Source organism: Oncorhynchus keta, chromosome 25, assembly GCF_023373465.1.
Source record: "Oncorhynchus keta strain PuntledgeMale-10-30-2019 chromosome 25, Oket_V2, whole genome shotgun sequence".
In the NCBI taxonomy this organism is placed as follows: domain Eukaryota; kingdom Metazoa; phylum Chordata; class Actinopteri; order Salmoniformes; family Salmonidae; genus Oncorhynchus; species Oncorhynchus keta.
In genome coordinates, this window is record NC_068445.1 from 1,130,233 (window position 1) to 1,274,411 (window position 144,179).

At 42.2% G+C, this 144,179-nt stretch overlaps 1 protein-coding gene across 6 annotated transcripts; it reads left to right on the forward strand.

Annotated features, from left to right (window-relative positions):
• Positions 1 to 6,591: 6,591 nt before the first annotated feature.
• LOC118357993 (semaphorin-6A) lies at positions 6,592 to 94,703 on the forward strand. 6 transcript variants are annotated; one of them, XM_035735322.2, is made up of 20 exons: positions 6,592 to 6,735; positions 40,319 to 40,462; positions 40,899 to 41,016; positions 55,019 to 55,079; positions 55,698 to 55,760; positions 56,226 to 56,327; positions 59,055 to 59,145; positions 66,711 to 66,830; positions 67,261 to 67,349; positions 68,838 to 69,055; positions 69,766 to 69,897; positions 70,625 to 70,780; positions 71,891 to 72,064; positions 72,939 to 73,079; positions 73,246 to 73,323; positions 75,311 to 75,369; positions 75,976 to 75,996; positions 76,170 to 76,211; positions 78,259 to 78,414; positions 91,204 to 94,703. In XM_035735322.2, the coding sequence occupies exons 2-20, from the start codon at positions 40,363 to 40,365 to the stop codon at positions 92,319 to 92,321; spliced, it is 3,039 nt and encodes a 1,012-aa protein (XP_035591215.1). In that variant the 5' UTR covers positions 6,592 to 6,735; positions 40,319 to 40,362; the 3' UTR covers positions 92,322 to 94,703. The 6 variants fall into 6 exon arrangements, with proteins under 6 accessions (XP_035591215.1, XP_035591214.1, XP_052334437.1 ...); XM_035735321.2 differs by having other exon boundaries at positions 6,599 to 7,004; XM_052478477.1 differs by having other exon boundaries at positions 6,599 to 6,820.
• The last annotated feature ends 49,476 nt before the right edge of the window (positions 94,704 to 144,179 follow it).

Sequence of the window (144,179 nt, forward strand, 5' to 3'; positions counted from 1 at the left end):
TTTTAGCAAATACATTTACTGTTGATACTTAAGTATATTTATAACAAAATACTTTTAGACTTCTACTCAAGTAGTATTTTACTGGCTTTCACTTTTACTTGGGTCATTTTAACTATTACTCAAGTATGACAATTGGGTACTTTTTCCCCACTGCATATTGGTAACATACTATTTATCACTTTCAACACATCAATTGCACACACACCGGGTAGATGTTATGGCTTAGAGGAGAAAATGATCCTATTGGGATTTAGTAGAATATATAAAGATGGTAAGTTCTTATTACCTGTGCAGAATATAAATTGATTGATATCTTGATATCCTGTTACTGAGAGTATGGTGGCCTATGTGTTGATGAGAAAACGTTTTCACTGCAATTTTCTCCGAGACCAATTAAATGTTGTGAAGCTGAGAGGGTGTTAAATAATGCCATCGAATTAATATTTTTCCTGTCACAATGAGATGACTGCTCTGATCATCGTCAAGTGCCATTTATACGTGTCTGTCTGTCTGTCTGTCTGTCTGTCTGTCTGTCTGTCTGTCTGTCTGTCTGTCTGTCTGTCTGTCTTTCTGTCTGTCTTTCTGTCTGTCTGTCTTTTCAGAACTCCATTTCAACTTTTCAGTCATGCATGCTGTGCTCCAATGTTTGTTATACACGTAAACTGGAAGCTGACACATCCCCTTGTGAAGTAACACAAGACTATTATTCTAACTATTCCACAGTAGGCAAAAATAAAATATCTAAAAGTCGTAATTGATGATCACACATCATTGTCTAGTTTGTTGAACCAATATGTGCTTACTCAGACAACAGTAAGATAATAATAACTGGCTCTTGGAGCATGGGTGAATGTTTTTCTTTTGTCTCTAATACTGCATCTGACAGGGCCCCATACAGTTCCTACATAAACTCAGCAAAAAAAGAAACGTCCCTGTCTTTCAAACATTATTCGTAAAAATCCAAATACTTCACAGATCTTCATTGTGAAGGGTATAAACACTGTTTCCCATGCTTGTTCAATGAACCATAAACAATGAATGAACATGCACCTGTGAAACGGTCGTTAAGACACTAACAGCTTACAGACGGTATGCAATTAAGGTCACAGTTATGAAAACTTAGGACACCAAAGAGGCCTTTCTACTGACTCTGAAAAACACCAAAAGAAAGATACCCAGGATCCCTGCTCATCTGCGTTAATGTGCCTTAGGCATGCTGCAAGGAGGCATGAAGACTGCAGATGAAGCCAGGGCAATAAATTGCAATGTCCGTACTGTGAGATGCCTAAGACAGTGGTACAGGGAGACAGAATGGACTGCTGAACGTCCTCGCAGTGGCAGACCACGTGTAACAACACCTGCACAGGATCAGTACATACGAACATCACACCTGCGGGATAGGTATAGGATGGCAACAACATCTACCCGAGTTACACCAGGAACGTACAATCCCTCCATCAGTGTTCAGACTGTCCGCAATAGGCTGAGAGAGGCTGGACTGAGGGCTTGTAGGCCTGTTGTAAAGGCAGGTCCTCACCAAACATCACCAGCAACAACGTCACCTATGGGCACAAATCCACCGTCGCTGGACCAGACAGGACTGGCAAAAAGTGCTCTTCACTGACGAGTTACGGTTTTGTTTCACCAAGGGTGATGGTCAAATTCGCGTTTATCGTCGAAGGATGAGCGTTACAACCAAGGCCTGTACTCTGGAGCGGGATCGATTTGGAGGTGGAGGGTCCGTCATGTTCTGGGGCGGTGTGTCACAGCATTGCAGGCAATCTCAACACTGTGCATTACAGGAAATATATCCTCCTCCCTCATGTTGTACCCTTCCTGTAGGCTCATCCTACCATGACCCCCTAGCATGACAATGCCACCAGCTATACTGCTCGTTCTGTGAGTGATTTCCTGCAAGACAGGAATGTCAGTGTTCTGCCATGGCCAGCAAAGAGCCCGGATCTCAATCCCATTGAGCACATCTGGGACCTGTTGGATCGGAGGGTGAGGGCTAGGGCCATTCCCCCCAGAAATGTCTGGTAATTTGCAGGTGCCTGAGTGGGGTAACATCTCACAGCAAAAACTGGCAAATCTGGTGCAGTCCATGAGGAGGAGATGCACTGCAGTACTTAATGCAGCTGGTGGCCACACCAGATACTGACTGTTACATTTGAGTTTGACACCTCTTTGTTCAGGGACACATTATTCAATTTCTGTTAATCACATGTCTGTGGAACTTGTTCAGTTTATGTCTCAGTTGTTGAATCTTGTTATGTTCACACAAATATTTACACATGTTAAGTTTGCTGAACATAAACACAGTTGACAGTGAGAGGACATTTCTTTTTTTGCTGAGTTTAGCTGTCTCATTGCCACAGCAGCTAACAAAAAGGAAGTCCAGACTTAAATCTAACCAAAGCCTGAGCAACCTATTACCAGCCTCATGATTTAGATTAACAATGGCCAACTCCTGGGATCTAGCCTCTGTCAAGAAGCTGATGCATCAGTGGCTGTGTCTTCCCAGAGCGGCACTATATCTTCCATGCGTAAAACTCAGGATTACTGTAACTAGGATGGCTGTATCTTCACAGCAAGATAAGCTTTGATACTGTACTGTACATGGACATATTTTAAGAGTTCAAGCTAGCCCAAGTGTATAACCTACTGTCAGTGTATTCATACCCACGCAAAACATGTGGACTGGGAAATGTTCCATGCAGCCTCAGAGAATTACATTGATTTATAAGCTGATTTGGTGAGTGAGTTTAGAAGAAGTGCATTGGAGATGTTGCACCAACTGTGACTATTAAAACCTACCCTAACCAGAAACCATGGATAGATAAAACTGAAACCACCAACCACCGCATTTAACCATGTAAAGATGACTGGGAACATGGCTGAATATAAACAGTGTAGTTGTTCCCTCCCCAAGGCAATCAAACAAGAAAAGTGTCGGTGTAGATACAAAGTGTAGTCACAATTCAACGGCTCTGACACGAGATGTATGTGGCACGGTCTACAGGCAATTACGGACTACAAAAAGAAAACCAGCCCTGTCACAGACACTGACGTCTTGCTTCGAGACAAACTAAACACCTTCTTTGCCCGCTTTGAGGATAATACAGTGCCACCTCTTCTTCTCCGGGGCCAACATAAGTAAGATATTTAAACGCGTTTACCCTCGCAAGGCTGCTGCCCCAGACGGCATCCTTAGCCGCATCCTCAGAGCATGCGCAGACCAGCTGGCTGGTGTGTTTATGGACATATTCAATCGCTCCCTAGCTTCAAGATGACCACCATTGTTCCTGTACCCAAGAAGGGAAAGATAACTGAACAAAATTACTATCGCCCGGTAGCACTCAGTTCTGTCATCATGAAGTGCTTTGAGAGACTAGTCAAGGATCATATCACCTCAACCTTACCTGCCACCCTAGACCCACTTCAGTTTGCATACCGCCCCAATAGGTCCACAGACGATGCAATTGCCACCCCACTGCACACCGGTGCCCTATCCCATATGGACAAGAAGAATACCTATGTAAGAATACTGTTCATTGACTTAAGCTCAGCATTCAACCCCATAGTACCCTCCAAGCTCATCATTAAGCTTGAGACCCTGGGTCTCAACCCCAGGGGTGTCAGGAAAACAACCTCTCACTCAACGTCAACAAAACAAATCAGATGATTGTGGACTTCAGGAAACAGCAGAGGGTGCACCCCCATATCAACATCGATGGGACAGCAGTGGAGTAAGGTGGAAAGTTTTGGGTTCCTCGGCGTACACATCACGGACAAACTCAGGAGGCTGAAGATATTTGGCTTGTCCCCTAAAACCCGGACAAACATTTACAGATGCACAATTGAGAGCATCCTGCCTGGTAGGGCAACTGCACCGCCATCAACCACAAGGCTCTCCACAGGGTGGTGAGGTCTGCACAACACATCACCGGGGGCAAACTACCTGCTCTCTAGGACACCTACAGCTCCCAATGTCACAAGAAGGCCAAAAATATAATCAAGGACAACAACCACCCGAGCCACTGCCTGTTCATGCCGTAGCATTGGATAGAAAACACTCTGAAGTTTCTAAAACGGATAAAATAATGTCTGTGAGTATAACAGAACTGATATGGCAGGCGAAAACCTGAGGTCACAGGCTATTTCAATGCTAGCCTATGGGAAAAAACAAATAGACAGGAACCATATTGCAGTTCCTATGGCTTCCACTAGATGTCAACAGTCTCTAGAAAGGGTTTCAGGCTTGTTTTTAAAAAAAAATGTAGTTGTAGTTTTTCCAAGGTGTCCCTCATTAGAAAATGAGTCTTGTTGCGCGTGTGAATGAGGTGTGGGCTCTTCGTTATTTATCTTCCCTATTGAACATACTATATTCCGTCTTAAATTGTATTGTTTATTTAGATATTAGAGTACCTGAGGATTAATTTGAAACATCGTTTGACTTGTTTGGACAAACTTTACCTGTAACTTTTTTGATTAATTTGTATGCATGTTGAACGAATTGATTACTGAAATCAATAGCGCCAACTAAACAGACTTTTTGGGATATAAAGAGGGACTTTATCGAACACAATGACCTTTCATTGTGTAGCTGGGACCCCTAGGATTGCAAACAGAGGAAGATCCTCAAAGGTAAGTGATTTATTTTATCGCTATTTGGGATTTTGTGATGCCTGTGCTGGTTTGAAAAGTATTTTGATGTGGGGCGCTGTCCTCAGATAGTCACATGGTATTCTTTTGCCGTAAAGCCTTTTTGCAATCTGACAATGCGGTTGGATTAACAAGAAGTGAAGCTTTTAAACGACGTAAGACACTTATATTTTCATGAATGTTTAATATCACGATGTTTGTATTTTGAATTTCACGCTCTGCAATTTCACCGGATGTTGTTGTAGTGGCACGCTAGCGAAACTCCGATCCCAAAGAGGTTATAACAGCTGCACCAACGTATAGGAACTCACACGACCAACGGACATGGGAACAATAACTGACAAAGGGAACAGAGGGCACATATGTAACATACTAATTAGGGGAAATGGGAACCAGGTGTGTGTAATCAGACAAGACAGTCCGGGGTTGGTAATAATGAATCCCGTTCAGTGAAGCCTAGAAAGCCAGTGACGTAGACCTCCGGATCTGGTGAACAGAATGAGCAGCAGTACCGGGGGGTTCCGTGACAGGTAGTTGTTGGGGAATTGTTAGATTACTTGTTAGATATTACTGCACTGTCGGAACTAGAGACACAAGCATTTCACTACACTCACATTAACATCTGCTAACCATGTGTATGTGACCAATACAATTTCATTTTATTTGATTTAGATTTGATTGGATATCTAAGGGTTTCAAGCTAGTATAAGCATATGTTTTGTTTTGTTTTATTTGTCCTGTTATTTCCATTTAGTGATGTCATCCGTATGGTTATGTCATGTTTGTATACATTGATTCTGTAATGGTGGCAGCCATGGTATAAATAATATTACCACACATAATTACAGGTGTGACATCATTCAGAATCTCATTAATTTATGTAAAATGCACTTGACCTTTGCAGCATTATACCATTTCATCATTAAAATATTTTTTTTATGTTGTCCACACTATCAAATAAATGTAGGCAGGGAACATATGGCACAACAACTTGAAAGAGACAACAGTCTGTATAGGCCTACTCATTTATCTGGGATAATAGTTTATCATCTTTTGGCCATTGACTCACACACAAGGATCCACCTGCACTGTAATTATGTAATAGTGAGTTACTCAAATTGCAGACTTGAATTTGCCATAATTCAAGAAGATAAAGGCAAAATGCTGTCATAAATCCGTTTACATTACTGGACTGGAACCATGAGGAAGTGTACATTGTAAATTATATCAGCATGTCTAAATACAATTTGTTGCAGCAAGCATCTGGGCCAAGTGGCTATAGTTTAAGGGACATAACTAATGCAGCCACCCCCATTGGGCTGTTATTTCATAAAGCAAACACTCCCGATCTGAGCATGAGCCATTATGAATCCTTGGCCTTCTGGCGTGTAAGCACCTTGTAACAGATGACAAGCCTGCTTTCAGTGTGTCTTGCCTCAATCTAGAGTATGACATGTTTTTGTTTTTCGTGTAGTAGACATAAAAACAAAAGTAGCTGCAGCTTCAGAGGGATTTTCTTTTATTCTGATAATTGTTTTTAGGTATTTGTATTCCACCTTTATTACGGGACTCTCAAAGAAATGGGGGTACAATGCGTAACTGTGGGCATCATCATTGTCACAACAATATTGTTTCTGACAGTTTCCGTGCAAGCCAGATAGGCTTGTGCTTCACGTTTCCATTGCCTATATAAATGTAATAGATCGTTTGTTGTTATTTCTCTTAAACGAACATCATTATCTGTACATAATTATTCTATTTGGTCATTTAGGCTATAATGATTCGATTTTTGCATTTATGTCAATGTCTTTTCATGGAATACCAGTGTACATCTAAAAAATATAGTCGTCATAAGAGGCACCCATGAAACAAAAGATCCTATTCCACCAGCACGCTCCAGTCTAGGGTTTATAGCTCCTCCCTGTGTGTAGCGGGTGACAGCTGGGATCGCTGTGCACTAGTAAGAAGGCTTCATCTCCAAATAGGATGACCAGCAGCTTTTGTTAGGGGACTGAGTTCGGTTGCCACGAATGGTTCGGGAACGCTCCATTGTTAATTCTTGAACGCCAGGTTGGTCTTGCTCAGCTTTCTCAAATGAGTTTTTAAAACCGCTGGGTTTCAAGTGAATTTCCGATGGATCTTCCGATTTGAAGAGGTGCGTAGCCTACAAGAGCGGCATGTAACAATAAAGCCCAAGAGGTTTAGAAAAGTAGCGTTCGCATAGTTTTTTTTATCTCTCGAAATGAGCACTGTCTGAACTGCTTTTTGAGCATTCGTTTTAATGGATTAAAGGACGAGCAATACATTTACCCCAAGGCATATCCATTCATGAGCTGAAGGTAATTGTATTATGATTTTTAACCTTGGATGTGCATAATAGTAGCCTATTTCCATAGAGCCTATAAACTATAGCCTGTTTTCCAAATCACTGTAGGCTATTACAAGTGCACAACGCGTGTATAACAAGGTAGTCTAGGTAACTTCAGTAACTTTATGAAATATCTGTTTGTTGCAGTTAATCAATAACCATTCATTGGGAAAGTGTAGGATTATCTAGTAAAGATAATAGGTATTTTGGCAATTTAAATATAGAATGTTTGTGCGTAAATAAGCATTTACACGTAGCCTATTATCCAAGCTGTCACGGGTCCATTCAATATCATTTGGAAGAATTTCGACGTGCCTGTAAAGCTTCAGAAATTATAGATTATTATTGACCACTCTCCGACAATTTTCCCCAGGTGGTGAAATCGTATATAATTACAACGCCTGTCAATTATGGAGACAAACTCTCCCTTGCTTTTACTGTGCTGTGAACTTAGGCTAGCAGGACTCAACATTATAGTCTACTTAAATCATCTGAGCTCTCCTTCGTTGTTGGGCTCTCCATGGCTGCGCAATGATATACAATTGTCATGTGTGAGAAGACAGACGGGCATTTAGATTGTCAGTGTTGGCTAAACGAATATCACCTGTGTCTTTTCAAGTGGGGAAATAAGGTATTTTATCGCAGCAGGTTATTTCAATGTATTGGCCTTCATCATTCTGCAACACATCATACATTATTTATTGATGTGGATTTAAATATACAGTAGCTATTTCATAAATGTATTTTCACTTTTATTTTACCAATTGATTTCTGACTGACATTTCTTTAACTGATGTACTGTAGATGGTTGTAGTTACACCACTTGTCTCTCTGTCTCTCTCTGTCTCTCTCTGCCTTTCTCTGCCTTTCTCCTCTCTCTCTCTCTCTCTCTCTCTCTCTCTCTCTCACACACACACACACACACACACACACACACACACACACACACACACACACACACACACACACACACACACACACACACACACACACACACACACACACACACACACACACACACACACACACACACACACACACACACACACACACACACAGTTAGAGATTAGGAGTGAAACGTTGTCCACACAGGGTGTGTTTAGTGACTACAGGATTTAAGGGCCATTTCAGGGATGGTCATTGTTGTAATTCCTCCATTCGGCATCAAATATGTGTTACATGTATGTAATGTATTTCCTTTAGAAAGAGATAAAACTGGTGTGAGCAGCCATATATACTGGATGCTGAGTTTACCCATTATTTTTTACTAGGTGGGCAGGGAGGCCCCATGCAACATGCTAACACCTCAGCTCTCTCAGCCAGTGTTAATATGTCTGGGGTTGCTGTATTTACAATTGGAATCTAGTCAAGGATAAGGGATGTATCTCAATATGTTGAAACCTCCCATTTCCTGTGTGTTTATAACAACACAATTAGGAATAGTGCTAAATGGCTGTGATATTTTGGGGAAATTATTTGTAAAATGGGATGGTCTTGTAAAAACATTGATAGGAAAAAGAATAGTCTATGATCCATTATTTCATGGAATCACTGGAAAAAATAATTGATGCGTTCCCATTCTCGGCACTACCGCATGGATATATGGTGTAACAGTAAAGTTGAGATGAGATACTCTAGAGGATATGTACTATGGGTATCTCTGTGAGATATACACTACAGCATTCTTACAGTGATGGGCAATAGTCCTGGAGCCATTTTGAAACACCTGCCATGATACATTGTTTACAAGACATACTCTGAAAGCAGATCATCCTGCCATTGATGTATGTGTACGTGTGTCTGCCACTGTGTGACTGACTACATTTGGAGAAAGCATTGTTTTTTCTTCAAAGCAGACAAGAGAAGAAACCAAAACACCAGCATGCATTGTGGCGCCTATATTTGGAGCCATGCTCTGTGGGACATTTGATCTGCACTTCCCAACAATAGCAATGAGGTTGGCATTGTGTGTGACTGATGTGGATTTGTCACACTTGTGTGCTTGGATCCGCTGTGCAGGGGTGTAGGTTGGTATTTACATTTGTCAGTCAAGGATAGATAGACGTGCTTTGGTCTTGAATAATTGATCAATGGCATGCCTATGTGTAATGCATTTAACTCAATTACTCAAAGTGAGGCCTTGTTGATCATGGTGTTCTAATTTAGTGACAATACTATAGGTCCAACAGAGTTGTCTATTTCTGCATCTTTTATGATTGTATGTTTTATTAATGTGCAGCCAGTGTATTTTTTTGTTGTTTAAACAATTTGTATATGAGAGCATCATTAAAATCCTCACACTCGTCAACATGTGATTTATTTATGATTAACCCTTTATTTATTTATTATTTTTATTGCAGTTCTCTTTATACTTTAATCATTTTAAATGAGTCTTTCATTGCATTTTAGACGGGCTACCATAGTAGTCCACAGATAGCAAAATAATATACATTATAATACCATAATCCTTTGGGGAAATTATATCCCATGTAGCCCATATTTAACTAGGCAAGTCAGTTAAGAACAAAATCTTATTTACAATGACGGCCTATCCCAGAAGACACTGGGCAATAGGACAGCGCACAATGACAGCCGGAAGTGATTCAGTCTGGATTCAAACCAGGGACTGTAGTGACACCTCTTGCACTGAGATGCAGTGCCTTAGATCACTGTGCCACTCAGGGGTCCAGTGGCAGGATATAAGTTTCAATGTGACATGAACTGTCTTTCACTGTAGCAACTTTCACCTTCTTGCCAAATGGAAAATGATTATTTTTTGTGTGTCTGTGGGGATATTTTCCGATAACTCTATTTCCATGAGCAGCTCTTTGTGTGCCTCCTACTGATAGAAAATGTTAAACACCTTGCATCCTCCATCCACCCCCACAATAGAATGGTGTCAAGCTCAGATGAAATAAATAGCATGCTGGTGTTCAGAAGCTGCATGACATTCAGAGAAAGTTTGTTTTCTCCCACACATTATTCCCCATATTGCAAATAACATTAACATGACATTGGCATCATATTTAGTGGTAAACCTCCACTCAAAGGTGAAATAGCAAAACCCATCCCATAGTATCAAACACTTTACCATTGCTCTGACAATAATATATTCAGTGCAATCCACCCCCCCCATATCATTACCCCCTAGAATCTCAATGCACTATTTATTTTTCTTGAATTAATAGGCCTTGTAAAATTCCCTTCCCGTAGGCTTGTTAAATTAACATAATGGAGGTCCTTATTAGTGTCAGAATAGCCAAGGATATACAGTATGGAGCTGATTTTTGACAGAACCTCTTAAGCCAATGGCTGAATTGGCAGTGCCTTTTGACATGCTCACTGTTGCTCTTAAGCTATACTTAGAAATGAACACAATTCAATTGTGATTGGCAATCCTAGGAGGAGAGTTGATGTAGCCGACCTGCCTGTGTTTCATAGAAGTTATCAGAGATGATCCACCTCTCTGGGATATGTGTTTGCAAACACAGTATAAACTGGCTGAGATAGACAAGTGTTGATAAGGCACCTAATCTGATGCCAGACAACACAGTTTATAGTATGTACAGTTGAAGTCGGAAGTTTACATACACCTTAACATTTAAACTCATTTTTTCATAATTCAAAAAAAGTACAATACCTTGACTTCAATATATCCACACATACTTTTCCTATATTTAAACTCAATTTTTCATAATTCCTGACATTTAATCCTTTTAAATATTCCCTGTCTTTGGTCAGTTATGATCAACACTTTATTTTAGGAATGTGAAATGTCAGAATAATAGTAGGGAGAAAGATTTATTTCAGCTTGTTTTTCTTTCATCACATTCCCAGTGGGTCTGAAGTTTACATACACTTAATTAGTATTTGGTAGCATTGCCTTTAAATTGTTTAACTTGGGTCAAACGTTTTGGGTAGCCTTCTACAATCTTCCCACAATAAGTTGGGTGAATTTTGGCCCATTCCTCTTCACAGAGCTGGTGTAACTGAGGCAGGTTTGTAGGCCTCCTTGCTCACACACACTTTTTCAGTTCTGCCCACAAATGTTCAATGGGATTGAGGTCAGGGCTTTGTGATGGCCTCTCCAATACCTTGACTTTGTTGTTCTTAAGCCATTTTGCCACAACTTTGGAAGTATGCTTGGGGTCATTGTCCATTTGGAAGACCCATTTGTGACCAAGCTTTAACTTCCTGACTGATGTCTTGAGATGTTGCTTCAATATATCCACACATACTTTTCCTATATCATGATGCCATCTATTTTGTGAAATGCACCAGTCCCTCCTGCAGCAAAGCACCCCCACAACATGATGCTACCACCCATGTGCTTCATGGTTGGGATGGTGTTCTTCAGCTTGTAAGCATCCCCCTTCTTCCTCCAAACATAATGATGGTCATTGTGGCCAAACAGTTCTATTTTTGTTTCATCAGACCAGAGGACATTTCTCCAAAAAGTACGATCTTTGTCCCCATGTGCAGTTGCAAACTGTCGTCTGGCTTTTTTGTGGCGGTTTTGGAGCAGTGGCTTCTTCCTTGCTGAGCAGCCTTCCAGGTTATGTCGATATAGGACTCATTTTACTGTGGATATAGATACTTTTGTACCTGTTTCCTCCAGCATCTTCATAACATCCTTTGCTGTTGTTCTGGGATTGATTTGCACTTTTCCCACCAAAGTACGTTAATCTCTAGGAGACAGAAAGCGTCTCCTTCCTGAGCGGTATGATGGCTGCGTGGTCCCATGGTGTTTATACTTGCGTACTATTGTTTGTACAGAATAACGTGGTACCTTCAGACGTTTGGAAACTGCTCCCAAGGATGAACCAGACTTGTGGCTGTCTACAATTTGTTTTCTGAGGTCTTGGCTGAGTTATTTAGATTTTCCCATGATGTCAAGCAAAGAGGCACTGAGTTTGAAGGTAGGCCTTGAAATACATTCACAGGTACACCTCCAATTGACTCAGATGATGTCAATTAGCCTATCAGAAGCTTCTAAAGCCATTACATAATGTTCTGGAATTTTACAAGCTGTTTAAAGGCACAGTCAACTTAGTGTATGTAAACTTCTGACCCACTGGAATTGTGATAGAGTGAATTATAAGTGAAATAATCTGTCTGTAAACAATTGTTGGAAAAATGACTCTTGTCATTGCACAAAGTAGATGTCCTAACTGACTTGCCAAAACTATAGATTGTTAACAAGTCATTTGTGGAGTGGTTGAACAACGACTTGTAAAACTTCCGACTTCAACTGTAAATAGTTAAATGTGTACTGTACTTATACAGGTGAGTGACCATGAGTCACAAACGGCACTCGCTGTGAACACTCATTATGAACAACGGTGGCTTCCGGTTGTGTTTAGCTCATTGGGTGCTCATGAGGTGTGCATCGATGCTTGCATAGGACTACATGGATGCTCTACAGCAGCTTGTCCTGGGAGAGTTCCATGACACTGTGTTGACGGGGTGCTTGTTGCGTGCTTTGCAGGCCCTACTTCCACCTTCTGTGCCTCGGTGTGTGGCAGTGTATCACAGAGAGGAGCGTGCATCTATCCCCCTCCCTAGGCCCATCTCGATTGGCACTGCATTTCTCATCTATTAATCATTGAGGCTGCTCTCTTATTCGGTTGCCATAGTTTCAGGGCCTGATACGGTGTTGGGGTGCCCAGAGAAGGCCAGGAGAGATTGCAGGGCAGCACTCGGATCAGCACTCTCCATGGGTGTCTGCTTGAAAAGGCTAAATGGTTTCCACTTTCATCTCACAGCGGTGCGCTCCCTCTATAGAAGGAGGAAGAAAATGTAAGGAGGCTTTCACAGTAGGCCTTATCCCTGGAATCATGTGTCTTTCACTGAAGAGGCTGATGCTACTGTATGTTTACTGGCGACAATATGGGTCTTATTGTCCTCCTGGGTTTGCAATGGGTGATCTCAGAGATAGAATTGGCCTCCATTATTATACAGAATGTGTTTGGAGAGATTCATTTTGTTGTCTAGTTTAAGAAAACAAACCGTAGAGAGTTTGTAGAAGATGGCATCACTCTCCACCAAGAAAGATATCAGTATGTTGAGGCTACCAGTGTGTTGAGCATTTGTTTTTCATTCCTCTAAGATGGTCTTTCTTGGCCGTGTTGTACCTCCCAAATGAGTTGGTAATCTCTGTTTACTCTTGTAATGGTTTAATGTGGCCATATTGTTGCTGTATCATATTAAACTTTGCCTATGGTATTTTCAGGGGAGCTAGTGGGCAAAGCCCTCTAATCATGGGACTTTCTTCTTGGCCTTTCATGTGGGCCACATTAAGAAGAAAGAACCTTGTCATTGTTAGTGCCATTGGGATGTAATCCAAGCCTGGGTGATTTAGACACTGCAATTCTCTCATCTGGGTGACCTTTCTGGAGGGAATCCTACCATGGGTTTATAATGGAGAATTGGCCTGTTTGCTCAATTTACCCATGCATACGTTTTATGGCTTTAAAGTGATATGATTGTAGACTCAGTGACATAATTATTTTAGGTGCAGGTGACTGGCGAGGGGGCAGGGCTTGTGGACTATTGTCAGTCTGTTATTTATGTGGAGAAATGCACTGTGTAAAGTGCTATGTGAGGGATGCTGCTCTGAGGCAAGGTCTATCTCGAAAGCTTTTATCAAAGTACACCCATGGTTAGTAAGTGTTATTTAATAGAGAAAATGTAATTTGTAATGCCCTCCCAAGTCATGTAACCTTTCAGACGATGACAGATTATTTGCAATTTATTTGATTATTTGCAATTTCCACATTCCTTATTTTACCGATATGAAAGCAATCTCATCAATTGATGGCTTTTACACGTTAGCTTATTTAAAGATAAATCAAATTGACATATATTTTTCATTAGCTCTAAGTAAGGGATGTTACTACAGCCATACAAGAAAGAAGGATCAGTCACAGTTGCTGGCTACAAATTTTCAAAAGCGAGAGTCTTTTTCCATTTCTGAATCCAATCAGGACAAGAAAGTGAACAATAATACCTCTGTGTGTACATTTATGACATACCTAATGAACAAATTGCAGTCAATGTTGCGTGGTCGTGTGGCTGGTAGACGCACACGACCACCGGGCCCCCAGTGTTTCAGCACTCCTGCCTATCCATCAGCTCAGGTGGACCGGTGGGCTGGGAACACTTATCATCACTCTCATAGAGGCCACACAATGTCCCCCTTTTGCTCACATTTCCCTCAACCCTGATTAAATGTATGGCAGCGGATGCTGCATTGTTCCATGCATAGTGATGTGTTCATTATCTAAATTCTCATCTTTATTAGGCAAGCAGCACAAGGTTAGTGTGTGCAGGCGGAGGAATACGCTGTTATTATGAGGCACGTTGCTGTGGTTGAGCTGTACATTTTATTGAGAAATGCACAAACAGTATTCACAACACTGTTGACGACTACCATACTTTTACTATGCATTTCAGATGAATGTGAATGCTCTGGCTGCACAAGCCATTTGATGTGTTTAAACGGTAGTATTTCGATCAACGTCACTTGTTTACATCCTGTGTACAACCATCAACTTGGCTCGTTATTGATTATTTAATTGCGTTTGGAGACCGTATTAAGATGCATGGCCCTGTTCTCAGGCGCAGCAGTCGCTGAGAATATGGTTTGACTTCGCAAATGCAGGTTTTTCATGAATCTTGTTCTGGAGGCAGCTCTGCAGAACGGTCACTAGCTGGCAAAGTCACAAAGTCATAAAATCTGATTTAAACCTAACCTTAACCACACTGCTAACCCTGATGCCTAACCCTAACTTTAAATTAAGACCTAAAAGCACATTTTTATTGCCATGAATTTTTACAATTTAGCCAATTTTGACATTGCAGTTGGCCTAAGGATAAATCACTCAGTTCTGCCTCCAGGACAAGACTGGTGACAATAAGCATCAGCACGCTTCACAAACAGTCTGAGAATCTGTTAGAGCATCCTCCCATTTGTTTTCTTCCGCATGCCATTTTTTTAAAGAGTTCAAACAGGTTCCTCAACGACTGTCCATTTTAAGTAGGTAGTTAATTATGAAAAATTACCATCAGCAATTCATTAGTCACCCCCTCTTAGGTTTCGGTTGGCTCCCCTGTCAGTCGGTTAGTGCACGTGAGCTAATGCAAGGTAACCAGAGAGGAAGGGAGGAGACAATCTACAGGCAGCGCAGCACAGCTCCTGTTCATCATCTGACCTACATAAGAGAAGGATCCTCTGGTACTGTTGTTTCTGGAACAGCATTTCTTTCTACCTGACTTTGATCTCCACTCCTCTCAGGGTGATGCTGTGTGGATTTATTTCCCTCTGTAGGCCCATTGAGGTGCAGCCTTACTGCCTGCGTCCATACTGGGCCTTTATGTCCCAGTGCCAGCTAGCCAGCTATCTAAATTCCCCTGCATGGTGTATGTAGACACTATCTAAAGCAAACACTATTTAATGTGGCCTCGGTAGATAAGATGGGTCATTGCTGTTAAATGGTGGCGCCGTTGTGTAATCACTCAATTCTCACACTAACAGGTGAATGGCTTAATGTGGCCTTGTGTTATACAGGCTGGCTGCTCCTGACTGTGGTTGAGTCAGGAGCTGTAGAAAAGGTTATGTTGTTGAATCAGGGTTTCAGTTTCAATATATTGTTTGTGCAAGAATGACTATAGAAGTAATTAGCCAATGATTGGTGTAAGAGTCACTTCATGACATTGCCAACTGCAATGTCAAAATTGGCTAAATTGTAAAAATTCATGGCAATAAAAATGTGCTTTTAGGTCTTACTTTAAAGTTAGGGTTAGGCATCAGGGTTAGCAGTGTGAGATCAATTGAGTTAGTGATTTCAACAATTTTTTTCAAAAAATCATCTGCTTAACAACTACCTCAAGAACTACCTCAGGAAAATCAGAACTCATGGTAGTGCCAACTACAGTATATCTTAGGGATGGCAGTGATTGTTCCAGAGTAACAGACAACCAGATTAAATACCCAAGGACCCCATATTTCTCAGCTCCACCATGAGTATAGTAATAAGGCGTGATTTTTCTATCCAAAGTGCTCATTGCTTTCCCTTAAGGCAATGTCGACAGTTATTACTGCGTCACGGTCATTTCCATGGCTATAATGTTGGACTAATTGATAGAGTAAATACTACAGCTGCATCGCTCTAAAATATTTCCTGAATGGAAGTATGAATGGAGCGTGGCTCTATTCTTTCCCCACTGTACAATTCCCCACACAGTTTTAGTTCCTAATTCTTCACGCCACCATATTGAAATTGAAGAGAGGTTGCGGTTGGAGGAATATTGATTTTAGCCAATCGAATGTTAGCAGAATCTTGGGTGCTTTTTATAGCCATTAGTAATGATTATTTATTCACGTGGACGCATTGTATTACATCTTGGAGGTTATTGAGCGGACAAAGAGATACTAATCAATGAAAGCATTAATACTCTTGTTTGTCCTGTACTCTCAAACAACTGCCTCCTCCCTCCCCCAGAGTCAAAAGCTTTGACAAAGAACTCATGTTGTTCAAATGGGCCAATGTGTTTTGTCATCGTCATGTGGGTTGGTCATAAGAACGGCCTTGCCCTAGTTGCCAATAAGATTGGCAAGAAGAAATCGGCCCAAGAGGAGGTTATTATTCAGAAGGCATGAGTCGAGAAAAAAGGGCCTAACATAGAATAATTAAGGTGGAGTCACATTTTACTTGAAAATAATCGCAAACTACCCGGGGAATAGATATACTGTACGTGTGTCTTCGTATTGGATAACATGGATATAGAACTGAATCCTCAGTCTCTAGAGTTGGGCCCTGATGTTTGACTAGATACCAGAGAATGCTAGTGATAACATAAGCCTTTTATGGCATTGTGACGGTTGAAACTCAAGATGGCAAACCCAGTTATAAAACAGTTGTTGTTGCTGTTTTGCTTAAGTGCCCTTTGGGTGGGTTATGGCATGGTCTGGGTATGTGAGCCACTCTGGTGTCTAATGGGCAGGGCATGGCGTATAAAGTATCTGTTGGACATGTACTGTGGGTCAGATATCCTAGTGGTCAGATGAGTGGCTGATCCTGTGGAAGACAGAGTGATTAGGTTTCCTTCGTGTTGTTGAGGTCCGATGTCTGCTAGAACTCCTCAATCGGTGCCATGTTTGACTATCACATGTATGCAGTATATGAAATGGTGTATCCTACATGTGATATGATGAACAATGGAACTACAACTTGATTAAAGTTCTCCATTTCAGGCTATGTTTCCACCCACCCCATAGGTGAGAATGTAAACTAGAAGTTGATCATAATAACCTATTCACCAAACCCCCCAAAACAGATCAAATGAATAGATAAGACAAATAGGCCCATGTTGTGTATAGGGTCAACAACATGATATTTCCTGCGTTCAGGATATGGATGCTGTTGGATGTGGTGGATTATTGTGTCAGAGGATTGATATGATAGAGAATCAGAACAAGGTGGTGGTATTGCATTCACCTTTACATTCTCAAGTGTGGATAAGGAATGGCATCGTTACGTAAAGAGATCTCCATGATTATGCCTGGCCTCTCAGTGCACAGTATGGTAGGTAGTTATTTGTGTGTGTGTGTGTGTGTGTGTGTGTGTGTGTGTGTGTGTGTGTGTGTGTGTGTGTGTGTGTGTGTGTGTGTGTGTGTGTGTGTGTGTGTGTGTGTGTGTGTGTGTGTGTGTGTGTGTGTGTGTGTGTGTGTGTGTGTGTGTGTTGTCTGTGTGTGTGCGTGTCTGTGTGCCCCCTGTGAACCAACAGTGCTTGCATCCTGTGCATACAGCAGCAGAGCACACAAGCGCTCATTGTACACTTCAAATAGCAGTGCTTGAGTACAGACAGTTTTGTCCCAGTGGAGATCTGTCAAGGTTATACGTTATTCCACAGTTTTCATATGGTAATCATTTCTGGACTTTTCAAATGGAGTTGTTTTCGTGAAAGTAGTCGTTCATTGTATGCTCCTTAATGGAATGTGACAACCTGTACTGTTTAGGTGGCTTAATTGGCCCTCCATAGAGATTGAAGGGTAGAAAGGTGAAAGGAAGAGGAGCCTTCCTTATAACACAGCCAACACGCTTCACTGGCATTTCTAGTTAGTATAAAACCCATTGTTTTATTGGCAAACACAGAACAATAGACGGATGCACTGAACTTCCCTCTTTTAATGAGGACATTGTCGAGAATTATCATCATTATAATGATATTTCTGTTGATTTCCTATTTACTGTATACAGTAGCCATTACAATGACGGGGTTGAGGAATATTTCTGTTGATTTCCTATTTACTGTATACAGTAGCCATTACAATGACGGGGTTGAGGAATATTTCTGAATTCATTTTTTTTTTTTGCCAGTTACAAATGTTTGTCTGTGTGCTTCATCCAGTGAGACATCAGCTGTTTATGTGAGGTTTTCGAATCATTTTTATTAAGTCCTATTTTCCTGGAACCGAGAACACTGATTGACCCCGGTAGGTTTTTGTTTATGACACCAAGTCCTAAGTGGATGTGGTTATTGTCGTTGCGTGTCTATGCCAGATTAAAGCTATCTTGGCTGCAGAGACCAAGTCAAAAGGCGGGGGTGCAAGGCCACAGGAAGTGAGACCTTCCCAGACCTTGCTGAATAGAAAGGTTTTCCTTTATTTGACTTAGTGGCACCAAATCTCTGTAGCTATTTTAAAGTGATGCTCTGGAACTTTTGTTTAATTTCGGAATTGGTCCCCGTTTTTAGTGTACTACATCATTCAATTGTGAACTATGTCATCCATTTCGTATGTTACCTCCTGCAAATGTACATTTTCTGGGCAATTTGATGAATATGTTATGAATCCAATTCGTACAATACTGTATGTTACAAATTTGTTGTGCTTAAGATCTCGGACTTCGTTTTTAAGGCACCCTGAACTTTCTTTGGGAACATTGAGTCATTGATCTATTGCAGCCCGCTCTGACTGTGGCGATCGACAAAGTGGTGGTTTCACCTTCATATTACAGGTCAATATGAAAGTACATCATGGGGAAAACTTTTAAATTACACCCTTAACCAGGAGTGAAAGTAGATTTAATTTCTTACCGGTACGGGATACCCAAGTTTGAGCACACATTTGTTTTTAATACTACCTAACGTACACGGTAGCCTACTCTGCTGACACTGACAAACAGATCAATAAAAACGATGTTGTGCATATAATTGGTCTTCGAAAAGGGCACACCAAAAATAAAATACGACGTCTATCTAACCCGGAGGAGGAAATTATTATCCAAAAACAAACAAAAGTGACACTGACCCAATAATAAAGTCTGCATATGCGCACTCATCGGAATATGGCCAAAGTTCTCAGCTGGAAATCAAATCATGCTTTCTGATGTAGTGGCCTATTTTGAATAATTGTATTTATTTATGTATATACGGGAGTAAGCTAATTAGGATATCTCATTTAGGCAATTTAGTTCAAATTACTTTAGGGAAAGCTTAGCTTCCCCTAGCCTTATGGACACGCCACCTCCCCCTTTTAATGTGGCTTAAACACAACCAGTCATGATGTTTTCATCTGATTGTCAAACAATCACTTAACAAAGGCGCTCCTGTAGGCTACCCGTCCACTCACAAAATCATTTCAGCATCCAAACCACAACAGTGCACTGTGCACCCGCATTTTGATTAAAGGAAAGAGACATCTGTTAACAAACACCAACGTGTATTGTAATTACATTATGTGATTGTCATTAGGCTTAGACTTGTAGCCTGAGTTGATGCATGCACTGTTGTCCATTCGTCTTGTCATCTCCTCCTTGTCCGTGAGCATCTCGGCCACTCATCTCTGCCTTGACAAAATGTAAGTGTTTTTCTCAAACCACAATGCAATTTTGAGAGTATACATTTACCACTCGGTTTCCAGTCAATTCGCATATGTTTTATATGGCTGACATAGAAAAATATTAAATAATGGTCTAATAGCCTATAGTTTATTGGGAGTGTTGTATTAATTATGATAGGCTCACGTTTACTGGCACACCCCCACTATTTATTTTGCCGGGACGCCGTACCGGACCGTACCACCTTACTTTCACCCCTGCCCTTAACTTCACACAGCCCTGTCAACTTTTCACTCAAGAACTCGCTAATCTCCACATGAGAAGATCATGTTGAATTAGGCACTCTGAATCTGCATAACTCCTCTGGCTTATATTGTTGCAAAATTCAGGTCGGTATTTCTCTGGCGTGTTGACTAAAAGAAGGATAAAATTCTCACTGACTGACCAGTGGTGCATTAAATAGCCTGTCTGAGCACGGTTGATTATGAATAACAAAACTGTATGTGTGTCACTCACCATGAAGATAATTATTTTTCACCAAGTGTTTTTGCATCTCTGAGATTTAAAAGGGAGAGGAGAACGTTTTTGTAATGACTTTTGCCAATGTTTATTTTCCTCAGAGTGGTGCTACACACAGGTCTAGAGTGTGGTATAGTTTGGGATGATGTTACTGGTGTGAGTTAGTACCAGCGACAGTTCCACAGTGGGAAGCCAGCTCTGGTGGGGAGACCTCATGTCCAGATTTGGCCTACATTCCAGACACTCAGTGGTCCGTCTGAATTCTATGGCCTGAGGTGAAAGAACCGGGGGAAGGAATCGAGGTTAGTCCTGGGGTCAGTTTGTATGTGGCTGTGGGTGTGTATGCATATGCCTGTGTAGAAGTAATTTATTCAAGATAGATGTACCAAAAATGAAAGGATAAGCCTGTGGTGCTGTCGGTATTGCTGTAGTGGATATCCAGGGTGTATTGAAGCAATTCTCTGAAGTATGATGGAGAGCAGATTTTGGATGTTGTAGGAGGACTGTTTGGAAAATCTACAAATTAAGTTGCTGGATTGTAATTAAAGGATGTCTAAAATGTACAATACTATTAGGATGGATGTGGCACCACAGCAAATATGGTTGTAGGTTGAATTCAGAGTAATGACTACTAAGACCTTCTCTTTCTCTGAAAAGGTTTGAAGTCAAATGGCCATAAAAGCTGTCAACACATTTGATTCTATGGCTTGTCCATCTTGTCCATCTGCAGGTTACGTCACCAGCATGCTGCCTTGTTTATTTAGATCATGGATGTTAAGCACTGTTGTTGTTAGCGTCACTTGGTGATTGATGGGGGGAAAATCCACCTCAACTGACCTGGAAAGCCAGCATGCACTGCTGTTTACCTTGTGAGACATACCGAGACAAACAAGGTATTGAATTTCATAACAACGTGAAACTGTGGTATCCAGACGTACAGTATACTGATTTCAAAAACTAGAAGAATTACACTGCACTGTTAACAGTTAAGGCTTCATAGGCATAACTGAGGTTATATGCATGGACTGTTTGGAGGTCCCTATATTCATTGGTCATGTCCCCCTCCATAGTGGTTGGCTAATTGGTCGTCCCGGCTAGCTACTTTTTGTCCTGGGCTCTCAAAAAGGCGTGTGGATGGAGTTATAGAAGACACACATGGGGGAAGAGGGAAGCAGAGTTCCTATACAAGGCTGTGCTGGGAAGAGCTGAGCCGAAGGGGGTCTCACCGGTTTGGGGGAACAGATCCTGCCAGTTGTTGGCCTCCACAAGTTAGCCTTGACCCACATAGCCACCCATGTGTGAGACGTTTCTTTATAGAGCTCCTCTCACTTGAAACATTGAAATATGGGTGTTCCTGAATCTCCCTGCTTGTTTTCTCCACTGGGACCGAGAGGAGGCCCCATGTGGGCTGACATTGTTCCCCCCGACCCAAGGACAATAAGCCAGTTGGCTCTGCCAAGCAGAAGAGTGCTTCATTCTGGGAGAGAGTATTGATTGTTCTATAGGCTGAATGTCTTCAGGGAGAGGTCGTTATTGCTCCTGAATCATGGAATCATAGACGTTAGTGGGTCTTTAACATACTCCGTTGTTTACACTGGTAGAAGAATTCTATGTTTTTTTGAGGATAATGTATTCTGTGTAATTAGCACCTGGCCTCTAAAAGCACATTCAGAGACATTACACTGGCTGTGTAAGGGCTGCAAAGCTATGTCATTCAAGAAGGGATATGCTGAATGAGAAAATGGCTAATTTCTCTACTGTTGATTTTATTGTCTCTTAGGCTTTTTACCCATTTAGGAGTCAGTACTTTATTTGTGTGAAGAAGCCAATGACCTAATCTTGATACTTTATCTTAAAGGCATAAAGACTATGAGTCAGTGAATTGTGAGCGATGACTAGGTCATGGATCATTATAACTTAGCCCCTTTCCATTTGGCCATGATTATAATTGAAGTAAGTCAAGTGATTGTGATGATAACTTAGGCAACATATAACCCCTCACCCGTTTTTACCACCAACAAACCACACACACACACACACACACACACACACACACACACACACACACACACACACACACACACACACACACACACACACACACACACACACACACACACACACACACACACACACACACACACACACACACACATGCAGAGGGTTGGGTAGGTTACTTTCGGAATGTAATCAGTTACAGTTAGTAGTGAAATGACTTTCCCCTTAAGATGCATTAGGAGAAGACAAAAACTGTATATTACCAATTGAACAACATCTATTGAAGGATAAATCAATGTTAGAGTTTACATAGCTGGCCATAAATGGATGTTGTATTTGACTTTATGGGTTATGTGGGATTCTTCTGACCCATTGCTTTCTACCTCAATACAGAATATAATAATAATAGTCTATATCTTTACATTAAAAACCAGTCTGTCAGATTTCCAGTGATATAGAAATATAAATTAGCCAAATTGTTTTACCTGAGCATAACCCAAAAACGAAGGATTTATTAGCCTACTCTGTTTATGATTTTGTTTTCATGGAGGACTGATTGCTTCGTGTTGAAAAATAAATTCTGCTCTCATGGAATGGCATACTTTGAGCACTATGGGGAAAGTGCTATTTAGATGTGAAAAATGAATGCCGTATGATCCATTTGCTATAGGCCTATTGTTTATGTATTTATTGGTGACACTTTGAAATCTCGACAATTTGCAGCCGTTTAAGTCTGTCAAAAGTGTGTGAGTTTGCGCATGTGTCCATTAGGCCTATGGATAAAAAATAAAAAATCATCACAAATTAGAATGAGCAATAAAAACCCCACTCAGGGGTCTTCTTAAATTAAACTTGTTTTTGACAGTATGGAGCACAATACCACAGAGTTTAGAAGGGAGGAACTGTTGCAAGAGCGAATTTTTCGCTTACTGCCGCCGGTCGCAAAAACAGTGATTGAAAGGCAGCTTTAACTTCCCCAATTCAACCATTATTGGGTTAAAATACACTTATACATTAATGAACAGCCATCCACAACAACCACAAATAGCTAAATGAGAGAGCAGTAGTGTGATTCACATCATTGGGCTCAATAATAAGTGATATCCGTATGGCCAGTAGGCCACACCACTGGTGTCATCCTAACCTCCAAGCGTTTATTCAAATTGGATGTATAATCTTTGTATGTCGACAGCAGTCGCACCATTGGGAGACATAGCTTGCTTGGACTGTAGCCTACAAAAGCCTATTCTTGCTCTTTTCCCGTGATCCATCAAAACACATTTGGTGTGTCATCATAGTAATCTCTGATTGTGGTCAGACTGCAGATTCTTGTCAGCTGCCATGTTTTTGAGGTGACTGTGAAGATCCAACCATTTTCAACAGAGAGTAGACAGTGGTAGGGTACTACTCTTACAGCATAGAAGCTTAGAAGGTCCTTCAAAAGCTTTTTGCTTTGAAGAATTATGTTCCTCACATTGGTTTTCCGTTTTTTTTAAATAGGGGGGTATAAAAACAGGCTTGCAGCTAACACTTTTTTTTATTTATCTAGGATGATGGGGCTCTAGTTTTCTTTTCCCAAAACACACTCATATATAGCACACATATTCAAACACACGCAAGTTTGTACACACGTGAGCTTGCACACACACACACACACACGCACACACGCACACGAACACGCACACACACACACACACACACACACACACACACACACACACACACACACACACACACACACACACACACACACACACACACACACACACACACACACACACACACACACACACACACACACACACACACACACACACACACACACACACACACACACACACACACACACACTAGCATGGAATCAAAAGCTTAGAATTAAGCTGTGTGTATGCTGCTTCCCCTTCACTGAAGCCCATTTTGGGGGAGGAAACCACATGAAACAGCCGGAGCCCTCCCACTCCCACTCAGCAGCCATTAAAAGATTAGACAACTTTACTGGATCTTATAATCAGTGATGAAATGCCCAACAAAATGCATTTTGATATCTCAACAAGAAGCCAGAGCCATATGCAGGTCATTACAGACTCTCAAAGCCAGCTGTTGTTTCTAGACCTGACTGAAACTCAAGCATAAATTTAAAGTAATTACCATGTCAGAGATCAAAACTGGTCTGACAGCACTTTTTCAATTACTCAGAAAGGTTGTTAAAATGCAAATTCAACTAAATGGCTAAACCCCCTGAGAGGGATATAGTTTCTAACATTTCCTTATCTCGTCTTTAAGGGTGAGGGCTGCAGACTAGAGAAATTGACTGTACTCTTCCTCTTTACCCTGTATGAAAGCTGGCTGAGCTTCAGAATCTTGTAATTACAAGGCTGGTACTGGAAATATCCTTCCCCACACAATTTAGTGAAGATTCCAGAGTCTGCCCTTTTTGTGGAGAAAGAGTCATCTGAGATGTATTATAAAATTATATAATGTTATTCTTAAAGATGAATGCTGTATTCTTATAATTTACCTCTTTATGGATAACCAGCACAGCTCTCTCTGTTTATTTAAAAGTTTGTTTTGAATGTTCTAGTATTTGATTTATATTGATTATGTCTTGTAATGTCTATGAATTATGCACCTTTCTCTATGTCTCTTGGCAAATTGATATTACGTAATGATGTTATTTTGCCTTGAGCACTTACTCAGACATGCTATACAAGTTAGTCAGTGCTATTTCTCCAGCCTTAACACCCAGGTGTTTGACTCCACAACAAGATGCCCTCAGATATTGCCACCACAGTGGCACCGCAGTGACAGTGACATCATCACTAGTGGACAGATCCTGGAAAGGTTCACTGGCAGGGCTAATCAGGGCTACTGTATATCCTGGCAGGAGAAAGCCAACTTGGAATCAAGCAGGGAGACGGGGGAGGTGGGAGAGGGAGGAACGCAACGCTGACTGGAGCAGGGAATGCTCTGAGGTCTTGCCATAGGGGCCAATCCCGTGGGGCCCACCCTGAATCCAATGGCAGCTATCCTCACCACTCTGGGGGGGAATGCCAGATAGTTGGGTCCTGGAGACTCCACAAGCCTTGCACAATGAATGGCTGTATATTAGCTCTTCCTTCTCTCCCTCTGTCTCACCAGTCACCACAGCCTCGAAGGGCATGACGGGGGTAGTATAACTCTCAGGGAGTTCTTGTGTCGTGTGGAAGAGTGTAGCAGGATGTAAGGAATCTGTCCCCTCAATAGGGAGTTTAGAAGGGTTTTATTTACAGTTTAGAAAGTAAAGGTTTGGTTAACACTTTCTATGAGCCTCCTGTGTATAATGCATTATGAATACGTTTATATTGTCTTCTATCACAGACACCATCCTCCTTTAATCTGAGTGAATGACAGCATATGCACAACGCTGCATGTCCTTGTGTTAATTGAACTCAGACTTTGCTGGCATTTATTTGCACTTCCAAGCTTCCATGTTTCAGTGTCTCTCCTTTGTGTTACGTTAAGTAAACATGAGTGTATATCCCATGTGTCCTGTCCCCCTTCTTCTCTCGTTCATTCATGCCATTGGAGCAGTATAATGAGTTGTAATCAGCAGCAGCCCTGCTGGCCGTATTTCATTACACTTTTGGCATGGTTGTGCGGGCGTTTTTATTGCAGCGCCGAGCTGCTCTCAATGAGCTTATGGCAGACCTTGATTAGATGGAGAGCTTGCCGAGCAGCGATGGACGTCACCTTTTTTTAAATAGTTAATCTGTTCCTAAAAGGACAATGACTCCTTTAACCCCCCTCCTCACCGCCCCCATCTTCCCCTGGCCTGGAGTAGCTCATGGCTAAGGCACGCCGTGGATTAAACTCTGTTATCCACTCCCCTTCTGCCTCATATCACACATAGGGAATACTGTTGCCATTTCTTTTGACAGAGCCATCTTATAGGGCCAAAAGCAATAACCATATGTTCCAAAGCAGTCCAAGACAGGAGTACTTCTCCCCCATAGTTACTTTCTCTGAGCCACCACACGATGCAATTAGAATGCACAATGTTCCCCGGGACGATTTTACAGCGGCATCATTTCAGAAGCCTGTAGGAATTAAATGTTTAAGATCACTGCCCTGAATGAATTCGTATATAAAACAGACAAATATCAACTAGAGAGTAGCAGAGTGTTAGTTCTAAATGGAAAATGTTAATTCATTCAGGCATTATGGAGGTGGCTTAATCTAGTACAGTTGAATAGAGAGGAGCTACTTTGATTTGTAGTGCTGGGGGGAGGGGGGTCTGTTCCCACCAGATAGAGCCGTATCTTGCAGCCTCTAGAGTAAAGCTTTCACTAATCCCCTCAATGAGCCACTCCAAGGAGGATTCACCTGAAATTCTCGATACTGAAATGTGGCCCTGCATTGTTTAACAATTTCATGCAGTAATATTGATTTTTTTCCCCCCCAATTTCTCAATTTCTCCCTTATTTTTATTTGTCAGGCCCACTTTCTTTCAACAGTACTTTCTTGAATAGATTCTTTGTACTTACTCACAGAAAGAGAATGGCTCATTGTTGTATACTGTCCTACAGTGAATAAAATGGCCTTAACGCAGTCATAATATTTGCATAGTACAGGAATAATGTGTTTCTACAACTGACACCTTTTAATAAAATAAGTCATGTTGACGTATGTACCACTATGCAAATACCACACTATTATTGCTGTGTATTCAAAGCCCCAGGAAAGAATATGTAGCCTGGTAACTTCAGAAGAGTACTCTAAGCCAGCGTGAGTAAAGGACTTGGACAAGGTATTAGGCCTAAGAAATGTCTGGCAGGGTGGCTGCTTGTCCATTGTTTCCCCCCAAATTCGCATGTCTCCAGTATTAAATGCACAAACAGTTAAATGTGTTAAGGCAGAGGATGAGGAGGCTTATCTTCTTAAGTCTTAGGGCCTGACACTGCCAGTAAAGCAGACACAGATTTCATTGTTACTGCTAGCAGACAGTAATTGCTATCTGCCCTCCTGGATGCAAGGCTTGTCTTTGGATTAAGCATGTTGGTGGTATGGTGGGGGCGGTTGTTGCACAGGCTGGTTATTACCTCATTGGGGGGAAAGAAAGAATGGCGTCTCTCCAAGGACCGTATATGGCAGGAGATAGCAACGGATAGCAGAGGATAGCAGGGTAGAGCCGCAGAGGCACAGTTGCTGTTGCCAATAGTTGAGTGGATATTTTGAAACTAATCTGTCTCAAAGAGATAGTCGCTGTGTGTCTTCAATTCCATTAAGTTGATTTACATTATTTACCTTAGGCTTAGGCGGTACACTCTTGGAAAATTAGGTGATATCTAGAACCTTAAATAGTACTTCGGCTGACACTATAGAGGAACCCGTTGCAGAACCCTTTTTGTTTGCAGGTAGATCTGTTTTAGGGTCCATGTGGAACCCTTTTCACAGAGGGTTCTACATGGAACTGAAAAGGGTTCTTTAGGGACAGCCAAAGAACCCTTTCGGAACCCTTTTTTCTAAGAGTTGATATTGTATATTGGGGTATTTTGAAGTACAGATGGTTTGATTTCCAATACCGTCCCAACAAATAAAATAAATACATGATACTTTTTTTTTATTATAAAAAAATGTATTGAACCAGTCACAGGGCATGTTTGTTTACGAAGAGCAAATGGCGAAATGATGATCCACTGTTGAGAACCACAAGATTGGTGATGAAGTTACACTTCAAATTCACTACTAATGTTTGCCAGCTAAATATTGTATAACTATAAATGAGCTATCTAAGATGTGCCAAATACATTTTCTCCAGCTCAGGGCTCCAGCTACAGTATGCATTTGGTTTGCTAACTTGCTAGCTATAACGTTAGGTAGCTAGTTTGCAATATCAAGCTTCTTGATTACAGCAGAGACAAGTGTGAGTAGCCTTTTGAGATATAACTTAATGCGCTGGGTTGTCTGTTCTTGCATTTAGTTTATGTTCACTTGCGCTTGTTAGCATTTAGCTAGCGAGACAGACAGACAGACAGACAGACAGACAGACAGACAGACAGACAGACAGACAGACAGACAGACAGACAGACAGACAGACAGACAGACAGATGGAAACTATTCTGTCAGAGTGCCTTAGACAAAATAGCCTTAGTTGGTGCAGTTCACTGAGATTGTGCTCATCCTTGTGGATATTGTGTCTGCATGAACAAACCCAGGCCAGTGTGTTTATCTCAAGGCCCAGACAGGGAAGCCAGCATCCAGCCAGCGATGATGAATCACATTGACAGAGGGAATCAGGATTAAATGTTAATGGAAGTCTACTTGTGAATGTAGCTCCCTATGGAATAAGATGAGGATGTATTCCACGGGGAAAACAATTTATGCAGAAATTGGAATTAATATTGTATTTGTTGGCTGTCGGTTCATGGCAGGGATTTATATTGGTTCATTATATGCGAGCTGTGAAGTTTATTTTGTATATATGTTGTCAAGAAACAGCTATATGTTAACCCTTACACAAAAATATGTGATATTTACAGCATTATTGACATGATACTGTACACAGCATTTCCACATCTTTCTTACAAATGAGCTGAATGTTGGTGTGATGACCAACACATGCCTCATCTCATTCATGCACCGTTGTGAACTGATACTGTGTTCCTGACATCTATTGAGGTAGTTTAAACCACTGAGCTTTCCCCTATGTAGTGTACCTAAATGATTGATCAAACTCTTGAGAAAAGCGCTCGGCCACAGTGTCTATCTTCTAAATAAATACTTTTTACATATTCGTCTGGTATACATAAGGGGATACTTTTTAAAGTTTCTCTCCCTCTTTTTCTCTCTGCGATATCAAAGTGCAGTTTACAGAAGTTGGTTTAAGCTGCTCCTTGCCTGGTGTTTATTTGCTGGCAGGCTGGGTTTCTGGCTGAAAGGAGCGGTAAATCCTGGCATTAGGCAAACATCACAGAGTGAGGCTGACAGGTTCAGTCTCCTCCGCGTCTCCAGACTTAGGGCTGGGAGCTGCAGGTAGAACGCTGACACTGATACTCCCCACATGCAGGAACGGTCTCTTTATCCAAGAAGGATCTCCGTCCTTCATCTTCACTCACTTAGACTGGTGTGAACCCACAGCACAGAACTTCTCTCTCTCTCGCTCTTTCTCTCTCTCTCGCTTCACTTTTATCTTCCATACAGTCTGGTCAGACAGGAACTCGTAAACGGGATGTCTTTAGATCTAACGCGAGAAGGAGGTAATGGAGAAGGTTAAAAGGTCAGTATGAAAGCAACAGGAAGTTGTTGAATTTGGAGGTGGAGCTTGTAGGTTTACAGGTTTACAAGGAGGATACCAACAGCTAAAATACGTTTTTTTGGGGGGGGGTAATAATAGTTTTTTTCAATGAAAGTATCTGTGAATAGTGACGTTGTTCCTGTTAAATGATACCACGATCATTTTTGTTATGGTGTCATGAGGATGTCATTGCCAATTATGCATAGTGATTGTAAACTACAATCAATTGTTTTTCTGTCAGTTTACCGATTTTCCCCTGCATATTATGCCTTTACTGTTCCAGTTATGTACATGTTACTGCCTGCCTTGGGTGTTCCTTGAAAGCAAGGCTAAGGCAACACACCCTCCTCAGGCCCTTTAGGGAAATGTATGGCCATGATCTATTGCCCCGGTGACTGAATTAATGAAAGATTTCCATAAGAAAAATTTAATGACACGGCCGATATAAGAAGTTATCAATCAAAAATGTCCTGTGACACAGCAAGGAAAATTACTTATTGAAGAACCGTCAATCGTGCTTAGGTAACACCTGTGATGGGAGGGAGATAAAGTGTATCAGTTCATCCCACCGGGCCATCCGTGTGATTGAGATGCTGCAAGGGAAGCTTGTATACCCTGCAGTATTCACTGGTTCCAACTAGTAGGGGGCTCTTACTCTGGTGGGTTGCTGCTGTTTATTTTATGTGATAAAACTGTTCACATCACAAAATTCAAATTCTGGCCAGGGTCCATGGTCCGAGATGGGTTGCTGTAGTGTAACTTCAGGCAACAGCATGCATTATTAGTGTCACACACTGTTACATTTAGAATTAGCTGGTGCCGTTAGTAGTGGGATAAGCAGCCAAGCATGCAATTAGGCCATGTGCCCGTGGACTTGCACTTGCATTACATCAGTTTGTCTACAATCCTGTAGAATATCTGAAGGATGTTCTTGTTTTTCTCCTCTGACTTTTGTAGTGTAACACACAGTACATGTACGTTGGTGAAACTTCACAATCGGTTGCTATTTGTGGACTTTTCACTCACTTAGAGGAAGCATACACCAGCATCAGTAATCTGCTTATTTCCCAAGAAAATACATGCCAAGCTGCTCCCAGTTCCTGTATTTGCCCCAACAACATGATGCAGGGTATATTATCGTATTGGGAATGACTGAAATCATACAGCTTAAACAAGTGTTTGACTGTAACAATGAAATGGTCTTAACCAATATGAACCAATAATTTTAGCCCCATATACGTAAGCTTAAATGGTTTCACAGTATTGCTAATGGCTAATGGTACAGTACAATTGCATCTGCAAATGTTGACATTCAGTGAGCTCTGTGCCCTGATTGGCTTGGCTTGGGCCTAATCAGTAAAGGTTTAGTTCAGTAGTAGAGACACTGGTCTCTAAAGCACAATATCCAATTAGGTGGAGCAAGGCTAAGTCACAGAGCAGGTGAGGGGGTTTGTCTCGTCAGTGCTCTCTCCCCTCCCACCTTAGCAGTCTCTTCACGTCCAGACGTACTACTACAATAGGCTAGGCTGCACCATTCCCACGGTACACTCTTAGAAAATAAGGTGCTATGTAGAACCTAAAAAGGTTATTTGGCTGTCCCCATAGGAAAACCCTTTGAAGAATCCTTATTGGTTCCAGGTAGAACCCTTTTGGGTTCCATGTAGACCCCGTTCTACATGGAGCCCAAAAGGGTTCTACCTGAAACAGAAAATAGTTAAATTAAATTAAATAGTTATTTGGTTCAATAATCTTGAACCAAAAAGGCTTCTCCTATGGGGACAGCCAAAGAAACCTTTTGTAAACCTTTTTTTCTCTTCTCAAATTCCATTAGGTTCTGTTGTCTTCATTGCAAAGATTGGATGTCCAGTTGTCCAGAGTGACTTCTAGCTGCCACGCTATCTCATTTCCCCTGGCCTGCCTATTAGCTTGAGGAGATTAGCATCGTACTTGTTCAGATCAGATTGCTCTGCTAGAGCAGCCAGCCATTTGCCAAGTCTGTGGGAGTGCTCATGTAGAAAGGGAATAATCCAGGGTTGAGAATCCTACACAAAAGTCAATATCACACCCATTATAACCACGAGGGAGTGGGCAAAATGTGTGGTCCCCGGTCTTCACACACACAGATGGATGCAACAACTGCTCGTTCGCACATCCCTCTTGAATACTGTGACAACCTGTTTGTTAGCAAGACAAGTGAATGGAACCATGTGAGAAACATGGCATTGAGCTTGTGGAAGTGTAGTTGTGCAGATGTGTTTGTAAACATGGACACATGGTTGCTTGAATCACTCTGATGAGGTTTCTCTCCCCTTGCAGGAGTGTTGTAAATGTTGATGGAGCTGTTTTCAGGCTGGAAACGTTGCATACCACACCAGTATATTTCCTCTCTAACTCTATTACTTCGTGGTCAAGGGCTGAGGATGGGTGGCATAACATCACACCTTTCCACTCCACAAATCCCTCATGCATTTATACCAGTCAAATTGATAAATGTGATCTCGCAACTGTATTGATGTGAAGACTTTTCTCATTTAGGCTTTTGCCTCTGAGGGGAAAAGGCCTGTGAATATATAATTCCCACTGAAAATGAATGTCATTGTTTTATTGTTTTCTCATTTATCTACTGTGAGAGCTCCCTCCAGAACTGACCCATCCCTCAGACTCTTCTCCGTACTCAAACTCATTTTGGGATTCATACCTCGTAGAGTCGACACTTTCAGTGAGACCCACAGCAGTGCTTATTTATTTTGCACTAAACCACACAGCATGTCTCAGTTACTCGATTGATTCCTTGTGCATGTTTACTCGCATAAAGCAGCCGTTCATGTGTTGTGGGGTTTCATTCGTTACACAAATTCTGTTGCAAAACGTTTTGGAACGGAAACCGTACTCCAAACGGAAAATGTTTTGCAACGAAAACAAGAGTTTCTATTGGACATATATTCAGGAAAGGTCCGTCCCCGTTATTTTTTCATCTGTTTTCTTCTGAATGATTCTTAAACGGTAAACGATTCATGTTGCATTACGTAATGAATACACCCCTGCTTGATATTGTGAGGTGATGTCGTAGCCCTAGTTTGTTTCCGGCCCCTTTGTATTTTTGGGGGACATAGATTTGAGTGTGATGTGAAAAAATCTACTATCAGTGCTCAGGTTTAGTCACAGGCACACACAACAGTTAGCATCAAATGGTTTGCCAGCAAATTGGAATTATTCAACGTGACAATTCAGATCCCTATCACATTTACACAGTGTGCTAGGCTGTCGTGGTGTCATCTTTTTAGGTCATTTGACATTTAGCTTTTGTGAATATTTTTGCCATTGTGCCGTGGCTCAGTAAGAGGCTATATTTTCACCCTGCCCTTCTGAGTGGTGCAAACAGAATATCAGAGAGGGCTGATGATCTTGGTTGTGCCGCCACATTTAGCTCACTCTCCAGATCCAGGTCCTTAAAAAGGAATGGAATGGAAATACAGGGGTTAACAGCATGATTACACGATTGGCATACATCAGAGAAGAAGACGGAGCTCTATCAGAGGAGGTAGATAATTGGATCAAAAGGGAAAAGTCGTCTGGTACCAAGCCACCTTATCTGTAATCATTTTCCCTTCTGCCCGCCGTCTCAGTATCAACCCGCTCCAGATTGATTAAGTTGTGTGGCTTGTATCATCTTGCGTGATTGGCAGCACTGGGAAAGGTTCTGATATTTAAATGTGTAACCTCATTCTTTTTGGGGCCAATCTTTAAAGCACCAGCCTTCATAATTGATTTTCCAGGCAGAGTGAAGACGCATCTTGCACCGCGGACCGCTTTTTTCCGCTCCGCATCGGGAGATGAAGAGAGCAGGAGACATGAGAGAGAGTGGGTTATATGACACATGGTATTTAATACTGTTTGCTGTGCAGTGCAGTGCTGAAGCTCCCTGGACTGTAGCTGACCCTGTGTTGTCAGTGACCGTCTTGGTTATGTTTACTTTGGCGACGCTCCTGTGGAAAACGCCACGCCTGCCCTGTTCGGTTCAGTTCAGTTCAAGACATCCACCTCAGGATGTGTTGAAAGGCCTCCGTGGTACAGTACTGTCAGATCAGGGAAAAAAAATCATTGTTTCAGTTTGCTAGAAATTCTCCTCATCTGTAATGTGCAGATCAGTGCTATTGGACTTGAAAGAGAGCCTACAAAGTGTTTACTCAGCCAAGGATCGCCTAATTGTTGTTTTCGATCATCTTTAGAATTCATTTACCCTTGTTGGACAACAGTGAGCAGCAGTGCCAGACATTATAATGTGTTTTGATCAAGAGGTATACTGTACACTACAAACCAGGCTAATGAGAGACGGAATGAATTGTGCAAGAGGAAATGGCTGCAGTTTTACGGGCTCCTAACCAATTGTGCTATTTTGTGTGGTTTTTTTGTTGCGTTGTTTGTAACTTATTTTGTAAATAATGTTTCTGCCACCGTCTCTTAGCTTCTGGATATCAGAACAGCGATTAATCACCTCAAACTGGATGAAAATTGTTTCCTTAACGAGGCGGACGTGAAGGATTTACTCCTGATACCGGATCAGACCCAAATCCCTGTCATTCACATGAAGAGAAGCTGCCGATTCTTCAGATTTTTCCGCTTCTGGTTTTTCCATGCATTGGCAAGGCAGAACAGCTGCCTCCGGTAAGACAAGGGTTGGCGATCTGTGTCTATTTGTCAATAATAGCTGGTGCGCAAAATAAAATATTAAGGAAGTCTCAAGGTTTTGCTCACCTTAGGTAGAGTAACTCATGATGAGCTGTAGACCACACTATTTTTTCATACTATTTTTTCATCTATATTTTTCATAGCTGTCTATTTACCACCACAAACCGATGCAGGCACTAAGACCGTACTCAACCAGCTGTATAAAGCCATAAACAAACAATGAAATGCTCATCCAGAGGTGGCGCTCCTAGTGGCCGGGAATTTTAATGCAGGGAAACTTAAATATGTTTTACCTCATTTCTACCAGCTTGTTTCATGTGCAACAAGAGGAAAAAAACTCTGGACCACCTTTACTCCACACACAGAGACGCGTACAAAGCTCTCCCTCGCCCTCCATTTGGCAAATCTGACCATAATTCTATCCTCCTGATTCCTGGTTACAAGCAAAAACTAAAGGAGGAAGTACCAGTGACTCGCTCAATACGGAAGTGGTCAGATGATGCAGATTCTAAGCTGCAGGACTGTTTTGCTAGCACAGACAGGAATATGTTCCTGGACTCATTCGATGGCATTGAGGAGTATAACACATCAGTCACCGGCTTCAAGAAAGACGAAATTTGGCTTGCCACCTAAAGCACACACAAACTTTAAGAGATGCACAATTGAGAGCATCCTGTCGGGCTGTATCACCGCTTGGTATGGCAACTGCACCACCCTACAACCGTAGGGCTCTCCAGAGGGTGGGTCTGCACAACGTATCACCGGGTGCAAACTATCTGCCCTCCAGGTCACCTACAGCACCCAATGACACAGGAAGGCTAAACAGATCATCTAGGACAACAACCACCCGAGCTACTGCCTGTTCACACCGCTACCATCCAGAAGGCGAGGTCAGTACAGGTGCATCAAAGCTGGGACTGAGAGACTAAAAAATGGCTTATATCTCAAGGCTATCGGACTGTTAAACAGCCATCACTAACACAGAGAGACTGCTGCCTTCATACAGACTTGAAATTATTGGCCATTAACAAATGGATCACTAGTCACTTTATTAATGCCACTGTAATAATGATGTTTACATATTTTGCATTACTCATCCCATATGTATATACTGTATTTTATACCATCTATTGCATTTTGCCTATGCCGCTCGGTCATTGCTCATCCATATACTGTATTTATATGTAAATATTCTTATTCCATCCCTTTACTTAGATTTGTGTGTATTAGGTAGTTGTTGTGGAATTGTTAGATTACTTATTGATATTGCTCCACTGTCTGAACTACAAGCACAAGCATTTTGCTACACTCGCAATAACATCTGCTAACCATGTGTATGTAACCAAGAAAATGTGATTTGTTTTAAGTGCATCGATGACATTGTCTCCCAGTGACCGTACGTACATACCCCAACCAGAAACCATGGATTACAGGCAACATCTGCACTGAGCTAAAGGGTAGAGCTGAAGCCTATAAGAAATCCTACTATGCCCTCAGACTAACCATCAAACAGGCAAAACGTAAATACAGGACTAAGATTGAATCCTACTACATCCGCTTCGACACTCGTCGGATGTGGCAGGGCTCAATGCTGTTCATTGACTACAGCTCAGCGTTCAACACCATAGTGCCCTCAAAGCTCATCACTAAGCTAAGGACCCTGGGACTAAACACCTCCCTCTACAACTGGAGCCTGTACTTCCTGACAAGCAGCCCCAAGGTGGTAAGGGCAGGCAACAATACATCTGCCACGCTTGCGTGGCCAAGCACGACTCCAACACCATCATTAAGTTTTCCGACGGTACAACGGTGGTAGACCTGATCACCAACAACGATGAGACAGCCTATAGGGAGGAGGTGAGAGACCTGGAAGTGTCGTGACAGGACAACCTTTCACTCAACGTGCTATTTAATTTTTTACTTTAGTTCATGTAGTAAATATTTGTCTTAACTCAATACCCCATAATGACAAAGCAAAACCTGGTTTGTATAAATACATTTTTGCAAATGTATTACAAATAAAAATGGAAATATCACATTTACATAGATATTCAGACCCGTTACTCAGTACTTTGAAGCACCTTTGGCAGCGATTACAGCATTGAGTTTTCTTGGGAATGATGCTACAAGCTTGGCATACCTGTACTTGGCAGGTTTCTCCCATTCTTCTCTGCAGATCCTCTCAAGCTCTTTCAAGTTGGATGCCGAGCGTTGCTGCATAGCTATTTTCAGGTGCTGCCACCACCATGTTTCATCGTAGGGATGGTGCCAGGTTTCCTCCAGACGTGATGCTTGTCATTCAGGCCACAGAGTTCAATCTTGGTTTCATTAAACCAGATAATCTTGTTTATTGAGAGTCTTTTGGTACCTTTTGGCAAACTCCAAGTGTACTGTCATGTGTATTTTACTGAGGATCGGCTTCCGTCTGGCCACTACAATAAATACCTGATTGGTGGGAGTGCTGCAGAGAGGAACTCTCTGTCAGAGTGACTATTGGGTTCTTGATCACCTCCCTGAAGGCCCTTCTCCCCCTGATTGCTCAGTTTGGCCAGGTGGCCAGCTCTAGGGAGAGTCTTGGTGGTTCCAAACTTCTTTCATTTAAGAAAATTGGAGGCCACTGTGTTCTTGGGGACCTTCAAAGCTGCAGACATTTTGGTACCCTTCCCCAGATCTGTGCCTCGACACAATCCTGTGTCGGAGCTCTGTGGACAATTCATTCAAACTCATGGCTCGGTTTTTCCTCTGACGTGCACTGTCAACGGTTGGACCTTATATAGACAGGTTTGTGCCTTTCCAAATCATGTCCAATCAATTGAATTTAGCACAGGTGGACTCCAATCAAGTTGTAGAAACATCTCAAAGATGATCAATGGAGAGAGGATGCACTTGAGCTCAATGCCAATTCTCATAGCATAGAGTCTGAATACTTATTTAAATGAGGTATTTCTGTTGTTGTTGTTTTATACATCTGAAAAAATTTCGAAGAACCTTTTTTCGCTTTGTCATTAATGGGGTATTGTGTTTAGATTGCTGTGGAATTGTTTTTATTAATCCATTTCAGAATAAGGCTGTAACGTAAAAAAAAAATGTGGACAAAGTCAAGGGGTCTGAATACTTTTCGAAGGCACTGTAGGGTTACCGTAGGGTGTATAGTAAGGTGTCAAATTATTATTCTGTTTATTATACTCTACTAATCAAGCATGGATTGACTGAATAAGCAGCAGTTTGTGGAAACTGGCTGATCATTAGCTTTTATTGCTTTGGCATCCACCCTGAGGTCTCCCTCCATAGGATATTGGAACACAACACTTTATTTGCCCCATTATCAGATAATAGATGCCATCAGTGGATCCTTCTCACCCTGGGTGGAGCTGTTCAGTCCAGAAGCCTCTCTCTCTCTTCACTACTTTACTCAGTGCTGGGTGTTGTTAGTGTGGTGTGTTCCTGTGTTCACACCACTGTGTACAGTCCATGTCTGGTCTTGCCAGGCTGATGTCAGGGCTATTCCCACCCTGCGAGAGCTGCAGAGGCTGGTGTAAATGACCTAACTGTCAGTCAGTCACCACTGAACTGTTTATCTGTTGGACTCTCATTGGGGCTTCAACCACTACCACTGCTGCACACCTGCAGGTATTTCGTTAAATCCCAGCCTCCTCCTTGCCCATTAGACAACTCGATGGGTAGTGTAGGGTATGCTGAATATGAATGAGTAGGTGTTTAATGGTAGACATGCCACATCTCAGGACTCTGAACAAGATAAACACGCGCAGGAGCTGTATTTTCATGGGGCCCTCTCGTGAACGTTGTAGATGAAATACATGTCTGTTATTGTTCATGGTCACCGCATGTCCCTTGCTAACATGTTGATGCAACAGCAAAGATAATATTGTTAGGCTGGTAATGTATTTATGGAGGAAGTTAAGGGTGTTTGGGACTATGGGCCTAAACCTGGATTGGGTGTGTTTTACTCACAGTGGAGCGGTAGTCATTCCTAGCTATGGCTAGAGCATGGCACAATTTCTTCACTCAGAGAGAACACTCTGCCAGTGTTGGTCTTGATTAGCCCGCCATTATGTTCCACAAAAACAAGAGACACGTTATAATTTAAAGTGTGTGTATAGGGTGTAAGCTTTCAGAATGTCCACATGTATTAGTACTTACAGTAAGAAAAATACCAGACACCTCTGTGCTTTGTTTGTGGTCGTTTTCAGCAGGGATTTTGAGGGATTCTATACTTCAACCCCCCCATTTGGTTCGGAGGCAAAATAATAATTCACTCTGGAAGTTTGCACATGTGTAATCATTCATCTCAGTCAGTAGTCAGAGGCGGAGAGATGTCATCAAAAGAGCATTTGACACCAAGACTGAACGGACTGAAACAATTTAGTTGCCACAGTGACTGCAATTCAGCAAAGACCACATTTCCCTGGGTTTAGTCGTGTGTGTCGGAAGGTAATGAAAGGGCTTTGAAGAGCACTCTGTAGTTAAATAATTTTGTGCTCAATTTAATTTTCGCTATTATATGATGCCCTGTTGGTTGGTTTTGATGTGACGAAGAGATTGGTTGTGAATTGAGCTCCTCTGTCCTGTGACATGATTTATGACGACTAAGATTAACTATCAAACATTCATTTGTCAGAAAGAACTGTCTGCAGTTAGGAGGCACAACAATGCCGCATTGTGCCCTGTAGTGTCTAAATTAGAAATGATAAAGCTGTTTTCTGGAACATCATAATCGATTCAGCTCCCATGTATCATTTCATAGTATATTATTCAGTTAGCAATTCTGTGTTACTTTTCTATGTTTGTTGGCTCTGTCGACTCCATTTGTCATTTACAATAGACAGTTCCAAAGGAACACTGGCACGTCTCCTGCCCCATCCTGCTTATCAATCAATTATTGCTCGACTTCCTGGTCAAGGTTCATGAAACAAAACAGCCCCCATAGTGGTATATGTACAGAATCTCATATTGGTTTGAAAAAGGAAAATGCACAGGGCTAACAGAGATTCCAAGGGCTTATACCCAGGCCTTCTGTCTATTGTTGTGCCAGCATGTCTATAAAGTAGGTGAGGTGAGGGAAAAAATAGCCTTAGCGAGAAGGAAATTCAACAACCAAGGTTGTTCCCTTGGTTTTATTTGTACTCTCCTCGCTGTTAAAGTGAATCTCCCAGTGAATAATGTTTTCACTCTCTTTCTGAATGAGATCCACAGGAGCATGGAGAGACCCCCCCTCCATTCCTCTATCTCTCTCTCTCTCTCTCTCTCTCTCTCTCTCTCTCTCTCTCTCTCTCTCTCTCTCTCTCTCTCTCTCTCTCTCTCTCTCTTTCCCTTTTTTTCTCCTCCAACGAACAATACAGAGCCAGTGAACAAATGTGCTGGGGATAAACAACTGTTATCATACAACCCCCCCCCCCAAAAAAAGCATCTACCATTTGGCTCAGGATAAAAGGTCTCTGAATTAAATGCTTATACTCGATTAGATTAACGCTGCAGTAATTGTCAGGGTTGATTTATTGAGGTAATTTGTTGCCACAACACACAAGAAACATCAGCATAGTCACGGGCTGATGTAAATACAGTTAGCAATCAGGGGCCAACTCTTAGATGCTGATAATTATGTACAAAAAAATGGTGCTGCCCTATTAAGTCTGCCCCGACACCAGGATCCAATCATAGAAGCTCTCCTATTAATTCAGCATATTGGCCAGGATGCAGTCCAGTAGAACTACCACTCCTGATGCTGCTCAGTTAATCACAACAGGTCTACTTCAATAAGACCCAGCCTGCCATCGTTCTATGGAGCATATTACCCTGCTAATCCAATTGTTGTTTGATTACTTGCAATGCAGCTCTCTTGATGTATATATATATATATATATATCTGACAGATTGCATCGGCTATGAAAATCAGATGCTTTAATTGTTTCATAATCTTTTTTCTTCTCTGTCTTCTCTTTGCAGGCTAAAGTAAAGAAGTTATCGAGGAAGGAACCAGCAGTGCTACAATGAGGTCTGAGGCCTTGTTGCTGTATTTCACGCTACTGAAGATTGCAAGGGCTGGCTTCCCAGAAGACTCTGAGCCAATCAGTATTTCACATGGCAACTGTGAGTACCCCGAGCTGTTTCCAACTCCCCCCAAACACCCTGCTATCCCAACCACCACCACCCTCTACCCCCCCCTCCCCTTTCACTCTGAGTGCTTTTGGAAGGTAGAATGTAGTTTGGTGCCCAGGGAATAAAAAAAAATAGGAGTTAAAGCAGAATCTGAAACGGAGCCCACCCTACATCAAAGGATAATCCTGTATTTTCCTGTTGGGGCTTTCATGCAGTGTGTGATAGTGTAAATACCATATGAGGCTAAGATAGGTTTATTGAGCTTTCTCTCTGTTTGGGTAGACTCTATATTCCTCCCAGCCATGCATCCTCCAGCAACCTCCAGCAACCTTTCTTTCTATCAGGAATTTAAAAAACATATTGCCTTGTGTGGGAGGGGCGGGGGGTTGCTTCTGATATTTATTGTTTTTCTTCCCCCTTCTCACAGATACAAAGCAGTATCCGGCTTTCTTTGGACACAAACCAGGAAGAAACAATACACAACGGCACAAACTGGATATCCAGCTCATCATAATAATGAACCGAACGTTGTATATCGCCGCCAGGTCAGTTCCTGCCCTTTTTCTCGCAGGCCACTAGCTCTCATATCGGTTCGAGTTTTTGATATTCCCCACAAAGTCATATCAGATGAGATTACAATGAATTGGGAATATGTGATGCTATTTTAATCCAATAATGTGAGGCCGTTCCTTGTGTAATGTCAGGTAATTTCATTGTACTCTATGTGAATGTTATTTTGATTTCATTATTGAAATGTATTTGGGGGAGGCAGGGTGGAGTAGCATATTAATAATAATTTTGTACATCCCATTTCTGTTTAAGTGGATACGCACACAAAGAAATTCAATTAAAATCAACTAGATTCAAATCCACTGAATACAATTCCATTGATTTCATGTAAATCAATAAATTATTTTTAGAAATGTATATGTCGAAGTGGCTTAAAAAAAGACACTGACTTAGCCAGACTGGTATCTTTCAGCAGACAGAGCTGCACAGTGGATAAACTATATTCTCTTTTAAGTATGATACTGTTTGTGGCTATTTCTCTTTTTATTATTATTGTATCTTATTATTATAGTCCATCAGTCTTGCTGTAAAAGTTATTCCAAGCACCTCAAAGAACTTTCTTGCAACCTTGTGGCCCCACTGAACACTGGCTATAAATAAAGGGTCTAGGGCTGAAACTGAGGTTGTCTGACGGAGATGGCAGAGTCTGCATCAATCGTTTTCTCCATGGGGAAAGGATATTGATTTAATTTCATTGTGTATCATTCTTTTTCTGAAACTCAAATGTACTAATCAAATCAAATCAAGGTTATTTATATAGCCCTTTGTATATCAGCTGATATCTCAAAGTGCTGTACAGAAACCCAGCCTAAAACCCATCAAATCAAATCATCAAATCAAATTTTATTTGTCACATACACATGGTTAGCAGATGTTAATGCGAGTGTAGCGAAATGCTTGTGCTTCTAGTTCCGACAATGCAGTGATAACCAACAAGTAATCTAACTAACAATTCCAAAACTACTGTCTTATACACAGTGTAAGGGGATAAGGAATATGTACATAAGGATATATGAATGAGTGATGGTACAGAGCAGCATACAGTAGATGGTATCGAGTACAGTATATACATATGAGATGAGTGTGTAGACAAAGTAAACAAAGTGGCATAGTTAAAGTGGCTAGTGATACATGTATTACATAAGGATGCAGTCGATGATGTAGAGTACAGTATATACGTATGCATATGAGATGAATAATGTAGGTTAAGTAACATTATATAAGGTAGCATTGTTTAAAGTGGCTAGTGATATATTTACATCATTTCCCATCAATTCCCATTATTAAAGTGGCTGGAGTTGGGTCAGTGTCAATGACAGTGTGTTGGCAGCAGCCACTCAATGTTAGTGGTGGCTGTTTAACAGTCTGGTGGCCTTGAGATAGAAGCTGTTTTTCAGTCTCTCGGTCCCAGCTTTGATGCACCTGTACTGACCTCGCCTTCTGGATGATAGCGGGGTGAACAGGCAGTGGCTCGGGTGGTTGATGTCCTTGATGATCTTTATGGCCTTCCTGTAACATCGGGTGGTGTAGGTGTCCTGGAGGGCAGGTAGTTTGCCCCCGGTGATGCGTTGTGCAGTCCTCACTACCCTCTGGAGAGCCTTACGGTTGAGGGCGGAGCAGTTGCCGTACCAGGCGGTGATACAGCCCGCCAGGATGCTCTCGATTGTGCATCTGTAGAAGTTTGTGAGTGCTTTAGGTGACAAGCCGAATTTCTTCAGCCTCCTGAGGTTGAAGAGGCGCTGCTGCGCCTTCTTCACGACGCTGTCAGTGTGAGTGGACCAATTCAGTTTGTCTGTGATGTGTATGCCGAGGAACTTAAAACTAGCTACCCTCTCCACTACTGTTCCATCGATGTGGATAGGGGGGTGTTCCCTCTGCTGTTTCCTGAAGTCCACAATCATCTCCTTAGTTTTGTTGACGTTGAGTGTGAGGTTATTTTCCTGACACCACACTCCGAGGGCCCTCACCTCCTCCCTGTAGGCCGTCTCGTCATTGTTGGTAATCAAGCCTACCACTGTTGTGTAGTCCGCAAACTTGATGATTGAGTTGGAGGCGTGCGTGGCCACGCAGTCGTGGGTGAACAGGGAGTACAGGAGAGGGCTCAGAACGCACCCTTGTGGGGCCCCGTGTTGAGGATCAGCGGGGAGGAGATGTTGTTGCCTACCCTCACCACCTGGGGGCGGCCCGTCAGGAAGTCCAGTACCCAGTTGCACAGGGCGGGGTCGAGACCCAGGGTCTCGAGCTTGATGATGAGCTTGGAGGGTACTATGGTGTTGAATGCCGAGCTGTAGTCGATGAACAGCATTCTCACATAGGTATTCCTCTTGTCCAGGTGGGTTAGGGCAGTGTGCAGTGTGGTTGAGATTGCATCGTCTGTAGACCTATTTGGGCGGTAAGCAAATTGGAGTGGGTCTAGGGTGTCAGGTAGGGTGGAGGTGATGTGGTCCTTGACTAGTCTCTCAAAGCACTTCATGATGACGGAAGTGAGTGCTACGGGGCGGTAGTCGTTTAGCTCAGTTACCTTAGCTTTCTTGGGAACAGGAACAATGGTGGCCCTCTTGAAGCATGTGGGAACAGCAGACTGGTATAGGGATTGATTGAATATGTCCGTAAACACACCGGCCAGCTGGTCTGCGCATGCTCTGAGGGCGCGGCTGGGGATGCCGTCTGGGCCTGCAGCCTTGCGAGGGTTAACACGTTTAAATGTCTTACTCACCTCGGCTGCAGTGAAGGAGAGACCGCATGTTTTCGTTGCAGGCCGTGTCAGTGGCACTGTATTGTCCTCAAACCCCAAACAGCAAGCAATGCAGGTGTAGAAGCACTAGCTTGCTTGGACATGGAAAAAATATAATAATGGACCTTACATGTTACAATGTGAACAAAGCCACAGCATTCTCCACTGTATTGGAGGATACAGATGATACGGATCTGTGTCTTTATTGGTATTGGCCCAATTACATAGTAGATTGATTGGACGCTTTTGAAAGCAACAATGGGTTGCGTTGTTGATCAGGCTCTGATCAGGCCCTACACCCAAACAAGGGCACTGCGTTCATCCACCTCTGGCCTGCTCGCCTCCCTACCACTGAGGAAGTACAGTTCCCGCTCAGCCCAGTCAAAACTGTTCGCTGCTCTGGCCCCCCAATGGTGGAACAAACTCCCTCACGACGCCAGGACAGCGGAGATACCTGAAACCCCACCTCTTTAAGGAATACCTAGGATAGGATAAAGTAATCCTTCTCACCCCCCCTCCCCTTAAAAGATTTAGATGCACTATTGTAAAGTGGCTGTTCCACTGGATGTCATAAGGTGAATGCACCAATTTGTAAGTCGCTCTGGATAAGAGCGTCTGCTAAATGACTTAAATGTAAAGGTAATGTAAATGTTTTCTGAAAGCGCGGCAAAATAAGTGGCCATTGAAGCCTGGTTTCTAAGTCGCAGACTGTTTAACACATCTGTGGTCATTAAGGAGGTGTTAGGCGCTTTGGAGTCCTAGCCTTTGGTCTGACTGCTGCCTCCCACCTGCTCCATACCAGGCCTGGGAGAAATGAGAAAGGGAGGGTTTTATTAGTGGGGGTGGCTTGAGGACAACAAGGTGTGTCTCTCAGTAGCGTATTTAAAGGAGACATGAATTCCGACGGACACATGGCGAGGGGGGAATGTGACATAGGGATTGTTGGAATTGCTGTCGTTGAGAAGAGTAGATTGATTATAACTGGGAGAAATGTTTGAATCGATAGAATTATGTCACCGATGCAAAGTGGACACCGAGATTTCTGAGCACAAACGGATATTAACAACTAGATGACCAACAGTATAAAGCAAATAGTTGGATGGTCATTGCAAGAACAGAATTCAGAGTAAGTCAACAGGCCAACCGTACAAATCAGTTGACCTAATCAGATCTCAGTTGAGGCCCATAAACTGCCTTTACACAGGCAGACCAATTCGGATTATTTTTCCACTAATTGTGACTCACCACCTTCGGTCTTATGTAGCAAAATTGTTAATGTTTTTTTTGTTTTTTTTACATTGGACAAAGGTAGAGACTCAGAGCTACAAAATGATATATCATACATAGCATTTTTGAAGGGCAAAGGGAAAGCATTTCTACTTTGAAAGTTGATACACTTGTAAACTCACTTTTGAGAAAAGGGCCTTTGAATGTTTTGGTACCTACTAGAGAGCTCTCCTTTGTCTATACCCATTCAGCATTGTCTACACCCATTCAGCATTGTTCACGCGCTCTTAAGCCAGCCCCACCCATCTCTTTAAGGATTCACATGAGGTCATGTGCTAAACAGTGAGTAGTGTAGTAAAGATCAAGATTAAAATTGGCATTAGGCTCCAAAAATGAAAAATGAAAGAAAAATTATTAGATGACGCTTACCCAGACACACTTGTCTAAATTGATGTGAAAGAAATGCTTTAACCACCAGCCGCATCCAGTGGTGAAAAAGTACTAAATTGTCATACTTGAGTAAAAGTATAAAATTTCATATTCCTTATATTAAATCAGATGGCACAATTGTATTTTTATTAAATTTTTTATTGACGGAAAGCCAGGGGTACAATGTCCTTCAGTATCAAAAGTAAAAATATAAACCATTTCAAATTGCTTACATTAAGCAAACCAGACGGCACAACTTTATTATTTTTAGTTGATGGAGAGCCAGGAGCACGCAATTGTGTTTAGTGAGTCTGCCAGATCAGAGGCAGTAGGGATGATCAGGGATGTTCTCTTGATACGTGTGAATTGGACAATTTTCCTGTCAAAATGTTACAAGTACTTTTGGGTGTCAAGTGTATGGAGTAAAACGTGCAGAATGTTCTTTACGAATGTAGTGAAGTAAAAGTTGCCAAAATTATTAATAGTAACGGAATGTACTAATTCAACAAAAAAATACTTAAGTAGTACTTTAAAGTATTTACTTAAGTGCCTTCATACCAGTACATTAGCATACTTTATATACTGTTACACATGCACTTATCACATATTATAAGGCCATGCAAACTGAATTGAAACCTGAGTGAGGTGCACATGTACAGTACATAAACAGGGGCATGCGCCACATATTTATGTGCTGGACACTTGATACGATCACATGATATTGTTGTGGTATGTCACAAAATCATGTTATGACCACACATATCAATATTCATTTTATATATCAATATTTTGCTGTCTGGCTATGTGGATTGTCTCTACAGAAGGTGTAAACGGTACAGTCAAATGGTTACTTGCAAAGTAGCAATATCAGAAATAGATAGTGTCAACACAAATACAATATATAGTTTGTACAAGAACAATATCAATAACGATATCAGTGATAGACGAGGTAGTTATATGCATACAATCAGGGATAAAGTGGCTGAGAAGCAGGATTAACCTAAACAAAATAGTAGCAGCAGTGTATGTGTGGTAGGAGAGTGTTATGTGAATAGAGGCACTGCAGATAGTACCGATGACTGGTCCGTCCAAACCACACATGAAGGGAATCTATATTCGGAGAGCCTGTTTCTGTCCTGTCCTTGACTTTGGTGCAGGGCATGTGATGTCCATAGCCTCTTCGTTGCAAAACTCCCTGATCTTCTCAAAATGATAGTTTGTCTAGCTGTGTCCAGTCCAGGTGGTGATTTTACAGGCAGACCATCTATGAGAGGAAGGATGTCAGCATTGCACAGCAGCTGAAACCTGGTCCCGACAGTCCAAACGCTCCTTGGGGATAACACCAGGCTCCAGAGTCTGTAAAACAGGGAATAACAAAAAAAATCTGAAGATATGCACAACATCAATTCCCCTCCCAAGCTTAGATAAGAATAATCTCATACAATGAAAATGATTTTTTACCTGAAGTACTGGTACTGCTTGATCTGTGGCAGCGGCCTGATGTACGGAGTCAGGTGTTGTTGCCAGCCATAGCTTTCCACCAGCACCGTACCATCCTCCAGTTCAACCAGCTGTGGGATGTTGACCCCTGCCACAGTGCTGTCCTTCACAACACCAGCAATCTCAGACAAAGTGTTCACACTGGTCTTTCTGAAGCGCTGCTTGATGAGGCCGAAGCACCAGTTGGGGGCAAACCACTGCCGTTATCGCAATTCAGGTCCACACGTGTTTTCCCAACTGATGATGACTGCGCTGGTGCCTTTGGTTGTGTCAGCTCTCTTATTGTGGACTGGTGGATTCGAGTCAGGCGTCAACGCCTGGGCATGCTCCTGATGAGGTGGCAGGTGGTCTCCTGAGGGATATCCTCCCAGACCTGGACTAAAGCATCCGCCAACTCCTGGACAGTCTGTGGATGGAGTGAGACATGATGTCCCAGATGTACTCATTTGGATTCAGGTCTGGGGAATGGGCGGGCCAGTCCATAGCATCAATGCCTTCCTCTTGCAGGAACTGCTGACACACTCCAGCCACATGAGGTCTAGCATTGTCTTGCATTAGGAGGAACCCAGGGCCAACCGCACCAGCATATGGTCTCACAAGGGGTCTGAGGATCTCATCTCGGTACCTAATGGCAGTCAGGCTACCTCTGGCGAGCACATGGAGGGCTGTGCGGCCCCCCAAAGAAATGCCACCCCACACCATGACTGACCCACGTCCAAACCGGTCATGCTGGAGGATGTTGCAGGCAGCAGAATGTTCTCCATGGAGTCTCCAGACTCTGTCACGTCTGTCACATGTGCTCAGTGTGAACCTGCTTTCATCTGTGAAGAGCACAGGGTCTGGTAATGAAAAACGTCCTGCACGGTGTTGGGCTGTAAGCACAAGCCCCACCTGTGGATGTCGGGCCCTCATACCACCCTCATGGAGTCTGTTTCTGAACGTTTGAGCAGACACATGCAAATTTGTGGACTGCTGGAGGTCATTTTGCAGGGCTCTGGCAGTGCTCCTCCTGCTCCTCCTTGCACAAAGGCGGAGGTAGCAGTCCTGCTGCTGGGTTGTTGCCCTCCTACGGCCTCCACCACGTCTCCTGATGTACTGGCCTGTCTCCTGGTAGCGCCTCCATGCTCTGGACACTACGCTGACAGACACAGCAAACCTTCTTGCCACAGCTCGCATTGATGTGCCATCCTGGATGAGCTGCACTACCAGAGACACTTGTGTGGGTTGTAGACTCCGTCTCATGCTACCACTACATTTACATTTACATTTAAGTCATTTAGCAGACGCTCTTATCCAGAGCGACTTACAAATTGGTGCATTCACCTTATGACATCCAGTGGAACAGCCACTTTACAATAGTGCATCTAAATCTTTTAGGGGGGTGAGAAGGATTACTTATCCTATCCTAGGTATTCCTTAAAGAGGTGGGGTTTCAGGTGTCTCCGGAAGGTGGTGATTGACTCCGCTGTCCTGGCGTCGTGAGGGAGTTTGTTCCACCATTGGGGGGCCAGAGCAGCGAACAGTTTTGACTGGGCTGAGCGGGAACTGTACTTCCTCAGTGGTAGGGAGGCGAGCAGGCCAGAGGTGGATGAACGCAGTGCCCTTGTTTGGGTGTAGGGCCTGATCAGAGCCTGGAGGTACTAGAGTGAAAGAGTGAAAGCACCGCCAGCATTCAAAAGTGACCAAAACATCAGCCAGGAAGCATAGGAACTGAGAAGTGGTCTGTGGTCACCACCTGCAGAACCACTCCTTTATTGGGGGTGTCTTGCTAATTGCCTATAATTTCCACCTGTTGTCTATTCCATTTGCACAACAGCATGTGAAATGTATTGTCAATCAGTGTTGCTTCCTAAGTGGACAGTTTGATTTCACAAAAGTGTGATTGACTTGGAGTTACATTGTGTTGTTTAAGTGTTCCCTTTATTTTTTTGAGCAGTGTACAATAGATGCGAAATGGCGTTCTGAGATATCACTACACACAGTTCACACAGGTAATGTTAGCTACTGTAGCTAGCCAGACATCTAACGTCAGCTGGCTCACTAACAGCAAGCTTTAAACTTGTAATACAAACAGATTGTCATAGCTAGCTAAAGTTAACCAATAGGTTCAATGTTAGCTAGCAAACATTAGGCTAAATCTAGCGATGCAAAATGGCATTCTGAGAAAACATCACTAACGTTACATACCCCTCATACCCATAAGTTAATGTTAGCTAGCTAACAGCAAGTTTTAACTTGGTATCTGTCGTTTAGACATGTTACGTTAACGTTAGCTAGCTAAAAATATAACTATAATCTCAATCCATAGAATAACGTTACTAGCAATACAAACCGATTGTCATAGCAAGCCAAAGTTAAACAAATACCGTTAGGTTTAATGTTAGTTAGCAAGCCAGCCATTGAACTCCAGCTGGCGAGCTAACAGCAAGCTTTACCTTGCAATGAAAATAACTTTCTGACAAAATTAGAAAAGTATAATGTTAATATCTGAATCCTTAACTAGATTCTTACCGGTATACATGGATGAAAGCTTCACTGCAGACTGCAGCCCCTTTTATAAGACATCCTGTATTGTTTCCGTTTAGTTTGCACAGCTTGTTTGGCCCTTTGTGTTGCACTGGTTTCGAAAACGTGTTATTTTCAGTGTGAGAGAGTCAGCATTCGTTGTCCAGAAAGTAGTCCATCACAACTTTTTCCCACTGACCTTTGTCGATAGTGCCTGATAAATTCAGGGCAGCAATGCTATTGAGAGCAGAAGAAGCATATTTGCAGGTCTCCATGGCTAACATTTTATCTTTCAAAAATACTATTACGAGCAGCTCATTTTATAGACACAAGATGCAACACCACAGACCAATCCAAACTCAGCTTTCGGCATGTCCAGCCCACTCATTATTTCAGCCAATCATGGCTAGCGGGAAGGTTGCTGACTTTCTCTGTGGCGAAAAATTGTATTCGTATTTACAGATGACATACAAGTTTGATATTAAGGCACATGAAAATTCACATGTTCGAGAAGGCATTTATGCCCAAAAAACGAACACATTTTTTACATTTTTTAAAAATAGGTTCAAAAGGCTCTCATGTGAAGTCGTGACGTGAGACGTACGCCTAGTTTCCTGAATCGGGTCACAATTGGTCTTTTGACCAATCAGATCAACTCTTTTGCCAGAATTGGGCTGCCGGTGTATAGTCATAACCCAGTGAAATGTGTCTGTTGTGGGCCAGTGTTGAGGGCCCAGTGTTGAGGGCCCAGTTTTGTGGGGACAGTGTTGAGGGCCCAATGCTGTGGGTCCAGTGTTATGGCCATTATGCCATGCCTGAAGACCAGAAATCTCAGTGTGCAGCCTGCAGATGGTCAGTGGAAACCGTGTCCAAAACCAAACTCTGTTTCAGGCCATTTTGTGAATGGTATAAATCCTTTTGGTTCTTGTTTTACGCTAGCAATAACACCACAAGCTCTTTTAGCAGCAGGACATGCAAACATATCCACTGCCAGAATTGCAAATAGACGAACGTGTCTTAATTAATCTGGAGAAAAAACGTAATCTTTGGCAATGCTGGAGCTCCAACATATGCTGTAATTGACATTATTTGGTCTTTTTGGGAGTAGTTTTAAACAGTTATCTTGATTAGGTCATTCTCTTTAGTCATTTGTGGCTATATGTTAATATGTTAATTCTTCCATAGTTATGCATTCAGTTCATGTCTGTTGTGGATTGGTTTAATATTCTGTATAATTTTCTCAATTCCTTTTTATTAAAGACATAATCCACATGCCAGGATATTATACGTTTATCTCCTTTGAATCAGTCATGTTCTTTGACTAGCTGTTAGTCTAATATCTTAATGGGAAGAAAACCAAATCATTTACTTTTGAGTAATATCTTTTTGGTCTGTTTTATTTTGATTTATGTAACCTTTATTTAACTAGGCAAGTCAGTTAAGAACAATTTGTGTCATAGGCCTATCTAGTAATTCTCATGGTGATGAGCAATGACATTATGAGATAGCTGTAATATTTGTCTGCTTTAATTTACCATATTTCTAAGCTAAAGTATGCATACATCAATGTTGTCATGAATTCTAATAAAACTGGGAATTAAATGTCACCACCCAGTGAGCACAAGATGTTGAAAATACATATTTCCACGTCTTTTCAACCAAAAAGATGTATGTTCAACGTCTTGTGTTCATAGGGCAGTCTGGCTCCTTCTGTGCACTGCCCATACACAGCCTGGCATCGGTTGTCAGAGGCCTACTCCCTGCTGTATGTTGAGTGTGTTCTTGTGGTGCTGCTGTATGGGTGTGTGTTTGCTAGCCCTGTCCAGGGCCGACTCTGTGATCAGATGAAGAGCAGACACTGAGGCTCAGCCCAGACTTAAGCTCTGTCCTGGTGTCTGCCCGCAGAGACGATCAACTGGCCACTGCTAGCCTGCCAATAACAGCCAGCAGGTACCCCAAGACCCAGGTCATGCCGCATGCTGGGCATAGTCACCATTCCCTGCCCTCAACTCCCGCTAACCATGGCAACGGCACCCACCCTCTGTTTACGCCCCTCAATAAGGGTGGGAATGGTAAAGTCTGCCTGCGTGCATGTGAAAGCATGTCTCCGGTCCTCATGAAAACCCTGGGTATCTTTAGGCTGCCCCACTGGAGCCGCATGGGTCTCAATTATTCTAGTCGCCATCAAATCCTGTTAAAGCCTGTTAATGATGCGGATTACACTTCCTCTGCCTCTCAGAACCAGGCCGTAATTTTTTCCACTGCAGTGTTCTGCCTGTACAAAATGTAAATAAGACTTGGCCAAAAGGACAGCCAGAAAATACTCAATGAGGCTCCTCTTTAAGCCACTCCTGAGTGTAATCGTGCCCATTTTTCTCTCTACCCTCCCATACACTTGTGTTGGGATGTGAGCGAAACAATGTACAATGCCCCCCTACCACACATAATCTAGTTATGAAGAGGGTGGAATATGGGGAGGGGGGTGTTCCATTTGGAGGCGATAGGTGTGGGATGAATACTAATCAGGGCCCCCTTTCTACCGTCCGAGTGCGAGATTGTTTCACAAAGGGTCACCAGATGGACCGCACTGGCCTGCAGTTCCCCCCAGAAGAAATGGGGTGTTATGAAAACAACATTCCCTAGCACAAAGCCCCTCTGTTCTCATGGTTGGATGTCCAATTCCTCCTCTTTCCCCCTAGACACACCAAAGCGTTATACTTTCAACTTTCAATGTTTAGAGCCGTGCAGATATTTACATACCTTCCATCCAACTCACATTCTTACGCCCCTATTTTCGGGAAGTACAGAGCCCACTCCGCAGTGATTAATATCACATAAAAAAAACAGGTTGTGCAAACCCTGAATGCTGATTGGCTGAAAGCCGTGTTACTGTATATCACACCGTATACCATAGGTATGACAAACAATGGCTATTTAGCAATAAGGCACCTTGGGTGTTTGTGATATATGGCCAATATACCACAGCTAATAAACTGTACCATGGAAATTTAGAAGATGTATTTTAGAAGTTACACTACCACATTGAGCGCAGTGGAGATGAGAGGCGATCTGGCCTGCTGTATATTTAAGAGCTCAACTATATATTTAGTGGAGGAAATGAATGGGGACTTGATCTGACATGAGCCCAGGTGCAGACAGTGTTTGACTGCTGGTGTTGACACTGAGACAGCTCCAGCATTGTCCTGCCAGGATGTTTGCATGACACTAGGCTTGGCTCTGTCTTATCTCTGCTGGAGCTCTGCTCTGATTCTACTGCTCGAATCACTAGGCTCTGAAACACTGGCCACATCACCAGGAGGGAGCAAATTATTGTAAATATGGACTTTTTGGAACAATGTCTCCAATTTGGATCAATTAGGCAAAGCATGTGGTGGAGAGAGAATCCAGAGAATCTTAATGAAGAACATTTTGAGGAGGATATCTGTGGCCTGAGCTTGAATCAGATTTTTGTTGCAGCTGTGCACTGCAATTATTTGCCAGTGCAGATAAGAGTGAACTTTCTCCCAGAAAGAAGATACTTTTGTATATATAGTATATGTGGACACCCCTTCATATTAGTGGATTTGTCTATCTCTGCCACACCCGTTGCTGACAGGTGTATAAAATCGAGCACACAGCCATGCAATCTCCGTACACAAAAATGAAGAGCTCAGTGACTTTCTAGTGGCACTGTAGGATGCCACCTTTCCAGCAAGTCGGCTTGTCAAATTTCTGCCCTGCTAGAGCAGCCCCGGTCAACTGTAAGTTGTCTCGGAGCAACAATGGCTCAGCCGCGGTGGTAAGCTATACAAGCTCACAGAACGGGATTGCCGAGTGCAGAGAGAGAGAGAGAGAGAGGGTGGAGCTTCTCCAAATGCTACGCTCTCAAGATTAACGATTTAATTTACGACGTAGCGCTGATAACATAACTTAGTCAGGCTTTATCCTCTTGGACAGGTATTCCCAAACCAGGGATACGTGCAATGCCGTCGGGGGTACGTCAAATAAAAATGTGATTCCCATTTAAAAAAATATATATATTTAAAATATATATTTTTTTGTTAAAAACAATTGCTTCACATTTTCAAACAGTCCATTTATTTTTCCCAACGGGGCTATACATTTGGGTGAGTTTTTTTTCTTGACTGAGTAGCCTCGTTTCACTGCAAAATTAAAATGAAACCATATAGTGTTCAGCGAATTTACAACACAATGTCAAATATAGATAGCCTAGTCAAATAATTAACATCCAATCACATTCACCTAGTTTCTCACACGACTGACCTATCTGGGTGATGTTTTTCTCACCTGAATGATCTGAGTTTACGATTACAGGGACTCTCCGCAACTATATTCAATGTGCGGGACAAAATTGAGTCTATGATTAAGAAGTTGGAGCTCTTCTCTGTCTGCATTAACAAGGACAACACACAGGTCTTTACATCATTGTATGATTTTTTTGTGTGTGCAAATTAACTCAAGCTTACAGACAATGTCAAGTGTGATAAACCGAAGCACCTGAGTGAGTTGGGTGCGCAATTACACCTTTCATGCCCTGTATCCAGTCCACTTACCGATATCTGAACAAGAGAGCTTCATCGAAATTGCAACAAGCGGTTCTGTGAACATTTCATCAGAAGCCACTGCCAGATTTCTGGATTGGGCTGCGCTCAGAGTATCCTGCCTTGGCAAATCGCGTTGTTAAGACTCACACTCAAAAACTCACACTCAATCGTATGTTTAATAAATGTATCGTATAGTGTGTGTGTGTGGAAGGCTTACAATGATGGCAAAAAAAGACATTTGAGAGTGCGCTGACCCTGGTGCTAGAGGTGGTACGTGGCTGGAGGTTGAACATTTGAAGCAGTATAAAAAATTTGGGAACCACTGCTCTAGGAGATGCCGGAGTCTCAGGAAACTCATTGAAGTGGATTAATTTCAGAATTGCTGTTCCTCCAGACTCCAGCAAACTTCTGTGCAGGTTGAGAGTCATAATCAAAGCCCAAGTCAGACAGCATCTGTTACAGACTTTGATTAAAACTACATTCACACAGTCGTCTCAAAAAAATACATCTCAAAAGTGGTTGCAGCGTTGAGCACGGTCACCTTTCCCTCCGCAAACAAGCCTGTCAATCACTCTCAGAGCCTTTCTTCACGGTCAGTAAACACAGTCTGGCAGAAAGGTACTTAACTCCTGAGTTTATGTGTTCCATATGCGGGTAGGAAAGTCTGGATTACCAGTGAAATGCATAGGTCTTGTCTGCGCTTTAATGAGTGTTAGTATAGATTTCCTATGGCTGAACATAATGCTTAATTGACCTGAACAGCATCGAGTGACTTGGCAAACTCCCCCACCCCCCACAAACCTTTCCCATGAACAAAGAGGCTTTTGTCTGGGCGGCAGCAGCACTGTAAACTTTTGTTGACTGCTTCTGTCTGACAGAGTAAATAGCCCCTTTGTATATTGTTATTTTTTGCCAGTTTGAACAGAGTTTAGACAAATATGAACCGTTTAAGATTTACTGGTGTAGAAATGGTTGAATTGTTGTTGTTGAGTGACTCTCTTATTTCCTCTCTTTCAGGGATCACATATACACGCTGGATACAGACACCGCCAACTCCGAGGAGATCTTTTTCAACAAGGTAAGTTTTTGGGGGGGGGGTAGACGTGTTGTTCTCCGGGTGAACGTACCGAACACTCACCTAATTACCTGGCGGACCGTCCTGTCCAGCGGCTTGTCTGGCGTGAGACACGGCAACGCCGTGACCCCACTAAGCACGTTATCCTATCAGGCACCAACCCACATGCGTCATTGCTGGTCAGCAGGACGGGGCCAATGAGAGAAACCTGAGATGTATGGACATATGTAACAACCTCCAACCTCAGTGTCTCCTCAGTGTCTGTGTGATCCACCTAGTTGGGGCAAATAATAAGAGCAAGCCGGAATCTCTCTGTCTCAAAGAGACTGAGACATAGAGATTGATCACTGAGAGCCTGTTTAGCAGTAGTCTTTAATCAATGGCCAGGCTCCAAACACTAACACTGTACTGTAGCTGTAGTAGAGGCTACTCTGCTGTGGAATGGCAGCTCGCTGGCTTCAGAGCAGCCTTAAGAGGACCCACAGGGCACAAGCAGAGTGCAGCCAATCGTGTGAGGTGATGCCTGGTGCCCCGGACCGGGCTCTGGCTCTCTTGAGGAATGATGACCACGGTAACTAAACAGAGATCTCAATTGATTCCCCATCAATTTACTCTCCACAGAAACTGACATGGAAGTCCAGACAGGCAGATGTGGACACGTGCCGAATGAAGGGGAAACACAAGGTACAGACTACTGATCTACTTATTCTCCCTCTCCTCAATGTACTGAAGGTCACAGAATACATAATAATAACTAGGGCCAGGAGGTTTTCTTGACCATGGGACCTTACCAGGAAAATGCATGTGCATATTCATTTAAACCTACTTATGCCATCTCAGAATGCCTTGCTGTCTCAAATGCTTCTATATGAATACTCTATCGTGAAATGAATATTTACCTGTTGTTTTTTTATTATAGCATGGACAAATCCACCCATTTCCTTTCTTGTGTAATTCATGTTATGTTTTCCGTGCATTTGACATTCCCATCAAATAATATACTGTACAGTTAATAGCATTCCAGGAACGTAAACTAGTCAGTCGCCATCATTCATTCCTTTGAACGTAGCTGTGAACGTCGTTTGGCTCTCGTTTCTATTCAGCACAAGAATGAGACAATTAACATTTTTTCCCCCCTTTCTCCCCAAGGACGAATGTCACAATTTCATCAAGGTCCTCCTGCAGCAAAACGATGACACCTTGTTTGTGTGCGGAACAAATGCGTTCAACCCCTCCTGTCGAACTTACAAGGTGCAGCTCCCATTGCTCCCTACTACCCATGCTCTGACTTCACCTGTTAAGAATATGCCACCAACACAGTGCTGTATTTCACCTATATGGGTACGATGTAAAGGAGAAGATGTGTGGAGAGATGGACATTGATGGATTTTACTTTCAAAAGCCCATGGTCAGATCTGTCCCTTTTTCTCCGTGTAGTTTGTCATGTTTGATTTTTAAAAAATCAGGTAAACCTATGTTGATATGTAGGCATAGCAGTTATATTGAAATAAGATGCTCTAATCAAGACAGGCGGCCACCTCAGTTGTCAAGGCATTTTTGGAATAGTTTCAAGATTTGGCTTTGGCTTTGGCAGAATTATTAAGCCTGTCTTCTTTAGAGAGGAGCACCATCTGATTAAGGCAGCCCCCCGCCCCCCAGGTTAAATGCGGAAGACACATTCAGTTGAATGCATTCAGTTGACTAGGTATCCTCCTTTCCCCTTATATGTCATCCTTAGGAAAGATATCTCTAGAAGGCAGTTGTTGTTGGCATGTTGGGAAATAAATTGGTGCCACAGTAGACTTGATTTGAAGGTGTTGTTGAGAGACATCTGGGATTTGTTGTTTACCTCTGAACAAGACTCTTTGCTTCATTGGGTTTTTGGTTTCAACGAAGCACAGAAAAGGCTTGTGTTCTCACTTGAGCATTCTTTAGAGAATGCAGAATTAATGCCCAAATTTTATAGGCATGGTTAGTTTTACAGTTCCTCTGCTCCCATTTCAGACCCTTTTAATTGTTATTACTGGTATATTGTCTGCGGAAAGCTGACATCCTCACTGACATACCGTAACACTTAACGAGTGGCACTGTAAAAATGTGTAAACGTTATGAGGAAGAGGTGAAATGAACAGGCTGAGCCTGTCGGCAGTGGGCCGTTGGCAGGCTCTCCCAGCTGACCGATTCCAGGCTTTTGAGGTGCATCCACTCCTCAATGCTCAGCCTGGTTTTGATTTAGGGGGAGAGAGTATGTGTGCGCATGCATCCACCTTGGCTACAGTTTGCCTCACCATCTCGATGACCTGACAGGCCTGAAAAGAGCTTCTGTTTCGGGGCCAACCTCATCCCACATTAATCAGAGCCACGGGGAGGGGGGAGGGCTATACAAATGTTGCTGTCGACGGCAGCTACATCCCCACCCCCACCCCCCACACACACTCCTGAGGGCTGCTCAGACAGACACCTTGGCAGCCATGGGCCGCTCCCCTGAGCTAAGGCCCAGCTCGCTTTGGGCAATAAAGCCTCCCTCCCTAGCTGCCTGATATTCTATGGGTGTTCATTACGTCACATGTTGCCGGGCGGAGCAGGGGAACAGTCCTGAGAGGGCCCAGGTGATATGGATCAGCCATGGTGTAAAGCCTCAGCCCTAGCCCGACAGGCAGCAGAGAAATGGAGTGTGACTGTCTCAGTGGGAGAGTCATTGCACTGAAATTGTGCACACTATGATTTCCCATAGCAGTGATAAACCCTATAGGATAGCAACATAGACATTCAAGGCCCCTTTCCACTGCGGAAGCAACCACCTGAAGGCCATGCTAGAGATGTCCTTATTTTCTATTTGTATTAATCATTTTCATATCGGGCCTTAATTATTGAGTTAATTAATTCATTAACATCCTCAAGGTTAGGTATAGCTTTCCATGTTTCTAATTGTTTATGGAAAAATAAAAGAATGTCTTCAGGAGCAAGAACATCATTGTGTATCCCTTTTCTCCTTGCTGTTTGATAGTGGATTGACCTCATATGTCTCCCAATTGCCTTGGAGTCTCTTCCTCCTATTCAAATGGCAGGAATATATCACTGACAGAGAGCCAAGCCCACAGTAGACAGAGGTCATTGCCACTGTGAAATTAAACAGGCAGAAGGGGGGCCTCCCTCCCTCCACCAATGCTGCAGCAGAACCCAGTCCAAGTAACAGATAGTCCAAGAGACTCAGGCATAGTGCCTCAACACCCACAGTGACAGCATAGTGCATCAACACCCACAGTGATACAGTTGAAATGAGTGCCCTCAGACTAGCTACGCCATATCTTTAATAGAAAATAAATGTAATTGGAATTTCCTGTCTCAAAAAATGTGTATCCTTTAAAGGGTCTCTGTTTATACAATTCATTTATACTATTCATATCTTGATAGCCGAGAGAAAAATCCACTGCTGGTGTTAGTTGTCTTAATAAAAGGTCATGAGTAATTTTCACTGCCAAAACGGCTTCATCTATTTCTCTGGCAGGGTTTTCTGCACTTAGTGAGAGTGTGTGTGACCTTTTTAGTGGCCAGATGATAGCTGTTTCCACCGAGACAGGAATACAAAATAAAATGACCTGTTTAGAGACCAAAAAGGGCAGTGTAAGCACTTCGCCTTTCTTGGCAAGCTGCAGTCTTTGTCAAGAGTATGCTAACTTTGTTATCATACAGCGATCTTGACCTCAGCCTATGAAAGACTCATGCCTACTGGGGATGACACGGGTACCCATGGGGGAGGTAACTGACCTTTCACCCGGATATGATACTCAGCCACTGCCACTACTGCTGTAATGTTGTGTGAAATATGGTGCCATATTTAACACAATAACATCATTTTCCAATGAGGATAGGGTTGGGTTGGGGTTTGGATGGGTTGGGTTGGGTTGGGATGGGATGGGGTGACTGGTAGCTTTTGGGTGGATTTTCCTCTGACCTTCTTCCCTTCCCCCACTGTAGATGGACACCATGGAACATCTAGGGGAGGAGATCAGTGGGATGGCACGGTGCCCATACGATGCCAAGCACTCTAACATCGCCCTGTTTGCGGGTGAGAGACCATAACTAATTTGTTACTGGAGTGTGGATGTGGCCTGGGAAAATATAGGGTACACTTTAGCCGCATGACGTAGCCTTTTAAAGCTTGTAATTACCACATCAATATGAGTGCAGTATATATATTATGTTGAGTGTGTAATGTACTGTGTTTATTTTGTATACAGCAGTACCATTGGCGATCAGTGCCGTTTAATATGAGGGAGAACGATTGTTTTTTCATGAGCATGGCCTTATTTCTATTACAGAATATCGGATGACTTTCATTCATATTCCATTCACCCAGGTCAATGTAACAGCGATAGGTTTAGGCTACTACGTGATACTCACATTTTCTCTATACCCATTATGAGGTTTCTACAACCTAGCCTATAAATGAAAGTTTACAACGTAGATGCACACAGGTCGAGAGATAAATTTATATATATATATATATATATATATATATATATATATATATATATTTCACAGACAGTGACACATGGACAGACATTGACTTTCAATACCACCTTGCACACTCTTGCCTGCATCGAGCTGATATAGAGTGTAATCATTAGTCCAAGAGTTGCACACAAGAGTTTCTATTGGACAAATTCAGGTATGTTTATCCACCTTTTTGTTCCATTTGCTTCCATTTAAGAAACATTTTTTCAACAGAATCGGTGGAATGAATACACCTCTGATCACGCGTTAACACAGTTCACTTTCATAGCAGCCACTTTGTATTCCTTGCCTCATCTATGCGCTATACTCCGCTCACCTCTTCCCTTGCCATGCTTGTGTGACAAGGCGAAAAAAACTTTACAAGCCAAATCGCTACACACACCCTACATCGTTGTCGCCATATTATCTAAAGTAACGTCATAGTCAGCATAGCTAATAGAACTAATGCGTTAGTAAACCCACGACAATCATGCAGTAACTTTACAATGTACAGTCAGTAAGCAGTTACACTGGCGGGCCCGGTGGCAATGAATTAGTAAAACCAAAAGCTTACCTTGACTTGGAAGAGTTCCAGTGTTGTGTTGGAAAGTCATAACCAGCTAGCTAACATAGTATCACTCTGTTTGAGCAGGGTGTTTCAGTAGGCTAAACTAACTAGCTGCATTTTCTAGCTAAGTAAGTGAAACTGAAAAAATGACAATCTCTCTATTTCTCTCTTGCTTCACCTTCATTTTGGAAGATATGAATTTGTTAAAAACTGTTCAACTATTGTCTTTCTCTCTTTGAGTCAACTACTCACCACATTTTATACACTGCAGTGCTAGCTAGCTGCAGCTTATGCTTTCAGTACTAGATTAATTCTCTGATCCTTTGATTGGGTGGACAACATGTCAGTTCATACTGAAATAGCTCTGGTAGTTTGGAGGACGTCCTCTGGAAGTTGTCATAATTACTGTGTAAATCTATGGAAGGGAGTGAGAACCATGAGCCTCTTAGGTTTTGTATTGAAGTCAATGTACCCAGAAGAGGATGGAAGCTAGCTGTCCTCCGGCTACACAAGACTTTGCAAATAAATTATTTGGTGACATGACAGGTCAAGAGAGGTTTAGTATATATAGGTTTAGCTAAAAATGAGAACTCTTTAAATGTTTAGCCATTTAAAAAATGTATGAAATTCACTGAGGAGGATGGTCCTCCCCTTCCTCCTCTGAAGAGCCTCCACTGAGCAGTACTGTGTGTCTAAGACAACTTTCCTCTCGGGGACATTAAATTTCTTCATATTCTATCCAATACTAAGAGAAATTAAACCACTTGTATGAATGCTATGTCAAGAATGTGTATTTGTTTACAATGTATCAATATGGTTCACAGTAATTACTTAAATGTATTATGCAAATGTTGCTTTCCTCTTAGTCGTTAAACATTTGTTAGATAGGAGAATCTTTCTCTATTTTAATGCAAGGTTGCATTAGGTATAACATTTAATACTTTGGGGCCATTTTGATATCAATATACTAACAGTACAGTATGTCAGGAATAAGTGGCAGTCTGTTACATGCTGTTGAACAAATTGTTGACCTCTGGGAAGAATATTTTTCTTGGCAGATGTAGATTGTGGGCAGCTTGTAAACACAATAAGTGGTTTTGCACCCCCACAAAATTGAATCTTCTCCCGAATGTGGGGATTAAAAATTAATCAAAAAGACGAAACCCCAAATGAGTCAGATTTCCGTTGGTGGGTTTCAGCTCCTCCAACCGAGGAGCTGTTAGTGATTCATTCCCATTGATATTCACTGTGAACCGATTTATGAGGTTTTTGTTCAATTCCACCTGGTCTCAGGGCATTTCACATTATTCTGTATGTAAATGCAAGACCCTCCATTTAGTATGATATGTTATGTTTTGTATGGTATGTATTAATTTGTAGATGTCCATTACTCATTTTGATATGTTACGAATTACAAGTCGTATGAAACATTGTATGTGTAAATATTTGTAGGAACATAACAAGATTCAACAGCTGAGACATAAACTGAACAAGTTCCACAGACATGTGACTAACAGAAATGAAATCATGTGTCCCTGAACAAAGGGGGGAGGGGGGTATCTGGTGTAGCCACCAGCTGCATTAAGTACTGCAGTGCATCCTCCTCATGGACTACACCAGATTTGCCCGTTCTTGATGTGAGTTGTTACCCCATTCTTGGCATTATCCCTAGCCCTCACCCTCCGATCCAACAGGTCCCAGACGTGCTCAATGGGATTGAGATCCGGGCTCTTCGCTGGCCATGTCAGAACACTGACATTCCTGTATTGCAGGAAATCACTCACAGAACGAGTAGTATGGCTGTTGGCATTGTCATGCTGGAGGGTCAAGTCAGGATGGGCCTGCAGGAAAGGTACCACATGAGGGAGGAGGATGTCTTCCCTGTAACACACAGAGTCGAGATTGCCTGCAATGACATTCGACGATAAGCGCGAATCCGACCATCACCCCTGGTGAGACAAAACCGTGACTCGTCAGTGAAGAGCACTTTTTGCCAGTACTGTCTGGTCCAGCGACAGTGGGTTTGTGTCCATAAGTGACGTTGTTGCCCGTGATGTCTAGTGAGAACCTGCCTTACAGGCCTACAAGCCCTCCGTCCAGCCTCTCTCAGCCTATTGCGGACAGTCTGAGCACTGATGGAGGAACTGTGCATTCCTGGTGTAACTCGGGCAGTTGTTGTTGCCATCCTGTACCTATCCCGCAGGTGTGATGTTTGGATGTACCAATCCTGTGCAGGTGTTGTTACACGTGGTCTGCCACTGTGAGGATGATCAGCTGTCCATCCTGTCTCCCTGTAGTGCTGTCTTAGGCGTCTCACAGTACGGACATTGCAATTTATTGCCCTGGCCACATCTGCAGTCCTCATGCCTCCTTGCATCATGCCTAAGGCATGTTCACGCAGCGGAACAGGGACCCTGGGCATCTTTCTTTTGGTATTTTTCAGAGTCTGTAGAAAGGCCTCTTTAGTGTCCTAAGTTTTCATAACTGTGACCTTAATTGTCTACCGTCTGTAAGCTGTTAGTGTCTTAACGACCGTTCCACAGGTGCATGTTCATTAATTATTTATGATTCATTGAACAAGCATGGGAAACCATGTTTAAACACTATGCAATGAAGCTCTGTAAAGTTATTTCAATTTTTATGAATATTGTTTGAAAAACAGGGTCCTGAAAAAGGGACATGAGGTTACAAAAGTATGGGGAAACCCCTTGAAATTAGTGGATTTGGCTATTTCAGCCACACTCGTTGCTGACAGGTCTATAAAATCGAGCACTCAGCCATGCAATCTCCATAGACAAACATTGGCAGAAGAAGGAAGCTTGGCCCCAGTGATGTACTGAGCCGTTCGCACTACCCTCTGAAGTGCCTTGCGGTCAGAGGCCGAGCAGCTGCCATAACAGGCAGTGATGCAACCAGCATGTAATCCATGCTCTCGATGGTGCAGCTGTAGAACCTTTTGAGGATCTGAGGACCCATGCCAAATCTTTTCAGGCTCCTGAGGGGGAATAGGTTTTGTCGTGCCCTCTTCACGACTGTCTTGGTGTGCTTGGACCATGTTAGTTTGTTGTTGATGTGGACACCAAGGAACTTGAAGCTCTCATCCTGCTCCACTACAGCCCCATCGATGAGAATGGGGGCGTGCTCGGTCCTCTTTTTCCTGTAGTCCACAATCATCTCTTTTGTTTTGATAACTTTGAGGGAGAGGTTGTTGTCCTGGCACCACACGGCCAGGTCTCGGCTGTTTCATCGTTGTCGGTGATCAGGCCTACCACTGTTGTGTCATTGGCAAACTTAATAATGGTGTTGGAGTTGTGCCTGGCCGTGCAGTGATGAGTGAACAGGGAGTACAGGAGGGGACTGAGAACAAACCCCTGAGGGGCCCCTGCATTGAGGATCAGCGTGCCGGATCTGTTGTTACCTACCCTTCCCACCTGAGGGCGGCCCGTCAGGAAGTCCAGGATCCAGTTGCAGAGGGAGGTGTTTAGTCTCAGGGTCTGTAGCTTATTGATGAGCTTTGACGGCACTATGGTATTGAACGCTGAGATGTAGTCATTGAATAGCATTTTCACATAGGTGTTCCTTTTGTCCAGGTGAGAAAGGGCAGTGTGGAGTGCAATTGAGATTGCATCATCTGTGGATCTGTTGGGGGGACATGCAAATAGGAGTGGGTCTAGGGTTTCAAATCAAATCAAATCAAATGACATTTGTCACATTCACATGGTTAGCAGATATTAATGCGAGTGTAGCGAAATGCTTGTGCTTCTAGTTCCGACAATGCAGTAGTATCTAACAATTTCACAACAACTACCTTATACACACAAGTGTAAAGGGATGAAGAATATGTACATAAAGATATATGAATGAGTGATGGTACAGAACGGCATAGGCAAGATGCAGTTGATGGTATCGAGTACAGTATATACATATGAGATGAGTAATGTAGGGTATGTAAAACATAAAAGTGGCATTGTTTAAAGTGACTAGGGATACATGTATTACATAAAGATGGCAAGATGCAGTAGATGACATAGAGTACAGTATATACATATGAGATGAGTAATGTAGGGTATGTAAACATAATATTTAAGTGGCATTGTTTAAAGTGGCTAGTGATACACGTTTCTGGTATAATGGTATTGATGTGAGCTATGACTAGCCTTTCAAGGAACTTCATGGCTACAGACGTGAGTGCTACGGGTTGGTAGTCATTTAGACTGGTTACCTTAGTGTTCTTGGGCACAGCGACTATGGTGGTCTGCTTAAACATTATCGTATCACAGACTCAGATAGGGAGAGGTTGAAAATGTCAGTGAAGACACTTTACAGTAGGTCAGCGAATGGTCGCAGTACACACCTTGGTAATCAGTCTGCGGCCTTGTGAATGTTGACATGTTTAAAGGTCTTACTTACATTGGCTGCGCAGAGCGTGATCACACAGTCTTCCGGAACAGCTGGTGCTCTCATGCATGTTTCAGTGTTATTTGCCTCGACGCGAGCATAGAAGTAGTTTAGCTCATCTGGCAGCTCTCGGCTGTACTTCCCTTTGTAGCCTGTAATGGTTTGCAAACCCTGCCCCATCCGACGAGCGTTAGACCCGTTGTAGCATGATTCGATCTTAATCCTGTATTGACGCTTTGCCTGTTTGATGGTTCGTAGGAGAGTATAGCGGGATTTCTTATAAGCGTCCGAGTCCCGCTCCTTGAAAGCGGCTGCTGTAGCCGTTAGCTCAGTGAGATGTTGCCTGTAGTCCATGGCTTCTGGTTGGGGTATGTACATCATGGGGACAACATCATCGATACACTTATTGATGAAGCCAATGACAGATGTGGTGTACTCCTCAATGCCATTGGAGGAATCCCGGAACATATTCCAGTCTGTTCTTGCAAAACAGTCCTGTAGCTTAGCATCTGCTTCATCTGACCACTTTTTTATTGTCACTGGTGCTTCCTGCTTTAATGTTTGCTTGTAAGCAGGAATCAGGAGGATAGAATTATGGTCAGATTTGCCAAATGGAGGGCGAGGGAGAGCTTTGTATGCATCTCTGTGTGTTGTCTGTTCACACTGCTATGCTTTATCTTGGCCAGGTCGCAGTTGCAAATGAGAACAAGTTCAACTAGCCTACCTGGTTAAATAAAGGTGAAATAAATAAAATAAAAAAGGGTTTCCAGAGTTTTTTCCCCCCTCTGGTTGCACATTTAACATGCTGATAGAAATTTGGTAAAACTGATTTAAGTGTCCCTGCATTAAAGTCCCCTGCTACTAGGAGCACCACCTCTGGGTGAGCGTGTTCTTGTTTGCTTATGGCGGAATACAACTCATGCAATGCGGTCTTAGTGCCAGCCTTAGTCTGTGGTGGTATGTAAAACAGCTATGAAAAATACCTCAGGCGAGCAATAGCTCAAGACTTCCTTAGATATCATGCACCAGCTGTTATTTACAAAAATACATAGTTCGTCGCCCCTTATCTTAACCAGACGCCCCTGTTCTATCCTGCTGGTACAGCGTATAATGATAGTGTTTACAGTTTTGAATGTCCCGTTGGTAGTTTAATCTTCCGCGTAGGTCATCTATTTTATTTTCCAAAGATTGCACATTTACTAGCAGAACGGAAGGAAGTGGGGGTTTATTCGATCCCCTACAAATTCTTAGAAGGCTTCACGCAAATCACGGGGATCTGGGCCTGTTCCCGGGAGAGCAGGATATCATTCTCATCGTGCTCGTCAGACTCGTCAAAGGAAAAAAAGTTTTCTGAGTAATCGCAGTCCTGAAGTCCAGAAGTTATTTTCGGTCATAAGAGACGGTAGCAGCAACATTATGTACAAAATAAGTAAAAAAATAAGTATTAACAATGCAAAGAAACGAACAATAACCAATTGGTTGGGGACACGTAAAAAGTCACCCTTCTTCTCCGGCGCCATCTTAATATGCCATCTAAACACAAATACATCTTTTGTAAATCATGTCTGAGTGTTGGAGTGTGCCCCTGACTATCCATACATTTTTAAAACAAGAAAATGATGCCCCCTGCTTTGCATAATAGAAGGAATTTGAAATTACTTATACCTTTATGTTTGATACTTAAGTATATTTTAGCAATTACATTTACTTTTGATACTTAAGTATATTTAGAACCCAATACTTTGACTTTTACTCGAGTAATATTTTACTGGGTGACTTTTACTTTTACTTGAGTAACTTTCTATTAAGGTATCTATACTTTTACTTAGTATGGGAATTTGGTACTTTTTCCACCACTGCTCTGAGACCATGTTGTTCAATTATGTATGTAGTTAAAGTTTCCAATGCAGCCATCCATTTGAACCTGGGGAGCTGAGTTCATCCTCGCTGCGGATACTGTTCGCATCGAGGAGCATGTGTGTGTGTTTGTTTGTTTTCTGTCAATGAGCCTAAGGTTTCTGTGTGTATCCATTTCTCTCGTCTTGGTTTCTCTACATGTTTGTGCATCCAGTGATCAACATCAGCATCTTTGAGTGTTTGTTTGTGTGTTTGGCCCATGACTGGTATGGCGGTTGACTTCTTATCCCTCTCCCTCTCTCTTCTCCCTCCAGATGGAAAGCTCTACTCCGCAACAGTAACAGATTTCCTAGCGATTGATGCTGTCATTTATCGTAGCCTTGGAGATAGCCCAACTTTGCGCACTGTCAAACATGACTCCAAGTGTCTCAAAGGTGAGGAGAGCCATCGGATATATAGACCTGAGGGTTGAGAGAGGCGATAACATGGACAATGAATGACGGGTTGGAAAACAAATCAGAGTTAGAGTGAAAGGGGGGTGATTTGAGGGATGATTTGCTATTGAAACACACTTTATTTGATGCTGTCACTCTCACGACCAGTCCCATAGCAGTTATGTACTCAGGAAATTGGCTGCCCCTTGGGAACGAAAAGAACATGACCAGGTTGTCAAAACTGAATGGGGAGAACCCTCATTCCCCCCAACATGTAAATAGCCCCCTAATAGAGATGATGGATTGAGCTACTCCCTGTGCTGTACCTGGGCTGTGCCTCACTGCACACTGTGATTGATACTTTAGGTATTGGGTGTAAAATGAGGTGTCTGATCTGTTTTGTGATGATATGCCTTCTTTTTTTCCCCAGAGCCGTATTTCGTACAGGCAGTTAACTACGGTGACTTCATCTACTTCTTCTATCGAGAAATTGCCATGGAGTACAACACAATGGGAAAGGTAAGCTGATTGGGGTTGTCTGTCCCTTTTCTTCTGCTCGAATCGGGGCTACTTCCTGCTAAACAGGAGAGAAAGGAAGCGCTTTGGGAAGTAAACAGGAAGTGGGTGTATCAAGTATCTGGAAGGGCGTTCAGCAAGACCAGAATGGTCAACCTTTTTCGATACAGAAAAACATTTGCAGGATGTAGGCCTAAAAATAGTTGAAAAACAAAACCGTCTGGAAAGTCATTTTGAAGTCTAAATATATTCTCTGACTTGCATGTCCGTGCTACTGTTTGACCTGTTGCTCACTCGTGCTGTTTCCTCAAAGCGTTTCGAAGTTTTTCTCCGAAATGAGACAGACAGGAAAAGAGAGGAAAGGAAAATTACTTTATTCTTCATTCAAGGTCTTAAACCAGAGGGATATGAAAGATGTTTGGATTATTTCTTTCATTTCAGTTTGCATGGAGAAGGTTTAATTGGGTACCTACAAGGAAATTATATAATTATATAAACATTATGTATTTTTGATTAAATGGGGGTGGGGGGGGGTATTCACCCAATTTCGACTGACATATTGCACTGCACATGAATACCAAGTGAAATTCTCTGGTTATTTTGAAAGGGATATCAATATAACGAAGCATGTGGAGTAGGGCGCAAAGTGGTTTGGTTGATAATTTGTGGTAGAGGAATGGTACTTTTTGATTGATGAACTGGAGTTTCTTTTGACAATCTGAAATGTAAGAAGTTCCACAGTCATTAATAATGTGTGCTTTTGTATATTTATGCATGATTCATATTTACAAGACCATGGCTCTGGTCTAAGAGATTTTCCTAGTTATGGAGACCGAATAGTAATAAGCTGTACCTTCTGTGAGTGAGCTGGTTGGGGAATAAGGAGAACAGCCAGACAACAGGTGTGTGGTGTAAATGTCAGCAAAACATAGGAGTTGATTATTGACTTCAGGAACCAGAGGAAGAAACATGTCCCGATCCACATCAACGGGACTGCAGTGGAGTGAGTCAGCAGTTTTAAGGTCCTCGGTGTCCACATCACCCAGGACTTGTCATGGACCACTCTGGTCAAGAGGGTGCAACAGCATCTCTACTTCCTAAGGCGGCTGAAGAAATTGAGCTTGCCACTTGAACTGGACTGACCACCTGCTCTGATTCTCCATTCCATAGCACACGTGCACTCACTGCACAATTTCAAACCCCAATCCCCCCTTCCCCAAAACACGTGTAAAAGTTGGACTATACATTTTCCCTTCCTGTATTATGCTTATGCTAAAATGTTTATTCTATTCTACTGAGCCATTTACTTTATGTTCATTTTCTTACCTTTTATTATTTCTTGATGATGTCGCATTGTTGACAGGAAACTGCAAGTAGGGCGTTTTGTTGGACGGTGTATGTCATGCGTATCCCGTGCATAAGACGACTAAAACTTAAAACGTGAAACTGGGTGTGTCTGAAATATCCACTGAGTGTGTGTGCGTTGTGCAGGTGGTGTTCCCCCGTGTGGCCAGGGTGTGTAAGAACGACCGGGGCGGCTCCCAGAGAGTTCTGGAGAAACAGTGGACGTCCTTCCTCAAGACCCGTCTCAACTGCTCCATCCCGGGAGACTCCCACTTCTACTTCAACATTCTGCAGGCCGTCACCGACGTCATCCACATCAACGGACGCGACGTTGTCATGGCAACCTTCTCCACACCTTACAACAGGTACGAGGGCCGGCAGACACACAGACGGAAATCAATTTCCCAGGCCACCCCAGCGTGTAATTCACTGTCACAATAGTTGTGTGCCCTTTGGTCAGGTGCGTAATGTCATTCCTGCGTTATTCATATTGAGAACGTAGAATCATTTAAGTGTGGGTTTTTATCTAAATTGAAATTACAAATGAGCAGTAGAGTTGCTACATATTGTAATTCCCATTTTATGGTGGTTTTTAGGCAATAAGACAATTGCTTGTGACAATGCAATTGAGCATGGTTTAATGGGCATTAAAAGTCAATGAAGCGGCTTGGAATTTCTATAAGCGAATTTGATCCGGGCATGAGTCGCAGTTAGCGAGCGAAATGAGAGGGAACAGATTTTGACTAGAGGTAGCATTCAGGATTTATTAGCCATTCATTTAACCAAGTTCCTTGGCAGCATGGCTTGCCTCTCGCTCTGTACATAGCCAACGCTGGCTGATTACTAAGATGTACAGCCTTGGCCACGAGGTTAACAGAATAACAGCTCTGTAACCGTCACAATCCTGTCCTTGTACATGCTGTCTCTTAATGCCAAGGCAGCTGAAATGCCCATAAGAAATGACTGGGAAATAGTGATTCAGAGCTATGCTATGCACAGTTTGCACAGAGTGGTCCTAACAATCGGACTGAGGATTTTTTTTTTGTTTGTTTGGGGGGGTGGGATGTTTATACAGCATTCCTGGGTCGGCCGTCTGCGCCTATGACATGGCTGAGGTGGCCAATGCGTTCATGGGACGTTTCAAAGAGCAGAAGTCTCCTGATTCCACCTGGACACCTGTTCCTGAGGATAAAGTTCCAAAACCAAGGTATGCCCCCCCCCCCCATGCATGAGATCATATTCCAGATGGCTGCCTAGTTCTACAAATGCACCAGCTTGATAAATCTCCATCTCTGTGTTCCTAATTACCCAGCAAAGAGCAGCTCTTTTCCTCTAAAAACCGAGATCTGTGGAGGGGGATCGTAAGTGGTGTATATCCCCATATGGCTGATGGTGTGGTGAGCAACAGGATACCACCCCTGGTGATTAGCATAAAATGATGTGTTTGTGTAAAACAAGGTCAGGTGTTAATGAGATCGGAAATCCACGTCTCGTTTATTCAATTTCATTTCTGTCAACGTTATCAGCAGACAAACAGAAGGGAGTTTTCACAATGTTGCCCAGTTTTTTTTCAACTGTCTCCTCTGCAGCAGCAGACATGCCATGTGTCATCGTCTCCCCGACTGATCTGTCTCTGGTGCTCTCTTTATGTACTGTAGACCTTATTGCATTCTGCAGCGTCTACCTTGGAAAAGAGATTGAATTCACTGTGGATAACCTGGTGGAATCTTTGGCCTGGGTGTCGCGTAGTACATTAAAACTCTTTTTTTTTTATGGCTGTCGAGAGGTGAGATGTCTTTGAGCGGATCTCCTATCAAAGGCAGCTTCACTTTTACAGGGCCCCTGTCCTCTGCTCCTCTGCCCTTATAAAGAGATCAAATGGCCGCTCTCGGACTCTCACCTGTTTGATTCCCTGCTGCTTTCATCCACTTCAGGCCCGGGTGCTGTGCTGGCACGCCGTCCTTAGAGAAGTACAAGGTGTCCAACGAGTTCCCTGACGACACCCTGAACTTCATCAAGCAGCACCCTCTCATGGATGAAGCTGTGCCCTCTATCGCTAACAGGCCCTGGTTTCTCAAGACCATGGTGCGGTGAGTATAGCATCACTAGCTAGGATGGTACGCTAGCTAGCTTGCTAGGTAGGTCTGGGTTGTGGGTGGAGTTCATCAACGTCATGCGTGCATTATGCATTACTATTTGTAATAACCGGTGGAATCTTTAAATAAATACATTGCCGTAACATTTGCGATTTAAACGGCAGGGCACATAGCAAAGTGTTATGTTACATGCAATGTCAGCAGTTAAAAACATTTTACAAGCCTAAAGCAGTCACTTTTATGAGGGCATATGGTGGAGAGGCGGTTTTTAGTATCTATGTCACAGCCTCTGTGTGTAGTATGACTCTGACACAGGAAGTCAACTGCAAACTGACTCTGTAATAGGACTTCATCTCATCTATTCCCCAAAGGGACATCTATGAATTCAAGCTTTTGTTACAAATTGGAGTGGACTATAAAATCCTATCAACTATGAAAACCTATTCCGTTCCCTGATGTACAGTAGGTTCCAGCACCTAGCCAGTCACAATCTGTAGATTGTCCCTCTTAAGATTTCCCATTATGGGACTAAATCATGGGCATAGTTCTTGAGGTTGTTGTTATTCTTAATAGGACAGAACCATGTAATACTTAATGTTATTGTTTATGGTACAAAAGCATGGGCATAGTGAACACAGACATTCAATGTCATTTCAAACCAAACAGTCTGAGTGGGAGAGAAGGCCTCTTCTCATTAATTTGATTGTGATGTGTGCATTTACTCCGGTAAATGTAAAATCATCTTGTGCTCTCATTCCAGCGTTCCAGGCATTGTTTTCTATCTTCCAGTGTTCAGGCATCTGTTTTATATCTTGTGACCCTTTGTAAAGAAGAGATGTCTTTAAACAGCCAGATGGAGGGGATGTGGAGTCCTTAATTTACTGAATAATGTCTTTAATCATTTCCATCTCACTGAATGAATAGCTATGAAAATGTATTTGCATATGGATCTGCAAATTATACATCCTTGTGATAACACTAGGAGCTCCATGGTCGAAATGTAATTGGATATTCTTCTAGATAACACTCAGTGGAGTTCAGCCCCAAAAATTAAATCAGGAAATCCATAAATGTGTTATTCACGGTACTTCATATCCCTTCCAGATACCGGCTCACCCGGATCTCCGTGGACAACGCTGCGGGACCCTATCGGAATCACACTGTCGTTTTCCTGGGCTCGGAGAAGGGGATCATTCTGAAATTCCTGGCCAAGATGAACAGCGGTTTGCTGAATGACAGTCTCTTTCTGGAGGAGCTCAACGTGTATAACCCGGATAAGTGTGTATTCCATTAGCCAGCCATGCTAACTAAACCAGCAGCACTACCCCAGCCCACCACATGGCTACTCTATCATTTAAAGCGTTTCATCAGGTTACACTGCACTGACCACAGCTCTTAAATTAAAGAGCCGGCCCTGGAGCTTCAGTAACGGGGGCTCAGACCGCAAGGCTTTACTCTTACAAATGCAGGATGATTAAAGAAAACAGAGAGGGACTGTGTTAGTCTTTAAAGCCAGACTGAGATCTCTCCTTAATATATTATGAAGGGGCTTTTGAAATATTTGGAATGGAAGTAAATTAGGTAAAATTATGCCTGGGCCTTGCCAATGCAAATATTTACTTGACAGGCCTGATGATGGGGTAGAGTTAGAGAGCGGGGATGAGAGGCAGGGCTTTCAAGGTGACGAGCGTTTGTTATCCAACATCATAGCGTCACGTGACATGGGTGGGTCTGGAATAAAGTACGAGCCCCCCCTTTCCCTCTCACCCTGTCTTCGTAGCATGGGCAGAGCAGTCTCTGGCCCGCAACCATCTGGTCTGAGTGAATAGCGCTGTCTTGCTGGGTTGGATCAGGATCTGGGTTTGCCCACCGCTCATTACATAGTGTAGATGGACTATAAGCTCTAATTGAGGGCTCTAATGCAGGGCTGGAGGTAAATCCCTCCTCTGGGGTAGATGGATGCTCTGCACAGGGGGATTAGCGTGGGGCTCTCTTATACCCCGCAGACAAAGAGGCTTGGGTGGGGCTTTGAGCTCCTATCAACAAAGACTGGAGCTGTTTTAAGTGCTCTGTTAGTGTTGACAACTCATGCCATTCATCTGTCTGTCTGTCTCTCTCTCTGCCTTGTCGCTAACTCTAACTCCTCATCCAGGTGCAGCATCGATGGTGTGGACGACAAACGTATCGTCAGCATGCAGATCGACAACCAGGGCCACTCTCTGTTTGTGGCCTTCACCTCCTGTGTGGTCAAGGTGCCGCTCTCTCGCTGTGAGAGGCATGGCAAATGCAAGAAGTAGGTTCAGAAATAAAACCCTGCATCCATCCATCCTCTTAGATTCAGGGCTTTTGTAATGCATTTGTAATGTCATAACTAATCAGTCATCAGGAAAGTAAAAGAAAGGCTGTGAAGATACACACTGTGATGACAGCTGTGTGTGTCTGTGGTGTGTTTCCTCCAGATCATGTATTGCCTCCAGGGATCCCTACTGCGGCTGGGTGTCCGAAGGAGCATGCAGACAGGTGGTGCTCGACCCAAAGTATGTTCCTGCTCATTCCACTATCATATACAGTAGTCATAATACGATCTGTGCCATGTGTTGACTGGTGACCTCAATGACTTCACTCTATCTATACAGTTGCAGTTTCTATGATTAGTCACATTTTTTGTGGTGCTCTATATTTTCTTCTAGCTGAAATGGCCATTGGAAAGGCTGATGGAAGGAAAGGGATATTTGCTCTGGCGCTGAGGCTGGGACTGAGACTGGGGGTTGATGGTCACCATAATTTGTAGCTATGTTTATGACACAGAACGAGATGCATTTGGAACAAACAGCATGTGAGGTTTCTGTGGGTGGAAACCAATTTTACAGATGAAGTCATAATAAAGGAACAGCTTTTGATGTTAAATGAATTTAATCCCAGGCAAATGATTGGTCTCGCATGCTACATTACGATATCCTATTATAATTCCTAAAGCCCGGGCCTCTCGACTGTTCTGATTGAGTTTCCACTTTGGAAATTGAGTAGACAGAGGCATTAGGAGGTTAGATGACCTCACTTTTTACTGTACAATATTTAGAAGTGAGTGAGTGGGGATTCGAGAGCTATTATCTGTTGGTTTTGTGGCGAGCTATTGATAGCATTTGGACGGACACGTCCCAGTGTTTAACAAAAGGCCTTAATACAAACAGCCCCTGGAGAGACTCAGTTTCTCTCTCTCTCTCGCTCCGTCTCTCTCTCGCTCCCTCTCTCTCTCTCTCTCTCTCTCTCTCTCTCTCTCTCTCTCTCTCTCTCTCTCTCTCTCTCTGTCTCTCTGTCTCTCTGTCTGTCTGTCTGTCTGTCTGTCTGTCTGTCTGTCTGTCTGTCTCTCTCTCTCTCTCTCTCTCTCTCTCTCTCTCTCTCTCTCTCTCTCTCTTCTCTCTCTCTCTCTCTGTGGGTGGAAACCAATTTTACAGATGAAGTCATAATCTTTTGATGTTAAATGAATTTAATCCCTCTCTCTGATTGGTCTCTCATGCTCATTACTCTCTCTCTATTATAACTAAAGCCCGGGCCTCTCCACCCCTCTCTGATCTCTTAGTCTCACAACTCCCTGTCATGCGCTTACTCTCTCTCTCTTTTCCCTCTCTCGTTCCCCCTCTCCCCCCTCTCTCTCTCTATCTTTCTCCCTCTCCACAACCATCTGGACTTGGGGGATGATTTTCCAGATCTTTCATGTCAAGATGCCTCTTTTAATGTCTGAAAACAGATTGGTCCCTCGTCACCTGCATATTCCCCCTGACCAGCTTGCATATGATGTGGTTCTGCTGTTGACTATTCCTCCCCATGCTAACACCTGTACTATCGTATAATAACAGGTTCCCACTTGCACCTCCCTCTTGCGTATTCCCTGAGAAAGCCAATGCTAGATAAATCGAGATCAGATTAAAAACTATGCAGAATGTGTGTGGAAAGGTTTTAAGGTTTTGTTCATGCAACTGTGCGTCTGGTTCGTGACTATGTGTCTATGATAGGCAAATCAGATTAGCAGATTAGGAGATACCAAGAGATGGATTTTGTTGTGCATTTCAAAATTATTTGATTAAGATCCTTCTTCTGGTTTGAAGCCTTGTAGACTGGCCTGTGTCGAGCATGATCCACGTTCTGATTGTGAGCAGTGATTTACGGAGTGTGGGCTGTCATCCGTGACTGTAATCTCTCTGACAGTTGGCTGCTCTGTTTCACTGCATGGTCGGTGGTCCTTCAGGAAAGTCGGCTCTGAGCTGAGCATGGCTGGGAGAAAATGGCATCTCTTTCACTAGAGCTTCCGCTGCCCTAGTGTCCACCTTCCTTCCTCCTCATTGGCCTGGCCGCTGGTCCCGATGTGTGTGATTAGATTATTGGACCGTAGACCTATATCGATAGTGATGGTATACAGTAGGGTTGTCCTCCTGGCTGATTGTGCCTGTGCTCATCCTGTGTGAGTCCAGATCTGTCCAGGCCTGTGCTCAGTATTTCACCATGATGTCTCTGTTAATTATGCAGATCGGCCTTCGAGCAGGACGTGGAGCATGGCAACACAGATGGACTGGGAGACTGCCAAAGTAAGCAGGCCTCTTCCCTGTTGATCTGGGCTCAATGTGCCTCTGTCCTACAGGATAGGGACAGGTCTTTCACCCCACCACAAACAGCAGAAAATACACACATCACACACACACACGCACGCACGCACGCACGCACGCACGCACGCACGCACACACACACACACACACACACACACACACACACACACACACACACACACACACACACACACACACACACACACACACACACACACACACACACACACACACACACAGCTCCATGCCTAGTTAAATAAAGGTTAAATAAAATAAAAATACATCACTAAAGAGGCTTACACAACAATTGTTTGTATAGACTAGAGTAGAGCACATAGCTCTGTGTTAGTTTCTGGTTAATAGCAATTAATTACAAGAAAACAAGAAAACAAGCACTTCACAATCCTTTAACCAGAGAAGCACAATAAATCACAATGGATAATAATTCCTATCTTCAGTTACGATCTTCAATTACTTTAGAGAGATGAATGGAAAGCTATTGAATGATCATGCCAATGTATCATTCATCTTGCAGGTTTAGCTTTTGCTCTTTGAAAACATTGACACATCTTTCCTTTGACTTTTTAGATACGTTTGTGGCCCTCAACGGTAAGTAACCACACTAAATTAACAAGATGATACCTACCCTCAACCTTATTTATTTTCAGCTCTTCACTTCTATCAATTCTTTGCTCTTACCCCAAAATTAAGCCCTGCCCACTATTTCACAGGTGACTAAACGAACTGAGCTTTAATTGAATTCATTCCTTTTCTTTCTGTAGATGTTCAGTCCAGTCCTCATGGTCATGAAAGGGCTCGCCATGGTCAGTTTACTTTTGTTTTCCCCCAGTCTGTTTTAACGTGTAGTACTGTAGCTTCTAGCGCCCTCCCTAAATCCACTCCCTCGTGTTCAGAGTCCAGCCCTTCTCTCCCCTCCACCCTCCTCCTGCCCTGGCCTGCTCTACTGTGAAAGATCCCTGGACTGCAATGCAATAGTATTGATTTGTCCTGACCTTTTTTCCCTAATTGGATGGATCTTGTTTTTAATAGAAAAGGCCTCCGAGGTTCACTGTGGTTGACTAGACTCATCAGGGCACATGGAAAAGATGGAGGGTTGTTGACAAAGGCTGACATAAGAAGCAGCAACATTTTTCATACAAACCCACAGCCGTGCTGCACAATACCACTAGTTTAGGCTACAGCATGAATACACACGCAGACAGACTGCATAATTAAATTCCACACTTACACGATTGAGTGTGTTTATGCTTGATTCTTGGTGCTGGTTGATTGAAACCATTTACCCCCCAGGCTTATGAAGAAAAATTATTTTAAAAGTATTGGTTAGCCTGCAGTGATGTCACAGTCTTCCATTGCACCTCACACATCACACTTGAGCTGTACAAGATTCACACTCCCATAAGGAATGACAAGAATAGCAATTGTTTTGAAGTCATTCCAGAAATACCCCTCCACACTCCTTCTTTTCAACCCCATGTGTTTCTCCCCCATTTCCCCCATTTCTTCCTGTCAGATTTCGGGTCAAATACAAATTGTTTGCTATTTCAATGCAGCTCAACAGTAGTGTGTTTATTCACCCCAAGGTCTGACTGTGTTTTTGACGCAGTCAAACCCAAGCATTTCAGGTTCCGACACAGACTGTTGATATAATATTTAAATGTAACTGCAAATGCCCCCCCCTGACAAGCCACTGCCTCTAATTAATTTATAAAAAAGGTATCAGCACAAGTCGGCAGTTTAGGATTTTCTTTTCCAAGGAGCTGATCCTCCGACTCCGTATGTGTGTCATCTGCCTGAATTGCACTTCCCCTGGCCGTGGAAAATGAATGATAAAATAGTCCTGTCACGCTAATCTCTTAGCCCACGGTGCATTGTTAAATAAATTATTTTAATGATTGCCACGCGGAGGCTGCGGGGCTGTTGCGCATGGAAGACCAACAGCAACAATCCCGGCCCCCTACCACTGCTCCCCCTCCCCCACCAGCCTCTCTATCCGCAACCACCACTCGTGAGAAAGCGTGTTAAAATGGTTTACTGTGAGCTGGTCTGATTAACATACGAGCTGTTGATTACAGTATGGCCGCTCACCGCCTGGGAGTAGCCTCAAATTATTGCTCTAAACAGCAGCGACGTGGGGATGATAATGTGATTTATATGGTTTTATTGTCAGAGGCGCCACCAAAATATACAGACTGGAACTTAAGGCGGAGGTGGAACGAATATTGATGTTGATACAACATAGAAAAATAACGGAGTATGGTAGGGTCTAATTTTAGTCCTGTTTAAACTGTGGCCAGCGATAGACCAGCAGTGCAGGGTTTCATTAAGGAGTGTAATCCGAAGGGTAATTTAGGTTAGAGGACATTAATATCTTACCCCTCGTAATTAATTTGGTCTTGAAGTTGGTCTTTTTACAAAGCGCTCTACTAAATATAGCTGATAGATTGACATTGAAACGTAACGGGTAGAGGAGAGCCTGGGACGTGAAGAGAAGGGAGGATTGTTAGGGAGGGATAGGGCTTTTTCTTGCTCTTCATATCAAATGTATACTTCCCTGAGGTGATTGTGTGAGAGGTGGTTCAGTTCTTGCCAGCGGCAGCATGACATGTGAGTGAGGAAAGGTTCTCCTCTCCTCAGAGACTCTCTATCTCTCCCTTCCTGCAAGGCCACAGCTCCCTGGAGATACAGAGTCCAGTAATCAGTTGTCCAGGGTCACCTCACTAGGCAGGCACACTGTCTTGTAGCTTCGCACAGCCCATCTGCTCCTCGAGTGTGTGTGGGTGTGTGTGCGTATGCACATCTGTGTGAGAGAGAGTGTGAGGAGAGTTTAACATGTGTTGTGCCCGGCAGACCATCCCACCCTCCCATTCCCCACCACGGCCCATCCCCCTGCAGGAGGACCACTGGGTCGGGGCGGCATGGTGGAGCAGGCGGACACCCCCATGCCCTCAGATAACAGGGACCCCTATATGGCAGTACCCTCTCAGACCCAGCAGGATGCCAATGGTAAGCCTTGGAATAGAAAAGTCCATTTCTCCTGTGGCAGGGATGAGATTTACTGTGTCTGCTTCCAGCTGACTAGCCCAGAACTGAAACAGTGTCAGGAGAGAACAAATTGCCACACCCCGGAGAGAGAGATTTATTAAACAAAGACTCTAATGTCCCTGAGGAGATGTAATATACAGACCATTACGCTTCAGGAAAAAAAAGGAAGATTTCACTGTATTTATTTCCACAAGAAGATGGCCCCAGTTTTATCTTGTGCAGGGACATGACATTGAATGCCCTTTTTTTTGCTGTCTTAACATCCCAGCTGGCTCAAGGTCACTTGAAACCCAGACACATAAAGATGCCTGGAGAAAACACAGCCATGATTACACTGGCATGATCAATGTCATGTACTGTAATAGAGCAGGAAAACCATTAGAAGTTCCATTACCCGAGTCATCTTATTAGATGAGTGGTTACCATGAGTAGATATTGATAATCAATAAGGATGATTAGAGGTGGTCTCATAGATATCCACAAAACACACACACACACACCAATGAGGAGTACAGCTGGAGGACTGTGTGTGTTAGGGCGAGGTCATCAGGGAGGAGGAGTCTATCTCTCTCTCTCTCTCTCGTTGGTACGTGGCAGTGTGTGAGGTCTCTGGGGTTGTACTGTAGGGATGGGTCACAATTCTCCACCCTTCTCCTGGAGTGAGCACTTCCCATCACAAATTTGAAAGCATTGGTGAAAATATTGACTGGAGGGAGTTTCCTCCATTATCATTGTCACCATCCATGATGGAAATTGTGAGAAAAGACTGGAAGGGTGGAGAATGGTGATGCAGTCTAGATGAAGCTCAGTGAGCTAGCTGTCTCTCTCCTGTCGCTTTCCTCTCTGGAAGCTGGAAGCAGACACCTGTATCGGCAGACCAGACAGACACAATGGTGGCAGAGAATACGGCATGCTTAAACAGCATCACCGTGGTGTTGCTACCCGCGTTGCTGTTACCTGGGTCCTGGCTGGCCCCGTCCATCATGGCAACCGAGTTAACAGCAACAAGGGCTCACATTCAAACTCGAGCTTCTCACAGTATTTTTCTCTATTTTCTTTTCAACGTCACTTTTGCAGCTTGTCTCTCTGTATTATGAGTTCAGTTTCAGCTCCAGCTGGGGTTTTTTATTTTTGCTATGAAAGTGAGCTCTGATGATATTGTCTGTTTTGGTTCTGTGACTGTTTTCATGGCTTGGTTTTTAAACTCTGGCTTGACTATTTATGTTCTTGCGAGGATTACTTTGATGTATTAAGCTCCATTTTGCCTTCATGCAGCTTAAACCATCGCTGCATGGCAATTGAGCACCCCTTTCAACAGTACTCATCTCCTTATGTCCTTATCCCTCTTTCCCATGTGCAGGTGCACTTCTCTTCTCATTCCTAGCTCCAGGTGCCAAATGTACTGTGAAAACATGGTGCTGAGGGCCAATCTAACACATTAAGGTATATAGGGTATGACAGCCACTGTCTCAAAGCATAACCATAGAGTCATTAAACCTCCATCTTAGCCAAATGAACATGAATACTGTACATACAGTACAGGGAAATCTGAATTCTTCAGCACCAGATGTTTTGATCAAATGTAGTTGCATTGACATTAATTAAACAAATTAAACTATAAATATTGCAGAGGTATAACTCCCCAAATTCTGAGCCCCCAGATTAATCCTTGCTTGCAATTAAAATGATATAAAATTCCAACTTTCTATTTTGAAGCTCACTCATTTGTGGGAGCTGTTAATGAATATTACAGTACCAATATGTATTCGGGCAACACATTGGAATGATTAGAATGGTAAAATAATGAGTATCCGCACTGTGGATATTTAATAGTTCACCCTCTGCCAGAAAAGAGCACCAATGTTGCTTGGTTTGCCGTCCCAGTACATTTGAGCACCGTTGTGTCTGGGCTCATCTATCCTTGTGATATCCCACCTCTCTCTCCTGCGACCCTCCCTCCCCCTACCTCCCCCCGCACCACCATCTGCTACCATTGTGAACAGTCTCCCTTCCACAGGACCTTTCATCTGTCGAGATGGAATGTTCCAAGGCTGTACCTTATGTAGTGCAAATGTATTACTAACCATATTTATAGAGCATCCTACCCTCTACCAACTGAAGTCATATCGATCGATCTATCTATCTATCTATCTATCTATCTATCTATCTATCTATCTATCTATCTATCTATCTATCTATCTATCTATCTATCTATCTATCTATCTATCTATCTATCTATCTATCTATCTATCTATCTATCTATCTATCCCCTGCCCTGCCCTGCCCTGCCCTGCCCTGCCCTGCCCTGCCCTGCCCTGCCCTGCCCTGCCCTGCCCTGCCCTGCCCTGCCCTGTCTGAGGCAATGAGTCCCGTCCTCCCCCTCTCTCCCTCTGCCCCGCCGACCTGTGGCCATTTCTGTGTGTCTCTCCAATTTATGGGTTCATTACAAAAGCTATCCAGACAGGGCGAGGGGGAAGGTGGGAAGCAGAGGGAGGGAGGGAGGGAGGGAGGGAGGGAGGGGTAATTCTCTCCCGTCGCTCTGTGGCCTTGGTCGTCTGTTGCATAGTCACTGTTCTAATCCTTCCATGGATACATATTTTGTGTTGCATTGTTTAACCCCATGAAGTTACACAGGAACATCATTGGATATGTTTAGACAGGCAGCCCAATTCTGATGTTTCTTCACTGCCTTCAGTGTTGGCAATTTATACTTGGAATAGACAGACAGTTAGCAAGTTGCATCTAGATCGGTTATTTTCAGCTTCAGTTGACTGGCACCTGTGTACCAAGGAGAGTGGCATGATAGGGGCACAACCTTGGATTGGTGCCAATTACTGTGCCAAAATGCAATTTCAGTTTGAACACTCACCATTATCAGGCTGGCAAGTCTACTAGGAAATTCTGAATAAAGGGAATAATAGAAATGAGGTCTTCACTGCTCAGCGATCTAATTTACTGTATTGTAATGTCTAAATAACATAATTACTCTGATTGTATATACTGCAATGTAATATTTAGGTGAACTGGGAGAAACAATGGTATGACGTCTCCTATTGAGTCTATATACAGTACGAGTCTGAACACACCTACTTATTCAAGGGTTTTTCTATATTTTACTATTTTCTACATGTTAGAATAATAGTGAAGATATCAAAACTATGAAATAACACATACTGAATCATGTAGTAACCAAAAAAGCGTTAAATAAATCTAAATATATTTTATATTTGAGATTTTTCAAAGTAGCCACCCTTTGCCTTGATGACAGCTTTGCAAATTCTTGGCATTCTCTCAACCAGCTTCATCATCACCTGGAATGCATTTCAATTAGCAGGTGTGCCCTGTTAAAAGTTCATTTGTGGGTCTCCCAGGTTGCGCAGTGGTCTAGGGCACTGCATCGCAGCACAGGCTCTGTCGCAGCCGCCCGCGACCGGGAGGTCCATGGGGCGACGCACAATTGGCCTAGCGTCATCTGGGTTAGGGAGGGTTGGAGGAGGAGGTGTGATGGTGTGGGGGTGCTTTTCTGGTGATGCAGTCTGTGATTTATTTAGAATTCAAGGCACACTTAACCAGCATGGCTACCACAGAATTCAGCAGTGATACACCATCCCATCTGATTTGCGCTTAGTGGGACTCTCATTTGTTTTTCATCAGGACAATGAACCAACACATCGCCAGGCTGTGTAAGGGCTATTTGATCAATAAGGAGAGTGATGGAGTGCTGCATCAGATGACCTGGCCCCCACAATCACATGACAACCCAATTGAGATGGTTTGGGATGAGTTTGACTGCAGAATGAAGGAAAGCAGCCAACAAGTGCTCAGCATATGTGGGAACTCCTTCAAGACTGTTGGAAATGCATTCCAGGTGAAGCTGTTTGAGAGAAGAGTGTGCAAAGATTTCATCAAGGCAAAGGGTGTCTCCTTTGAAGAATCTAAAATCTAAAATATATTTTGATTTGTTTAACACATTTTTGGTTACTACATGATTCCATATGTGTTATTTCATGGTTTTGATGTTTTCACTATTATTCCACAATGTAGAAAATAATAAAAATCAAGAAAATGCCTTGAATGTGTCATGATAGTCTTAATGATGAGACCAAGGTGCAGCGTGAATAGAGTTCCACATATTTTGAATGAACTGAAACTCACCAAAACAAAACAAACAAACGACCGACCGAAACGTGACGCTACTAGTGTGCACACAGGCACCTAACTGGAGACAAGATCCCACACCAGAAAGTGGGAAAAAGGGCTGCCTAAATATGATGCCCAATCAGAGACAATGATTGGGAACTATATCAGGCCAACATAGACATACAAAAACCCTAGACAAACAAAAAACCAGATTATCCACCCTAGTCAAACCCTGACCTAACCAAAATATATAGAAAACAGATATATCTAAGGTCAGGGGCGTGACAGAATGAGTTGGTGATTCCAAACTTTTGACTGGTACTTTAAGTATCATTTCTTTAGACTTCTCAGAAATATTGGTTGCAGAAGTCTGAAAAAATAATATGACCTGTTACTTTTACATTTGCGCACTTCCGCCTTTTATGTCAAGCTTCAAGCCACGGGTTTCCTTTCTCCCAATTTGCTTGCATTATGTTGCCCCGCTAGGTTGTCCTTTTCCTTTGTGTCAGAGACCACACACAGTACAGTGCCTCTGCAGCCTCTTTGTCTTTTTATAAGGTGGTCTTACATTTAAACCCAACTCTCTCTCTTTAAATTATTCACTGTAAATTGCACTGCAATTAAATTAATGAATAATTTCCGCAGCATAAGTTTGATCTGAATAGATCTTCACATGCTTAGCTTGAGCACAATGCTCTTGATCATAAATCGGTGGTCTTTCAGTTGTAAATGTTTGACAAATTTAGTCGTTATAGGTGCATATGTGCATGTAGCCATGACTCCAAGGCTGATGTGAAAAGATCTGATGTGATTGGTCAAAAGACCAATTAGTTGGAAAAAATATTAAAATTGGGCTGCCTATGTAAACGCAGCCAACAGAGAAGGATATATGCCCATTCAACTAGAGCACAAATGGAAACTGAAGAAATTTGATTGGACTTACATCTCTTCACTCTTTCCAGGTTGCTAAGAATCCCGAAACAAAAGCTGGATAGTCAGGGAGCATCGATGATCTTTTTTTTTTTATAGATTACTATTGTTTTGCTAATTTTGACAGCAAAGAAATTGAAAGAATTTTCAGTGCGGCCCTCCGGACCTCTGTAAAGACCAAATACTGCTCACGGGCAAATGAGTTTGACACCCCTGAACTAGAGAGATAGCCTTTCCGAGCCTCCGACTAAAGAGTTACATATACATATATTGTGTAGCTTAGCAGAGAGAATATATAAATACAGTCATATTTGATTGTGTATGAATTCAGTGAAGTATCAAATATGCCCATAACAATTCCTATCATGAATCGGTTTATGGTCAAGTGTTCCCTCTTACATTGGCTCTTGGTGGACAAAGCATGTCTTCAGGGTATGCTTGGATGTCGAAAGGGTTGGTATACCAGAAGGCCAGCATCCTGGAGTCGCCTCTTCACTATTGACGTTGAGACTGATGTTTTGCGGGGACTATTTAATGAAGCTGCCAGTTGAGGACTTGTGAGGTGTCTGTTTCTCAAACTAGTACTTGTCCTCTTGCTCAGTTGTGCACCGGGGCCTTCCACTCCTCTTTCTATTCTTGTAAGGGCCAGTTTGCGCTGTTCTGTGAAGGGAGTAGTACACAGCGTTGTACAAGATCTTCAGTTTTTTAGCAATTTCTCACATGAAATAGCCTTCATTTCTCTGAACAAGAATAGACTTATACTAGTTTCAGAAGAAAGTTATTTGTTTCTGGACATTTTGAGCATGTAATCGAACCCACAAATGCTGATGCTCCAGATACTCAACGAGTCTAAAGAAGGCCAGTTTTATTGCTTCTTTAATCAGAACAACAGTATTCAGCTGTGCTAACATAATTGCAAAAGGGGTTTTTAATTATCAATTTAGCCTTTTAAAATGATAAACTAGGATTAACTAACACAACGTGCCATTGGAACACAGGAGTGATGGTTGTTGATAATGGGCCTTTGTACGCCTATGTAGATATTCCATTAAAAATCAGTCGTTTCCAGCTACAATAATCATTTCCAACATTAACAATGACCACACTGCGTTTCTGATCAATTTGATGTTATTTTAATGGACCAAAAATTAGCTTCTCTTTCAAAAACAAGGACATTTCTAAGTGACCCCAAACTTTTGAATGGTAGTGTATCTGCATAGAGGAAAAGGTCACATGTACAGGCAGATTTCATGTTGTCAAGGTCAATTCCTTTGGAATGGTTAAGTTCTTTCAGCTTCTTTAGCACAGTTGACTCAGACACTTTTTCGATTAAAACTCGAAACTGCTAGAATTGACGCTCCCCATCCAGGCTGTACCACATCCTGCCGTGATTGGGAGTCCCATAGGGCGGCGCACAGTTGGCCCAGCGGCGCCCGTGTTTGGCCGGGGTAGGCCATCATTGTAAATAAGAATTTGTTCTTAGTTAAATAAAGGTTAAATATATATATATTTTAAATAACAACCTGATTGACAAGGTAACTTAACTATAGTTGTTAGGAAGCTTTTCAGACTGTCTGCAAACATGGTCTTGTCTGATGTAACCTTTCCTCCAACGTCCAGGCTAAGATTTCAAGCTTTGTTCTTTAATCTGTTAGTGTAACCTAACAGCTTCAGACACATCCATATTTTACTCAGATTGCTCCTGTTCTCACCTATTTTGTCATTAAAACAATCTTTCTTGGCCTTCTCTATCATCCTGTTAGCCTCATTTCATAATTTCTTATAGTCTATAAAAACGTAATCTGCCTTGGATTTCCTGAACTCCAGAAAGAGTTCATTTCTTAGCTTAATTGTCTTTAAAATATTGTTGTTTAGCCATGGTTCTGTTCTTTGCTTAATTCAAAAAATGTTTATCTGGAGCCAGCTTGTCAACAGCATCTAAAAACAATTATTAAAAATTTCCCCAGGTATTTTCCACCTCATTGCATTTTCAATACAGTAAACCAGTCCAATTTGCTCAAACAATTAACAAAAGCATCTGCACTATAGTTCTTCATAGACCACGTTTTTATTGAGTTATGACAATTAAAAAACTGTTTTCTGAACCTTCCTACTACAAAAAAGGATGGGATGATCACTGAGCCCATATTTTACATCCCCACTGTTTGACATCCTTTATCTATCCGACACCAACACAAGTTCAATTATGGTTTTGGTGGGCTCATTAATCAGCTGGTGTAAGGCAAACAGATTCAAACCATTCTTAAAAGCTTTAAAAGTAACATTGTCCTTTTTAAGCATGTCTGTATTAAAATCACCAGTAACAATAACCTCTGACTTACCAAAATCTGTACAGTTGGAGCAAGTTTCCTCCAACAATTCATAAACTGGTCTTGTAGTCTGTAACAGGTTCTGACTATAATGGGTTTGCATTTTGGTAATAGAATGTCCAGCAACACAGCTTCAGTCTCATCATGGCTTAAATCTAAATCTGTAGTTGAACCCAATCTCTGACCTTACATAAGTACAAACTCCCCTGCCTTTGCGATTGCAGTCTATTCTAATTACAACATAATTTTTATCTTCAATCTTAGCGTTTTTTATCGAACCATCTAGCCATGTTTCAGTAAAGCAAAGCACTCCCACCTTACAGTTACTGGAGTACTGGAGAGTAGGCGAATTTCCTTGATCTTGGGAGGTTAATACATTGGTGGTGCCTGAGTTGGGTGGTGAGATAATAGCATTAACTCGTTTTTGCTGATTCATCCATATAATACTAGCAGATGCGGAATAGATCCAAATGGTGTGAACATAGTTAGCTGGATGTGATGGTCTGCCTCTTCCTCCAAGTTGAAAAGACAACCATGACCACAACCGTAATCTTTGAACACAGAAATGGGTTCTCTCCAAGGCATGGTAGATGTACTGTAACCTCAAAGCATTTCCTTTCATCCTCCCTTCCAGTCAACGGGGTATGTACTGTGTTTTGTGTTTGCACCGTTTAGTCTTTCAGCGAGTGGCAGTTGCACATCAATGAACACATTTCAGTGAGATTGAGATTTTATCGTTTTCAGACAATGCCTGTGTATGTAGAGGTTACAGCTCTGGACAACCATGCTATGTAGTACAAGTGGCTTTGAAGTCTGCCCAGACAAAGCAGGCAGTATAAGCAACAACTGGGTTCCACTAGCTACACAGATTAAAAGACTGTCTATGAGAATGTTCACACATCTCTGTCAGACTAGATAACAATGTTTCTCATTTTACAAGGAAGTGCTGGGTTGTTTTGACACGTAGGAATGCGTATTAAATATCTGTGTCAAGGCTTTTGGAGGTATGAAATTCAAATTAGATTGTTGGACAGGAAATGTATTCTCCTGGTGGCTATTCACACTGCAATCTGACACTGAGAGTCAAAACTAGATGATATTAGTCACCTTGGATAAGAACACATTTATAGGCAATTGAATAATTAAAATTGCTTTACAGAGCCTTCAGAAAGTTTTCACACCCCTTGACTTTTTCCACATTTTGTGTGTCACAGCCTGAATTTAAAATGTATTAAATAGAGATTTTATGTCACTGGCCTACACACAATACCCCATAATGTCAAAGTGGATTATATATTTTTTAATATTTACAAATGAATGAAAACGGAAAAGCTAAATAAGTTTTAAACCCCTGTGTTATGGCAAGCCTAAATACGTTCAGGAGTAAAAATGGGCTTAACAAGTTACATAATAAGTTGCATGCATATAAAGGAAACCACTCAGGGATTTCACCATGAGGCCAACGGTGACTTTAAAATGGTTACAGAGTTTAATGGCTATGATAGAAGAAAATTGAGAATGGATTAACAACGTTGTAGTTACTCCGTTTCTAACCTAAATGACAGTGTGGGAAGAAGGATGCCTGTACAGAATACAAATATTTCAAAACATGCATCCTGTTAGCAAAAATATACGGAAGTAAAACTGCAAAGAATGTGGCAAAGAAATTAACTTTATGTCCTGAATACGGAGTGTTATGTTTGGGGCAAACACAACACATCACCGAGTACCACTCATCATATTTCCAAGCTTGGTGATGGCTGCATCATGATATGGGTATGCTTGTCATCTGCAAGGACTAGGGAGTTTTTTAGGATAAAAAGAAACAGAATAGAGCTAAGCACAGGCAAAATTCTAGAGGAAACCCTGGTTCACAATGCTTTCCAACAGACACTGGGAGACAAATTCCCTTTTCAGCAGGACAATAACCTAAAACACAAGGCCAAATGTACACTGGAGTTGTACATTTGAATGTTCCTGAGTGTTGCTGAGTGGTCTGGTTAAAGTTTTGACTTAAATTTGCTTGATAATCTATGGCTAGACTTGAAAATGACGAGCAATGATCAACAACCAACTTGACAGAAAGGTGACTCAGCTGTTTTTATGTTAGATTTTTTTTCTCCCACTTTGACATTAAATAGTGTTTTGTGTAGATCGTTGTAAAAAAAAAGACAATTAAATCCCTTTTAATCCCACTTTGTAACACACCAAAATGTGGAAAAAGTCAAGGGTTTTGAAGTTACTGTAAATGTCAAGCCTCAACACTGTCCTTGATATTCTGGGGCTCAAGGTCATCCAAGAACATTCTAGTAGTAAAAAGTTGATTGTCAGTTTCCTTGATGAATGAGCCCTTCAAATGAATAAAGCCACCTTGATTTAAAAGACTGCCTTCTTCTGATTTGTCTGAGGCCTAGTGTCCTTTATGGTTGCGCCCTCTTTGTAGTTAGGATGAGAAACAATTGACTTCATACATGAAAGATATAAATCTTCAAAGGTCTCGGGAGGCCTTGGGGTTGTTTTTAAATCCCCCCTAGTTGCTCTAGGCAGGAGAGCTATGTTTGATGGAGACCAAGTCACTGCTGGTTGAGAAATGCCTTAACCCTCTTCCTACACAGTGAGAAGACGAACTGCCAGCTCCATAGCACTCCTCTCTCATCAATGGATGCTTAGGTCTGACATTCTCAGCCCTCTGACTGTGTTGTTCTCAAGTCAAATCCAACTCTTTGAACTGCACAATTGTGGACGATTAATATGCTTCAATTCAATGTAACTAAAGTTTTCTAACAAAGTTTTCCATGTCCTTCCAAAAGTAAGCAAGTGAGGCAGAGACATATGTATTTATGTGTTAGAAGGATTATAATGGAATGAGCCAGTACTGCCAGAAAACGGCACACACATTTTTTGGGACAAAATATTTATCTATAAGTCAAAAGTTTCAGTCAAACACTTCTCAAATATAACAACATCTCCAGATGTAATTTCAGTCACAAGACAATAATTTAGAGACCAACAGGCCTAAATTGGAGTGGATTTTTTAAAACAAATTAATAAGAAATGAAAAACTGAAATGTATTGAGTCAATAAGTATACAGCCCCTTTGTTATGGCAAGCCTAAATAAGTTCAGGAGTAAAAATGTGCTTAACAAGTCTCATAAGTTGCATGAACTCACTCAATGTGCAATAATAGTGTTTGAAATTATTTTTGAATGGCTATCTCATCTCCGTACCCCACACATACAATTATCTGTAAGGTCCCTCAGTCGAGCGGTTAATTTCAAATACAGTTTCAACCACAAAGATCAGGGAGGTTATCCATTGCCTCGCAAAGAAGGGCTCCCATTGGTAGAAAGGTACAAATAAAAAAAAGCAGACATTGAATATCTCTTTGAGCATGGTTATTAATTACACTTTGGATGGTGTATCAATACACCCAGTCACTACAAAGCTACAGGTGTCTTTCTTAACTCAGTTGCCGGAGAGGAAGGAAACCGCTCAGTGATTTCACCATGATGCCAATGGTGACTTTAAACAGTTACAGAGTTTAATGGCTGTGATAGGAGAAAACTGAGAATGGCTCAACAAAAACATTGTAGTTACTCCACAATACTAACCTAATTGACAGAGTGAAAAGAAGGAAGCCTGTACAGAATTAAAACATGTGGCAAAGCAATTCACTTTTTGTCTTGAATACAAATTGTTATGTTTGAGGCAAATCCAATACACATTATTGAGTACTACTCTCCATATTTTAAAACATTGTGGTTACTGTATCATGTTATGGGTATGCTTGTAATCGTTAAGGACTGAGGAGTTTTTTATTTTATTTTATTTATTATTATTATTATTATTTTAGGTAAGCACAGGCAAAATCCTAGAGGATTCAGTTTTCTTTCCACCAGACACTGGGAGATGAATTCACCTTTCAGCAGGACAATAACCTAAAACACAAGGCCAAATCTACACTGGAGCTAAGCACAGGCAAAATCCTAGAAGAAACCTGGTTCAGTCTGCCTTCCACCAGACACTGGGAGAACAATTCACATTTCACTAGGACAATAACCTAAAACACAAGGACAAATCTACAGTGGAGTTGCTTACCAAGAAGACAGTGAAAGTACTTGAGTTGCTGAGTTACAGTTTTGACGTAAATCTACTTGAAAATATTTGGCAAGTCCTGAAAATGGTTGTCTAGCAATGATCAACAAACAATTTGACAGAGCTTGAAGCATTTTTTTATGAATAATGGGAAAATGTTGCACAATCCAGGTGTGAAAAGCTTACCCAGAAAGACTCTCAGCTGTAATCATGCCAAAAGTGCTTGTACAAAGTATTGACTCGGGGGTGTGAATACTTATGTAAATGAGATATTTCCTTTTCAATAAATCTGTTTTCACTTTGTCATTATGGGGTATTGTGTGTAGATGGGTGAAAAAAAATCCATCCAAAAATGTATTTTGAATTCAGGCTGTAACACAACAAAATGTGGAATAAGTCAAGTCAAATCCATTTTTATTGGTCACATACACATGGTTAGCAGATGTAAATGTGAATGTAGCGAAACGCTTGTTCTTCTAGTTCCAACAGTGCAGTCATATCTAACAAGTAGTCTAACAATTTCCCAACAACTACCTTATACACACAGATCTAAAGGGGTGAATGAGAATATGTGCATATAAATATATGGATGATTGATGGCCGAGCGGCATAGGCAAGGTGTAATAGGTTTAAAATACAGTATATACATATGATGTGAGTAATTCTGGTAGTGGTAGTTCTGAAGGCTCTGTAACATGGATGGGCATTGGGGAACACTTTCATCAAGGAGTTGGAGGTTATCATTTCGCTCTCCATGTTTATAGTGAAGAGGACTTCTAATGGAGCTGGCCCATTTTTAGTAAAGACAACCCACTGCCGTTTCACTTGATGCAGTATCTTCTCCCTCCCTTTCTTTGCCAAGATGCTTGTCATCTCTTCTGCTGCACTTTTATTGAATCATCACTTTAGTAGCCCATAACCGCCTGTCTTTTTTTCTCTCCTCTTTTTTTTTAAATGGATTGTCCTGGAAAGTGACCTCTAAGACATTTATGACACAGCTCCTTTGATTTGGAGGTCTAATCATAAATGCAATATATTCTCTGATATATGAGATTGTATCATAGCCATATAAAACGAGTACCATTTGCATCAAAGAAAATAAGCTTTCCCTTTGAACGCTGGAAATAGGACAAATGCTTCGTTATTATTTGTGCTTTATTCATCAATTAATTTAACCATTTGATTTTCACCTATATCACTGATCACTAATTAATTTGCTGATATATTTGTAATAATTTCATCCTTGTCTTTGCAGGAGTTATCCGCGAGAGTTACCAGAAGGGGCGTGACCAGCTGGTCCCTGTCACACTGCTGGCCATCGCTGTCATCATGGCCTTCGCCATGGGTGCCATCTTCTCTGGTATCCTCGTCTACTGTGTGTGTGACCACCGGCGACGAGACATTGAGCTGTCTGGGCGTAAGGACAAAGACCACGACAGGAGGGGCTCCATGAACAGCGTGACCAAGTTGACAGGCCTGTTTGAGACCGGGGCCAAGGACAGTCGCCCTGAGGCCATCCTCACCCCGCTCATGCACAACGGCCGCCTCACCAATGGTAAGATTCTGATCAAAGCCGACCAGCACCACCTGGACCTGGCTGGCATGCCCACCCCAGAGTCCACCCCCATGCAGCCCCGACGCAAGCCCAGCCGGGGAAGCCGCGAGTGGGAGAGGAACCAGAATCTGATCAATGCCTGCACCAAGGACCTGCAAACCATGGGCTCCCCAGTCATCCCCACTGACCTGCCCTTGAGGGCCTCTCCAGGCCACATCCCCAGTGTGGTAGTGCTTCCCCTGCCACAGCACCAGCATCAGCAGCCCTACCAGCATGAGTATGTAGAGCAGCCCCACCACAGCGACCTCAGCCAGATGAGCCTGGGTGACCAGGGTGCCACACTGGAGTACAAGTCCCTAAAGAGCCCCTGCCACAGCCTCAACCTGGTGGAGAGCGACGGACTGCCGCCCCGAGTGCCCCAAAGGGAGGCCTCCCTCACCATCCCCCCTGCCGTGCCCCAGATGGGCAAGCGGCTCGAGGTGCACTCCTCCGTCTATGGCCATGAGTACAAGCGGGGCTACCCGATGAGTGCCCAGAAAGGCTCTGCCCTCAAAAAGCACAACACCAACTCGTCCAACTCCTCTCACCTGTCCAGACACCAAAGTTTTAACCACGTGGAGTCGCCGCCCCCCGCCCCACAGAGGGTGGACTCCATGCATATGAATTCCCAGGGGATGTCCCACTCCCGACAGCCCAGCATGAGCTCTTATGGTTCATTGCCCCGGACCGGGGTCAAACACGTCAAGCCTGACGTACCGCCCAAACCCTCTTTAGTGTCCCTCTCAACGAAAGTAAATTCCAATGACTCCTGCACATAATCAGCACGCTCAGAATACAGAACAGGAAACACAATTGCATCTCCTTTTGTCCTTGTACAGCAAAACACAACACTGCAAACACAACACACTTTTTAAAAGTTTTTTGTTTCTTTTATATATGTGTAAATATTCCACAAATGGTTGATGTTGAGCTCAGGCTGTTGACTCCCAGTTCCTCAGAAACACGGAACACTTGCTACTGAGAAGAAAATTACTTTCATGAATATTTAATTGACAAGCAACATGTCACCCCTGTAGCATACAAGACGGTGGCTGTGTTGGACTTTTGAACACTATGAGTTGACTGATGTTTTGTTTTCTTAACTGACTGCTAAACGCACACATAGACAGTGAGAGTAAAGGGAAGCAATTATATAGTGAGGACTGGGGTGTTCTCCCAGCAAGCACTTGGGCACAGCGAGCTCTGACTGGAATGACAGCTTCAGTTTACGTGGAAAACTGTGAAATGCCTCTCAGTGTTACAGCTACTGGACACAGCAATCAAGTTCTGCGTTGGTTGAAAAAAGCCTTGGTCTGAGAATCTTCTACTGCATTGGTTACTGAATAACACATGACTGTTAATAGTAATAGCTTGTTGTATTTATTTTTAATAAGTGCTTTTGAAGAAAATACTGACATTTTAGGCTCATAAAGAAGAGTTATTTAAAATATGAATTAATCAATAATGAAATTATTTAAAGTCAATCAACTGGAGCCAGTACAACTTTCTTGACACAAAAGGTCCACTAGGTCTTCTAGCGCCTTGGGTTTTTGAAGCTTGGGATATATGTGACCTCTGAATGGAGGGTATATTTATTTAACTGTGCCAGATGGGACCTACACGATGGAGCAGAACCTCCCATGTTAAAGAAGTCAGAAAAATACAAAAAACAGAACTCCTGAAACTCACTCCCTCGATCACTCCTCCATGGGCATCTACATACGTTTGGCACTGTGGTTTTGCAGTCAGTCTCTCTCTCCCGGTTGGCTTCTGGCTCACTGTGTATTAACAAGGTTCACTCTTGCATATAAAAGTGCAAAGGGAATAAAACGTGGAATGAAAACGAGAAGCGTGGGGATGTTGGGCGCTCTGCCAGGTGTGGAGAGCGGCCATTTTGGCAGGTACTGAAATGTCTTGTTTTCTCTTGGCGCGTCACGCAGTCCTCTGATTGAATTAGATCTGTTGATAGCCTGTTTCTCTTCCACATGTAAAGTTGTGCCTTACACCCTGAGTAGTGACATTTTCTTTAGCTGGTAACTATGTCTCCTCTTTGTATTTTCTTATGTCGTCTTTCACTGGTTTGATAAAGGCAAATAAAGAATGTGATCTTGTTGTAATTCTGTTCCCTAGAAATATACCGACATATTCTTCTTTGTGGTTCATTTCAGATAGTGCCAACGATGCGCTTAAAGCAACCCTTTTTGTTGTGCTGGCAGTGTCGATGATGTTGTTGTGTGTTGAATTTTTTACTTTGCTGTTTGATTGGAGGGATTAATGTTTGTTCTTGAAATGGCCTCTTTGGGTCTTGCTGGTGCACAGCAATAATCAAACACTAACATATGAAAAACACACCAGTATACTGTACAGACATGGCACCAGGTTCCTAGTGTACCTGATAACAATTCAGTTTCTAGGCAGTGAAAAGCAGGCTGGTTCCTGTGATAGAAAAGAGTAAAAAAAAAAATATTAGGAGATGTTTTTTAAAAACACATGTTCCGGGACTATTAGAGTAATTTAATTTGTACTAACTCTCTTTATCAAGGTCTTATGAATGACAGTTTCATTGACCAATCTGATCACATTTTTATTGATCACATTTCCCCAAATCAACAGAGCACTCCTTTAGTATTGTGTGTAGATAGGTGAGTTTCTTGATCTCAAGCAGATTTCCATTTACAATGGAGGAAAGCCAACTATTTCTCATCCACAGCCAATGCAAGAAGAACAAGTAGGATATTTCCACGTTTGAGGCATATACAGTATGTGTTAATTGAACTAACGTGTACATAGATGCTTATAGGGTTCGATTGCAGCAACTGCGACATGCATCATGATCAGATTAGGTTTAGTAAAGGGAAGGTCATTTGAACTTTCCACCCCAATAGTGCAGATTGCATCTCTAGCCACGGTCTACATGGCTACTGTGGACAGTGTGTCTCTTTGGTGTGTGTGCCTTTGTCTTTCACCCTTGCTATACACTGCTAGATGCAACTGAGACAGACTCAACTCGTTTTGAACTTTGTAAGCTTGTAAGATATTGTGATGTCACAAGGTTTTTTGCCCCACTCCATTTAACATCTGATTCACAGCTTATGTATGTTGTAAAAAACATTCTCTTTAATAAATGCAAAATGTAATAAAAAAATATATATTGTCATGAAGATGGTTGTATTTCCATGATTTGAGAGCAAAACATGCTATAAAAAAAAGATACTTGCTCTGATAGTACAACAGAACAGATAAAAGATAAATGCTTTTAACTTATGGGAAAATACAGCTAACTTCCGTGATATGGTTCTTATTTATGCTTAGAGTACAAGAGGTAGCACTTTAAAACCTACGTTATGTTGATCCAAGATATTTTGGAGAATTATTGGCAGTATTTCAGTGTGAATAAACAGGCTGATAAGAATCAGTCTGGAGCCATTAACTGGTTTACAGGTTGGAGTCATTCATTCAACAACACCTTTATGAGTCACTAATGCGTAGAGATTAGGTTACAAGGATGTGACGTTAACAACAAGGGTCCTTGTTCTCTCACAATCTCGTATTGTTCATTCACCTTTTTATTACCTTTGAGTCCCATTTTCACCACTAATGTAGCAATACAGTCAGTGGTAGAGAGCACAATAAGTACACAAACAGCTCTTTTCCGTAGTAAGTTTTTTTAAAAGGACACTGGAACAGCTCCATATATCATCACAAATTCAAAGCAAACATTATGTTATGCATCTACCATATGTCTTTGTGTTTGTTAAACCAGTTAAAGGAACAACAAAGCTTTCGGAAAAAATACATAGAGAGAGATCAGGGGCCTGCTAATAAACAGACAAAGTGCTCACAGGCCATTGCTGGAAATAAAATGACAATGTATCCAAACGTAATGTAAGATCATGTATATGTACACTACATGACCAAAATTATGTGGACACCTGCTCGTTGAACATCTCATTCCAAAATCATGGGTATTAATATGGAGTTGGTCCCCACTTTGCTGCTATAACAGCCTCCACTCTTCTGGGACGGCTTTCCACTAGATGTTGGAACATTTGCTGCAGGGACTTGCTTCCATTCAGCCACAAGAGCATTAGTGAGATCAGGCACTGATGTTGGGCAATTAGACCTGGCTCGCAGTCGACATTCCAATTCATCCCAAAGGTGTTCGATGGGGTTGAGGTCAGGTATCTGTGCAGGCCAGTCAAGTTCTTCCACACCAATCTAGACAAACCATTTCTGTATGGACTTCGCTTTGTGCACGGGGGCATTGTCATGCTGAAACAGGAAAGGGGCTTCCCCAAACTGTTCCCGCAAAGTTGGAAACACAGAATCGTCTAGAATGTCATTGTATACTGTAGCATTAACATTTCCCTTCACTAGAACTAAGGGGCCTAGACCGAACCATGAAAAACAGCCCCAGAACATTATTCCTCCTCCACCAAACATTTGGCACTATGTATTCGGGCAGGTAGCGAAACCCAGATCCATTCATCGAACTGCCAGATGGTGAAGCGAGATTCATCACTCCAGCGAACAGGTTTCCACTGCTCCACAGTCCAATGGCGACAAGCTTTACGTCACTCCAGCCGACGCTTGGCATTGTGCATGGTGATCTTAGGCTAGTGTGCGGTTGTTTGGCTATGGAAACCCATTTCATGAAGCTCCTGATGAACAGTTATTGTGCTGACGTTGCTTCCAGAGGCAGTATGGAACTCGGTAGTGAGTGTTGCAACCGAGGACAGACGATTTTTACTCCCTACGAGATCCAGCACTCGACGGTCCCATTCTGTGAGCTGGTGTGGCCTACCACTTCGTGGCTCAGCCGTTGTTGCTCCTAGACATTTCCACTTCACAATAACAGCACTTACAGCTATAGCAGGTCAGAAATTTGACAAACTGACTTGTTGGAAAGGTTGCATCCTACGACAGTGTCAAGTTGAAAGTCACTGAGCTCTTCAGTAAGGCCATGCTTCTGCCAGTGTTTGTCTATGGAGATTGCATGGGTGTGTGGTCAATTGTATGTTATGCCTGTCAGCAAAGTGGATTCATTTGAGGGGTTTCCACATTCGTTTCTATAACGGACAAAGAAAAATAGGCATGTAATAACATTTGCTGCATGTTATAAATACTCTCCTGGAAGAAGAAAAAATCTATGGGAATTCTGTTTGGATCGGTGGGACTACTCGATAGCTTCAGTGTTTGCCAGTAAACGCACAAGCGCAGACATAACACCCCACCTTCCACCACCACGTCTCCAATTCCTGTTGGCAAGGCTCTGTGCTCATTTTGACCACAATCTGTGGTCACAACAAGCTTAGTGGAGTAATCCTTGACCTCTCATCCAGCTATCAGTTCCCCCTTCTGATACATCTCTTAATGCCCTACATCCTCTTAGTATGTGTGACATTCCCTGCCACTGGTCCACTGTTTCAGCCAAAAGAGTAACCATCACAGAGACAACACAGTACAACAATGTCCCTCTTAATTTCCCTTTGAGTTAATACAGTTCAACAAGCCATTAACCACCAATGACCCCTTTAATGATAATTATCACTGGTTTGTTGTGGTTTATTTCTCATAATGGTATTGTGTGTCTATTTTACAGTGTATGATTGTGAAGCACGCTCCCTAAGTCCTCTACCCTATTCTACCTCCTGCTAGTCCAAACCACAGGAGGAAAACCTAACACAAAGCAAACCTGAGAATGTAAAACAAGAATCTATGATGTTGGTGGCTGGCACATAATGATTGTTGACATGAATTCCTATGTCATGCGTACTCAAGACGCAACGTCCCTGAGAAATCTCTATCAGAACCACACAAAAGAAGAAGAGCATGCCCCTTGACAATGAGGTACTACTACTGTGGCATTGAGATTTTAGAACACAAATAAAAAGAGGGAAGGTTGATGTGACATGTGCAGGACAGGGCTGTTCCATGGTTTAATTTGAGGGCTTCATGGTGGTGGTGGGAAGAGTGGAATGAACTATGGGAATGAGGAGAGAAGAGGCATTCAGTGCAAATCTTGAGCACACATGTGGCTTAGCATAATGGTTGGCAGGGGGATCAAAACAATGCCCACGGGTGACGTGAGGGTGTAGAGCAGAGCAGAGCAGGGGGACTTGGACATGGTCCTCCCCCTCACTCAGAAGCCACTGCCTAGGACTGGGAGTGACTGACTGGCTCTATCTAACAGGAGCAGGGGGTAATCCTCGGAATAGGTTTATACGCTGAAACCTGACTGGGAGCAGCACAATGTCCTCATAACACTGTCATGATTAAATGAAGACCCTATTCTATTGAATATAAAAGGGGCCCAGAGTTCTTCCTGGTAAGGTTGCATGGTCAGGAAGAATTCAGACCTCAAATCATGAGTGTTTTCTGGGTATTCTGATGGCCACTCCAAGGGTCTTTCACATGACAGTCCATTTTGTAGCATGATCAGGAACAAGCACCTGGTTTGAGAAGTGTGAAATAATAGATCTTAATGATTGTTTCATGCCTCATGATTATGGGTAATAGTCAGATATCTGGTTTGATATCTGACTATTGGCAGTTTGCTGATAAATTGATAAATTGTGACTGAATGTTGTTAAGGGTATGTATAGCTGGAAAGCGCAGACTGACCACTGTTCCCCTTCCTGTTGTAATTAAGAGTGGTAGAGTGGGAGGTCAAAGGAGCGATGTGGAGAAACTTTCACCTCACTCAACTGACACAAAACTAAAAGAAACATAGAAATGTGAAAGTTATCACGTAACTGAAAATTGGTTGTGAAAATTACATTTCCTACACTGGTTTTATCACATTGTTTCCTTTTCTCTGATTTCAAGATGTATGTTGTTCTGTGGCTTTGTCGTTCCATGATTTATTTATTTTATATAAAGGATAATTTCATATTTATTTGGTATAATTTTTTGCCCTACACTTTTCAGAGAAATGCGTCAGCTAGAGCAGTAAAGTACACTGACAAACAGTCACGGAAATTATTAATGAGCATGTCACCAGCACGGTGGCTGTGCGTGCCTTCAAGGCTATGGTGAAATAATAATAATAGTATAATAATATATGCCATTTAGCTGACGCTTTTATCCAAAGCGACTTACAGTCATGTGTGCATACATTCGACGTATGGGTGGTCCCGGGAATCGAACCCACTACCCTGGCGTTACAAGCGCCATGCTCTACCAACTGAGCCACAGAAGGACCACAATGATGAAATGATGGCAATGACAAAGGACTATGACATGGCATATTAAAGTCAAGAAGAACTGGCACCAGAATCATTCATCCACCTGTCTTGTCCGAAAGTCTACCAACATGGCCGTTCATCGAAGGATGCCAAATACCATTTGAGATGCAGACACATAGTTGGAGCTGGTATGATTGTTAGGACACAAACACATGCAGGGAAACATCTCGCCTAACATCAGATAGGGCCACAAAAAAATACTCACGACTGCCTAGGGCAAAACTTTTGTCTGCAAACAAAATTGACACAAAGAACTCCACAATCGTCAGACACATGTGGTTTGCACTTCCATGCCATTATCTCAAACTGACAAAACAAACAAAATGATACACAACCAGACACTTGAACAACCAATTACAGAGTCCTGAATGAACAGAGCTAATCCACCAACATTCCACTAATAATAGGAATCACTTACTGCACACATATTTTTTTTTAACCTTTATTTAACTAGGCAAGTCAGTTAAGATCAAATTCTTATTTTCATTGATAGCCTTGGAACAGTGGGTTAACTGCCTTGTTCAGGGGTAGAACAACAGATTTTACCTTGTCAGCTGAGGAATTTGATCTTGCAACCTTTCGGTTACTAGTCCAACGCTCTAACCACGGCTACCTGCCGCCACAGTGACATCCCCTCTGCTATCAGGCCTTGTCTGATATCGCTGAACCCAGACTTGCTGTGTGTGTGTGTGTGTGTGTGTGTGTGTGTGTGTGTGTGTGTGTGTGTGTGTGTGTGTGTGTGTGTGTGTGTGTGTGTGTGTGTGTGTGTGTGTGTGTGTGTGTGTGTGTGTGTGTGTGTGTGTGTGTGTGTGTGTGTGTGTGTGTGTTTATCTCCCAGGTGTATAGTGGAAAGATGTCATTGACCTTGGATACAATCACCTTGTGTTGATTTCTCTTCAATTCTCAGACTAAGAAAGTGAGATGAAACGTGTGGTGTGAAGAGGTCTAACAACACCAACTTGCAAAAACCCTAGCTACATGTCAAGATTTATTGTTCTTCAATGTTGTGAAATGATTTTCAACTTGTCATCTGTTCCAAAGCTGACATTACCCTCGCTAGCTACACCAGGTACAGTGCCTTGCGAAAGTATTCGGCCCCCTTGAACTTTGCGACCTTTTGCAACATTTCAGGCTTCAAACATAAAGATATAAAACTGTATTTTTTTGTGAAGAATCAACAACAAGTGGGACACAATCATGAAGTGGAACGACATTTATTGGATATTTCAAACTTTTTTAACAAATTAAAAACTGAAAAATTGGGCGTGCAAAATTATTCAGCCCCCTTAAGTTAATACTTTGTAGCGCCACCTTTTGCTGCGATTACAGCTGTAAGTCGCTTGGGGTATGTCTCTATCTGTTTTGCACATTGAGAGACTGAAATTTTTTCCCATTCCTCCTTGCAAAACAGCTCGAGCTCAGTGAGGTTGGATGGAGAGCATTTGTGAACAGCAGTTTTCAGTTCTTTCCACAGATTCTCGATTGGATTCAGGTCTGGACTTTGACTTGGTCATTCTAACACCTGGATATGTTTATTTTTGAACCATTCCATTGTAGATTTTGCTTTATGTTTTGGATCATTGTCTTGTTGGAAGACAAATCTCCGTCCCAGTCTTTTGCAGACTCCATCAGGTTTTCTTCCAGAATGGTCCTGTATTTGGCTCCATCCATCTTCCCATCAATTTTAACCATCTTCCCAGTCCCTGCTGAAGAAAAGCAGGCCCAAACCATGATGCTTCCACCACCATGTTTGACAGTGGGGATGGTGTATTCAGGGTGATGAGCTGTGTTGCTTTTACGCCAAGCATAACATTTTGCATTGTTGCCAAAAAGTTCAATGTTGGTTTCATCTGACCAGAGCACCTTCTTCCACATGTTTGGTGTGTCTCCCAGGTGGCTTGTGGCAAACTTTAAACAACACTTTTTATAGATATCTTTAAGAAATGGCTTTCTTCTTGCCACTCTTCCATAAAGGCCAGAATTGTGAAATATACGACTGATTGTTGTCCTATGGACAGAGTCTCCCACCTCAGCTGTAGATCTCTGCAGTTCATCCAGAGTGATCATTGGCCTCTTGGCTGCATCTCTGATCAGTCTTCTCCTTGTATGAGCTGAAAGTTTAGAGGGACGTCCAGGTCTTGGTAGATTTGCAGTGGTCTGATACTCCTTCCATTTCAATATTATCACTTGCACAGTGCTCCTTGGGATGTTTAAAGCTTGGGAAATCTTTTTGTATCCAAATCCGGCTTTAAACTTCTTCACAACAGTATCTCGGACCTGCCTGGTGTGTTCCTTGTTCTTCATGATGCTTTCTGCGCTTTTAACGGACCTCTGAGACTATCACAGTGCAGGTGCATTTATACGGAGACTTGATGACACACAGGTGGATTGTATTTATCATCATTAGTCATTTAGGTCAACATTGGATCATTCAGAGATCCTCACTGAACTTCTGGAGAGAGTTTGCTGCACTGAAAGTAAAGGGGCTGAATAATTTTGCACGCCCAATTTTTCAGTTTTTGATTTGTTAAAAAAGTTTGAAATATCCAATAAATGTCGTTCCACTTCATGATTGTGTCCCACTTGTTGTTGATTCTTCACAAAAAAATACAGTTTTATATCTTTATGTTTGAAGCCTGAAATGTGGCAAAAGGTCGCAAAGTTCAAGGGGGCCGAATACTTTCGCAAGGCACTGTACCTGCCTTACCTTGCCCCGTGCCGCTGCCTGCCATGCTGCTATTATGCTCTGCTATATTTACTACACATTACAACTCATTGTTAATAATCATTCCAAGGATTACCTGGAAGTAGTCACATGATGTGTGACGAGCAAAAACTAAACTATCTGGCCAGGCCTGCACCCTGTTGGAATACAGCCCCACTGGACACGCAGACAGACATGGTGAATAATGGCCCCTCGTGCATCACCCCTCCCCCTTCCTTCTCTGCCTGCCACCACCCCTGTCACCTGATCCTGGCGGTATGGGGAACGGCTGTCATGTCTGTCCCCTCCCCGCACACACCCATCCACACAGATACAGACAGACTCTCTCTCTCTCTCTCTCTCTCTCTCTCTCTCTCTCTATGTCTCTATGGCTCTGCTATAATCAGGGGGGTACAGCTGTGGCCAGGGTCACCCAGGGCTGAGGAGATCACTCGTGGAGAATGGCTGAGGAGCTGGAGGTCACCAGTGTCGTAATTATACGCCAGAGGTAGCCCGGCATGGAGCACTCCCATTGATTTTTATGTCACACAGGATGGAAATTCATGGATGAGATTTATTTCCGGAACCGATGAAAGATTTTGAAGTTGCCTGGTACAAGGTTAGGTATCATCGTTATGATTTTGGCACGACTATGTTTTTATGTGTGGAAATTAATTAATTCAGAGATTTTGATAGACTGTCAAGTGTGTTTGGGAGGATTTCGATTCCCAAATATGGAGACATGACTGAAGTTCAAGTCATCACAGCCCCAAATTCAAGAGCTTACAATCAAAATCACTGAATACGAAATAATTTACTGTAGCACATGCATGACTAAAGGATTTAATGAATAAATTAACTCTTTAGTCTCATTTGTGATTATCTGACCGCAAACCAATTGTCTTGTAATAAAGAGCTTATACCACACTAATTCCTTATTGTAATTTCTGTGTCAAACCTATTTCATGTCATTACAAGGGAGTTCAAAGGGCCAGGCAGATTCTAGGTAGATCATCAGTCACTTTTGACATTTAATATTGAGCCCTATGTGCATGGGTCAAAAATAGTGCTTTACATAGGGAATAGTGTGCTATTTGGGACACAACCCTGGTCTGAGGCACATTAGGGAGCGCAGAGTGAGTGCCTGAGACAACTCATCCTCATGACAATATGATCGGAACCAAACCCATTGGAGACGTTTATCCCATCACTTATTGCTGTTTTTTCTTGTAATTATTATGGAGATTACTGTTAATAAGGGTTGTTCATTGTTTGCTCACAACCATTAAAGTGACAGATCATTGATAGATACAGGGGAGAATGATTCCATTGATTTAATACACAATGTATTGTTGAAAATGTTTGTATGCAATCATGCTATATAATAATATGACGAGTTCCTATCTAACTCTGAAATATCAATGTGAGCAAAAATGAACAGAAATTAGCTCATATTTCTTACACATTGATGTTGCATATCTACATTAATTCTGCACATTTTTTCCCAGAATTGATTTACTATGTTTTCCAAATATGTCACACATCTCCCTCTCCATGCACTAATGCAGGTCCATGTGAATCATAATGTGTGAGTTCTCAGATGTGTTGCTGTGCTGATGATGTGTGATGTGTGAGATAGTAGGGCTGAATACCATGACCAGGGAATGTGTTGTTGGTTCCCAGCTGTGAGCTAGCTAGGGTTCTGTTTCGTCCTCCGTTCCCATCTCTTCTTCATCCATAATAGATGAGTGGGTTAAACCTCCCAGGGGTCTGTCCTCTCCCTCCCCATCTCCCCAGCTGTTCTCAGCCAGGGCTCCATTTGCATGCATGCTTGTCCACTTGCATTCATTATGCTGACAATGCAGCTGATCCACTACGGCAAAGCACACATCACAGCCGCTCTCACCAGGCTTCTATGGTACATATAGGCTAGTAGCACAAGGCCTGAACTGACTCCCTTCAGGAAGTGAAGCAGTGTACTTTTAGACAGCTTTGCACAGTACCGCGAAGATCACCTTCTAATGGGCCATCTCTTAACGCCTCTGGAGATCAACTGCTATCCGCACACATCTACAGATACATGATAAGGCTGGCTGTACATCTCCTACTACACCCAGATAATGTTATGTATTTCCTCCGCCCCGACTAGATGGAACAGTCAGAGGGGTGCTTTTCTTTTACTTTTTTTTAAAAGACCCTTTTTCTTCCCAATGTCGTAGTATCCAATTATTAGTAGTTACTATCTTTGTCTCATTGCTACAACTTCCGTACGGGCTCGGGAGAGACGAAGGTAGTCATGCGCCCTCTGAAACGCAACCCAACCAAGCCGCACAGCGCGCATCCAACCCGGAATCCAGCTGCACCAATGTGTCGTAGGAAACACTGTGCACCTGGCGACCTTGGTTAGCGCGCCCCCTGCCCAGCCCGCCAGGATATCCCTACCGGCCAAACCCTCCCTAACCCGGACGACGCTAGGCCAATTGTGCGTCGCCCCACAGACCTCCTAGTCGCGGAAGCTGCGACAGAGCCTGGGCGCGAACCCAGAGTCTCTGGTGGCACAGCTAGCGCTGCGATGCAGTGCCCTAGACCACTGCGCCACCTGCGAGGCCCAGAGGGGTGCTTTTTAATGGGGCTGGCTAGTGAGCTTTACAGCCGTGCATAATGAAGTAATAAATACAGCTAGGATTATAGTGCATCCAGGGATACCGTTGTCTCGGCTGGTGGATTGGAGATAGAGACCCTTGTGTCTTCATCTAGACTGATCTAGAGTGGCCATGGATGATGTCTGGTGGGGGGCCACGGAGGCAGCCCTTCAGCCCAGACTGAGTCAATGTTCCCTGGGGTCAATCTGCCCTCCTCCCCCCTGCGGTGGAGTCCTGGAGCTTTTCCCTGAAAACAACTAAATAAATGAAAACTTCCCTAAATAGTCTGAACTAATAAAAAATGTGACTCTTGGTTGACTCCATGTTAATGTGCATCAGAAAACATGTCTCCATTCATAAAGTTAACCTCTCTAAGCAGTCTGAGAATATCTATGGTATTTCTGTAGTGCCTCCTCTTTTTTTATATATATATAATGCTTGTCTATTATTATATTTTTTCTCAGTACAGTGAATTACTGGTGTCATAAACTTATTATCATAATCAATACATGTTTTGCCCTCAGAACAGCCTCAATTCGTAAGGGAATGGTGTCCAAAGCGTTCCACAGGGACGCTGGTCCATGTTGACTCCAATGCTTCCTACAGTTGTGTCAAGTTGGCTGGATGTCCTTTGGGTGGTGAACCATTCTTGACACACATGGGAAACTGTTGAGCATGAAAAACCTAGCAACGTTGCAGTTCTTGACAAACTCAAACCAGTGCGCCTGGCACCTACTACCTACCATACACAATACATGTCTCAATTGTCTCAAGGCTTAAAAAACCTTCTGTAACCGGTCTCCTCGTCTTCATCTTTTTATTTAACCTTTATTTAACTGGGCAAGTCAGTTAAGAACAAATTCTTTGTACGCTCAGTGTATATTGCAATCTAGTTCTCTGTATCTATATTTCAATACTTCAAACTGCTTCTCTGGATCTCTATTTCAATGATACATTTCAGAATACAAATCTGTACTAAGCAGATGAAATCCTCCCAGTGGTTTTTTCACACGAATGGAAAAAACATGTGGTCTTTAACACGAGGGGCTGAAGAATGTACCCTTGCTAGGGATGGGGGAAAAGTACGACACCAATCAGGCCCCCGAGGACTGGAATTGCCCAGGCCAGTTCTAGACGATTCTGTGCTTCCAACTTTGCGGCAACCGTTTTGGGGTAGGCCCCTTTACCTGTTTCAGCATAGCAATGCCTCCGGGCACAAAGTCGAGGTTCATACACTTTGACATGTTGAGTTGATATTTTTGTTCGGTGTAGATTCACAGTTGCCATCGAAGTCATTGCAAAGGGTAGGTTTACCAGAGCAAATTAAAGTTAACCATACTCTATAAGCCATATATCCTAATGATAATATTTAGCCCTACATAGAATTTGCAAATGTTAATACGATATCCGAATGAGAGTGAATAACAAAATCAATGAGGGCCCCCAGGAAGTCTGGGCCCCTGGGCACGTGCCCCGCATGTCCGGTCGGTAATTTGGCCATGATTACTACAAGTTTCTATAGCTGGCTAGACTAACTACACTAATTTGTCCAATCTTAAAATTACCGTGGGCTCATTAAGTGACTGTCAGTGAGTGACATATAAGAGGTAATCTGCTGATGCATAACCAAGTTTTTAAATGGCACCTTACGTATTCTAATATTCTAACTCTCAAAGGTAAGTTCAGACCCCGACTGAGTCCCTACATTTTATTTGTATGATTGTTATTTGGTGTCCTCATACTCTATGTCGCTAGGGCCCTGCTTGCACGACGCACCTTTGATGTAATCTCAACTGCATTCCAGCTCATTTGGTTGTTACTAGATGAAGCACAGTGAGAACACTAAGTTATCGTGCAGATACAACATATCTGACATTCTATTCCCATTTGAACTTTGTTGCACAGTGATGACAACGAAACCAAAAATCAGACATAGTTTTTTCCACTGGTAACACATTGGGGAATTCAACAAACTTCTGGCCGTCGCAACCAAATATTACCCACATTTCCATGTCGAAATTAAGTGGTGTTCCCAGTGGAATGGTAATTCACATTGGCTGAATGGGTAGTAATCATGCTCGCTGGAAAGCGTTCTCCATCATGCACGTTAAGTTACTCACACCTCACGCAGCTGCCGACCCTGCAGTGCCTCAGCCAAGCACATTATGGCATTATGTAGAGTAGACTGTAAGCACTGCAGAGTTTATGTGTTGTCAGACTTACTCGTTTAGCAGAGAACTGTGGCTATTGTCTCGCACACATGCTTCAAACCTGTTAATATTGTGACATGTCCATGAGGCGATCATAGCACAGTAGCATCACAGAAATAGGAATTAACTCTGCTGCAGTAAATGGATGATCCTTTTACTGGTGCACAGTAATATTTAACCATAATCGCCACTGCAGCATTGAGAGCACGCTAAGCTATAACTTGCTTTAGCTTGACAGCAACAAAGCTCTTTTATCCACTGCGTCAACATGTTACCGGAAAATGTTCATCAGACAATATAGCCTACTTCAGTAGCTATTTTATTTACCATAATTCAGTCTTTTATTAGTAGTGTAGGCAAAACGTGCAATTTGCATGATCTTATTGTGACGACCCTCCCACTCTGTCTGCCGTATTCTTTCTCGCTGCTCTTGTTTTCCTTATTAGGATGTCAGTGGGCGGAGCTGGAAGGGTTGTCAGCGAAATGGGTGTGTCCCGGGGATAAATATACCTTTCCCCCATACATCGAGGAGACTCTCCACACAGACACACATTTTTTGTTGTGGCATTTTAGGGCTTCTTTGTGTTCATTTGTTTTTGGCACCTCGTAACACCCCTCATTATCATCATCTATGCACTCATCCACTCACTTACACTACTGACTACACACACCATTGTCACTTGTATATAGCTTATATATATTGCTTAATAAATATATTTTTGTTATTTCTTCATCTCCGCTTTGTCTCACTCATTATTACGGGCTACGAGCTGGTTCGTAACATTATGCAACGTATTAACTCAAAGTCGATGAGTTGTGTCGCATCTATAACATCAGTGAAATACTGTAAAAGGCCATGACCATAACAGTTAAAGATCATGACCATTAGAGACCATGCCAAAAACATTCATCAAATTCTAGGACTACTAATTTGAAGACTACTATTTTCTTTGCATGGTCTAACATTCAATGAGATGAATACAGTTCTAATTGCCTGTTTCTGAGAAGTCCCAGTAAAATAAGGTTATAAGGGGGATGAGAGTAGGGGTTAGTGAGGGGGAGGGCTTGGCTGAGCTGCGCTGAGGGAGGTAGTGTGTCATGTGTGTGAGCACAGCAAGCGGCATGGCTCCGAACCAGCATTGTCAATCTCATTAGCACACTCATGCACATGCACACTTCCCTGCCTAGAAGCAATGACACACCTCCTTAATCTGCTCTTCATCCCACAATATCCTCCTACATACGCACAAACACGCAAACACAAACAAGGAAGCATGCAATCGCATGAGAGCTACAGTACAGGCAAGCAAATAAGCAAGCACAAACAGGGACACAGGCAGAAAGAATGACTGGCGCACACAGGCACAATTACAGGCACACACGCACGCACGCACGCACGTACGCACACTACTTAATAAATTGCGTTTGGCACAGCAGTCCTGTAACAGCGGTCCTTCCACTTTGGGTAAAAATGGCATCATCTGGCTATTGAAAGATTTGTTCATTTCCGAATTAGGAGACACACTCATATTACACAGGACAGAATAAAGACCCATAAATACTTAATTCCTGCATAAATAAATGAACAGAATAATAAATAAACAAGCAAGTTAGTTACAGCAAACAGCATAACACACAGACTCAAGCAAAGACTATGTATGTGGGTGTGCAAGGCAGGCACTGAACAGCAGGCCAAAATAACAAGTAGTAAAGTTGGACAACATTTTAATTTAACCTTCATTTAACTAGGCAAGTCAGTTAAGAACAAATTCTTATTTACAATGACAGCCTACCGCGGCCAAACCCGGACGACGGGACTCCCAATCACAGCCGGTTGTGATACAGTCTGGGATTAAACCAGGGTCTGTAGTGATGCCTCTAGCACTGAGATGCAGTACCTTAGACTGCAGCGCCACTCGGGAGACCATGGTATGGGGTAGATTTCAGTATTAGGAAGCTGCAGAAAGACAAAGATTCTGGAGTGAAGGATTCTTTTATGGTAAACAGGTGGAAAATTGTGAGGATTTGGCAATAGGATTTTCTCTCTGGAACCATAGGTACTTGGATTTGTGAAACAGGATTAGCTGGTGTGTAATAATATGGATGCTGGGGGGGGTAGACTAAACTCTGGTGTGTGTGAATGAGAGAGTGAGAGTGAGAGTGAGAGTGAGAGTGAGAGAGAGAGAGAGAGAGAGAGAGAGTTGAGGATGTTGTTTCAACGTAATGTGGCGACAATGTGATTTGGAATCTTGGTGGAAAATACATTGGATTTGGAGAAAAATTATCTACATAAACTGTTGTTTTGAGGGTGAAATTTCTACCACAGGATTATGTCATCATGGTAACTAGTACGTCGAACTGGCCTCACAACCACAGACCACGTGTATGGCGTTGTGTGGGCAAGCGGTTGGCCGATGTTAACATTGTGCCCTATGGTGACGGTGGGGTTATGGTATGGACAGGCGTAAGCTACAGGCAACAAACTATTTGAATATACAGAGATACCGCGGCAAGGAGATATAAGAAAGCTCTGGAAATATTGTAGTTTTTTGGACACATATTTAACCCCTTTTTTTGTTTGAACAAAATAAAACATACTTCCATTATTATTTTTTTTTACCTGTACCGGGTTACCTTTAGACGAGTCCCGTGACACTATTGTGTTCATGACAGTCTAACCTTTCCATATAGTCTTCACATTAGTTAGCATAGGCTTTGCGGATGCTACAGCCGTTTTCATGAGAAGACCCATTTTTGGGATGTCTCCTGGTCTGACAAACAGCAGTGTAGCTCTGCCACTTCCACCACTGATGCGAAATACTGATATAGGCAATTGTGGTGGATTGAGATGCAGCCCATGCAAAAAAACAAATATCTCTAGCTTAAATTGATGGATTTTGATGTGGATTTTTTTATTACCTTAATTCAATTGACGCAGGGGTAGGTAAATAACCTCTTACAGGACAAATCCACCCAAAACCATAATTCCTTTAATTTACAGTGTTAAATAACAATAATATGTGTGAACAATATTTTTTTGTGAGCACATTTTTATTTTGTTCTTATAATAAAGTTGGATAGCAACATGGAAAATCATTGTGGACATTTTTGCAGCTCAAGTTGACTACAACATCCACAGTGTAATGCTCTCTATAATGGCTGGCTGGTTTGCTAGGTAGCAAATGTAGCTACACACAATAATACAAAAGACAATATCAGCATGTAACGTAGCTAGTTAGCTGTTAAAACAAAATGCACTATCAATTTAGGAGTCTACAATCTCACCATGTTCAACCTGCAGATCGCTGTGGCTCACATAGTGAAGTCTAACATTTGTATTGGCAGATCTACTTTTGAGGAGATGGGAAACATTGCCCTTGCTACATCAAGCTCTGAGAGCTCTCCTTCAAGGAGTGAATGGGAGTCTATTGGGCGCTAGCTCAAAAACACAACATTAGAACAAATTTCATCAACAAGAAGTACAACATTACACATCTTTTCAAAGATATGAGATAATTAACTTATCTGTAGTATCGTAATAGCATTGGAATCGTGACATTACATACTTTGAAGGGATTGCTGTGACGATAAGCTTAGCAACCGCGTGTCACAGCATGACAACATGAACGCCATTGGTTACCAGTCTGCTGGGTGTGGCGTTACACGTTCCTTCATTAATTGTATTCCTATTTCCTTTCTATAATATCTGTGGCAACTGCACCGTGCAATGCATCCTGGAGTAAAGGAAAAATGTGCTCGACCCTCCATTAAATTACATATTTCTCAAGGCAGGAAAATCTCCAAAATATTATCAATGGCTCATTCGAAGGAATACATCCTGACATCGGCAAGTATTGAAATCTTACATGTATGATAGACATTTTCACTATCTAAAAATCGTATTCTTATTAACTTCCAGTGTAGTGAGAGCGACTTCATCACAGCGCTACGTAATACCGGCGGGATTTGTGCCTGCTTCAACGCCAATAACTCAGATACACATGAAAACATGGAATGACCCAGGGAACCGATAGAATGGGTGAACTGTATTTAAAGTGCTTTGCATGTTTGTCCAGTGTGGCTCAGTTTGTAGAGCATGGCACTTGCAATGCCAGGGTTGTGGATTCAATTCCAACAGGCAACCAATGCTAAAAAGTTTTTAAAAATGTTATATATTTTTTCTTTATTATTCCCCGCAAACCCTACCACCGCTCCCCTAATTGGAGTAAACTATTAAACAACAACACTTAGGCTTCTACTTTCAGCTTATACATACTATATACAGTTGAAGTCAGAAGTTAACATACACCTTACCAAATACATTTATACTCAGTTTTTCACAATTCCTGACATTTAATCATAGTACAAATACCCTGTCTTAGGTCAGTTAGGATCACCACTTTATTTTAAGAATGTGAAATGTCAGAATAATAGCTGAGAGAATTATTTCTTTCAGCTTTAATTTTGTTCATCACATTCCCAGTGGTCAGAAGCTTACATACACTCAATTAGTATTTAGTAGCATTGCCTTTAAATTGTTTAACCTGGGTCAAACGTTTCGGGTAGCCTTCCACAAGCTTCCCACAAAAATTTGGGTGAATTTTGGCCCATTCCTCCTGACAGAGCTGGTGTAACTGAGTCAGGTTTGTAGGCCTCCTTGCTCGCACACACTTTTCCAGTTCTGCCCACAAATGTCTATAGGATTGAGGTCAGGGGTTTGTGATGGCCACTCCAATACCATGACTGTGTTGTCCTTAAGCCATTTTACTACAACTTTGGAAGTATGCTTGGGGTCATTGTCCATTTGCGACCAAGCTTTAACTTCCTGACTTATGTCTTGAGATGTTGCTTATATATATCCACATAATTATCCTGCCTCGTGAAGCCATCTATTTTGTGAAGTGCACAAGACCCTCCTGCAGCAAAGCACCCCCACAACATGATACTGCCACCCCCATGCTTCACTGTTGGGATGGTGCTATTCGGCTTGCAAGCATCCCCCTTTTTCCTCCAAACATAACGATGGTCATTATGACCAAACAGTTCTATTTCTGTTTCATCAGACCAGAGGACATTTCTCCAAAAAGTACGATCTTTGTCCCCATGTGCAGTTGCAAACCGTAGTCTGGCTTTTTTAGGGTGGTTTTGGAGCAGTGGCTTCTTCTATGCTGAGCGGCCTTTCAGGTTATGTCGATATAGGACTCGTTTTACTGTGGATATAGACACTTTTGTACCTGTTTCCTCCAGCGTCTTCTCAAAGTCCTTTGCTGTTGTTCTGGGATTGATTTGCACTTTTCACACCAAAGTACATTGATCTCTAAGAGACAGAATGCGTCTCCTTCCTGAGCAGTATGACGGCTGCGTGGTCCCATGGTGTTTATACTTGCGTATTATTGTTTGTACAGATGAACGTGGTACCTTCAGGCTTTTGGAAATTGCTCCCAAGGATGAACCAGACTTGTGGCTGTCTACAACTTTTTTCTGAAGTCTTGGCTGATTTCTTTGATTTTCCTATGATGTCAAGCAAAGACGCACTGCGTTTGAAGGTAGGCCTTGAAATACATCCACAGGTACACCTCCAATTGAATGAAGCTGTTTAAAGGCACAGTCAACTTAGTGCATGTAAACCTCTGACCCACTGGAATTGTGATAAATTGAATTATAAGTGAAATAATCTGTCTGTAAACAATTGTTGGAAAAATTACTTGTGTCATTCACAAAGTAGATGTCCTAACCGACTTGGCAAAACTATAGTTTGTTAACAAGAAATTTGTGGGGTGGTTGAAAAACGAGTTTTAATGACTCCAACCTAAGTGTATGGAAACATTCGACTTCAAATGTACATCTTACGGACACAACATATTTTTCAATAGTTATATTTAGTTTGTTTTTAGTCCTTGCCTTCTTCTATGTTTGATTTCTATTTGCCATGTATTTGTAACTGTGCTATTTCACAACATTTCTGTACCAAAATACATTTAGCAGACCCCGTATGTTATACATTTGTTATCTTGTGGATTTTGTTCCTTACCCTTCAGCTCCATTCAACCCCTTCCATCTATCTCTTAACACCATCCATATTGGATCTCTATTTGCCATATATTTTTCAACTGATGCTTCACAAAAGTTTTGAACCTTTCTATTGTCATAGTTTCTGCAGATTGTAAATGAAAGATAATTAAAAAATAATAATTACATTATTGATCTTTTGCCTATGACTTTTCAAATCACCCAGTATTGCTATCTGCAGCGTTAGTTCAAGGTAAATGTTGCAGTTCTTCAGCCATGGACCTGTGATCAAAAATGAGCTACATATGGACAGTACCAAAATAAATGTAGCAAAAACCTCGTAGCAAAATCTGCAGAGCTGGGAAGGTTGTATCCCACATAACATTACATTGGTTGCGAAGAATTTCGTATAATAATTTAAATAGAAAAATTTGAGGTTTTGAATCCGGCGTCGTTTTGCATGTCAATTCATAAACCATGTGCCATGGAATCGGTACATTGAACATCTCTTCACATCTATTTTGCAAAGTATATGTCACATCTGTCCATTTTCTGTCCTTAAAAACTGGTATATATTTTTTATTCATCACAATTTTCTTTAACCAATTTTGGTCTTTAATACAGGGCCGGCAGATAAGTTCCTTACCTTTTCCCCCTTCCACTTGCCTCTTCCATTTTTGGGGTAATGCCGCAATTAGTTGGTTGGAATTTTGGGTAGAGCAGACATTTCCATATATCTGTGTTAGCTGCGTGTGTGACATAACTCCACCAATCCTATTTATGATATAATTTACAAAGATTATACCTTTTTATAATAAAATAAAACATTTTTTATCAATTAGTATATTTGAGTTTAACCACAATATTTGTTGCATTATTTGTGCGGTCTTTTTAGGTGGATTAAACCGACATTGCAACCAACTTTCTATGGCTTGTTTAAAAAATAACAATATTTTGGAGATGATTTTGTTTTCAAATAACCGACAAGTTAACAAATGATGTGTTGGATTAACGCCACCCATCTCAACCAAAAATGTAATTTAAAAAAAAATAATAAAAATACAGGATTAAGCCAGTGGTTTAGATGGAATTATCCAAGCAGTGGATACATCTCCTTTACATTTTTATAGTTATGTATTTATATTTAACTAGGCAAGTCAGTTACGGAACAAATTCTTATTTACAATGACCACCTACCAAAAGGCAAATAGGCCTCCTGCGGGACGAGGGCTGGGATTAAAAATTCAAAATAAAATAAAATATAGAGCAACACACACATCACGACAAGAGAGACACCACAACACTACATAAAGAGAGACCTAAGACAACAATATAGCATGGCAGCAACACATGAAAGCACAGCATGGTAGCAACACAACATGGCAGCAGCACAACATGGTAGCAGCACATAACATAGTACAAATATTATTGGACACAGACAACATCACTATGGGCAAGAAGGTAGAGGCAACAATACATCACACGTAGAAGCCACAACTGTCAGTAAGTGTCTATGATTGAGTCTTTGAACGAAAAGGGGGAGATAAAACTGTCCAGTTTGAGTGTTTTTTGCAGCATGTTCCAGTCGCTAGCTGCAGCAAACTGAAAAAAGAAATGACCCAGGGATGTATGTGCTTTGGGGACCTTTAACAGAATGTGACAGGAAGAAAGGGTGTGGAAGATGAGGGCTGCAGTAGGTATCTTAGATTGGGAGTGAGGCCTAAGAGGGTTTTATAAATAAGCATAAACCAGTGGGTCTTGCGATGGGTATACAGAGATGACCAGTTTACAGAGGAGTATAGAGTGCAGTTATGTGTCCTATAAAGATCATTGGTGGCAAATCCGATGACCGAATGGTGAAGAACATCTAGCCGCTCGAGAGCACCCGTACATGCCGATCTATAAATTATGTCTCCGTAATCTAGCATGGGTAGGATAGTCATCTGAATCAGGGTTAGTTTGGCAGCTGGGGTGAAAGAAGAGTGATTATGATAGAGGAAACCACGTTTAGATTTCACCTTAGCCTGCAGCTTTGATATGTGCTGAGAGAAGGCTGCGTTGTCAACCAAAACACAATTCAATACTACTTTTGCAAGACAGTAAATAAACATCTTACAAACTAATATAACAGTATTTATTCAACCTTATTTCAACCTTAAAATGACTAACACATCCATGGCACACATTTTTTGTTTGTCTTCTTGTGTAATCATAGAAAGCGTCCATGCTCAGGGTCGCAGGGCTGCTGTAATCGTCACAATTCCTATCTATTGTATCTCAAACGGCATTGATCACTTGCACCATGCACTCTACTTGAATGTAATCTCAACTAACTGCAATCCAGGTCATTTGTTTGTGCTATTAGCTCAAGCACAGTGATAACAAATTAAGTTGTATAAATACACAAAATATCTGCCAAAATATCTGTTATCCCATTTGAACTTTGGTGTGCTTTTAAGTGGTTGAAATCGCAGTGATAACACATTTAGGTGACAACTTTACCAAAAATCAGACTGATTTTCCATTGGAATTTGGTTGTGCTTTTATGGTTGAAAGCATACTGGTAACACATAGAGAACTCAACAAACTCATGGCTGTCTTTTTGAGTTGGTGAAAATAGGTTGGAAACTCGTTGATCAACGTATCTACCAAGTATTACACAATTCTCCATGCTGAAATGGCATGGTGTGCCCAGTGGGTGGTAAAGATTAGAAGATCTCAAGGATTAAATGGGTTTTAAGAATTTATTTGACTCTCCTAATTTTAGGACTTTGGCTGTTGTAAAATATGAATGAGCAGGTTATTTTTGTAGGGCCCTCTCACACAGCATTGACACTGTACTGAAAAGCAAAAAAACTATGTCCCCAGACAACGACAGCTACAAATTACACAGGAAGATCATGGCAGGAGGTCATCCCTCTCTCATGTCACTCCTCTATTACTGAGGAAATGGCAGCTTTGCTCGTAACTCTACAAGTGCTATCTAGACAAACATTATTTTGCAGTGATATCAACAGTCTTGTTTTTCGGCACTCGGGCACAGCCTGGTCCATTTACAAGCTATCTTTTAAATGTGTTAGCTTTCAATACATGGCTCACAGCATGATCACAAACACAAATTAATATAAAAATAAATAAATTAGAAAATGAAAATAAAGTGAGGACTGGTTGTTTGATGGAGTGCCTGCGGGCTGAGCAGTATGTTTGCGCTGACGGCCACCACTGAATGTGTTAGCAGAGGGCGGAGAGGGCTCTTCTCTCCCTGAACCTGCCATGTGTACCACCACCGCCTCCCATCTGTGCCTCAAACTATTTACCCAATGTACTGCAACAAAACGGAGCGCCACCACACTTTATGCAACACAAAAACAAGGACATCTGCAGCAAATCAAGAGAGAGAGAGAGAAAGCAAACAACTTAAAGCAATGATCTAACAGAGTGGAAGAGAAAAGACAACGGTTGAAGAAACAGGTGAGGAGAAAGAAGAAGCTACCATGTAGTGACACTACTGTCATGGAGCGGCGCTGCCAAGAAGACTGGAGACGTCCTCAGCAGACACTGGCCTCCACTCAGACAGCAGCAGTGCAGCTGCAACAATGGCGCTTGTTTTCCAGACCCTTGGGATGATTCGGCCCCTTCTGCTGATGGGCGTGTGTGATAAGGGAGCACTGGGTCTGATATGAGGAGGCATTGTTGGCGAGGCTCAGGGCTCGGGCTGAGGCTGAGAAGACTCTGCGGCCCCTACAGTACAGTAAGTGGGCTGATGAGTCTGGCTTCATTGGAGGGGTGGATGGTGCGGTTATGGGGCTGTGTGCATCCTCAGGGCTGGTGATGCCCCCGGTCCCAGCTGGCTGTGGATCCACAGCACCCCACCCCATCCTGGCCCACCGTACCATTACATCACATCATCCATCACAGTGGAGACACCATATAGATAGAACACTTGTTGTATTGTCTATGGGAAACAACTGTCTCTCAGCACGCACTAGCTCACTGTTAGCCATGCAACTCACACAGACTAGGCCTAATACGGATTGCATAACTCCACACAGAGATCTGTATAAAATATGTATAAAAAAGAGCAAATTGTGTCCTATTATCTGCCACTAAAAGCAAGACTTGACTTCAATATAGTTGCAATGATTGTTCTGTGAAGCATTAGCCTGGCGCCCCAAAGACTTTTCCATCAAATCTGCAGTTCCTTCGACACACGACAGATGTTTCCCTATTCTGTTTTCCATGTTATTGTCCATCTTTATGGTTGATGTGGTAATCGTGTACAGACCATTGAGGGGTTTTTTCATTGTCAGTTTGTGATTGGGTTCAATTGTCTGTCTGCGTCTTCTTGGTCCATTCGTACCAGAGCTGCCATTATCTCTGCCTATTATTTCAGGGCCAGCATTCTTTGCACAGTAGTCAACCAGTCTTATCCAGGATTAGTGCATTATCCACTTATTTGAGTTAGTTGGTTCAGGCCACCCCTGACACTTGCCCATAAAAACGTGAATGCTTCGTGTTTACAATAAGGTTAAATAAAAATACAAATAAAATAAATACTGTTCAACAGGCCTCCGCGGTGTCACAACACGCACATGCACAGACACTCGAGAAGGACTCTCTGTTCTGTGTTTTGCTTTCTCTCAGTTGGAGACTTTTAGCACCAATACTTTTTTCCATGGCAGGCTGCGATATGCCATCTGTTCCTCGTGCTGTGGAACACACAGCTCCCTCAGGCAGTGACTTTGGTGTTTTTTTCACATGGTGGCAAAACTGTAAATTGAGTAAAATAACAGCCTTTACAGAACACCAGAGAGGTTTTCTAAAGAGAGGTGACTGCCCAGGTAGCAACAAATGTTACCAAAACTTTAGAGAACGTTCCCTTAGGTGTCTCATTAGGTCATTAACGTTTTCATAGGAATGTTCCCATGATGTGCAAGGAGACCATTCCCTTAATGCAAGACCATTCCAAGAGACAATTCCCTCAATGCAAGGATGGGCAACTCTAGTCCTCGAGAAACCATGTTCTATGTATGTTTGATGTGACGTTGATGGAATATTCTCCCAACCCTCAGAAAACTGGACACATGAATGTTCTTGCAATGTCCCATAAAATGTGTCTAGAACATGAATGTTGTATATTCTGAAAACATTGTAACCATGTTCTCGATGAGTTCTTCTTGACATTAATTAAGGTAATGTTCTCCTTCGTTTAACACCAAAACATGCTAAACATCTACTCGGAAGAATTTTGCTAACATAGTTCCGGTAAGTAACAGAAAACTGGTCACTCAAACATTAGGGGAACATTTCGGGTAACATTACAAAAATGTTCTCTCTCCCAAGAATTGTTAACTAGGTGGAGCCTTTTTTGCATTTCAACATTGGGTTCAGAGTGTTTACCGCCTGGCATCTTCACTTCAGAGTTCATTCAAAGAGGACCAATGTACGCAAGAGTTTAAAAAAAAATCTCCAATATGTCCTGCCTGTGGCAGAAGAAGCATGGATCAGCTGTCAGAACCTACTCTTCAGTGAGTGACTAACTCATCCATTTTACAACAGCTATAGATCCCATTTCTACATGCTTATTATCCCATTAACACAAATGCTGCCTGCTAAGTTTGATACAAAAACAACAATCAACAACCAAAAGCTACATATTTATTAAGTAGGAAAGAGCTAATTGAAACGGTAACTTCTCTCAATAAAAATCTACTTCATAAATGTGAAACGAGGCCATAAAGTGTTTTATTGGCTCTCTAAAGACGGTGGGGAATGCAGTTTCATTCGTCTTTTGTTCGGAGTGCTGTCAACTTGACAGGAGAGTAATTTGAGACTTTGGGAGGAGAACCTGTAGCTATCTGTTATGGTGAAACCTTGACCATTGGACAATTCAGAGCATTGAATGGCACATTTGATACTGCTCCATTTTGTAACGCTTACTGAAAAGAATATAATGTATCTGGGAACCTCTCTTCTGCAAACAGTGGAGACGAGGATTTGTATAGTGCCTCTGTATCCCTATCTGGTGAACCCAAAGGTGGGGTAGGATGAGAAATAATGACGAAACGTCTTTTTAGAATACAAAATGGTTGTATTCATCTACTAAAGATTACATATACCTCATTTCTTGACACGTTTGTACATTAGTAACATTTCATACAGAAATATTCCTAAGTACACATTACCTGCATTCCACAATTAAAAAACATTCTTGTTGCGAATCAAAAGACACAGGTAGAAAAAGACAACTCAATTGAACGATAAAGTGAAGTTGGATGACAGTCTTATATGCACATCCTTCCCACTCTAAAAACAGGGAAAAAAAGAGATATCTCCCATTATACCAGCACATTATCAGGACAGGGGTCTTGTCAGTGGGAATGTTAACGACGACACGTCTTCTTGCAAAGCCGTCATCACACAGACATGTCAAAATAGAATGGGACCCGCATCAAAAGTGAGGGAGTCCAACTGTTGCAATCTCTAGCTGCAGGGAGACAGAGAATGTTTGTTTGACAATTAGGAGAAAGGCAACGTGGCTGAGGGTGTTAGGCAGTCAGTCATGTGGAACTTGCAGCACTGACCTTGTTGTAGAACTCAAGCAGTTCCTGGTGGCTAAATTCCAAAAACACAATCTCCACACTCTGGAAGACAAGAGGAGAAAGGCTCACCGTGAGTCAAGGGACGTCACGGCCGACAACACTCCCTCAGCTTTCTATAAAAAACATCAATCTCATCAATTATTTGTGCACTTCTGTCCAGTGAAAGTAAGTACACAGTCATAGAGATGGTACATGTACTGTCTAGTACATGTCCCCCCACCATTCTCTCTGAAATGATTTTCACCCAAAACCTAATAGCCATGCTCCAACTATCATGATTCACCAAAACGTAAAACCACAATTTCAGTATCAGAGGGTTGGTTGGTATTCACATTTTCAATGAAATGAAGACACTTCTTTAGCTCATAAAAGGGCACTTACAGTATAAGACAAGACATATCTTGTGATTTGAAATAAACATACATTAGAATGAATAATAATATACCGTTAAGGATTAAGAGAAAAGCAAGACATTGCTGTGAGAGTTATCCCAGTGTTGGTCTGTGCACAAACCAACACTTCTAGCCGGTGCTGTGGGGCTGAAGGCACAATGAAGGAGGGAATGTGTCACCGCACATTAATGACAGGGATATTAATTAGAGCCAACATTATCATCCATAATTAAGAGGAAAATGGGAAATGTTATCTCTTGCCAAAGCCCACTTGGCATGTGCTAACATGAAATCTAGGGCACACACACCCATCCACCCACACTTGAATTGAGATTTGACAAGGTAACAGCTTTGTGCAACCAAATATAATAAGACACAGATCAAATATGATAAAGTGGCAAATTAATAATTGGAATGAATCAGAAAGATAAACATCCACGTGAATCGTAAAAGATGACAAAATGCCAGAGTGTATTGACTTCATAATTGTCCATTCAATCTTAATCTGTTAAAGGGATAATTTGCGATTTTGTCAACGAAGCCCTTTATCTACACTGAACAAAAGTATAAACGCAATTTTAAAAAATCCTTTGCCAAGATAATCCAGCCACCTGACAGGTGGGGCATATCAAGAAGCTGATTAAAAAGCAGGATCATTCCACAGGTGCACCTTGTGCTGGGGACAATAAAAGGTCACTCTAAAATGTGTCACACAACACAATAACACAGATGTCTCAAGTTTTCATTGAGAGTGCAATTGGCATGCTGACTGCAGGAATGTCCACCAGAGCTGTTGCCAGAGAATGTAATGGTAATTTATCTACCATAAGCTACCTCCAACGTGATTTGAGAGAATTTGGCAGTACGTCCAACTGGCCTCACAACCGCAGACCACATGCATGGCGTCATGTTGGGGAGCGGTTTGCTGATATCAACATTGTGAACAGAGTGCCCAATGGTGGCGGTGAGGTTATGGTATGGGTAGGGCAGGGCAGGGCAGGGCAGTACACAATTACATTTTATCCATGGCAATTTGAATGCACAGAGATACCGTGACGAGATCCTGAGGCCCATTGTCGTGCTATTCATCATCTCATGTTTCAGCATGATAATGCACAGCCCCATGTCGCAAGGATTTGTACACAGTTCCTAGAAGCTGTAAATGTCCAAGTTCTTCCATGGCCTGCATACTCACCAGACATGTCACCCATTGGCATGTTTAGGATGCTCTGGATTGGAGTGAACGACAGCACGCCCAGTTCCCGCCAATATCCAACAACTTCGCACAGCCATTGAAGAGGAGCGGGACAACATTCCACAGGCCACAGTCAACAGTATGATCAACTCTATGCAAAGGAGATGTGTTGCCCTGCATGAGGCAAATGGTGGTCATACCAGATACTAACTGGTTTTATGATCCACACCCCTACCATTTTAAGCTATATGTGACCAACAATTTAATTCAATTGACTGATTTCCTTATATAAACTGTAACTCTTTGAAATTGTTGCATGCTGCGTTTATGTTTTTGTTCAGTATACTTCCCCAGAGTCAGATGAACTGATGGCTACCATGTTTTGCAAATTATCCCATGTTTAATGAGAGTTCACTGTCAAAGTGGCAAAGTGCCTATCCAAGATTGCACCCATGTCACCTGACAGCTCACCTGACGAGTCAGGTGATCACCAAATGACTGATACACATTCACCACACCAAACAATTCATTGTCTGGCAGTCATCATCCCATGATACTCCAGTATAGTGAGTTCTCTACTTGAATATCTGATGTATTTTGTTACTATGTACAAATGGACACCTGAAGTCAATATTAACCTAGGGGGTAGCATTCGGAATTTTGGATGAATAGTGTGCCCAATTTCAACTTCCTGCTACTCATCCCCAGAATATAAATCTGGATATTATTAGTATATTTGGATAGAAAACACTGTGAAGTTTCTAAAACTGTTTGAATCATGTCTGTGAGTATAACAGAACTTAAGTAGCAGGCAATACCCCGAGGACTAACCATTCAGATTTATTTTTTGAGGTCACTGTCTATTCAATAGTTTTCATTGGGCAACTAGATTTCTATGGGACTTGTTTGTAGTTCCAACCGCTTCCACTGGATGTCACCAGGCTTTAGAAATTGGTTGAGGTTATTCCTTTGTGTAATGAAGAAGTACGGCCATCTTGAATCTGTGTCACGTTATGTGTACTGAGTTGCGCAAGACCAGAAAAGTAGCGTTAGTTTGTTGTCGTCCTGTATTGAAAACAGATAGACCCGTCTTCAATTTGATTGATTATTAACGTTTAAAAATACCTAAAGTTGTATTACAAAAGTACATTTACATTTACATTTAAGTCATTTAGCAGACGCTCTTATCCAGAGCGACTTACAAATTGGTAAGTAGTTTGAAATGTTTTGGCAAAGTTTACAGGTAACTTTTGAGATATCTTGTAGTGACGTTGGGCAAATTGGAAGCTGTTTTTTTTTTGATCAAACGTGCCAAATAAATGGACATTTTGGATATATATCGACGTAATGAATCTAACAAAAGGACCATTTCTGATGTTTATGGGACATATTGGAGTGCCAATAAAAGAAGCTTGTCAAAGGTAAGGCATGATTTATATTTTATTTCTGCGTTTTGTGTTGCGCCTGCAGGGTTGAAATATACTGCTCTCTCTTTGTTTACTGTCATCAGATAATAGCATCTTATGCTTTCGCCGAAAAGCCTTTTTGAAATCTGACATGTTGGCTGGATTCACAACAAGTGTAGCTTTAATTTGGTATCTTACATGTGTGATTTAATGAAAGTTAGATCTTTATATAATTTTATTTGAATTTGGCGCTCTGCATTTTCCCTGGCTATTGGCCAAGTGGGAAGCGACTGTCCCTCCTATCCCAGAGAGGTTTTAAACAGCTTGGAAAATTCCAGAAAATTACAATTTACATCACAGGGGCCTCCCGGGTGGCGCCGTGGTTAAGGGCGCCACCCGGGAGCGGGGTGGCGCCCGCTGTGCCATCAGAGTCCCTGGGTTCGCACCCAGGCTCTGTCAAAACCGGGAGGTCCGTGGGGCGACGCACTATTGGCCTAGCGTCGTCCGGGTTAGGGAGGGCTTGGTCGGTAGGGATGTCCTTGTCTCATCGCGCACCAGCGACTCCTGTGGCGGGCCGGGCGCAGTGCGCGCTAGCCAAGGTTGCCAGGTGCACGGTGTACCCTCCGACACATTGGTGCGGCTGGCTTCCGGGTTGGATGCGCGCTGTGTTAAGAAGCAGTACGGCTAGTTGGGTTGTGTATCGGAGGACGCATGACTTTCAACCTTCGTCTCTCCCAAGCCCGTACGGGAGTTGTAGCGATGAGACAAGATAGTAGCTACTACAACAATTGGATACCACGAAATTAGGGAGAAATAGGGGTAAAATTTCTACAAATTAAAAATAAAATTACATCACAGGAAAGGTGCCACAAAACATATACACACAGTCTAAGTGTCCATATAGCTTAATAACTATGCGTTTAGCTCTGTCACAAGTGATATCTGAACACTTACAACATACATCCAAAACCAAAAAGAAACTATATTCTGTCACAAAACAATAGCTAGAATTCTGACACACAGTGTTAAGTGAATGGGCGACAGTTAGCACAATTAGCTTAGCATCATCAAACAAAAAAAACTAAATATTCTGCAAACACAATTTGAATTAGCAAAAGCATGTTCTAATAACTCGAAAGTACTTACAGACCTATCTTTAACCAAGGCCTAGTAAGATGGAAAAATAGAGTTTGTCTGTCTGTTGTTGATTGTCAGATTGTTCTGACAGGAAATAGCTCTGAACCAAAAGATAGCAAATTAAAAGCTACAGTACCCAAATTTGGCACTATATGACAACATAGGACAATATAATAATTTGTACAGAAGTACAGCTATCAGAACAATGAGACATACATCTACAACACAAAGGTAATTAGCAGTACTGGGATGGCAGTATTCTAAATGCTAAAGGCAAAGTAGCAATATGGCAGTAATGCATCAAAAGTCATGTTCAAACACATCTGATAAGTAAGAAACTATGGCACTAATTAAAGTACTGTAAGGGAAATGTATGCATAGGAGGTAATGACAAGAGAGTAGTTGAAAATGCTTAAGGAGTAATAAGGGAGACTACTGAGTGTGTTTGGGAATAGTACTAAGTGAATGTGGATGTGAATATTGTGTGACTGACTAATTGCCTGACCAGGGGTTTTGCCCCGGTGCGAGAGTTGTGCGAGAGTGGGATGATGTGTTATGCTGGATGTTTTTTTGAATGAGTTAAACAAAGGGTTTTAGTATGGCAAAGGGAAATAGTAAGAGTAGGATGGAGGATCCGTGCTGTGAACCAAAAGGTATGTGTAGTGTAATGTTTGTTATTATTCAAAGAATTTGGAAAGGGGTACAGGACCAAACAGAAGACTGGACAGATGGAGATTTCCCTGCTGATGGGAAACTGATTGGGTGGCCTGGGAAGGAGAGGGAAAGTGGTCAGCTTCAACAGCAACTTGCTATTGCCCATACTTGGCTACTGCAATGGCAATACCAAGAAAATAGCCAATTCCCATTGAAGCCATGCCTGTGGTATTACAAGATAATTCACACATTGATTGGCTAAAAGATATACCTAAGGAACTGTGGGCTAAATCAAAGGCCAACATTGGGTGCATGAACAGAGCTGCACCTGTTGTGGTCGTTCCAAAAAGCACCCACAGACCTTACAAAGCTCAATACCCTCTTAGTAAAGAAGCCGAAAATTGTATAATTCCCATTCATAGTGCGTTAGTTTGAAAGAGCTGCTTTGGTTCCCTGCTCTGTAACACATCAATTTGATCTGTTAGGAAACAATCTGGTGATTATCGTTTTGTGCAAGACCTTAGAATAGTACATTATGCTGTATATGCTAGAGGACCCCTTGTGCTTAACACTGTTACCATTTTATCCCAGGTGCCTCCAGGTAGTTGTTGTTTTTCAGTAGTTGATTTAGCTTATGCTTGCTTTAGCATCCCTATGGCTGAAGAGTCCCGGGAGTGGTCCTGGTTTATGTTTCTTGGTAAAAAAAATTGATGTGGACGTGATGCCTCAAGGCTACATTGAATCACCGGCCATCTTTGCCCATGAAATGTCTCGAAACCTAGAGGGTTTTGTTGCTCTTTGAGGGAATATTTTGGTTCAGTATGTTGACGATTATTGTTCTTTTTTTATTGAACTAGGCCAGTCAGTTAACCAGTTGCGACGAGCAAACCCGTATCCGGGAGTGTAATCATAGCCTCAAATGCATTAGCATAACGCAACGGACATAAATACCCCTAGAAACTTTTCCTATTCATGAAAATCGCAAATGAAATGAAATAAATATATTCAAACACAAGCTTAGCCTTTTGTTAACAACACTGTCATCTCAGATTTTCAAAATATGCGTTACAGCCAACGCTAGACAAGCATTTGTGTAAGTTTATCATGGCATAATGCTATGCTAGGCTCCGTGCTTCTACACCTGCATTGCTTGCTGTTTGGGGTTTTAGGCTGGGTTTCTGTACAGCACTTTGAGATATCAGCTGATGTACGAAGGGCTATATAAATAAATTAGGCAACATTTTCACGAAAATAAGAAAAGCAACCAAATTAAATCATTTACCTTTGAAGAACTTCGGATGCTTTCACTCACGAGACTCCCAGTTAGATAGCAATAGTTCCTTTTTTCCCAAAATATTATTTTTGTAGGCGAAAAAGCTCCCGTTTCTTCAACCATGCTTGGCTGAGAAATCGACCGAAAAATGCTACAACAATAACGGCAAACTTTTTTCAAAATTAGCTACATAATATCGACAGAAACACGGCAAACGTTGTTTAGGATCCATCCTCAAGGTGTTTTTAACAAATATATTCGATAATATATCCGTCGAGGCAGTTGGTTTCTCATAAGAAGCGATTGGAAAAATGGCTACCTCAGTATTTTACGCAAGGTTTTCTGCGGGAGACACCATGTGACCACGTGCCATATATGGTCCCTTACAGCCATTCTTCAAGGGAAATGCCTAAAAAGACGCCACAATGCTGTAGACACCTTGGGGAAAACGTGGAAAACGTAAGCTCATTCGTAGCTCATTCGTAGCTCATTCACAGCCATATAAGGAGTCATTGGCATGAGGCGGTTTCAAAAAATGCGGCACTTCCTGGTTGGATTTTTATCTGGGTTTCGCCTGTAACATCAGTTCTGTGGCACTCACAGACAATATCTTTGCAGTTTTGGAAACGTCAGTGTCTTCTTTCCAAAGCTGTCAATTATATTCATAGTCGAGCATCTTTTCGTGACAAAATATCTTGTTTAAAACGGGAACGTTTTTCATCCAAAAATTAAATTAGCGCCCCCTAAATCCAAATGGTTAAGAACAAATTATTATTTACAATGACAGCCTACCGGGGAACAGTGGGTTAATTGCCTTGTTCAGGGGCAGAATGAGAGATTTTTACCTTGTCAGCTCAGGGATTCAATCCAGAAACCTTTCGGTTACTGGCCCAATGCTCTAACCACTAGGCTACCTGCCGCCCCATAAGATTTGTTGGTTTGCTCACGATCAGAGGAGATATGTCATGTGGACATTCGGCATTGATTATTTTTTTGGCCAGAAAATGGTCATAAAGGGGGCGGCAGGGTAGCCTAGTGTTTGGAGTGTTGGACTAGTAACTGAAAGGTTGCAAATCAAATCCCCGAGCTGACAAGGTACAGATCTGTCGTTCTGCCCCTGAACAGGCAGTTAACCCACTGTTCCGAGGCCGTCATTGAAAATAAGAATGTGTTCTTAACTGACTTGCCTAGTAAAATAAAGGTAAAATTTTAAAAAATTAAAAGTTTCCCCCAGTAAAATGCAATTCAGCCGGAGCTCCTTAAATATTTGGGTTGTGACATTACTTCTGAGGGTCGCGCCCTCTCCAAAGATATATTTGCCTAAAGCTGTTACCAAGCAGTGCATGATGTCTTTGTTGGGTGTGGCTGCTTACTGTCGTCCGTGGTTGAAAGACTATTCAGAGATTAACAGATTGTATTTATGGGAGAAAGATGGAGGCGAGTGAAGTTGTGGTCTGGACTAATGAGGCTTAGGTGGCATCTGTAAAATTGAAACAAACATTAATGTCTACCCCTTGCTTGGTTTGCCAAACAATGCTAGCAGTTTTGACACAGTATCATTGGGTGTGATATAGACCTGTTTGTTGTTATTCTAAAAGACTAGATATTGTAATCAGGGGAATGGTTTCCTGTTTGAGATCAGTAGCAGCTGTTTTGGCATGTTCTCCTCTTACCGCACATGTGCCCCATGATATGCATGCAATTATTACACCAGAAAGAATGCCTGCGAGTTTGCTAGACTATCAGAGAATTCTGTTGACAATGTCCCATGTTACTCTGAAACAATGTACAATTCTTGACCCTTCAACTCTTCTCCCTACTGCAGATGTCGGTGAAGATCATGACTGTGACTTAGCTATTGAAGTTGACTGTAGCCTTAGGTTGGACTTGAGACACCCCATTAGACAATCCGGACCTTGAGTTTTTTGTAGATGGGTTTGCTCAGAGAACTGAAAAAGGGGAACCATTGGTTAGTTATGCTGTTGTGACTATTTTGGTAACTGTGGAGATTCTAAGGTTTTTGACCTTGTCTGGAAAACAAATTGCACACAGTAATCTTGTTGTGTCTCTGTTACAGTCTGCCCAACTGCCCTCCTCTATCTCTGTAACCAAGTGTCAGGCAAATCAAATCAAATCAAATCAAATCAAATTTATTTATATAGCCCTTCGTACATCAGCTGATATCTCAAAGTGCTGTACAGAAACCCAGCCTAAAACCCCAAACAGCAAACAATGCAGGTGTAAAAGCACGGTGGCTAGGAAAAACTCCTAGAAAGGCCAAAACCTAGGAAGAAACCTGAGAGGAACCGGGCTATGTGGGGTGGCCAGTCCTCTTCTGGCTGTGCCGGGTAGAATTATAACAGAACATGACCAAGATGTTCAAATGTTCATAAATGACCAGCATGGTCGAATAATAATAAGGCAGAACAGTTGAAACTGGAGCAGCAGCACAGTCAGGTGGACTGGGGACAGCAAGGAGCCTTCATGTCAGGTAGTCCTGGGGCACGGTCCTAGGGCTCAGGTCAGTTGAAACTGGAGCAGGAGCATGGCCAGGTGGACTGGGGACAGCAAGGAGTCCTCATGTCAGGTAGTCCTGGGACATGGTCCTAGGGCTCAGGTCCTGAATTAGAAACGCACACTTAGATTCACACAGGACACCGAATAGGACAGGAGAAGTACTCCAGATATAACAAACTGACCCTAGCCCCCGACACATAAACTACTGCAGCATAAATACTGGAGGCTGAGACAGGAGGGTCAGGAGACACTGTGGCCCCATCCGAGGACACCCCGGACAGGGCCAAACAGGAAGGATATAACCCCACCCACTTTGCCAAAGCACATCCCCCACACCACTAGAGGATATCTTCAACCACCAACTTACCATCCTGAGACAAGGCCGAGTATAGCCCACAAAGATCTCCGCCACGGTACAACCCAAGGGGGCAACCCAGACAGGCCGACCACAACAGTGAATCAACCCACCCAGGTGACGCACCCCCCAGGGACGGCACGAGAGAGCCCCAGCAAGCCAGTGACTCAGCCCCCGTAACAGGGTTAGAGGCAGAGAATCCCAGTGGAAAGGGGAACCGGCCAGGCAGAGACAGCAAGGGCGGTTCGTTGCTCCAGAGCCTTTCCGTTCACCTTCCCACTCCTGGGCCAGACTACACTCAATCATATGACCCACTGAAGAGATGAGTCTTCAGTAAAGACTTAAAGGTTGAGACCGAGTTTGCGTCTCTGACATGGGTAGGCAGACCGTTCCATAAAAATGGAGCTCTATAGGAGAAAGCCCTGCCTCCAGCTGTTTGCTTAGAAATTCTAGGGACAATTAGGAGGCCTGCGTCTTGTGACCGTAGCGTACGTGTAGGTATGTACGGCAGGACCAAATCAGAGAGGTAGGTAGGAGCAAGCCCATGTAATGCTTTGTAGGTTAGCAGTAAAACCTTGAAATCAGCCCTTGCTTTGACAGGAAGCCAGTGTAGAGAGGCTAGCACTGGAGTAATATGATCAAATTTTTGGTTCTAGTCAGGATTCTAGCAGCCGTATTTAGCACTAACTGAAGTTTATTTAGTGCTTTATCCGGGTAGCCGGAAAATAGAGCATTGCAGTAGTCTAACCTAGAAGTGACAAAAGCATGGATTAATTTTTCTGCATCATTTTTGGACAGAAAGTTTCTGATTTTTGCAATGTTACGTAGATGGAAAAAGCTGTCCTCGAAATGGTCTTGATATGTTCTTCAAAAGAGATCAGGGTCAGAGTAGCCGAGGTCCTTCACAGTTTTATTTGAGGCGACTGTACAACCATTAAGATTAATTGTCAGATTCAACAGAAGATCTCTTTGTTTCTTGGGACCTAGAACAAGCATCTCTGTTTTGTCCGAGTTTAATAGTAGAAAGTTTGCAGCCATCCACTTCCTTATGTCTGAAACACATGCTTCTAGCGAGGGCAATTTTGGGGGCTTCACCATGTTTCATTGAAATGTACAGCTGTGTGTCATCCGCATAGCAGTGAAAGTTTACATTATGTTTTTGAATAACATCCCCAAGAGGTAAAATATATAGTGAAAACAATAGTGGTCCTAAAACAGAACCTTGAGGAACACCGAAATGTACAGTTGATTTGTCAGAGGACAAACCATTCACAGAGACAAACTGATATCTTTCCGACAGATAAGATCTAAACCAGGCCAGAACTTGTCCGTGTAGACCAATTTGGGTTTCCAATCTCTCCAAAGAATGTGGTGATCGATGGTATCAAAAGCAGCACTAAGGTCTAGGAGCACGAGGACAGATGCAGAGCCTCGGTCCGATGCCATTAAAATGTCATTTACCACCTTCACAAGTGCCGTCTCAGTGCTATGATGGGGTCTAAAACCAGACTGAAGCATTTCGTATACATTGTTTGTCTTCAGGAAGGCAGTGAGTTGCTGCGCAACAGCCTTCTCTAAAATCTTTGAGAGGAATGGAAGATTCGATATAGGCCGATAGTTTTTTATATTTTCTGGGTCAAGGTTTGGCTTTTTCAGAGAGGCTTTATTACTGCCACTTTTAGTGAGTTTGGTACACATCCAGTGGATAGAGAGGCACATACTTCCTCTAAAGATAATATTTCTCTGGGGAATGCAAAGGCTGACTGTGCAGCTAAATTGGCTGCTTCATCTTCTGATTCCCCCCTCCAACAGATGGCAGCAGTTCCTGCTTCTACTAACCCTTTCTCTGTTAATGACATTGTTGCTCTGCAGGCAAAGGCTAATGCATCAGAGAAACGCACATGGTCTGGATGCTCTAATAAGGACACCTTGGGTGTATGGCTGGATGAGTGGAGCAGACCAGCCATGCCCCGTTGTACTTTCCAATTCCTTGCCAAATTGTCACATGGTCAAGACCATGTGTCAAAAGGAGGGATGGTGGATCTTGTAAATAAAAATTGGTGTACAGTAGGTTTTACTGTGTTTGCAGAAACTTTCTGCGAGAAATGTTTGATTTGCATGACTAACAATGAAGGACATTTTGAGCACTTAATGATGGACTTCATTGAGTTGACCCCTTGTGAGGGGAACAAGTATTGTTTGGTGATCATTGACATGTTTTCTAAATGGATTCATACTTTCCCTTGCAGGAGAGCCACAGTGATTGTTGTGGTGAAAGCACTGAGAGCGATCATATCCAGGTCGGGTCTGCCATAAAAAATCTCTTCTGACAATGGTCTAAAATTTGTGAATGAGATTGTTCAATCCCTGTCAGAAGCTTTGTAGATTGATTTAAGAACCCATTGTGCCTACCGTCCTCAATCTGGGAGTGCAGTAGAATGGGGGAAACAAACTCAGAAACAAAAATTATTAAACTAATTGGTGAAACAAACCTGACATGGGTAAAGGTGCTTCTATTAGCACTGATGAGTATGTGAGGCAGAACCCACACATTCACTGGACTCGAGGTGCTGACTGGCTGTGCCATCAGGATGACTAATATACCTTTTCCCCAGAACAGGTTGACCCTGCAAGGAATGGAGGAAGACATGGTTGAGTATTGTGTCACCCTTAACAGTGTTCTGAAAGGCACAGTCAACTGTATGTAAACGTCTGACCTACTGGAATTGTGATACAGTGAATTATAAGTGAAATAATCTGTCTGTAAACAATTGTTGGAAAAATGACTTGTGTCATGTACAAAGTAGATATCCTTAACCAACTTGCCAAAACTATAGTTTGTTGACCAGGGGGTGGAGGATTAAGGATTACGGAGAAGGTGGAAAATAATTTCCTAGGGTAGGAGGCAGAAGCTTGACATTTAATGACTCTAACCTAAGTGTATGTAAACTTCTGACGTCAACTGTATCAATACACAGGGGATAATGAGGGGAGATGGTGGGGGGGTGGAGACAAGCACAAATACAGGTGAAACAGATCAGGGTGTGACAAGAACAGAAATAAATAATTCTAAATAACAAACTGGCTTTATTTACCACAGTGTGAAAGATTGAATATTAAAGTGAGTTTCTGAAACACAGAGTCCTTCTTTGCTGATGTGAAGAAGAAACTGAATGATAGCGAGTCCAGTGAGGATAGGGAGGGGACAAATTTTGCCCATACTTTCAAGACCTGAGCTACTTCATTTATTTATGAAATTTACTATTTTATTTAGGCAATTTAATATATTTGCCTATTTAGTAGGCGAGTTCGCAGCATAAAGCTGTGACTCACTCTATCGTGTCTTTGGATCAAAAATAAATGAGTACCAACATTCTTTCTGATTGTCTTTAATAAATAAATATTTTAAACAAGTTAATCTGCTCATGTTGTGTGTGTTCAAATATTTGTGACATTGTGGTTACAATGAAGAATGTAAATACATCCTATTCATAATGAATAATCAGGTGCGTGTTGCAAGCTTGTAATTTTTGCTGATAATTTTGTTTATAAAGATTTGATTTGATATTTTTAGACAATACAAATTGATACACATACAAACGACAACTACATAACCCCTGCCCAGACCCACCTGCTCTCACCCCCCTCTCCAGCACCCGCATCACTCTCCACCACATGGCCTCAAACTGCACCATTTTGTTTCTCTCGCCCACAAGCACTTTCAACATTTAGATAATAAAGCATTTAAAGGCTGACATTAGTTGATTTTAATACTTCTGACAGCCAAATTTCCAACTCCACCTATAACTTTTAGACTTTATCATGTTCCCAAAAGGTATGGATATTATTACCCAATGAAAAATGTATCTGGTAATCTAATTTGATTTACTGCAGGCCTAAAACCTATTGGTTTAACCTTCTGAATGTATGATTTTATTGAAGATAGAAGCCGCCTCTTAATGAGTTCTGAGAGCCGATCAGTTACCCAACAAATTAATATCAATTTATTTAACCTAATTGTTTTTATGACTAAAGACAGTAGGCTATTATTCCTCTTTTCCTCCCTGCATTAATTAAATTGTCTGCATGTCTATTCAACATTTGGCTAAAAAGAAACCACCTCATGAATAAAAGACATATATATTTATTTCACAATGCAATGCGGCAAATTGACAACTCAAAGCGCTTTAAAGATCCTTCTAATATTAGACAACAAATAAATAATGTCAAAAACAGTCCATTCATCACTGGATTTCTTCAAATTGATGTGCAGTAAGAGGATGTCATTCACCGTGCCTGGTCGCAGGCATGCAGTTGGATTCTCTCTAAATCCACACATCCATCTGAAGGTGATGCTTTATCCTTTGGAACCTCCAAATTACCAGGTGGACAGTAGACCTCTTGAAGCGATAGAGGAAAGTCATTCTTTCACAAAAGCTGGCAGCTGATTTTTAATGCAGGACTCTAGTGCGATAGGAGAGTGACTGACTGAAACGTTCCCACCATTAATTTACAAAAGGATAGTCTAATTGCTCAGCTACGTATGAAAAATCCCCCAATTTGTGTCACAGTTTAGACTACCGATAGATGCTGCCGTCAATCAGAATTGAGTCCTATTGAAAAGTGTAGCCTAATGGCCAACAAATGGCAAACTTTCAATGTATTCAATGTATTCGATACTTAAGTAGTTTTACATTTCCAACTCAATATCACAGACCAGATTTGCCCTATGAAAAATGCATCAACCTCTACAAACATATTCATTTATTATAATTAAAATAATAATTCAAACAAAATTAGCTGTAGCGGGAGTAGAGACTGCATGCTAATGACAATCAGAAAGAATGTGTCTGTAAACCTGCACATACAGTGTTGTGATTTCTTATTTTTTGGGGACATTTGTCACACTTAAATGTTTCAGATCAAACAAATGTAAATATTATGCAAAGATAACCCAAGTAAACACAAAATGCGGTTTTAAGTGATGATTTTATTTATTGAGAGAAAAAAGCTATCCGAACCTTCATGGCCCTATGTGAAAAAGTAAACCTAATAACTGGTTGTCCCACCCTCAGCAGCAACAACTGCAATCAAGCATTTGTGGTAACCGGCAATGGGTCTTTCACATCGCTGTGGAGGAATTTTGGCCCACTCTTCTTTGCAGAATTGTTTTAATTCAGCCACATTGGAGGTTTTGAGCATGAACCACCTTTTTAAGGTCACTCCACAGCATCTCAATCAGATTCAAGTCTGGACTTTGACTAGGCCACTGCAAAACCTTCATTTAGTTTTTTTAAGCCATTCAGAGGTTGACTTGCTTGTGTGTTTTGGATCATTGTTCTGCTGCAGAACCCAAGTGCGCTTCAGCTTGAGGTCACGAACAGATAGCCGGACATTCTCCTTCAGTATTTTTTGGTAGAGAGCAGAATTCATGGTTCCATCAATCACAGCAAGTCTTCCAGGTCCTGAAGCAGCAAAGCAGCCCCAGACCATCACACAACCATCACCATATTTGACTGTTGGTATGATGTTCTTTTTCTGAAATGCTGTGTTACACCTTCCAAAAAGTTCAACTTCTGTCTCGTCAGTCCACAGAATATTTTCCCAAAAGTCTTGGGGATCATCAAGATGTTTCTTGCAAAAAGTGAGACAAACCTTTGTTCTTTTTGGTCAGCAGTAGTTTTCGCCTTGGAACTCTGCCATGGATGCCAATTCTGCCCAGTCTCTTTCTTATGGTTGAGTCATGAACACTGACCTTAACTGAGGCAATTGAGGCCTGCAGTTCTTTAGATGTTGTTGTGGGTTCTTTTGTGACCTCTTGGTCGCTGTGCTCTTTGGGTAATTTTGGTAGGCCGGCCACTCCTGGGAAGGTTCACCACTGTTCCAAATTTTCTCACCGTGGTTCACTGGAGTCCCAAAGCTTTAGAAATGGCCTTTCCAAACTGATAGATATCAATTACATTGTTTCTCATCTGTTCCTGAATTTCTTAGGATCGTGGCATGATGTCTTGCTTTTTGAGATCTTTTGGCCTACTTCACTTTGTCAGACAGGTTCTATTTAAGTGATTTCTTGATTCAACAGGTCTGGCAGTAATCAGGCCTGGGTGTGGATAGTGAAATTAAACTCTGCTTTCCTAAAAATGTGATTAACCACAGTAAATTAATGATTTAACCAGGGGGAGTAATTTATTTTTTCACATAGGACCATGACAGTTCGGATAGCTTTTTTTCCCTTAATAAATAAAATTATCACTGAAAAAATGCATTTTGTGTTTACTTGGGTTGTCTTTGTGTAATATTACAATTTGTTTGGTGATCTGAAATGTTTAAGTGTGACAAATGTGCAAAAAAAAAAAAGAAATCAGGAATGGGGCAAATACTTTTTCACAGCACTGTAATATAACTTATTTTGAATGAAAGCCAGGAATGACTGAGTCACTCAGGCCTATGCTTTTCCTGCTTCTGTTGCCTATTTGAGTGTTTGTTTAATATCCTACTGATTCGGTGATCACCAATCCTGCAACCGCAAAATGTCAGAAAGCAATTTCACACAAAAAAACAAACTTTTTTCTTCATCTACTTTTTAAGAAGATGCAGTAACGGGACCACACATACAGATGCATATACAGTATTTGTTCATTAATATCTTAAATGTTTTTTTTTAATGAAATAATGATTTTAAAAAGTATTTCAAAATGCAGATGTTTATTTCAACTACATCTCAACTACAATATTTTATGTAACCTTTTGCTTTGTAAATAGCTAAATGTACCATCAAAAATCAAATATGGGCCTGATCCCTGGCGAGAAATTGCTCCCCACACATGGAGTTTGAGGGGATGTTTGAGACTCGGCATGCTTGATCTTTTTTTTCTGTAGCAATTTTGAGCAAATTGCTCAATGGCCACGGTTGATTAGTCTGTGAAGATGACATCATTGAATGTCTTGCCAGCTTCGATCCATGCCTGGGCCTGCAGCACGTGAATTGCTTTGTTTGTCAGACGAACCATTGGGTCGAAACTTGAAAATGAGCCGGAGCTGAGAGGATCACCAAAACTAAAAGGTATTTTTGTTTCAGTGTATTTTCACAATAACAAAAAATACAATAGCCTATAAATATGTAGGCATACTGTGTAATAAAATCGCTAATTGTGTACTAAAAACGTGAATGTGTGTTTGAAGAGCATACAGCCATGCCGACAACCATCCATGGAGATCAGTGGACAAAGGGCTAGACAACGGGCCGACATGGTTCTCAAGAAAGCGGTGAGTTTTGCTAGATTATTAAAATGTGTTTCTATATGCAGCATGTGTGTAGGGGTCACTTGTAATTCATCATTTATCTACTGTTTCTATCATAGGCCACTGTAATCGATGGGGGCTCAGGGTGGTATTATTCTGCTCATCTGATGAAGGTGCACACTTTGAAGACCGAGTTTGAGATATTGAAGGCAGACCAACAGAAAGAGAAACATTCTCTCAGGGCAGAGATACGAGCGACAGCAGATGCATTGGACCAGAGACAAAAAAGCATTAAAGACAGTTAATGAGTACTTGAGGTCACTGAGAAAGTCTGGACATGGCCTGCTCTCACTTAAGTAAGGAATTAGGCACTTGTATGACGTTTACTATGTAGGCTACAGTAAACCTATTTGTCCTGTTGGTTTTTGTCAGACTGCACAGTAGCCTAGTAAACATATGCATTTTAAAACAGTTGTATTTCTTTTAAAATCAAATTCAATAATATACTTGTACCACTGTAGATAATGTGTTTTTATTTTTAGAATACAGTTCTCGGTTTACAGTAGTGATGGACAGCTGGAGGCATTTTGAAAACATGTTTTCAAACACTTGTTTTTCACAAGTGTAGCAGGTTGTGAACTCTGCAAACAACGTTTCCATTCTGAGAATGAGAATGGTAAATGACTGTAATAATACATTCACTCAGTACATTGGAATACAAAAGAAGCCATCAACCCATGATGGGCTATTATCAGGACGATGGACTCTTGCCAAGGAGGAGATGAATAAGGAGGGTAGGAGGAGCATTGCATTTAAAGACACCGCACAGAAGCCTAACAAACAAGCGCATTTTGAAATAGTACCAAAAAAAAATGATTTCAATAATCAAATTATTCTACTGTAAATGTATGCTGTGTTTTTTGTTGATGGCAAAGCCATAAAGTCTCTACTAATTAAGCGCAGATAAAAAATAAATGTTTCACATATTTTGAATTAATTCCTGAATTCAATTGCTTTAGCCAATTATTTTCTCTTCACTCGCAGTTGCTTACCTAGCCTAGGCTACAAACAAATTATAATCAATCCCATATAGCCCTTGATGGGCTATCAGCAGGACAATAGACTCTTTCCGAGTTTAGGGATTTTCACTTCATCCATCTCTTTGCGTAGCCCACCAAATGCACTGTTTTCTAACCACATCTGGATGGATCCATAACGAATTACTATGCGAATAAATATCACTGAATAACAGATATATTGGAATAAAGTAGGCTAATGAAGGCAACAAATTGTTTCTTACTGAAACACCCAAAGTACTCCAATCGTTATAGTAGGATTTGAAGCAATAGCCTACCCTCGTGTGGTCAACTATTTCAGCACTGTTTCACGCTGCTTTGAGACAAGCGTTGATAAATCCATAATTTGACATTTTGGTCATTTAACAGACACTCTTATCCAGAGCGACTTACAGGAGCTATTGGGGTTAAGTGCCTTGCTCAAGATTTTTCACCTAGTTGGCTCTGGGATTCAAACCAGCAGCCTTTCGGTTACTGGCCGAATGCTCTTAACTGCTGGGCTAATACATTTTTTTCACTGAATCTCCATTTGGGATATTGGTTAGCCTACAATTAGGGTGTGGAATTGTTTGGAATATTTTGCTCTTTATTTGCAGTCGCTTAGTAGCCTTGGCCTACTCCCGACCGGTCACATTGTACACCGCTATATTTTCTTAATGGAAATCCTGAGGCCTACATAGGCTACCTTTTCTATTTTCTTGGAATAGAAACACCATAATATTAATACATTTAATTAAGCTAAATATCTAACAGTATAAACAGCACAACAAATACTATAATAATTTAAAAACAAAGTATAATCAATCCCATATAGCGTAGCACCTCGTATTATCGGCATATTCAACAGCGTTTAAGAAATATATTACCGTCAACAGTGTTATCTTGTGATCAAGCCATCAATGTTTCCTGATTTTTGGTGTTGTACAAATGTTAGCTAAAGGGTTAGCATTTAGCAAGTTTAATATTTCAGTGGAAATAATACTACTATCAGCTTTTTGATAAGCGGATTAGCAAAAAAATATACCCTGTATTATCGGCATACGGTCCTAAAAGATACCAACAACTATTTAGTCCAATCAAGGTAAGCTAAATATGAAGTGGCTGTCCATGGTTCTGATTTTGTGTGTGTGTTCGTGCAAGTAGAAAAAACATGTTGACTCACCATACCAATGCCTTCTTCCTCTCCTTCATGTTGATGAAACAGTCTATGACTGTGTCATACAGTACACACTTTTATTGTTTTGTCCAAAGCTACCTGTCTAAAATGCTTGCTCGCTAGCCTAACTTCCATTCATGGGCAACATTTGCTAGTTAACATTAGCCTTCTACATCTATTTTTTATTTATTTAACCATTATTTAACTAGGCAAGTCCATTAAGAACAAATTCTTATTTACAATGACAGCCTACCCCAGCTAAACTTGGATGACGCTGTGCCAATTGTGAGCCACCCTATTGGACTCCCAATCATGTCCGGATATGATACAGCCTGGATTTGAACCAGGGAATGTAGTGATGACCTTAGACCACTGCACCACTTGGGAGCCCATCGAGCTGCAACCCTGACAAAAGTTGGGGAAAAACCTACCATGGGAAATGTGTATTGTTGAAATGTATGAAGCCAAGGTAATTGAAGTCTGCTTTTAATATGGATTATGTTTAATGTGAAAAATGTATCAAAGAGAAGTCCTGAATCTGACCCACTCTGACAGGAGCCTGTAACGATATTCCTCTTCTGAGGAGGAGTAGGAAGGATCGGACCAATAAACAGAGTGGTAAGTGTTCGTCATTTTAAATCAATAGCATTGAACACGAAAAATACAAAGTAACAAACAAACAAAAAAGTTGTCTGGTAAACTACATACAAAGACAGAGAACAACTACCTACAAATCATAGTGGGAAAACAGGCTGCCTAAGTATGGTTCTCAATCAGACAACGATAAACAGGTGCCTCTGATTGGGAACCATACCAGGCCAAACACAGAAATACAAAAACATAGAACACATAGAATGCCCACCCCAACTCATGCCCTGACCAAACTAAAAGAGAGACATAAAAAATAAACTAAGGTCAGAACGTGACAGAGCCCTTTGGCAGCCATAACTCTTCTTGCTAAAACCAGCCATACAGTCCTTTCAAACCAGCCATACAGTCCTTTCAAACCAAACCATTTATATGTCTCTGCGTACAGTATGAAGGAAGTTAGAGGTGGTTTGGCGAGCCAATGTTTACTAGCATCTGACTCTGGGGAAGTAGATAGACCTTCATTGTCAAAATCCCAAACTCTCTTTTTAATACTTAGATTTTCTTTGCTTTGCAAAGACCTCAGGATAATACCATGGAGCTGATTGAGATCTCTGACATCCAAAAACAACCCGCCTGTGAGTGGGAGGTGAACCAGAGGACAGACCTGCATTTATGTGGGTGATGTTTCTGATATCTGATCTTCTCCAGTGTGGACATCGACTGGGGATCCTAAACGTCAATGCATCTGTCTGACACAGTCACGGAGGACGTTTATCTATGACCTGTAAAGGAATAATTACGATGTCAGGACCCGGTTACGAACCCGGTTCTCAGGTGTGAGAAAGTCACTTAGCAAACTGATCCACGAATAGTCGGCAGAACCCAGAAGATGAGGCAGACACAGCAGTACTTGAGATGGTGTTTTAATAAAGTAAAAAGGAAAGTTCTTCAGGCAAAAATATAAATCCACAACGTCAAAAGTAATTCCAAGAGAGCAAAGGTAATCCTCCAAGTCAAAAAGGTAAATCCACAAGGTGGTAGGTACAGCAGAAAAAAGCCTCAAAAGATAATCAAAATAAATAAACAAGAACAAAAACAGAGTACCACAAGCGAGTCCAACAGGAGCAACAAATGTTCACAGGTGCTAACATTCAAACACAGAGCAAAGAACTGAGGAAAGCTAAGGGTTTAAATACAATCCAGGGAAACGAGGCACAGGTGCAAATAATAACTGGGAACAAGGGAAAACAAAAGGGTCAAAAAGCACAATGGGGGCATCTAGTGACCAAAACCGGAACAACCCTGGCCAAATCATGACAGTAAACTTACCCAATGATATTCCAAGAGCAGGTACTGTTATTTTATGTTACACCGAGATCCCGCAAATGAGGAAAGTTTGACATGAAAAGTCACATGTCTTTGCTTGGTAAAGCCCCGCCTTATCTCAGCTCACTGGTCACCATAGCAGCACCCACCCGTAGCATGCGCTCCAGCAGGTATATTTCACAGGTCACCCCAAAAGCCAATTCCTGCTTTGGCCGCCTTTCCTTCCAATTCTCTGCTGCTAATGACTGGAACGAATTGCAAAAATCACTGAAGCTGGAGACTCATATCTCCCTCTCTAACTTTAAGCACCATCTGTCAGAGCAGCTCACAGATAATGCACCTGTACATAGCCCATCTGTAAATAGCCCATCCAACTACCTTATCCCTGTACTGTTATTGTTTTTCTCTTTTGCACCCCAGTATCTCTACTTGCACATTCATCTTCTGCACATCTATTACTCCAGTGTTTAATTGCTAAATTGTAATTATTTCTCCACTTTTGCCTAATTATTGCCTTTCTTCCCTTATCTTGGTGTTGTCGGTGTTGCAATCTACTGCGAAGATAGCTTGCAGAGTTCTGTCCTACTATCCAGGTCTGTACACAAACAATTTGAACTTCTACTAAAAATCCACCTCTCTAAAAACAAGTCTCTCACCGTTGCCACCTGCTATAGACCACCCTCTGCCCCCAGCTGTGCTCTGGACGCCATATGTGAACTGATTGCCCCCCATCTATCTTCAGAGCTCGTACTGCTAGGCGACCTAAACTGGAACATGCTTAACACCACAGCCATCATACAATCTCAGCTTGATGCCCTCAATCTCACACAAATTATCAATGAACCTACCAGGTACCACCCCAAAGCAGTAAACATGGGCACCTTCATAGATATCATCCTAACCAACATGCCCTCTAAATACACCTCTGCTGTTTTCAACTAAGATCTCAGCGATCACTGCCTCATTGCCTGCATCTGTAATGGGTCAGCGGTCAAACGACCTCCACTCATCACTGTCAAACGCTCCCTGAAACACTTCAGCGAGCAGGCCTTTCTAATCGACCTGGCCGGGGTATCCTGGAAGGATATTGATATCATCCCGTCAGTAGAGGATGCCTGGTTATTTTTTTTAAATGCCTTCCTCACTATTTTAAATTTAGAACCAGGAACAGATAATGCCTTGGTTCTCTCCAGACCTGACTGCCCTTAACCAACACAAAAACATCCTGTGGCGTTCTGCATTAGCATCGAACAGCCCCCGTGACATGCAACTTTTCAGGGAAGATAGAAACCAATATACACAGGCAGTTAGAAAAGCCAAGGCGAGCTTTTTCAAGCAGAAATTTGTTCCCTGCAACACAAACTCAAAAACGTTCTGGGACACTAAAGTCCATGGAGAATAAGAGCACCTCCTCCCAGCTGCCCACTGCACTGAGGATAGGAAACACTGTCACCACCAATAAATCCACTATAATTGAGAATTTCAATAAGCATTATTCTACGGATGGCCATGCTTTCCACCTGGCTACCCCTACCCCGGGCAACAGCACTGCACCCCCCACAGCAACTCGCCCAAGCCTTCCTCATTTCTCCTTCTCCCAAATCCAGTCAGCTGATGTTCTGAAAGAGCTGCAAAATCTGGACTCCTACAAATCAGCTGGGCTAGACAATCTGGACCCTTTCTTTCTAAAATTATCTGCCAAAATTGTTGCAACCCCTATTACTAGCCTGTTCTACGTATCTTTTGTGTTGTCTGAGATTCCCAAAGATTGGAAAGCAGCTGTGGTCATCCCCCTCTTCAAAGGGGGACACACTCTTGACCCAAACTGCTACTGACCTATATCTATCCTACCCTGCCTTTCTAAGGTCTTCGAAAGCCAAGTCAACAAACAGATTACCGACCATTTCAAATCCCACCATACCTTCTCCGCTATGCAATCTGGTTTCAGAGCTGGTCATGGGTGCACCTCAGCCACGCTCAAGGTCCTAAACGATATCTTAACCTCCATCGATAAGAAACAATACTGTGCACCCGTATTCATTGACCTGGCCAAGGCTTTCGACTCTGTCAATCACCACATCCTCATCGGCAGACTCGATAGCCTTGGTTTCTCAAATGATTGCCTCGCTCTGTTCACCAACTACTTCTCTGATAGAGTTCAGTGTGTCAAATCGGAGGGCCTGTTGTCCGGGCCTCTGGCAGTCTCTATGAGGGTAACACAGGGTTCAATTCTTGTACCGACTCTCTTCTTTGTATACATCAATGATGTCGCTCTTGCTGCTGGTGAGTCTCTGATCCACCTCTACGCAGATAACACCATTCTGTATACTTCTGGCCCTTCTTTGAACACTGTGTTAACAACCCTCCCGACGAGCTTCAATGCCATACAACTCTCCTTCCGTGGCATCCAATTGCTCTTAAATACAAGTAAAACTAAGTGCATGCTCTTCAACCGATCGCTGCCCGTCCAACATCACTACTCTGGACGGTTCTGACTTAGAATATGTGAACAACGACAAATACATAGGTGTCTGGTTAGACTGTAAACTCTCCTTCCAGACTCATATCAATCATCTCCAATCCAAAGTTAAATCTAGAATTGGCTTCCTATTTTGCAACAAAGCATCCTTCACTTATGCTGCCAAACATACCCTTGTAATACTGATCATCCTACCGATCCTCGACTTTGGCGATGTCATTTACAAAATAGCCTCCAATACCCTACTCAAAAAATTGGATGCAGTCCATCACAGTGCCATCCATTTTGTCACCAAAGCCCCATATACTACCAAACACTGCAACCTGTACGCTCTCATTGGCTGGCCCTCGCTTCATACTCATCGCCAAACCCACTGGCTCCAGGTCATCTACAAGACCCTGCTTGGTAAAGTCCCCCCTTATCTCAGCTCGCTGGTCACCATAGCAGCACCCACCCGTAGCACTCGCTCCAGCAGGTATATCTCTCTGGTCACCCCCAAAACCAATTCTTCCTTTGGCAGCCTCTCCTTCCAGTTCTCTGCTGCCAATGACTGGAACAAACTACAAACATCTCTGAAACTGGAAACACTTATCTCCCTCACTAGCTTTAAGCACCAGCTGTCAGAGCAACACCTGTACATAGCCCATCTATAATTTAGTGCAAAGCTACCTCTTCCCCTACTGTATTTATTTATTTTGCTCCTTTGCACCCCATTATTTCTCCCTCTACTTTGCACATTCTTCCACTGCAAATCTACAATTCCAGTGTTTTACTTGCTACATTGTATTTACTTCGTCACCATGGCCTTTTTTTTGCCTTTACTACCCCCCTTATCTCACCTAATTCGAGCAGGTCACAATTGTAATTGAGAACTTGTTCTCAACTTGGTCTACCTGGTTAAATAAAGGTTAAATAAATCAAATACAAATTTGCTAACATTGTATATAGACTTGTTTTTCTACTGTATTATTGACTGTATGTTTGTTTTTTCCATGTGCAACTCTGTGTTGTTGTTTGTGTCGCACTGCTTTGCTTTGTCTTGGCCAGGTGGCAATTGTAAATGAAAACTTGTTCTCAACTAGCCTACCTGGTTAAATAAAGACGGGAAAAAAGCATTCATTATTTGTTATTGTGCAATAACTTATTTCTGATGTGCAACACTTGTCAAAGCTGTATGGCTATCAAGTGCTATTCAAGTGATAATTCATATTACTGATAAAAACAGAGACAACCCAAGAGTGCTCCCACTTGTGACAAATGAGCCAAACCATCAACACAGGACTTAAATAAAACACCCAATGTCGGAGATATTCTGAATGAAATAATGGAACAGAAAAAAACGTACTATGAATAAAAACATTGTCAGAGAACCATTGGTGGATTCATAGAAGAGAGAAGGGGGATGTCAGATCCAGTTACTTGATAGAGGATAACGTCTGCAGGGTGGGAAATACACATGCAATGTCCATATTAGATTTCTAACTCTATCAACAAATTGATCATGTTTAAATAATGGTCAATACAGACCTATGTATGAACTTTATTGCATACTTGCCGTATACTTTCAGTGAAAGGGACTAATTGGAAAACATACAGATTTCCCTGGAAATCAACATGAACTTCCGAAATACACTGAACAAAAATATAAAACGCATCATGTAAAGTGTTGGTCCCATGTTTTTGAGCTGAAATAAAAATATCCCAGAAAATTTCCAGATGCACGATAAGCAACTTTCTCTTAAATTGTGTGCACAAATATGCTAACATCCCTGTTAGTGAGCATATCTCCTTTGCCAAGATAATACAACCAGTTCCTCGGCATACACATCACAGACAAACTGAATTGGTTCACTCACACAGACAGCATCGTGAAGAAGGCGCAGCAGCGCCTCTTCAACCTCACAGGAGGCTGAAGAAATTCGGCTTGTCACCAAAAGCACTCACAAACTTCTACAGATGCACAATCACCGCCTGGTACGGCAACTGCTCCGCCCACAACCGTAAGGCTCTCCAGAGTGTAGTGAGGTCTGCACAACGCATCACCGGGGGCAAACTGCCTGCCCTCCAGGACACCGACACCACCCGATGTTACAGGAAGGCCATAAAGATCATCAAGGACAACAACCACCCGAGCCACTGCCTGTTCACCCCGGTATCATCCAGAAGGCGAGGTCAGTACAGGTGCATCAAAGCTGGGACCGAGAGACTGAAAAACAGCTTCTATCTCAAGGCCATCAGACTGTTAAACAGCCAACACTAACATTGAGTGGCTGCTGCCAACACACTGACACTGACTCAACTCCAGCCACTTTAATAATGGGAATTGATGGGAAATTATGTAAAATATATCACTAGCCACTTTAAACAATGCTACCTAATATAATGTTTACATACCCTACATTATTCATCTCATATGCATACGTA

Bases quoted from the DNA above. Each gene is read 5' to 3' on its own strand.
- LOC118357993 (XM_035735322.2), top strand. From the start codon at position 40,363: ATGAGGTCTGAGGCCTTGTTGCTGTATTTCACGCTACTGAAGATTGCA. The intron at 70,781-71,890 runs GTGAGTATAGCA...TATCCCTTCCAG, and splicing joins TTTCTCAAGACCATGGTGCG to ATACCGGCTCACCCGGATCT. The intron at 73,080-73,245 runs GTAGGTTCAGAA...TGTTTCCTCCAG, and splicing joins AGGCATGGCAAATGCAAGAA to ATCATGTATTGCCTCCAGGG.